At 38.2% G+C, this 118,321-nt stretch overlaps 1 protein-coding gene across 1 annotated transcript; it reads right to left on the minus strand.

Moving 5' to 3' along the window:
• Positions 1 to 1,281: 1,281 nt before the first annotated feature.
• LOC106094075 (homeotic protein caudal) lies at positions 1,282 to 80,828 on the minus strand. The gene is made up of 2 exons (XM_059365265.1): positions 79,132 to 80,828; positions 1,282 to 3,612 (listed from the first exon to the last, which is right to left on the minus strand). The coding sequence occupies exons 1-2, from the start codon at positions 79,853 to 79,855 to the stop codon at positions 3,152 to 3,154; spliced, it is 1,185 nt and encodes a 394-aa protein (XP_059221248.1). The 5' UTR covers positions 79,856 to 80,828; the 3' UTR covers positions 1,282 to 3,151.
• Positions 80,829 to 118,321: the final 37,493 nt, after the last annotated feature.

The following is a 118,321-nucleotide window of genomic DNA, read 5'->3' on the forward strand; positions in this document are numbered from 1 at the left end:
ATGCTAACTTTCGAAGAAGTAAAACTATCCGCTTGAAATTTTCCACAAATACTTCCTATTAATGTACATCGGTTGGGATAGTAAATGGGCCATATCGGTCCATGTTTTGATATAGCTGCCATATAAACCGATCTGAGATCTTGACTTCTTGGGTCTCTAGAGAGCGCAATTCCTATCCGATTTGGCTGAAATTTAATACAACGGCTTCTTCCTTGACCTTCAATATGCGTGTCAAATATGGTCTGAATTGGTCTTCAGCCTGATATAGCTCCCCTATAAACCGATCTCCCTATTTTACCACTAGAGGACACAATTCTTATATGATTCGGCTGAAATTTTGCATGAGATGTTTTGTTATGGTTTCCAACAACTGTGCCAAGTATGGTTCAAATCGGCCCATAACCTGACATAGCTGTCATATTAACCGATCTGGGGTCTTGACTTCTTGAGACACTAGAGGGCGCAATTTCTATCCTATTCAACTGAAATTTTGCACGAAGTATTTTGTTATGATATCCAACAACTGTGTTAAGAATAGTTCATATCGGTCCATAACCTGATATAGCTGGCATATAAATCGATCTGGGATCTTGACTTCTTAAGCCTATAGAGGGCGCAATTTCTATCCTATTCAACTGAAATTTTGCATAAGGTTTTTTGTTATGACTTCCAACAACTGTGCTAAATATGGTTGAAATCTGTTCATAATCTGATAATTCCGATCTGGGATCTTGACTTCTTGAGCCTCTAGAGAGCGCAATTCCTATCCGATTTGGCTGAAATTTAATACAACGGCTTCTTCCATGACCTTATATATGCGTGTCAAATATGGTCTGAATCGGTCTTCAGCCAGATATAGCTCCCCTATAAACCGATCTCCCTATTTTACTTCTTGGGCTCATAAATGGCGCAATTCTTTTTCGATTTGGTTGAAATTTTACACATAGACTTATACTGTGGTCTCCAACACTTAAGTCAATTAGCATAGCAATTCTTTTCTTTTATCGTTTGTTTGTCTAAAATGAGATACAGGGAAAGAGCTCGACAAATGCGAACAATGGTGGAGGATATATAAGGTTCGGCCCGGATGAACTTGGCACGCTTTTACTTGTTGTTCGACACCACTGAGCAAGGTTTGGTGTTGTCTGCAGATTTGTTTCTTGCTGATATCATAATTTTTTCTTACTTGTACGAAATAAACAACACATATATATTTTTTCATTTGTCAATAAAATTTATTAATTGTGAATTTTTAATAAAAATGTACACAGTGGTGTTTTCTATTGAGGATTTGTTTTTTGTTTGCCAGCTTTAATTTTTAATTTGCAATGAAATTTAAATGCTGCCTTCTTTTACGAAATAGCAACTTAGGTTTTATAAATTAGAATTGCATTTGTATCAAGGAAAAAAAAAACATTTACATTATAGAATTATTGCATATTTTTAATTCATTCATTAACTACTACACTAAGAAGATTGAAAAAAAAAAACCAAAGAGTAAAAACTCTGGATTTTATTAAATTGAATTTAAATAGAGTGTGTTGTGTGTGGGTGTACGTTTAGTTTTTTTTAACGTTTATCTATTCATATAATTTATTACTAAATAATTTAAGTATTTATGTTTAATGACCATTTACATACGGTGTATGGTTATTTGAATTGATCAACCAAGGAACAATTAATGCAAGTGGCTTTAAAGTATAGTAAGTAGTATTTATTTTTATTTGTAAAATTACGAGTAGTAAGTAGTTTGTGTTCAGTTGTCTTTAGGCCTTTTTGTACGTGAAAAGTTTTTGATTGATTCTCTTGCTGGTTTGTGTTTTTGTTTTTTTTTTTGCTACTAAACTATAATATTTTAGTTTCTTATTATGTAAGAAGTAATAAACGTTATACATAGACCATATATTTATATATAGAGGAATGTGGGCAAGGTTATTATTTCTCTAAAGTGGAAAACTATTTACACAAGATTGGAAACCAAAAAAAAAAAGGAATGGTTGTTTGGACTTCTTAGCGATAATTACAAATGTCTAAATTTTAATTGCACCGAACTGAACAAAATTCGTCATTAGTTTTCTAATTTTCCATTTTAATATACACACAGTTGGGGCTTGAACTTAAATTTACGAGTGATATTGATGTGATTTCCAAGGACGGCTATAAATATAGAAATTAAAAAAAAAAAACTGTTTTGTCTAGAATTTTCCAATTTTACTTTTTTCCTCTTCTTCAGCTTGATATTGATATTTGTTAAGGCATTTTAGCTTGAACCTAAGGCTATACTAATTTCTTTTTTCTTTACTTAAACTACAGTTGCTTTAAATAAAAATAAACTAAATAAAAAAAAAAAATCAAAACAAAAAACAATAAAAAACACATAAAAGTTATTTTAGTGTACGTTAGTTAAGATGTATGGCGGGACTCAACCATACTGGGGCTATGCAGGAATATGGCCAAAGCAAGAGCATCGGAATATAAAGAATAGGACAGGACAAGATAGAAAGAGGGACGATATGTTAGTACGCTTCTCAACAACAGCTGGAATATACAATCACAAAAGACAACACGTGCAATATTCAGCTGAGGTTGGCATACTAAAATAACAACTATTTACATAAAGGAAAGTTGGGAAATATGGCCATCTACACATGCCTCCATGAATGCCTCCAGTTTTGCAAGTGATCTCCCGTTTAGTTTTGGACTTAAAGCTAAATTTTATAAAATAATTGAACCCTGTTAAAAGATCACCCCTTCCTAGTTCAAGTTCATCGTCAGTTGTTGCGTGTGCGAGTGTATCTATTTTGTAATATGCGGCCTAATTACAGTGTGTAGGAGGGGTGTGTAATAATTCACTAGGACAAGTGCTGTGGTTGCTGCATGCTAGGCACGAAGTTCGAGTTGCTGATGAGTTGCTGCCGCCGGTCAATATCAAGTCATTATTGCCGACGGCAGCTATGGCAGCCAAGGCTGTTTCCACATCAGCATCATTGTTGTCACCTGCTGCTGCTGCTGCCGCCGCCGCTGCGGCTATATCATGCAAAATATGATGATCCCCATTAACATCGTCATCATCCTCATCATCATCATTGTGGTGGTGGTGGTGGTGGTTGTTGTTGTTGTTGCCAACTGTTGCTGCTGCCGCAAAAGGTTGTCACATCGAGAGGGCTCCCACGGCTGATATCTGGGCATGCGGCGACTGATGCAACTGATGCGAGTGTGCACTCACTGCCAACGGATGATGGCTATGCAAATGATGCGGATGCAAACGCATGGCAGGCATACCCATGGCAGCCATGGAACTCATCGAGTGCAGGGAATGTTGCAAATGAATACCTGGTTCTAGTTTTGGTTTAGTATCCATCAAATTGGCATAGTCCGGATGTTGTACGCCACCAATGGAGGGTTCGCTGACTTTCTTATTTTGTTTACGCTCTTTTGCTCGTCGATTTTGAAACCATATCTTCACCTGACGTTCCGAGAGCGACAGACTTTGTGCCAGCTCAGTTTTACGGCGTATGGTAATGTAACGCGATGTGCAGTATTCCTTTTCCAATTCTAAACGTTGAAAATCTGTGTAGACCACGCGATATTTATCCTTGGTACGAGTTTTGCCTGAAATGACAGAAGGGAAAGAGAGGATTTTTTAGCACGGTTGTGGTTTAGTTTTAAAGTAAAAGCTTTGAAATTATATAACACTAGCTGACCCGGGCCCGCTCCGCTGCGCCTTCTTTTACTTTATATTAAACAAAAGTTTCTTGGAATATTTATTTTCGACAGTTAAAGATCTTTTAGTGAAATACCATGCTACGAAAGTAGTATATCGCTTGACTAACAGTTTAACAATATAAGTGTCTTTATCTGAATCCCATATGATCTTTATTGATCTACGAATTTAAGTTTGGATATAAGGTGTAATCCATTCTTAAAATACATCATTTCAGTCCAATATTCTCATGATGTCTGATTTAGTGGTGTTTTCGGGGGAGAGGTGGTCCCCCAGATACTTGGCCCTGAAAAAATATCAGCATCGTGCTCTTCTCTCAAATACCATATTGCCATTGGCTTAAGAGGAGTTTACAGGATGAGGCGTCCCCCAAACACATGGCCCCAAAATAGGTTATCAAATTCGTTTTTTTATCTCAAAAGCCTTTCATTTGAGCCACATATTGGCATGGCCGAAAAATTTTTTCCCTTTGGGGGTTTTTTGGGAAAGTGGTGATGCCTACATGGTCCTACATTTGGATATCAAATTCGTATTCTACTCCCAAATACCTTTATTTGAGCCCCATATTGCGATGGTCAATAAAAAATTGCTGGTTGACCCCCAGAAAATTGGTCCCGAAAGTGGGTATGAATTTTGTGCTCTACCTCCATATGCTTTTCATTTAAGCTCCACACATATCTATATATCATTTATTTGAACCCCATATTGCCATTGCCCTCAAAATTGGATATCAAATTCGTTTTCTAATCTCATTTAAACTCCTTATTGCAAAAGCCAGCAAATATGTCCGGTTTGGGGTATTGGCCCTAAAAACTATAAATATTTAGTTCCACTCTCTTTAAGGCCCAAATTGTCTTGGTGAGCAAATACGTCCTATTTGGGGGTTGTTATGGTGGTGGGACGTCCGCTAGACAGTTGGCCCCCAATGTTGATATCAGATACGTGGTCTACTCCACATACCTTTAATTTGAGTCCCATATTTCCACAGTCGGCAAATATGACCGGCTTGGGGGGTGTTTTGGGGGATGGGCGACCACTCAGTGAGTTGGCCTTGAAAATATGTATCGGATTCGTGTTTCACTTTAAAAACCCTCTTATTTGAGCCTCATATTCCAATAGTCAGAAAATACTTACTATTTGGGTGGTGTTGTGGGGGTTGGGTGGCCCCATAAACACTTTTCCTGAATATTGATATCAAATTAGTGCTTTACTCCCAAATACCTTTCATTCGACCATAGCAATATGGTATGGTCGTAACTTTGTCCCCTTTGGGGGATGTTTTTGGTGAGAGGCGGCCCTCCAAACACTTGGTCCCATATTTTGATATCATATTCGTATTCTACATTCAAATACCTTTTATTTAAGCCCCATATTCCCATGGTCAGTAAATAAGTCCTGTTTGGGGGGTGTTTTGGGAAAGGGTGGACCCCCACATTTGGATATCAGATACGTATTCTACTCGCAAATACCTTTCATTTGAGTCCCATATTGCCATGGTCGGTAAATTTGTCCGATTTAGGGGTTTTTGGGGCTTAGGGTGGTCCCCCTAGCACTTGGTCCGACAATTGGATATCAGATACGTTTTCTTATCCTAAATACCTATCATTTGAGTCCCATATTGTCGTGATTGTTCTAAATATATGTTTGGTAGGTTTTAGGGTGGGGCAGCCCCCATAGGTACCCCATCCGAAATGTGGATACCAACTTTTTATTTTTAGGGTACTATATGAGAGCACACAAAATTTCGCTTAAATCGCACCACCCATCTCCGAGATCTGGCGTTTCTGAAAATTATGGAAAGGGGGAGGGTTCGCCCCCCCCCCCCCCCCCCCCCCTTTAGATATCAAAAAATTTAGTACCCTATTTTCACCACGGGATCATTATGCACCATCATTATGCACCATTTCAAGAAAATCGGTTCAGCCGTTTCTGAGTCTATAAGGAACACACAAACATACAAACAAACAAACCTACACAACTTTTACTTGGTAAAAAGGAATTTTTACCTTAGTTAATAGTATAAGAGATTTTTAAATTTTCTCTTATTGTTAAAGACAAACATTTTTTAATGAATAACGTTGAAGTTTAGGAATTGACTTTGGGAACGGTTCACATTTTTCTTAAGTCAGAAAAACAGAAAAGCCATACAAACAGGTAGGGCCTTAAATATTTATTTTTTAAAAGTAAACACTTTTTATACCCTCCACCATAGGATGGGTTATAATATTTTCGCCGTTTCGTTTGTAACACTTCGAAATATTCGTCTAAGAATCTATCAAGTATATATATTGTTGATCGTCACGACATCTTAAGTCGATCGAGCAATGTTCGTTCGTCCGTCTGTCTGTCGAAAGCACGCAAATTTTCGAATTTCCGAATTTTGCACAAATACTTTTTATTAGTGTAGGTCAGTTGGGAATGTAACCGTAAACGTAGCATTATTGAATGTAACTAACTTCGTTTATTGTAAACCCTTAAGCAACTTCAGCTGGGGTAAAAGGACTTTTCTTTTGTTGTAAAACCAAAAACTCTTAACGGCAGATAAACGGTTATTCGTTTATCGGACTAACAATTATTCTCTTGTATCTATCTAATTAGAGAGAATGGGTGAGTTTTTGAGCGTATAGCACATCACTGTGTACGTACGCCAGAAAAGATTCCCAAGCAAGGCCATAGGGTTGCACATAATTGCAATTGTGTGCTCATCACTGGTATATACATGTTTACCGATTACTGCAATATGGGTATCAAATGAAAGGTAATTAAAAGTAGAATACGAAACTTAAAAATTTGGGGTCAACTCCCATGGGGCTTGCCATCCAAAAAACATCTCAAAACGAACATGTAGGCCGATCGGGACAATATAGGATTGTAACGAAAGAGACTGGAGAGTAAAATACGAAACTTATATACAAATTTGGAGTCTGTTCCCAGGCGGGTCGTTCCACCCCAAAATTATGCCCCATATGGACATTTACACTGAACGAGATAATATGAGACTCAAACGAATGATATTTGACAGTAAATTACAAATCTTATAAAAAATTTTTAGGTCAATTACCGGGGGATGCCCATACCAAAATTATGCTCCAAATTGAGATGTTTACCAAAGGGTCAATATGGAATTCTAATAAAAGTTTTTGGAGAGTTAAATATGAATATAAATAACTTTCAAATTTGAACTATGTGAAAAGGAGACCGCAAACAGCTAGTTGAAATCGCAAAATAACATGTTCTATATATCATGAATGATAGGTATTGTCAGACAAAAAAGATTTGTTTTTGTCTAAAATTCTTGCAAGAATTTATTGCAAAAAAAACAAACTTTTATCGTTCACAAAGTTTACTTGGTGAAAATTTCCTTTATGTGAAATGAATTATTTTTTTGCGTGTATAAAGAGATATCGAGCAAAGAACTTGACAAAGTCGATCCATGTTGGAGGGTATATAAGATTCAGCTCGGCCGAACTTAGTACGCTTTTACTTGTTTATGTTTAAAATTTGAATTTCTCGAAGAGAATAATTTGGGAAAAATTTTGAAATCAAACTATATTCAGTCAGCGATCAAATTTGGATGCGATAGGCTGTGTTCCTTAATATATAAAGAACTAAAATTAATCATAACTTCCTTATTTTATAGACTTTCTTCTTTGTTTTACAATGATTACCAAAATATTAATACATATTAATGTCTAATAGTGTTATTCCATGACATTGTGTCAAAAATGTTTTCAACTTAGCTGCATCACACTGTGTCTTTTCCACAAAAAAAATGTTGCCCATTAATATGTAGTATTTCATAAGAACTTCAGAATGCGAATAAAAAAACAATTAAATTAAAATTAAACTTGACTGAGTGACATAGTAATAAAAGTCGTTCACACCTTAGATTCCTCTTTCGTACTTTGTTTAGCGTAAACATAAATATTAAAACTTCAGTTTGAACAAAAGGCAGAGACGAAGAGTCCGCAGTACAAAAAAAAAACACACACAATTCAACATTGGATTTTATTATTTTCATATACACAAAAGAAATTAACACCAAAAAACAAACGCAAAAAATTGTATTAAAGAAAAGCCAGCACCACCCACTTCAAACCCGCACCCATCTACTCCAGTTTCTTTTTATGTTATTTTGGTGCAAATAAAAATATCTTCGTTAACAAACCAAAAGCCAAGTCATAAGTCTACTGATAAGAATACAACTCTTTCATTTGTTGTTGTTTCAAGCGAATTTAAGGTAGAATCTTTGTAGAAAATAGGGGTGACCATGTGGGCATAATTTTTTAATCCAACATAATTACTTTACATAGTAATTATCAACAACGTGTATTATTGTTAAAGGCTGCTAAAGTAAATGGATGTGGTACGTCCTTGTTCTCTTCTATTTCTAAGTATTCATCTGAGGATAACTTCAATTATTTGCGATACAAGCAGGCCCTACACCATAGAATGGTTTTTTAAAAATAGATTGTTCTTTAAATATTTTGAAGCTGATGCTCTGAGGATCAAGGGTATGGGTCTATGGGTCACAGTTCCGCATTCTTTTATTTGTTGAGCGTAATTTATTATTACATAAAAAACTCCCAAATCCTACCTTAATCAATTTTACCACACATTTGGGTGCTAGATTTGTGCTCTACTTAAAAATAACTTTCATTGGAGTTCTATTTTCTCTAAATCGGCGCACATGTCCCTTAAGAGGCTTTTTGAAGTGGGCGATACCCAGATACTTGTCGCAACTTTGGATATAGGATTTGAACTCATAGAACTTCCTTTAGAGTACCATTTTGTTCCGGTCTGCTAACATGTCTATTTAGGGACGCTTTTAGGTTGGGGCGGACCGCAACGTCTTGGCCCCAAATAATCAGATTTGTACTGTACTCTCATATGTATTATTGGGGGTTATGGAGTGGAGCGTCCCACCCAGATAATTGGTCTCTAACATTAATATTAGATCCGTGTTCTACTGTCGGGGGCTTCAATTTGAGCTCTATATTGGATATATCTTTTGGGAGTTTTTAAAGGGGTTGAGCAGTTCCTATATATCGGGTATCTAATATTAATATCGCATGTGTACTCTTCTGCATAAGTTGGGTTCATTCTAGTCTCTTATTGTCTCGAACGGGTTATATGTCCTTTGAGGGGTTTTTTTTTTGGGACAGGCCAACACCCTGTATACTTGGTCTCTAATTTCAATATCGGATTAGTATTATACTCTCAAATTCCTTCCCTTCCAACCCCACATTGTTTCGAACGGCGGCAATAGGTGGGGATTTGGGGAAGTTGTCAACTCCGCAGACATTTATACCCTCCACCATACGATAGGGGGTGTACTAATTTCGTCATTCCGTTTGTAACACATCGATATATTGATCTGAGACCCTATATATTCTTGATCGTCTTGACATTCTAAGTCGTGTCCGTCTGTTCTTCCGTTTGTCGAAAGCACACTAACTTTCCAGGGTAGAAAGGAAAGCGCTTGAAATTTTGCACGAATAATTCCCTTTAGTGCGAGTCAGTTGTGATTGCAAATGCAATGCATTGGGCAGAATCACAAATCACATAGCGATGCATTGGGCAGACTGAGGAGGATTTCAGACTACCTGGTACCGAGAACAATTCAAGAAAGGATCTTTGGAAAAAGCTTTCCATGTAGGGAGCAGAGGAGCATTCTCCTGCTGATTTGAAGCGAATGAGACTTCGGTCTTCACAAATGGCTCCAAGGTGGAGTTAAGGACTGAAATTAGGTGAAACTGTCAGACGTGTGTACGGTATTCAGGCAGAGGTCTGTGCCATAACGATGGCGGCAAAAGAAATTCTGGACAGGGATTTGCCGTCTTCGAAACTTAGGATTTATGTGGACTTGGGTTCAAGGACAGTCAGGTCGAAGTGCGAGTCTTTGAAAAGATTCTGTGCTTATGACATATCACTAACTTGGGCTTGTGAACACAATAGAATTCCGGGAAACGAAAAAGCGATCGAATATGCCAGGAGGGGTTCCACCACTGTGATCAAACTAGTTTGTAGCCAGACTTGTATATTTGCCACTCGTTGAACTACTGAATAAAGTAAAGGGAGTGGCTAATATGGAGGTGATGGCAAGGCCTATAGAGCTGGCAAACTATCGATAACAACAACAACGCAACATTCGATAGTTTTAATAATAAATATCGATAGTATGGAAACTATCGTTAATTTCCCATCCCCTATATTTCAAGCGAAATTGAGAACTAACAAGTAAGAGCGTGCTAAGTTCGGCTGGGCCGAATCTTACATACCCTGCACCATGGATCGTATCTGTCGAGTTCTTTGCGCAGTATCTCTTTTTAGGCAGACAAAGAATAATGAATAAGGACGGAGAAGGAGTTATATCAAGATATAGTCCGAGTCGGGGCTCAAGAAGCAAAATCGCGAGATCGGTTTAAGTAGGAGCTGTATCAAGCTATAGCCGATTGTACAAAATGTGTGCCAAATCGGATGAGAATTGCGCTCTCTAGCGGCTCAAGAAGTCAAGATCCCAGATCATTTTATATGGCAGCTATAACAGGTTATGGACCGATTTGGACCATACTTCGCACAAATGTTGGAAGTGATACCAAAACAGAAAGAATTGCGCCTTCTCAAATTTCAAGAAGTTAAGACCCTAGATCGGTTTATATGACAGCTATATCAGGTCATGAACCGTTTTGAACCATACTTAGTAGAGTTGTTGGAATTGATATCAAAACATTACGTGCAATATTTCAGTAAAATCGGATGGGAAGGGCGCAATTTTCATCCGATTTTTCAAGACTCAAGATCAGTTTATATGGCATGGACATGGCAAAACATGGACCGATTTGATCCATTTACAATCCGAACCGACCTACACTAACTATAAGTATTTGTGCAAAATTTCAAGCGGCTAACTTTACTCTTTCAAAAGTTAGCGTTCTTTCGACAAAATTAAGAATATATATACTTTATGGGGTCTTAGGCGCATATTTCAAGATGTTACAAACAGAATGACCAAATTAGTATACCCCCATTCTATGGTGGATGGTATAAAAATCAGGAGATCAATTTATATAGAAGCTATATCAATGCACAGACCAAATAAAATCAAGATTAATAAAGCCAGTTGGAAGTCATGAGAGAAATCATTGCACAAAATGTTGACCTAATCGGATGAAAATTGCACCCTCCATAGGCGCAATGTTTCTTAAAGGATGCATTTAGGGTCACATCGCTTGTTTTTGTTTAATTTTGGAAAAAATTTAACTTTTCCAATAGTATCCATCGGAAAAATATCAATCAATATTCAGTCAAAAAAATAAATATCGATATTGCCATCGACATTTTGCCAGCACCGTCGACCGGAAAAGGACAATGTAACTGCTGGCCTTTGGTTAAGACATATGGGCACGCACATGGGAATTTTGCATAATGATTACTGCGGAACTTGAAAGAGGAGGAGGCGATCGGGCACTTGCTCTGCTTATGTCCAGTTGCTCAAATCGGATAATCGGCATTAGACAGGTTATATCAGATTTTTGATTGATTCGGACAATCCTTGGCACTAATGGTGAATGAAATAAGAGGATGTCATATTACTCAACTTTAATAGGCTACGACAGCACATTTGTCCCATTAACCTAACTTAGAATGGAGTTCCAAACGCCTTGATCTTCTGCGCTTCTTCCAAAATCTCTGACACCAAGTTTTGAGATATCTCTCTTTCAGAGGATATCATATATAGTGGTAATATACTTGAGCCCTTCAGAGGCACAAGATTTCAAATCAAAAGATAGGTATATATGACCTAAATTATGAGCAAATTATGTTACTTACTTAAAATTAGTGTGCTGTCGACAAACGGTCGAAAATTGTTAAATCGGCTTACAAAGTCATGACAAACAAATATTTTAATATGTAACTTAGAAACTCTTAGGTCAATACCTTGAGATATATTATAATACGTGTAGAATTATGAAGTTGGTATACACTCAATCATACTACTAGAGTCAATCGATAAGTCTAGATTTTGCAAAAACTCAAAATGTGAAATGCTTTTACTTTATCTGATATTCAGGATATAACAACAATATAGCCTTATATTGATGAAATTATTGCAATAAAACATTTTTCAAAGAGTTGTTTTTCTGAAACCAATATAACATTCGGCCTTGGCATAGGAGGCCACCGTAGCGCAGAGATTAGCATGTCCGCCTATGACGCTGAACTCCTGGGTTCGAATCATGGCGAGACCATCAGAAAAAAGTTTCAGTGGTGGTTTTCTTCTCCTAATGCTGGCAACATTTATGAGGTACTATGCCATGTAAAACTTCTCCCCAAAGAGGTGTCGCTTTGCGCACGCCGTTCGAACTCGGCTATAAAAAGGAGGTCCCTTATCATTGAGCTTAAACTTGAATCGGACTGCACTCATTGATATGTGAGAAGTTTGCCCCTGTTCCTTAATTGAATGTTCATGGGCAAAATTTCCAATTTGCAATATAGCATTCGAGTTTCGTCATGTGTCGATCAAGGCTGTATTAAGGTAGGTTCAGATTAGTAAAACATTTGACCCAACTTGGTTTATAATTTTTTTTTTTAATTTTAATTAAAAAATTAATTTAAAAAAAAATTAAAAAGCCTTTTTCAAGTCTAATGGTAAATCCTATTGGATTTGTGTTTGGACAAACAAAATGTGTCGAATGTGAATACAAAATCAAGAATGTACGAATTTGACATATTGTATTTTGGGCAAAAATGATAAAAGAAGTTGGGTCAAATATTTGACTTTTCTGAACGTAGCTTTAGTTTGATATGATTTTTGTGGTTGAGTGCACCATTTCGAGCACCAATAGAGTAAAATCTAGAAATGTACATCATTACGATTGCGAACAAATTTCAAATTTCAGTTTTACCTTTGAAAATAATTGTATTTTTGTATTGTCATTCCTAAAGCTGTAGGATGCAATAAAAAATTCATAGAAGATTTTAGAGTTTGAAAAATTTATGATAACCTCACAGTTTGGTTGTGAGAAGTATATACTCGTTTGGCATTGCGAAATCTGATTCGTTCACTCGTTGTTGTTTCCTCTATAGCGCTATCATGGATTTCAAAAATGGGAATCACTTCACAAATTACACAGACGCTATCAAAAATTCTACAGAGTACGCTAGTTTTCCAGATCATACCATCTATTTGACAGAGATTTCATTCATATCTTATCTTATTTGAATTTCATCAAAACTAGTATAGTATAATTGCCTTTTATTTAGATCTTGAAATGATCCCTTCTCTGCAGCTACAGCAAGCACGCTGTTGACTTTTTCTTATTTTCACAGTAATCTCTAACGATGCTAATGTGGATGTTGTATGGGCGATGACAATTGTGAAGTTATTAACTATGTCCGTTGTATTTGAGGAATTATTTGTTCTGTGTGTGTCTAAATAAATAAATCATAAACTAATTAAGATTTGAGTTCAACTCTTTTTTCTTGTCTTCCATTTGGTGTAAAATAATATTTACATTTATTTTATTCTGTGTTATACAATGCCATAACTATAAGACAAAAATAAAATTTACAAAACAAATAGCAAATAAATGCAGGGATTAATGTAATCCAGCTAACAAAGGCGGTGACATGAAGATTTGTAAAAAAATAAACGTGGAAACACACTGAAAACCTTGACATAAATTTTCGTTAAATATAGGTTGGGTTGGGATTTGAAGGCTATAGGTTTCACCCTCAAATAATAACGCGTTCTATTTGACAACTTAAGACAAAGAAAATTATATGGCAAGATTGAAGTCTATTCCCAACATTTTCCGTATTAATATCCAAGTGTTTTATAACTTTAAAATTATTTGAAATTTGGCTTAAATTTAAAAGACAAACTTATTTATTTAGAACATGAGTAATAAGAGTTCACCATGACTAATTTGAAGACAAAATAAACAAATTTTTAATAAGGAGACGTCATTTACTAGAAATGAACAAAGTTTCTATTCAAAATGATTCATAACTGAGCTAATGAGAAATTATTTTTGACTGGCTGCTCGTTAAAGTTTAATGTTGACAAATGATATGATGGCACTCAAACACTAGTATAAGTATTAGGCCAATTATTGAAAAATGTATTGATCATTAAACCAAATGGTAATCTAACTAATAAATGCAGACCATACATGTGCAGTTGCGGTCAAAATAATAGCAGCGCAGCAAAATATAAATATTTATTGATTTACTTCCATAACGCGAACTTCCTTGCATCTATATCATGTTATGTCCGATTTGGGACTCAAGAAGCAAAATCGGAGATCGGCTTATAAGGGAGCTGTATCAAGCTATAGATCGATTCAGACCATATTGCACATGGCCATGGGAGAAGCCGTTGTACAAAATTTGTGCCAAATCGGATGACAATTGCGCTCTCTAGAGACTCAAGAAGTCAAGATCCCAGATCGGTTTATATGGCAGCTGTATCAGGTTATGGATCGATTTGGACCATACTTCGCACAAATTTTGAAAGTGATACTAAAACACCACGTGCAAAATTACAGCCAAATAAGTTAAGATATGAATTGAGCCTTCTAAAAGCTCAAAAAATCGAGACCCAAGATCGGGTTATATGGCAGCTATATCAAAACATGGACCGATTTGGACCGTTTACAATCCCAACCGACCTACACAAGTAAGAAGTATTTGAGCAAAATTTCAAGCGGCTATCTTTACTCCTTAAAAGTTACCGTGCTTTCGACAGACAGATGGACGGACATGGGCAGTTCGACTTAAAATATCACGACGATCAAGAATATGTATACTTTCGAGGTGTTACAAACAGAATGACGAAATTAGTATACCACCATCCTATGGTGGAGGGTATAAAAACGGATTCCCCCATGTTGACGGTCCCCAAAAACGTCTAAAGCACCATAATTTGCGTATCTGCACCTGAAATGTCCGAACTATTTATAAAGGAGGTGCAGTGTACGCACTGGCGGATGTATTTGGAGAGGTACAAGCAGACATAACTGCCATTTCCGATGGTGCGGATATTTTGTCACAACAACATCAAATGGTGACGAACTATATCATATCTGCCATAGCACGACGCATAAATTTGGCTGTGGATTTGGGGTTACTCGGAGAATGAAACACCCTTTTTCCAGGTTGATATGAGAGGCTAGCCACAATCCGCATAAAGGCCGATTTTTTCAACATCAGCCTTATTTTCGACCATGCATCGACGGAAGACATGGATGAACAGACCAAGAATATTTTTTACGAGCGCTTATAAAAAGAATATGACCGCTGTCCCGCCCATCTGGGAGAATCGTTCTGGAAGATTTTAATGCGAAAATAGGGAAGAAAAATATCTTTGCCCCAACAGTCTGAAAATTTTACCTACACGAAGAAACTTCCGATAATGGTTTGAGCCCAATAGATTTCGCCGCGGCGGAACATGGTAGTTTGTAGCACCAGATTCACACGGCCACCTGGCTGTCACCCGGTCAAAACACGAGAAACCAAATAGATTATGTTGTGATAGATGGAAGGCATTCAACAAGCGTGTTAGATGTAAGATCGATCCGAGGGGCGAACATCGATTCGGATCATTTCCTTGTTGCAGCAAAGGTCGCATCCGTCTTAGTGTGGCGAAAAACGTACGATCTGACACTGCATGGAAGTACGATCTGACATTGAAAAGCTGCAAACACAACAGATGGCCAACTGTTTGCTGAAAGCACTCCTTCTCACGATGATATAACGGCGCTGTGGCAATCCATTGCCCACTCAATGGAAAATACCGTGAAATCCGTAATTGGGTGCAGGAAGCCTCCACCCAAAGAACCCATGGTACGACTAAGAGTGGAGAAATGCTACTGAATCTAAGAATGCGGCATACAGAGCCACCCTGCAATCAGTAGCAACGCGCCAGATAAAGGAGAGATATCGAGAGAAAAGGAGAGAGGAGCAACGCCTATTCCGCAGAAAGAAGGAGGAAATGAAAAGACGTGAGTGTGAGCGAATTGAGATGTACAGGATTCGAAATGAGGTCCGGAAATTCTACCAAGAAATTAGACATCAAACCGATAGCTTTGGTACAGGCACATACTCCTACAGAGACAAAGAAGGAAATCTGGTAGCTGATACAGATAGTGTGCTGACGATATGGAAAGAACATTTTACCAAGCTGCTAGTGTCCCGATGGTGGCAGCGAAAAGGATACCGCAGAATCAATTCCTGATGATGACAGCGAAGAGAATACCGCAGAATCAATCCCTGATGAGGGCATAGAATGTTTACCTCCTAGTCAGAAAGAGGTCCACGAAACTGTGACCCGACTGAAGAACAACAAGGCAGTAGGAGCCGACGGGTTGCCCGTTGAACTATTTAAGACCGGAGGTGACACGCTGCTAATGCGTATGCATCAACTCTCAAACGTACTGTGTGAAAGATTAAAATCTAAAGTCAATGAGATAATTGAGCCCTATCAATGCGGCTTTAGACCCGGTAAATCCATCATAGACCACATATTAAAGCTGCGCCAAATCCTGGAAATGACCCGAAAAGGACAAATAAACCTTTGTTGACTGCAAAGCCGCTTTCGACAACCCTACCCCGTTCAAAGGTATTTCAAGCCGTGCCTGGGACACCACTGCTAAATTAAGAAGAATACGTTCCTTAGTAAGAATAGGAAAGAATCTCTCCGGACCATTCAATACCAAAGGCAAGGAGGCTGCCTTGTGAACACCTGTCATAGTGTCCGTCATGACAGGTCACTGTCCGATAGGAAAACATGCTGACAGACTGAAGGTAACCGGTAACGACTTCTTCAGTGTTCGTCGTAAAAATCTAAGTCGATCTAGCCATGTCCGTCCGTCTATCTTTTGAAATCACGCTACAGTCTTTAAAAATAGAGATATTGAGCTGAAACTTTGCACAGATTCTTTTTTTGTTGTCCATAAGTAGGTTAAGTTCGAATATGGGCTATATCGGACTATATCTTGATATAGCCCCTATATAGACCGATTCGATGATTTAAGACCTTAGGCCCATAAAAGCCACATTTATTATCCGATTTTGCTGCAGTTGTGTTAGGCCCTCTGACATCCTTATTTAATTTGGTTCAGATCGGTCCAGATTTGGATATAGCTGCCATATAGACCGATCCGCTAATTTAAGGCCTTGGGTCCATAAAAGGCGCATTTTTTGTCCAATTTTGCCAAAATTTGGGAAAGTGAGTTGTGTTAGGCCCTTCGACATCCCTCTTCAATTTGGCTTAGACAATCCAGATTTGGATATAGCTGCCAAATAGACTGATCTCTCGATTTAAGGTCTTAGGCCCATAAAAGGCGCATTTGTTGTCCGGTTTGTCCGTTCCGGTTGAAATTTGGGACGGTGAGTTGTGTTATGCCCCTCAACATCCTTCTGTTATTTGGCCAAGATCGGTCTAGATTTGGATATAAGTGCCATATAGACCGAACTCTCGATTTAAGGTTTTGGGGTCAAAAAAGGCGCTTTTATAGTCCGATGTCGAAATTTGGGACAGTGAGTTGTGTTAGGCTCTTCGATATTTTTCTGCAACTTATCCCAGATCGGTCCAGATGTGGATATAACTGCCATATAGACCGATCTTATTGGTCTTAAAGTATTGGCCCCCAAAAAAGGCGCATTTATAATTCAATTTCGCTGAAATTTGACACAGTGACTTATGTAAGGCTTTTCGACATCCGCGTCTTATATGGTTCAGACCGGTCTATATTTGGATATAGCTAACAAATGAAACAATATTTTGTTCTACAAAATTGAACAATGATTTGTACTTATTAGACCACTCAATGTCCGTGCCGAATTAGGTCCAAATCGAACAATATTTCGATAAAGCTGCTATGGGGGTTTAAATTATGCATTTTTCACCGGATTATGACGAAAGGTGGTATGCATATATACCCGAGATGGGTATATATGTAAGATTAGGCCCGGCCGAACTTAAGGCCTTTTTAATTGTTTAATAACAAAAATATCACTGACTGTAGATTGGACATATGTATATTTTTCGATGTGTTGCAAATGGAATGACAAAATGAATATACCTCCATCCTTTGGTGATGGGTATAAATATAGCTAACATTTGTGCTCACTGGCTACGACATCTTGTACTGATTATTTTCTTTTTGAATTTCATACTTCTCTTTTCGGCTCAGACACTTGGGCTCCACATATATGTATATGAAATGAATTTCCCGCCATTGCTTTCAAGCATTTAGATTTCATTCACATAACCAAATAGGACTTAAAAAACAAAACATTATTTGTTTACAATAAATGCATTGTGTTTACACATATCTATCATAGTTTTCAACCCTTATTAGAGCAAAGTAGACACACTTTGAGTTCCAGCAAACCGACCGAGAGACACATGGTACGCCATGATGGATTACACGAAAGAGATATTAATGCCGCAACTAGATTGTTAAGGACACCATCGATACCTAGAGTAATATTGGCAATTACTACTCTACTCATTATAGAGGCATATTGATACTCCTGTAGCTGTGGGCTTGTTACAATGGGCTTTGCATGCAGCATTTGTATAACACCATAGATTCGACTTCAAATGCACCGCAATTGCATACGAGTCCAATACTTTAATACCTTTGGTTTTGTTCGACTTTGCCATAGCAATACAGAGAACTGAGTCAAGTCGATTTCATGTTATTAAACTTGTGGATGGTTGTACCCGGGTGGTGTAAATATTTGGCCTGATCATGATATCAACAATAAGAATTTTTTAATACCCGCTAGATGTTATCTATTTATTTCAGGCGAGGCATGACACGGCACATGCATATATGAGGAACTTAGATAAGCGATATTTGAGTGTAAATGCGACCGGCCGACATACTCGTACATACATAATACACTGTCAAAGTGTAATCTGTATTACAGAAAAACGACAAATGAAAAACCGTTGCAAGAATGAATGACTTGTGTACAATTCTTGTTTGATTTCTTTTTTTTAATTTTTGCAAGTGATAATGCGACTTTTGTACTTTAAGTCGAGAAGTTAATCACGTGCCCCATTCATACAGAAGAAACTAGTATATGGTCTTAAAGACCTTTAAACGATAAAAGAAATCGCAAATGTCATTGTTACACTATATATCCACTGCCTTGGGACACGAGGTACATTAATTGTATAATAGCATTTTGTTTATCCTAGATTTTTGAGATAAGGGACCTCCTTTTTATGCCGAGTCCGAACGGCGCGCCGCATAGCGACACCACTTGGTATAGGTGTTTTAACATGGCAAAAGAGAAAGTGCCCTCATCCAATATTTCAAGTCTACTCTGTGCATTAAGATAAAATGATTTCGATTCATTCTCTTTCATCTTATCCATCTCCCGTATTGACTTGAACCTGCGAATGTCGAGTTCTGTTATGACTTTGGATCGCCATATTCTGATGATAATCTGAATAGGTCCATAGCATCTGAGTTGCGCAATTCCTTTTCGATGTGGTGGAAACTTTGCATTATGAGTTCCCTTAAGATTTTCAATATTCATGATATACTGTGTATGGTTTAGCGATTCGATGACTTTTTTTTATTCTCGCACATTAAGATAAACAAGTTAAAGCGTGCCGTGCCGAATATTTTATACCCTTCACCATGGATCACATTTATCGAGTTCCTATTCCGGTATCTCTTTTAAGTCAAACAAAGGTTAATGGATAAGAATTGCTGTGCTGTTGGAGATATAATAATTTATGGATTCGGACTATAATTGTATTAAATGTTGGATACCATAGTAGAAGTCATTGTGTAAAGTTTGAAACAATTCAGTTAATAATTGCGTACTTTAAGCGCTCAAGAAGTAAAATCAAGAGATGGGTTAATATGGGAGCTATATCAGGTTATGAACGATTTAGAGCAACACACAACGGTTGAAAGTCATAACGAAACACCTCCTGCAAAATTTCTGCCAAATTGGATAGGAATTGCACCCTCTAGACGCTAAACGCTCAAGACCCCAGATAGGTTTATGTGACAGCTACATCAGGTTATGGACCGATTTCAACCATACTCAGTTGGAGGCCACTGTGGAGCACAGATTGGCATGCCCGCCTAAGACACCGGAAGCCTGGGTTCGAATATCGGAACATCAGAACATCAGAAATTTTTTCAGCGGTGGTAATCCCCTTACATGATTTCCAATAACTGTGCTAAGTATGCTTTAAATCGGACCATAACCTGATATAGCTGCCATATAAACCGATCTTGAATCTTGACTTCTTGAGGCACTACAGGGCGCAATTTTTTTCCGATTGGCTGAAATTTTGCATGAGGTGTTTTAATATGACTTCTAACAACTGTGTCAAATATGGTTTATATCGATCAATAACCTGATATACCTGCCATATAAACCGATCTGGGATCTTGATTTCTTGAGCCTCCATAGGGCGTAATTTTCATCCGATTGAAATGAAATTTTGCACATTGTGTTTTGTTATGATATCCAATAACTGTGCTAAGTATGGTTCAAATCGGATCATAACCTGATATAGCTGTCATATAAACCGATCTTGGGTCTTGACTTCTTGAGCCTCTAGAGTGCGCAATTCCTATCCGATTGGAATGAAATTTTGGATATCATAACAAAACACGTCGTGCAAAATTTCACTCCAATCGGATAAGAATTGCGCACTCTAGAGGCTCAAGAAGTCAAGACCCAAGATCGGTTTATATGGCAGCTATATCACAACATGGACAGATATGGCGCATGTTTTGTGGCATCACAAGCTGATGAGGCCTCTGGCAAAGTCCGAAATCGCGATCCTTGTAGCCCGCTCCCAATACATAACACAAACCACAATTGCTGAGGCTCTTTAAAGAATTTTTGTTTTTTAGTTGTTCTTTTTGAAATAGAAGCCAGAAATAAACACACATTGGTCTGGTTGATCCAACAACAAACTGAAATAATTTTTATGACCAAACTAAAGAAGCGTAAAAACGAATGATAATTTTCTTTTTTTGGTTCGTTGGCTTTTTTCATAGCTAAAATCCTGCGAATAAGGAAATAGCTTAAATTTTCAGAAAACTTCTTTTTTTGTGAAAAAATTGGTCTATAACCAAATATAGTTCCCATATCTAACTATTACCCCTTTAGTCTTCTTCGGCACCCAGAGGCTTCAATTTTTGTCCGATTCGGTTGAAATTTGGTACGCGAAGTACCCTTATGGTCTCTAACAACCAAAAGAGTTCTTTAAACCCTACATTTTTTTGCTCTATAAACTCTGATTTTAAAATACAATTGAGCCAGTTTTAATTATTGTCTCCATAAAAAAAAATTATTACTACATAGCGCAAACGTAATCAAATAAATACTAATTAACGAATTAGGAAATTAATTTAGTAGAATAATTTAAGCCAGCCCCCTTTTACAACATATCGTTGCTAGTAGCTTTATAGACCATCCACTATCGTAGAACACATATAAATTTAATTGCAAAACTCATTTAGAGATCAACCCCCAAAGTTACTACCGCCAGACAATAACAATAACGATAATAATCATGTGCGGTGCAATTGTAAAAATAATGAAAAATCCTTATGATAATATGACCATAAATTCATAAATAATCTCAATTGATTGTTACAGTGAAATAGAAAAAAAATTTAATATTATTTACTACTTTTCTACCGCAACAGACAAAAATCAAGGGGTTTGACAAGGGAGGAGATATAGCACTTTGATGTGTTATAGATAGTTAAATAGACGTGCCTAATCTCGTGCCTTGACCAACCACTTGTACTTCAGCCTCACAGACAACAATGAATGTATCATCGTTGTAATATAGTACATAGTTTCTACATACTGTAGAAACCTTGCTGTTTGCACGTTTATTTTATTTTTGCTCTATTTTCAGTTTGTCGGCATTTTTCAAAAATATTAAACATTAATACAAACAAAACAAATAGCAGAAATGACCCTGACGCGTATACTGGAATATGATTTTGATAACGAATTTAAATGTATGCAGCTGTATTATGAGGGAGTGACATCCTTCACGATATGGCTTTCAAGATAATGCCACCGCTGCCTCCGTTCCGCTAAGCCACTGTCAGGACTCCGAGAATGCTCTGTGCCTCGTCACGATTTAGTTGGTAATGTAGGTTCTGTTTATATGATATTTAAGCCCGACCTGGCTCTGAATACAAATAGTCATAAGGTCTTGCGTCAACCCTCGCGAGTACCTCACTGCTTGCAAACATACCCTCGGGGTCAACTTTAAGAGCAACTACTTATTCGGACACAGATAACGGCTCTAATTTGGGACCCAATCAAATTGGAGACACCAACCAACTCAGTAGCAGGGGAGATGGAATTGACCTTAAGAAGGAAATCGAAAGAACACCGATCACAGGTGAATTCTTCACGAGCTTCCGGCCCAGGGACGAGAAAGAAAAAGAAGTGAGAAGTATGGCATTAGACTGTACCCAGCAGAGAACAGGACAGAAGCATGTTTGAACAGCATCAGTTCTCCCAGATAAGAGTTCGTATTGAATTTTTAAGAAGAAGTAGCGCTTGGAAAATGTAAGAAAGTCATTCACCAATTGCGATTGGCCAACGGTAGGCAGAAAAATATCAGCAGGGATTTCCAAAATGGTGTGTCAGAGATAGAAGAACTTTTGGAAATCATAGAAAGCTTACGCAGAAACTGAAAAAACGGAAGGTCAAAAGTAGCAGATATAACATGCCGACGCCATCGAGAAGAGTCAATTATAACCCCGACAAGAAGAAGGAGGAAGGAACTGTAGAAATGAGAACACCAGCGAAATCGGTGATGAGAATGAGAAGTTGTAAGCATAACAGGGTACATATCTATAACTCTCGGGATGAAACGAGTAAAAAAGAGGTCACATCAGGAGCGGCGCATAGCTAGATGGAATGACAGTTATGATGAAATACTATAGACAGAACCTTTAGAATATGCTGATGACATCGCTGCATTCATCACGGTAAAAGATACAGAAGGTGCAGAGAGCACACGACAAGGGATGCTAAGGGTAAAGGACTGGCTGGACTACCACGGCTTGCAAATTCCAATGCAGAAGACGGAGCTGCAACTTTTAACGAGAAATTATATCCTAGTGGAAGTGGATATGCCCATAGACGACATACTGGTGAAGACCAAGAGATTGATCAAATATTTATTCAGCCAACTGGATATAAAGCTGACCTATGTCAAGACAATTTGGAAGGGAGTGATAGCCGTAATGGTTCCGATAGACCACAGAGAGCGCCAGGCTCTGTTTGTGAGTTGCAACACCCAGAAAGGACAGGGTGAGATTCAAATAGATCGTACACGGGCCAAACGAGAGAAGACCATAGCAAAAATACGCTGAAAAAAAGTTGTTAAGATTATTTAGATTTTTCCTTTTTCGTAAGATTTTGGCAATAAAAACTAACCAAAGAAACAAAACTTTAAATTAAGAAAGCTATCTTTAACTTAAATTTCCTATTTACTAAAGGACATAAACATCCGTTTCAAATTTTGGTTGCTGATTGATTTTTATTTCACTTCATAGATTAGTGACCGTCCAATTATTATTTTCAGCATTTTTAACTTAGCATCTTAACCTCAAAAATTAAACATTTTAAGACGCTCCTATTTGTAAGGCTACTTTGCGTCTTTAACTATGATTCATTGTTGTCTTGCTCCAAAGTAAATTTCCTAACTTTCATCGATATTTTGAACATAGTTTTAGCCTTTTGTCTTTAATAACAAGACGCAAAGTTAAGGATTTATTAACCTACCATTTAAAATAAAAAATTCTTAATATGAAGGAAAATATTTTTCACTCAAGGGAATGTTTCTTAAACAAAGTTGGCAAATTAATCATCTTTAAATTAAGTTTGCTAATCTTTGGCCCGAATATTTAAAAGATTAGGATAGGACAAAAGTTTTTTCAGTGTAGACGAATGAGAATCGGGCCAGGTGGACGTTCCCTACTTATACCTGTTTCACGGATGTGAAGAGATAGGAAGCACGACGATGTCAACTTTTACGCAGATGTTGACAGGCCATGGTTACTTCTGAAACAACCTGCATAGAATGGGCAAAAGCTTTTATGAGAATCTTGATGTTGCTGACAATGTGAAACACACTTGCTTCCTCCCCTGCGAACGCTGGGTCGATAGACGCAGGGAACTGGAAACAGCGATTGACGACATTTCGCCTGGACAATAGTCCAGAGGTTGCTGAAACAAGAAGAGCTGGAAGGCGGTGATGAGACACGCTGAACAAGTGATAAGCAGGAAGAAAATGGACCTGGACGAAGTGGTGTAGAGTATGAAGTGCGGAGATCTGGATGCAGACACAACGAAGATGATATGGAAAATCACCAGATATGGGGTCCACCTCGAAGTAAAGCGAAAGCGGTTCCGAGGTAGAATTATTTACGAGGCGTGACGCAGGGTTGATTTTTAGCCGGTACAGGCAAAAGGCAAGAGGCGTAAAGCAATTTCCCATTTTTTCATATTCGATTTCGAACTCTCATTTTAGCAATATTATTCACTGGTCGTGTATAGGGATAATATCCCCATGGGATGGTTATAAACAAAATTAACTCGCAATTTCGAAAGATGAATTTGAAAAAATTCCAACTCACCAGTTAATTTTTTGGTTTATAAAAATCTTGGCAAAAAAGTGTCGAAAATTTCGTACTGTCAATTTTGCTCGAAAAGTCTCAAACAATTCAATGTCATTTTTGAACAAAGACAAGGCTATATCAATAATGTTAATATTAAATCAAACATGTATATTTACAAAACTTAAGCCTGGGCTATAAAAAAATTTAATTTAATTTTCAAAATGGCAAAAATATTTGCTAAACTCAACTAAGCTTTATAAAGATTCATTTGCATTTCCCCTCCTCGCCTTAATGCCTGTCCAAAAAAACAGAACGCGTCTCTTCATATTTTATAATACGTGATCTGAAACCTTATGAAAAATGACTTTTCACATTTAAGTATTTACACAGAAGACAAAAAAAAAAAAACCAAAAGTTCATTGAAGATGGGGACAGAATTTTGTTATCTTGCGCACCCACCACCACAGACACCAAACCCTAAAACAAATAAATCTATACAAATAATACAAAAAAAAAAAAAACGAAAAAAAAGAATTATAATTGTACTGCAAACTGTTGTATTAACGATCAATGCGAAGACGATACGAGGGTTGATATTTAAATTTCGGGACTAGCACAGAAGAAACAATCATTATTGATTTTCCAAATGTTCTCGTTGAAGATCTTAACACTTTCGCATTTGAGCAAAAATCAAATTTTTAATATAACAAACAATTTGAAGTATTTAAAAAAAACTGCGATTATAAAACTTTCTAAACAACTTTTTGAACGCTTTTTAATCGACGTCTACTACCATACACTGACAGGAAAAATATGTTGGAAAATCATGCATCAATAATGACATTACCGTACACGGACGTTGTTGGAAATATCGTCAACAAGCGTGCATGATTTTGTGAACACGCGTTCTTGTTTCATGCACCCACCGTTGTGAATATCATCCAACCTTAAGTTTAAATGACTTTTAAAACATTGTGTGTGAATAGGCGGCCATGGTGCAATGTGGTAAAGCGTTTGTAAACACATAGTGGGATTGATGGAACACAGGTTCTATACTCAGAGGCACAGAGGTTGTCAGAATGTGAACAGCTGTGGACTTTTTGTTCAACATAATTGTTGTTGGTTTATAAACATTTGTAGTTGATTTTATAACATCTGTGTGTTGATTCGCTTTTATGAACGAATGTGGTCCCTTTGTCACCGCCGTGCTTGATTTTTTCTATGGGTGTAGTGCCACGGAGTACAGTTGATGCTTCATTCATAAATTCTATATAAATATTTACTTCGGTTAAGTATTTCATGCTAGGACTTAAAATCCTCTACTGTTTTCCTTAGAAAGTACACGGATAGAGAAAATACTTTGCACCGACGTTGTTGGAAATACTGTTAACAAGCGTGACTGATTTGTGAACACGCGTTGTTGATTCATGCATCGACCGTTATGAACATCATCCCTACAAAATGTGTATGTATACCAACCTAAGGCCGGCTGTGGTGAATGTAAACATTCAATGGGATGGGTGGAATTCAGGTTCCACACAAAAACTTTTGCCATTGTTTTTAAAACTGTGCACTAGACGTTGTCAGAATGTGAACGGGTGTGGACGTTTCATTAACAAAAACTTTTGTTGGTTTTTAAACATTTGTGGTTGATCTGATAACATTTGTGTGTTGATACACTTTTATTGAATGAATGTGGTCACTTTGTCACTGCCATGCATGATTTTTTCTATGGGTGTATTAAATCCAAATTTAAATGTCTTGTCGACACGGGTTATTGATCTCCCAATTTGACTTCGTGCGCCTCTGAAGACCGCAATTAATACTCGTTTTACCGGAAATTTTGAAAGTGGTATTTCTCTATGACTTCTACCAACCATGACAAGTACGGTCCTTATCGGTCTCTTATTTCAAAAAGCTCTTACATATTTGAAAATGTCATTCAAAGAACTTGTCACATGCGAACCATGGTGGAGGGTATATAAGAAAACAATTTTATCTGCAATTTTCGTTTGAAATCGTCCTGATCACCTAGGTCCTTGGATGTACTTATATTGAATTCATTGGGAAAATCCCTTTATTATATAAACACACTAACCAAGCTCGACACCCTATCTAGTATGCGTGTGTTTGTGTGTTACATTTTGGTCCACGCAACTACAAGGACTTCCATGACATACAGATACATTTTGAAGGACACTCTATACAACCGTATACAAAAACGTAGTATTTTGATCGAAATTATTGGGACAACAAACTAGTTTGAAAGTTTGGTTTTTGTATCCACCTTCATAGGATGAGGAATATACTATTCTAGTCATGGTGTTTGTAACACTTTCAATCAGCGATTTATAAGTATATATATTAGGGTGGGTTAATTTGTTTGGACCCAAAAAAAAAAAAAACACATAGTTATCCTTCAGCCTTTTCGTCTGGCCCCAGAAGATTAGTTATGGACTGACTTTGCCATTAAAAACCGGAAGTCCGATTTGGATTCCAGACTCAGATTTCTTACGCAAATTTTCTTAGAATTTGTAGTAGATTCCGATTTTGATAACCGCTTTGTCGACTACAAAATTTTTCTACCCTAATATACATATTGGGTAGCTGACGCGAAGTTGAGGATTTTGATGAAAACGCATTTTCCACAGGATACGACGGTACTCACGGAGTCACCGGAATCTTGGAATAATGAGGTTGATCGAAGGCTTATCATAACGGAATTTATGGTCAAGAAGCCTTTAGGAGCTTCAAAGCATTTAAGTAACCCGGCGTTACTACAAAAGGAGGCCGACTATCTGGCGGCCCTTCTGGCAACTATTTTCACAGCGTTCCTGGGACTTGCATATTCCGATAGCCTAGCAAGAGGCAAGGGTGGTGTTTATACCTAAAGCAAGTTATGCGACACCAAAGACCTACACGTCCTTTCTACTCAAAACCATGGAACGCCTTGTGGATATTATGATATATGGATATTATTAGTAGGACATCCAGCGAACTGCTTAAATACATACAGCATGCCTATGTCAAAGGAAAGTCGGTGGAGACTGCCCGGCACGAGGTTGGGCATAAAATAGAAGAATCCTTCGATGGATTGACATCGAGGGGGAGTTTAATAATGTGCGGACCGACACACTGATCCACTCCTTAAACCAGTATCGGGTGGACCGGATTCTTAGAGACTGGATAAACCATATGCTAAGAACAGATGGGTAAATTGCGGGTCCCATGACATAAATATAGGGGAGAAATTGGCACAGGGCACGATACAGGGGGGCATTTTATCGCCACTCCCATGGGTGACCACCATAAATGATCTCTTACGGGTGCTGTCTGTTGAGTGATATGAACCCGTCTGCTATACAGATGATGTTATAATACTTCTTAGGGGTGAATATCCGAACCAGCTATGCAGAAGGGCTGAAAGGGTCTTGCATATGGCATATGACTGGCCTAGACCCAGGGGCCTCAATGTTAACCCAGAGAAGACTGAAAAATGCCTGTTCACGAGGAAGACTAAGGTGGTCCAATTTGAAGCACCTCGTTTTCTCAATAATACGATTTCGATATCAGACAAGGTCAAATACTTTGGAGTGATCTTGGATAGGAAATATAATTAGAAGTCCCACATTCATGAAAGGCTCTCAGATGTTGGATCATACAACAAGTTCAGAGAACATGTTGTCTTGGCATAGGCGGAGCGATGGGGACCACACCCACTGAAGCACTGGAGAGGCAGCCACAGCGGCTATGAGACTCAAGGCGATAGGAGAATGAATTGAGAATGTGAGCAGCTCATACCATCGCAGTATAATTGAGACGACGATAGGAAACCTGGAAGGAAGGCACGAGGTTTCCGATCGGATACCTGTGACGACATTTGAGGTCGAGTGTGAGGGATGGCTGCCAGCGGCACAGTCTTGGACGGACGGAACTCTAGTATTGTCGTCGTCTGTTTTAGACTGACTGACCATAATACTGTCCTGCAGGCGGAGATGCGGGCGATCACGGAATGCGTGAGGTGGTGTGGTGCTTACGCGAGGACGTCGAGTGTGAACATCTTTACGGACAGTTAAATGGCCATAAGGGCAATAACAACCAGGAGGGTAAGGTCACTGACAGACGAACATAGCTAAATCGAATCAGGAAGTGATTCTAAGCCCATCAGTGTCAATGGATCTGACTCTTCTCCTTCTTGGCGTTGCAAACAAATGCACAAAGTTATAATACCCTGTGCCGCAGTGGTGGCCTATATAAAATTTTTTAAAGGGTTAAAGCCAGTGTTGCCGGTGTACAGCATTGCTTCCAACCTTTCTCGCCGGTCGGTAATATTTCTCTGATTTCTAATTATGTTGACTTTTCTTATCCATATTTTTAAATGTGTAGATGTTACATTGTATTTTTCATTTCATATGACGATACAAATTATAATTCGTCCTTCAACAATTATAACATCAATCTGTATATAACTGTCCGTCCATCCATCTGTCCATACAATCACACATCGTTCTTTTAAAAGGTGCTCTAATAAATTTTATGAACACCCATTCACTCCACGAGTGTTGTATAGTGCGTTCTTTTTGCTGTATCACTTTGTGAGTTGTATCTAAACAAAAGTGTAAAAAATAAATAGTGTGAAAAGACCTTAGATAAGCTCTTTAACCAAAACAACACGGCAACAGTAACAGCCTAAATAGAATAGAAATCCATTGTACCTACATGGGTAACTCTCATTCGCTCTTCGCTTAGCGCTTTCTGTCTATTTCGATTCGAAAGATCTTCAGGTTACTTGGAAATTAGAATCGTTTTCTAGAGTAGCATGAAGATTTAAAATTTCCACAGCAACAACACTGCACTAGCAACAGAACCTCGAAATACACTTTTATCTGTCATACTTTCATTCCATAATGCCTGTGAAAATATTTGTTTGTTGATTTTGTTTAATTGTGTGTTGTGTTCAAATACTACAAAATTTACACATACCGCGCGAGTTCAGATATAAGCACTTTAAATAGAGCAAAAAAGTTGGAGAAAACAAAATCATAATCATCTTTTGGAAAAGAGCAACAACACATTGAAATGAAAAAAATAAACTAAAGCGGGGAAAAAGTGTTTGCATATTTATAACCGCCAAACACAATTAACAAACCAACAGATTGTCAGGAATCGCGACGGCACCAAAGCATATTTTACCTCATGTTCGCAGCAAGTGGAGACACTGATGACCGTAGACTGGCACGTCCGCATTGATTATACGCATGAAGAAAGAATTGCTTCCTGGGTGCCCTACCTCACTAGCAGACTTGCTCAGAAAGCAAGGTAGAGCGCATGAAGAAAGAATTGCTTCCTAGGTGCCCTACCTCACTAGCAGACTTACTCAGAAAGCAAGGTAGAGCTTTTAATTATTGGATAATATCTGAATGGATTTATTAGGAGCGAAGCTACCCCCTACTACTATATCGTAGGGTACTTGCTATGTGGGTAATTTAAAACACAAATTCATTAAAATTTGTTTCACCTCGCATATTTATTGTACTTGATTGACTTCTGACGCAGTTTATCTCTGCCTTTAGTCAACACATCAGTTATGATACTCGCCCATCATGTGGCTATGTCTGACAAGAAGTCATAATTTAAATATTGGTAGAATATGAACATCAGAAGAATTTAATGATAACAAGGCTGTTAACTAGTTAAGCATCACTAAAGAAAGATAATACAGGGAATTTTACAAACTAGAAACTAATTGCCTATATCCAAGAGAACATCAAAAGTTTTTGCCTTCTCTAATAATGCCAAAATTTATCAGCATCTCAATCAACACTTTGCCTTAAGAAGTTTGGTTGTAGCATATTCCACTATGACTTGGAAATAAAACTGAAATATACAGCCTCGTTATGAAGTAACTACTCTTATATAATCAAAAACAAAAAAAAAAGAAAAACAAATAAAAAGGCCGAACTTTGGATACCCACCACCTCGGGTATATATGTAAACCACCTTTCACCAAAATCCGATTTGTTCCAAATACTAAAATGTACAAGTCATAGTAGCTTATCTAAAAATAAATCGATCTGAACCATATACGACGCAGATGTCGAAAAGCCAAACATAAGTCAATGTGTCAAATTTCAGTGAAATCGGATTATAAATGCGACTTTTATGGGGCCAAGACTTTAAGTCGAGATATCGGTCCATATGGCAGCTATATCCAAATCTGGTCCGATTTGGGCCAAGTTGCAGAAAAATATCGAAGAGCCTAGCATTACTTACTGACCCAAATTTAGGCGAAATCGGACAATAAATTCATCTTTTATGGCCGCAAGACTTTAAATCTGGAGATCGGTCTATATGACAGCTATACCTAAATCTGAACCGGTCAGGGCCAAATTGCAGAAATATGTCGAATGACCTTACATAACTCACTGTCCCAAATTTCAGCAAAATCGGATAATAGATGTGGTTTTCATGGGCCTGAGACCCTAAATCGGCGGACCGGTCTATATGGCAGCTATATTCAAATCTGGACCGATCTGGGCTAAGTTCAATAAGGATATTGAAAGGCCTAACACAACCCACTGTCCCAAATTTTGGCAAAATCGGACAATAAATGCACCTTTTATGGGCGCAAGACTTTAAATCGAGATATCGGTCTATATTGCAGTAATATCCAAACTGGACCGATTTTGGCCAAGTTGCCAAACATAACTCACTGTCCCAAAATTTCGGCGAAATCGGACAATAAATGCGCCTTTTATGGCCCCAAAACCTTAAATCGAGATATCGTTCCATATGGCAGCTATATCCAAAACTGGGCCGATTTGGGACATGTTACAGAAAATATCGAAGAGCCTAGCACAACTCACTGTCCCAAATTTCGGCGAAATCTGACAATAAATTCGCCTTTTATGGCCCAAAACCTTAAATCGAGAGATCGGTCTATATGGCAGCAATATCCAAATCTGTACCGAAATGAATGAGGATGTCGAAGGGCCTAACGCAACTCACTGTCCGAAATTTCAGCAAAATCGGATAATAAATGTGGCTTTTATGGGCCTAAGACCCTAAATCGGCGGATCGGTCTATATGGCAGCTATATCCAAATCTGAACCGATCTTAGCCAAATAACAGAAGGATATTGAAAGGCCTAACACAACTCACTGTCCCAAATTTTGGCAAAATCGGACAATAAATTCACCTTTTATGGCCGCAAGGCCTTAAAGCTAGAGATCGGTCTATATGAAAGCTATATCCAAATCTGGACCGATCTGATCCATATTGAAAAAGGATGTAAATCGGTGGATCGGTCTATATGGGGGCTATATCATGACATATAGTCCGATGTAGTCCATCTTCGAACTCAAACTCACACAGCTCAATATCTCTATTTCTAAAGACTGTAGCGTGATTTCAATTGTCAGACGGAGAGACGGACGGACTTGGCTAGATCGTCTTAGATTTTTACGCTGATCAAGAATGTATACTTTATAGGGTCGTAAATTGATATCTCGATGTGTTGCAAACGGAATGACAAAATTAATATAGCTCTATCTGTAATGGGTATAAAAATGGGGCTTGGAAGGGCTCAAGAAGGCAAATCGGGAGATTGGAGTATATGGGAGCTTTATCAGGTTTTAGACCGATTCGGACCGTAGTAAGCATAGTTGTTGGAAATCATAACAGAATGCCGCATGCAAAATTTAATCTAAATCGGACGAAAATTGCGGCATCCAGAGGTTCCACAAGTTAAATCGGAAGATCGGTTTATATGGAAGTCATACCCAAATCTGAACGGATATAGCCCATTTGCAATCCCCAACGCAAAATGAAAATTTGCTCATGAACATTCCATTAAGGAACAGAGCAAACTTTTCGCATAGCAATGAGTGCAGTCTCTGTGCTATGGTGGCCTCCAATCCCCAATTCCCAACGACCTACATCAATAGTAAGTATCTGTGCAAGATTTCAAACGACTAGCTTTACGCGTTCGACCGCTATAGTGATATCGACAGACGGATGGACGGTCCAACATGACTAGATCGACTCAGAATGCTGAGACGATCCACAATATATATATTTGATGGGGTCCCAGATCAATATTTCGATGTGTTACAAACGGAGTGCCTAGATTATTATACCCCCATCCTATGGTGGTGGGTATAAAAAGGCATAGGACCGAACAAACATTTTAACCAAATTTTGTCAAAAGTTAGTTTATGTATATACTGCAGCATATTCGCGCAAAATATATATAGATCTAATACAAGTCACAGTAGTAAATTTGAGCAAAATCCGGTAATAAATATATCATTTATAGGTCAAAGATCTTCTGTCGGAAGATCGGTCTACATTTCATTTATTTGATTCGAAGACCTAGAACTATATATTGTATATAACCTGACTGGACCATGATCGCAGAGATGTCACAGCTCACTGTGTACCTTTTATGGACCCAATAACTTAAATCGGGATATAGGTATTAGACCGTCTCATGCCAAAAAGGAGCAACATTTTTTTTGCAAATAGAGAAAGGCATACTCTCCATTTTTGGAATTTTGATCCCGATAAGCAAAATACGAAATATTTGGACGATCGGTTAACGATAACCCGTGTCGCCACGACGCACAGTATGATGGAACCGAAAAAAAAAACTAGTAAAAAATATGCCGTGTAAGAACGGATAAAGAAATCTCTTTTATGGTTAGAGCTGAGGTGTTAGCGAGATCGAGTGCAAAATTTAAAGCGCTAATCCCATATCTTCGATTGTTGTCCGATTTCCAATTTTTTTTTGCAGGATAGTACATAAAAATGCCTGCAAAAAGTCTGCTTGAGGTCTTCAATATCTCGTCTTGTTTCGGGGATATTCGATTTTTATTTTTTTTTTCAATTTTGACCGAGACCTACTTCGTATGTTGCAATTTACGAAGGCATTTGAGGTCGATTTTCATTTTTATGCATGATTTCGATTGGTGATAAAATTTACAACGAATTTGCCACAAAAGGTCCCCATCTGATTATTAAGTTGTAAGTTATACAGTCTGAAAGAGGCGTTAAGTTCGGCCGGACCGAACTTTGGATACCCACCACCTCGGGTGTATATGTAAACCACCTTTCGTCATAGTTTGGTGAAAGATGCATAATTTATGCCCCCATAGCAGCTATATCGAAATATGATCCGATTTGGACCAAATTCGGCACGGACATTGTGTGGCCTAATAAGTACAAGTCATTGTTCAATTTTGTAGAACAAAATATTGGTCTTTTTGGTAGCTATATCCAAATATAGACTGAACTGAACAATAAACGACACAGATGTCGAAAAGCCTAACATAAGTCACTGTGTCAAATTTTAGCGAAATCGAATTATATATGCGCCTATATCCAAATCTTGACCGATCGTAACCAAATTGCAGAAAGTTGTCGAGGTGTCTAACACAACTCACTGTCCCAAATTTCGGCGATATCGGACAATAAATGCGCCTTTTATGGACGCAAGACCTTAAAACGGCAGATCGCTTTATATGGCAGCTACAATATATCCAAAGCTGAACCGATCTGGGGGATGTCGAAGGACCTAATACAACTCACTGTCTCAAATTTCAGCAAAATCGGGTAAATAAATGTGGCTTTTATGGGCCGAAGACCTTAAATCGGCGGATCGCTCTATATCAAGATATAGTCCGATTTAGCTCATCTTCGATTTAGCTCATCTTCGATTTAGCTCATCTTCCGATTATAGGCAAAGTCTCAGCTCAATATCTCTATTTTTTAAAAACTGTAGCGTGATTTCAACAGACAGACGGACGGACCTGGCTAGATTGTCTTAGATTTTTACTTTATAGGGTCGGAAATGAATATTTCGATGTTTTGCATACGGAATGAGTAAATAAATATACCTCCGCCCTTCGGTGGTGGTTATAAAAGTTTTGCTGTAGAACTGAGACTTTGCTCAGATCGGTTTTTGTGTCCATAGGCTGTTTAAACTAGAGATGTGCGCCTGAATGATTTTCCACTTACGCACGCCCGCAAAATACTCACCCACGCCTACCCATTTTTTTTTAGTGTACTCATTCACCGATCCTCACGAGACAACAATTTTACATGCTCACGCTCTCGCACTACTCACGAGATACTCACCACTCACTATACACTCACCACTCACGATACACTCACGACTCAGACTCACCGAGAAAATCGCAATTCACGACGCAATCATGAGGCACTCACGAGACACTCACGACTCAAGAGACAATCATGACTCACGAAATACTCACGAGTACGGCTGAAAAAATCTTTTTCTATGAAGCGAAAAATATTTTTTTTTATGAATCCCATAAAATATATGAATGCATAATGTATAAAATGTATCAGTCCTGCATAACCTCATTCTTGGTGCTTTATTATGCCTATATAAAAAGATTCGTACGTTAAAATACCGTGAAATTTGAGAAAATGCAACCGTTAGTCATGATTTTCTCGTGAGTCGTGAATGTCTTGTGAGTTGTGAGGAGTGTCGTGGGCATGATTTCACTCAATCACTCTCACGCAAGAAAATTTTTTATTCAATTACGGTCACGCACGACCTCGCGATTGGATTTGAATCTCACTCACGAATCACGTGACTCACGCGTGATACGACAACTCAGGCGCTCAAGTCTAATCGAAACTGTATTGGTCTATGTTTTTTGTTTTAACCATTAGTCGTGATTTTCTTGTGAGTCGTGAGCCTTACGTGATTAGTGTCGTGGACACGATTTGAATCAACCACTCTCATGCACGAATAATTTTAATTCAATCACGGTCACGCACGACTTCGTGATTGGATTTCAACCTCATGTAAGAATCACGTGACTCACGCGTGACATGACAACTCACGACTCTGTATTGGACTATGTTTTTAAAAGTCCCATATACTGATCTTTAGATCAGGTTTAGTTTGCATCTGATTTCGTTGACATTTTGGCGTATGAGTTGCGTTATAACCATTACTGAACACCTTAAATCTGGACTTTATATTGAACTTCCTTCGTTTGATATACGTTTCGTATAGACGGGCATGACGTGCCTAATTCTTGTTTTAATTCTTATTTTAAATGCAATGCAATATCCTTCTATCTATGCGCAGCTCACACAGACTTTAACGAAAACTGTCCAGATGTGTTTTCAACACACTACAAATTGTCTCATAATGAATTATAACAGTTTCTGTCACATCTTCATCTCTCCATTCGAAACCACAACAAGAGGAATAATGTTAAAATATACCCCAAGGACATTTAAATGTAAATTTGCAACCTATAAGGTAGCAACCATAACCATAACACCACCATGGCTAAAGTCCTGCTGAATTCAAGCAGCTTAGCCATGGGCCTTCCTTTGTGCGACTGTCAACAGTTGCCCTAGAATAATTGCCAATTGCACGCCCTTACTTTTAAGTGTTGACACTTGCGTTGACAATGATGACAAAAGAATGCGGCAAGCCAAAAACTCCGAACAACACTTAAAGCCACAAACAACAACAACAAATAGATTAGTTGTAAGCCTAGGAGATTGGTGTGTTTGACTCTTGTTAACCTGAAGCATCAGACAATTATCACCCCATAAAGACCACACACTCATTGAGGTGGTGTTTGTTGAATAACTGCTAGCTAGCTTTAAGGATGTTGCATTTAAATGTGTTGGCTGGACGCACTCAAAGGAATGTGGCTTGTTTGTCACAATCTTAGCAGGTGGTGGAGTAGTCTATGCTGTAGGACAACGTGTAAGAATTCACCAAATGTCCTGGGAAACATTTGTCTGGTTTGCTAGTCGGGAAAAACAGACAACAATCGGAGTAGTGTTAAAGTTCAACTTGATTTAATTTTTTCCCTTGCCATTGTACTCTGAGCAGGAGTGAGTGGCAACTGGCAACAGGACTAAGTTAAGTTGTCTTGGCTGAGAAGTAATTTCTTTTATGACTCTCTAGAGACATTGTACTTTTGATTTTTTTTTTTGTTGCTTCTGTCGCTGTGTGTGGATGTAGCATATAAATGAAACTGTTGAAATTTTTGTATATTTGTGGTCCACTTGTTTGTTCAAATAACTTATGCTCGGTTTTTCTCAGCTAGATTTAATGAAGAGGGGGGAGAGGGGGAAAGAAAACTGTTGGACATCGATTCTCATTGGAATAGATGTGAGGTTTTTAACAGTTTTTCCACCCAAGACTGAATCATATATAAACACAATGTGAAAGAGGGATTTATGCTTTGTTGAAGAGAAAAAATTCAGCCATTCTATACCCACCATCATGGGATGGGGTATACCTATAATACCTCGAAATATTCATCTGCGGCCCTATAAAGAATATACAGGGTTTTTCCTAAGGACGCTACAAAAGTAGACCGATAGGGCCAGCAAACGACGTCATATTTTATGCCGCTCTTTTGAGATTTCTCTTCAGTAAGGTTTTGCCATTTCATGATGGAAAGATACACGAACCAACAACGAGTCGAAATTATTAAAATTTAGTACCGTAATTCGGAGTCAGTGGTCTCAACGTTAAGAGCGAAAAATTATCTTTAACAATGAGGCACATTCCGGGCTAAATGGCTTCGTCAATAAGCGAAATATGCTTTAATGGTCAGATAGGAATCCACACGTACTCCATGAGTCATCATTACATTTCGAAAAAATTACGATTTGGTGCGGTTTATGGGCCGGCGGCGTCATTGGGCTGTATTTCTTCGGTGATGATCAACACCGGCACGTTGCTGTGAATTGGAATCGTTACCGTGCAATGATAACAGAATATTTTTGGCCCCAATTGGGACATGTGGTTTCAACAGGATGGCAGCAAAAGCCAAACATCAAATGTCACAATCAATTTTTTTGGAAACGAAGTTTGGAAAACGTGTTATACGAAATGGTCCACTCGATTGGCCGCTTCGGTCGTGCGATTTGACTCCGTTAGACTATTTCCTGTGGAGCTATGTCAAGTCTATGGTCTATGCCAACAAGCCAACGACGATTGATGAACTTCGTAGAAAAATAAAACGCGAGTTATGCTTGAAAATCGTTGAAAATTGGGTTCAGCGTCTGAACTTCTGCAAGTGTGCCCGTGATGGCCATGCAAAAGAAATCGAGTTCCTACACAATGGCATCGAACGTACTTTCACAGAAATAAAGAATTTCATGGATATCCACAATAGTTTCTGTTTTATTAAAAAAAAAACTGTATTGAAAACCACGATTTATTCTTGATCGTCTTGACATTCTGAGTCGATCTAGCCATGTCCGTTCGTCTATAGAAATCACAATAGTGTTCGAACGCGTAAGGCTAGCAACTTGAAATTTTGCACACATACTTCTTGTTATTATAGGACGTTGGGGATTGAAAACGGTTCATATCGGTTCAGATATCGATAAAGCTACCATATAAACCGATCTCCCGATATGATTTCATGAGACCCTAGAAACCGCAATTGTTGTCCGATTGAACTGCATGTAGTGTCCTGTTACGATTTTCAACAATCGTGCCAAGTGTGGTCCGAATCGGTCTATAACATGATGTAGGTCGCATATAAATCGATCTCCCGATGTGACAACCTGAGCCCTACAAGCCGGTTGGGCTGAAATGTTGCCTGAGTTTTTCGCTACGACTTGCACCAATCGTGCCAAGTATGGTCTTAATTGGTTTATAATTTAAATTTTTATCTGATTTGGTAGAAATTTGGCGTGTGAAATTTTTAGCGGAATACATGGTGGTGGGTTTCCAAGATTCGGCCCGATCGAACTTTGCCCGTTTTTTACTTGTTACGTTTCATTTAAATGTTTGGATACCAAAGAATGCTTCAATCTCCTATCCATATTAGGGACACATAGGATCTACAAATCCAATTTTTCAACCATCGATTGCAAGATTGGAGTATTGGAAAAGGCTGATGGGAACCGGAGACAGGCCATTTTCGCACTAAACCCCGGATGTATCAATGACTTCAAAAAGTCTAAAAGAGTTGTGTTCTACGAATTCAAGAAGGTGAGACTGAAGGTGTATACAAATGGTGAGGTTAGGAATTCAGAAGTCTGTATAGCGGTTGTTGCTGAAGATTTTTCTGAGGTAGCTAATTTTTATACCAAAAGCAGGAAAACCGAACCACAGTAAAAAGAGGTTTTATCCTTTTATTTTGTCTTTCTTCTTTATAAAGACTCTGGAAAGGTTAAAAACAATATCTCAGAGCGAAGATTAGTAAGGATCGAATGTTTCAACAACAGAACACCTATAGAAAGGGCAAGTCCACTTAAACAGTTCTTCGTGACCTCTTCAGATACATAGAAGGCTCACTGGCTTCCTACGAACATACAAAGGTAGCATTTCTTGAGGAGGCCATCGTGGCGCGGAGGTTTGCATGTCCGCCAATGACGCCGAACACCTGGGTTCGAATCCCCTCCTAATGCTGGCAACATTTGTTGGGTAGTATGCCATGTAAAAACTTCTTTCCAAAGAGGTGTCGCACTGCGGCACGCCGTTCGGACTCTGCTATAAAAAGGATGCCCCTTATCATTGAGCTTTAACTTGAATCGAACTGCACTCATTGATATATGAGAAGTTTGCACCTGTTCCTTTGTGGAATGTTTCTCTTTTCCTTAGTGTACAGATATATGTGATAGATCATATCACATATACAATATCCTTGATAAAAGAAGGTATATAGAAATCTATACGGATGGTTTCACACAAAATGAACATTTGACCCAAAGTACTTATACACTAAAAGAAAAATTGATACCATGCGGTATGCTAATCTCAACTACCTTCTGTCTGTGGGGGAGTGGCTGAGATCCATTTTCTTCGTATATTTAAGAATTATATACCCTTTATTGATCATAGATACACAATTTATATATATTTCAAGTAAACCGGTTCATCCTTTTTTGTATTATAAGCTTTTCATATGTTTCTTCTTGTTTGGTCTTCGCATTGAGTATGGATAAGTTAATCGTTCTTATAGAAAAAGACTGTTGATACACAAAAAAATTTAAAGTTCCTTAACTTGAGTTTGCCCATGTTCTAGTTTGTGGGTATAAAAAAGTCATTCCACCAAACTGAACATACTTGTTCATTCGAGTATAGACCTTTTTGAAAAATCTGTCTTAAAGTCTGTCTATTTTCGCATTTCGTATTGAGCGAAAGAGGATGATAAAGTAATGTTTTAAGTGTTGAATTTTCCTGTTACACACAAAACAGTCAGGCAAACAGACCTTAAAGAGAAGAAAATCTAGGAATGTAGTATAAGCATTGCCCATAGATATATGTATATGCATGTGTATGAACAACCACACACATACCAGTATAGCACACATACTGCAATATACATATGTATGTTGGGGTTATAAAAGCTTTGCTGCTTCTTTTTTGTTTGGCAGTGGCATCATTGATGGTGGTTGGATTTTTGCTAGCCCTCAATTGGTCCTTCATGAGCGTCACCAAAGCGACAATATAACGATAACATTATTTGGCATTTTGTTGTATCCTTAAGATGCTATGATATCGTAAATATTAGCAGCAAATTACATCATAAAATCATTTGATTCGATTTGACGTTTATTTTTATGTTGTTGAGATTTTTCGGATTGCTATTTGATATGTGTCTGTTTGCTTCATAATGGATGGATTATGGGGTTGACCGTTCCAAAAAAAGATAGCTTAAAATCTGTCAATAGAAAAATATTGATAACGTTAGATCGTCTTTAATAAAATTTTAAAATAAACAAATAAAGGTGTGCTTAGTCCTGCTATGCTTGGACTTGGTTTATATGTTGGAGCTCGTAATGCAAGTCATTGTGGAAATTTTCTGCAAATCGGATAAGAATTGCGCCCTCTAGGGGCTCAAGAAGTTAAATCGGGAGATCTTTTTATCTGGAAGCTATATCAGGTTATGGACCGACTTACGTCATACTTAGCAAGTATGTTGAAGGCTATGGGAGAAGTCATTGTGCTAAGACCAAATCAGATAAGAAATGCAGGCAGATGGTCATGGCTAGATCGACTTAATATAGCGTGATGATCAAGTATATACATTAAGGCGGTTTGATTTGTATGGATAAAAAAAGTTAAAATAGTATATCAAAAACGTAATCTACACAAAATTCAAAGAAAACTCTCCTAAGAAACCATGGATCTAAAATCAAATTCTAATCCGCGCCTCTCCACTTGGAAAAAGCTATTATTTCCAACATATATTTTTTGGCAAAGGAGGGCATATACATTTTCAAGTCAAGAGGCGGGGACTTAGACTTTAATTTAGATGAATGGTTTTTTCGGAAAAGTTTCTTAGAATTTTATGTAGTTTACATTTTTGCTATAAAAATGTGTGGAAGTTATCTTAATTTCATAATTTTTTTTACTCTTGCTCGATGTGACCACTTCTCGCATTGACTATAGCTCTTAGTCGAGTGTAATCTGATGGTATTTTGGCTCATTCCTGTACAATTTTTGTACCCACCATAATAGGATGGGGGATATACTAATATGGTCATTCCATTTTTAACACCTCGAAATATTGATCTGCAACCCCGAAATCATATATATTCTGGATCGTCTGACATTTTAAGTCGTTCTAGCCATGTCCGTCCGTCCGTCCCTTCGTTTGTCGAAATCACGACAGGGGTCGAACGAATAAATATATCCGCTTGAAATTTTTCACAAAGACTCTTTATAGCTTAGGGATTGCAAATGGGCCATATCGGTTCAGATTTGGATGTAGTTTCCATATAAACCGATCCTCCGATTTAACTTCTTGAACCCCTGGTAGCCATATTTTTGTTCGATTTTGCTGAAATGTTGACTTCCAACAGCTATGGCAAGTACGGTCCAAATCGGTAAATAACCTGATATAGCCTCCATATATACCGATCTCCTGGAAGCCACAAATTTTGTTCGATTTGGCTGAAATGTTGACTTCAACCAACTGTGCCAAGTAAGGTCTAAATCGGTCAATAACCTGATATAGCCCGCATATATACCGATCTCCTGATAAGTATTCTGCGGCCCCTAGAAATTTCAATTTGTGCCTGCATTGCAGAAACCCATACCATCACTTGAGATGACCGTTAGGGCAGCCTGTCATAGTCTCAAATTCTCATAAGTAAACACTGTCATCTTGGAAGTTTACGAATGGCTAAACTTCAACTTTTAAAAAATGAAAAATTGAGCCGAAAAAAGAGCCGCTAAATCAAGCTTTTCGCCCAAAGTGCTACGGCGTGGGTTGAATTGGTAAAGTTTTTTTTCGACCGCCACAATGACGTTTGGCGATCCTTATATGGATTTATAGCGCGATACACAAATATTTTGTTCACTTTGAGGAGATTGAGTTCGGCAATAATAGCCGAGTGTGATCAAGTATAATGCAATAACACTATTACGCTTGAACTCCATCACGTATAACAATATATTTTTTTTTTTAACTTAAAAGCAAATGCTGTCAGAGGCTTGTAAACAATATATTGAGCTGTCAATGAAACAAATACCAGTTGCTGTCATTTCTAATTTGTCAGTTACAACAGTTTGACCTAGGTAATATTTCGTGTCAGCGACCCTGTAGATATTTGTCAGTAGAAAGGCATTTGAAGGAGGAGTATTGTAACTACTATCATAAAATATAGAGATGAACAATATATACCAGTCACTGGGAAAAAGTGGCTTAAAAGTGGTCGCGAATGCTGATGATGTGGCTAATTCTTCAAAGCGCCTTGGTCTTTTGCTAAATTTTAACTTTAAATCTAAATGGAAAATCATGCCCTATTCAATTGGAAGTTGGCTTGGCTATTCTTAAACCACCTTTTAATTGCTAGAAGTACACTACAGTTGCCAGACCTTTAATGTTATATTGATTTACAGTCTTTAAAAATAGAGATATTGAGCCGAAACTTAGCATAGATTCCTTTTTGGTCCAGAAGCAGGTTAAGTTCGAGGATGGTCTATATCGGACTATATCTTGATATAGCCCCCATATAGACCGATCCGCCGATTTTGGATCTGAGGCCCATAAAAGCCACATTTATTATCCGATTTTGCTGAAATTTGGGAAAGTGAGATGTGCTAAGCCAGTCGACATCCTTCCTGAATTTGGCCAAGATCGGTGCAGATTTGGATATAGCTGCCATATAGACCGTTCTCTCGATTTAAGGTCTTGGGCCCATAAAACGCGCATTTATTGTCCGATTTCGCCGAAATTTTGAAAAGAGAAATGTACTAGGCCCTTCAACATTCTTCTTCAATTTGGCTTAGATCGGTTCAGATTGGGATATAGCTGCCATATAGTGCGATCTCTCGATTTAAGGTCTTGGGCCCATAAAAGGCGCATTTATTGTCCAAATTCGCCAAAATTTGGGACAGTGAGTTGTGTTAGGCTCTCCGACAACTTTCTTCAATTTGGCCCAGATCGGTCCAGATTTGAATATAGCTGCCATATAGACCCACCTCTCGATTTAAAGTTTTGAGCCCATAAAAGGCGCATTTATTGTCCGATTTCGCCGAAATTTTGAACAGAGAAACGTATTAGGCCCTTCAACATTCAATTTGGCTTAGATCGGTTCAGATTGGGATACAGCTGCCATATAGTGCGATCTCTCGATTTAAGGTCTTGGGCACATAAAAGGCGCATTTATTTTCCGATTTCGCCGAAATTTTGAACAGAGAGTTGTATTAGGCCCTTTAACATTCTTCTTCAATTTGGCCGGTCCAGATTTCAATATAGCTGCCATATAGACCGATCTCTCGATTTAAAGTTTTGGGCCCATAAAAGGCGCAAAAATTGTTCGATTTTACCGACATTTGGGACAGTGAGTTGTGTTAAGCCCTTCAATATTCTTCTTCAATTCGGTTCAGATTTGGATATAGCTGCCATATAGACCGATCTCTCGATTTAAGTTTTTGGGCCCATAAAAGGCGCATTTATTATCTGATTTCGCCGAAATTTGGGACAGTGAGTTGTGTTAAGCCCTTCGTCAGCCCTCTTCAATTTTCCCCAGATCGTTTCAGATTTGGATATAGCTGCTATAGAGACTGACCTCTCGATTTAAAGTCTTGGCCCCATAAAAGACACATTTGTAATCTGATTTCGCTGAAATTTGACACAGTGCCTTATGTTAGACTTTTCGACATCCGTGTCGTATATGGTTCAGATCGGTCTATATTTGGATATTGCTACCAAAAAAGACCAAAATGTTTTGTTTTACAAAATTGAACAATGGCTTGTACTTATAAGACCATTCAATATCCATGTCAAATGTTTGGAGCACATCGGACCATATTTCGATAAAGCTGCTATGGGGGCTTAAATTATGCATTTTTCATCGGATTATGACGAAAGGTGATTTACATATATACCCGCAGTGGTGGCTATCCAAAGCTAGGCCCGGTTGAACTTAAAACCTTTTTACTTGTTTTCATTGACATTTTTTCTGGAAACTTTTTTAAATTTTGAAAAAAAGAAACATATATCACTGAAATAGCCAATCGTTTTCTTTATTGAACTCCCACAATCCTAGTACTGACTTAGACTTTTCGCACGAACAAATCTCAAAACGTCTAATCTAAAAACGGTGACGGGAAAATGCGAAAATACACGATCCGTAGAAATGGTACTGAGTGCTATGAGTCAAATAGCGGCGATATTCAATTAATTGAATTGACGCTTCAATTAATGCAAATGCAAATAGATGCTCACGAAATGGGCACCAATTAACTTTGCTTCAATGCTGTTGTTTGAATTTCGTTTAAGTTCTGGAGAAGAAAAGAGACCGTCGGATCTCGCAAAGGCATTTTCGCAGCGAATGAAGAGAGTACTAGGCTAAGGAGTTAAACTTTCAGCGATTTTGGTTAAAATTGGTACACATATTTTGACATGAACTTATAATGACTTGATATAAAAAAAGTAACTAGAGAAAAAAAAAAGCTGAATGGTAATAATAATAATAATTATTATGATGATATCGAAAAGCTTTCAAATTTCGTGGAATCATAAAAGTCACAATGGCATGTGGTATGGGGCCTGCATCATTCTACATAACGAAAAAAAAACTACCAATACACCAAAATTTTTATCTGATTGCGTGACAATAAATTTGTGTTGGATAAAACATACAAGAATGAAGGAAAAAATAACACATCAACAGAAATTCAATCCATGGACACCATTTTAAAAGGCATGAAGGCAGGCATGTTGATGGCGGTTAACTTGGCCTCTTTGTGTTGGGCTGGCATGCTATGAAAGAGGATTCAAGCCTACTCGGGGGCAAGTCAAGTCTTTGGTACCGGTTTCTCGTGTTGCTTGGTTGGTTGCCTGGCACCGTTTTATGGCTTTTGGAGCCATATAATTGAGGCAATGTTGCATGTTGTTTTCTTTTTTTTTGCTGAGGATGACGAATGGTGATGATGGTGCCACTGCCTTCTTCCATTGCCTTAATATAGTCTCCTCCTTCTTCTCGTTGAAAATGAAAAAAAAATAACAAATGGAATGGAAAAAGTATGCACGTACGATAACCTCGAAATCAAAATGGCTATGAGACATGCTATCAACGGAGTGGAAAATTTTCAAAAAAAAAAAAATAGAAGAATTAACCAAAATTCTCCGGCTAACAAAAATGGCTAAAACAAAATATTGTGGCAACACGAATATGTGATTGGCATGCCAATAACTTTTTTCGTTCAACGCAAACTTCAAAATAATGGAAGGCATTCCTTCCACTTCTAAAACAAAATGGAATAATATATACACACTTAGAGAAAATTTACTACAGAAGTATTCAAAGATTGTTCTCAGTATTAAAAAGAATTTATGGAAATGTTTTTGATTGAAAATCAAATTATGCTTAACTTTTCCATCAGTGTATCCTCCAAGAGCCAATAGGAGCTAAGGTACGATCCATCAGATCAGCAGTTAAATAATGAATACTTGCTCCTTACTGAGCAATTAGAACACAAATATGTATGTCAACGAACTTTTCAAAGTGATTTTGTTTTGTTTTTCCTCTTCCTTTGTCTTCATTTCTTTAAGTGTATCACATACAATTTTGTATTACAGTCACGTAGACTCATGGCTCGTAGTAATACTAAAAATATGTTTTAAATCCACAAAAATATGTATGTAAGTAGACATGCTTTAAAAATCAAAACTTTTAATTCCACAACAAAATTTAACAAACTTGTTTTTTGCCTAAAACGCTCATGCAGAAACAACGGAACAGAGAAATTGAAACTGAAAATTTTCAAATTTTATTCATGCATCGCAAACTATATGGCGAAGAAGTGAATTTTGGTAAAGCCTACCGCTTGGATCCAAAATATCCGTGAATTCATCTAAATTTGGTGTTGCATAAAGTTCAGCATCTGTGCAGATCCCTTTAATGATAAGTGAAGAGGAGAGACATTAATAGGTAAGGTGAGAGAAAAAAACGAAATCTAACGAATCAACTCAAAAACTCTTAACCAAAATTGTTAAACAAAAAGATTTTAAAATTTATGAAATAGATTAAAAACTTTCGCAGTTTAAGTAAATATGTGTACAGTGATTTGTTTTATGTTGGCAAATGATTCAATAAACTTATTATATCTACTTATTATCAATATATTCTCATATTCATATTATGATGTTTACAATAGAATTTGCATTAGAATGTTCGAACCGAATCTCATCACAATGGATGGCATTTGTCAAGTTCTTTACTTAGCATTTCATTCCAGATACAACAAGTTCTTTGCCCGACATCTCTTTATAGGCAAACAGAGGATAATGATAAGAATTGCGTTCTATATAGGCTCAAGAAGTAAAATCAGGTGATGGGTTCATATGGGAGCTATATCAGGTATTGGATCGATTCGAACAAATTTGGCACGCATGTTTAAAGTCATAGGAGAAGACGCTGTACAAAATTTCAAATAAATCAGGTAAGAATTGCGCCCTCCAAAGGCTCCAAAGAAGTATAATCCGGAAATAAGTTTACATGGGAGCTATATCAGGTTATTAACCGATTTGGACCATACTAAGCACAGTTGTTGCTAGTCATAACAAAACACCTCATACACAATTTTAGCCAAATCGGATAAAAATTGCGCTTTCTAGAGGCTCAAGAAGTCAAGATTCGCGATCGGTATGTATGGCAGCTATATCAAGTTATGAACTGATTTGGACCATACTTAGCAAAGTTGTTGGAAGTCATAACAAAAAACCTCATACAAAATTACAGCAAAATCGGATAGATTTGCGGCTTCTAGAAGCATGAACATGCCATTAAAGAGCAGAAGATACTTCTCTCATATCAAAGAGTGTAGTACTATTCAAGTTTAAGCTTAACGACACTACTTGTAAGAGAAGTTTTAAAATGGCTGAATACGCTGAACATGTTTTTCTGATGTTCCCGCCAGGATTTGAACACATGTGTTTGGCATCATAAGCAGACAGGTTAGCTTGTCTGGCCGCCAAAACTTAGCACTCTGGAGTACCTGTATATACCTGTTTTTTTCTTCTCTTCTAACTAATGTCCAATACAATGGAAGCCTTATGTCCAATACAATGGACATTAGGCTTCCGAGTGAAGCGCAGAAACCAAAATGATAGATGGATGACTAATTGATTCGTACCATCACTTTGTCGCAAAAAATGTTCGTTCCATTCAAACCATAGTAAGAAATCTACGATATGGTACTGCATGATATGTAGATATCAGAATGCAGCAACATATTCCACTCGACTATCCCAAATCCCTGAAGAAATCACTCTTTCTCCCGACGGAAAATGCTGCAAAATCAGTACCACAACCATCATATATATTTCGGATCATCGTAAAAATCTAAGACAATTTACCGATGTCTGTGTGCCTGTCCGTACGTCCGTCCGTCTGTCCGTTCGTCCGTCCGCCCGTCCGTCTGTTGTAATCACTCTACAGACTTAAAAAAATTGATATATTGAGCTTAAATTTGGCACATATACGTGCTTTTGATGCACGCTGGTTGAGATCTTGAACGGGCCAAATCCGACGATTTTTGGATATAGCTGCTATATAGACCGATGTGGGGATAAAGGGTCTAAAGCCCATAAATGTTTTATTTATTACCCGATTTCGCTGAAGTTTACAACAGTGAGTAGCTTTAGGCCTCCCGACATTCGATCCAAACATGGTTCATATCAGACTATATTTGGATATATATAGCTGCCATATAGACTGATCTCCCGATAAAGGGTATAAAACCCATAAAAGCTTTATTTATTATTTATAAACAATGAGTCCTTCTAGACCTCCCAACATCCGAGCTTAATATGGTTCAGATCGGACTATATTTGGATATAGCTGCCATATAGACTGATCTGCCGATAAAGAGTCTGAAGCCCATGAAAGCTTTTTTTTTAATCCGATTTCGCTGAAATTGGAAACAGTGAGTTTTTTAGGCCTCATGACATCTGACCCAAATATGGTTCAGATCGGACTATATTCAGATATAGCTGCCATATAGACCGATCTGCCTATTTAGGCCCATAAAAGCTTTATTTATTACCCGATTTCACTAAAATTTGAAACAGTGAGTTGTCTTGGCCCTGTAAAAAGCGCATTTATTATCCGATTTCGTTGAAATTTGATGCAGTGATTTACGTTAGGCTTTTCGACATCCATATCCTTTATGGTTCAGATAGGTTTATATTTGGATATAGCTGCCAAAAAGACCAATATTTTGTTCTACGAAATTGAACAGTGATATATATTTATTAGACCACTCAATGTCCGCGCCGAATTTTGGTGCATAAGTTGTCCAATTTTCACCGGATTGTGTCGAAATGGTGTTTAAGTATATACCTTAGGTGGTGGGTATCCAAAGTTCGGCCCGGCCGAACTTAATGCCTTTTTATTTGTTTTAGTATCTAATAGCGCAAATCATGATTAATCGGTTTATGTTATTTGCTATCGCATACAAGATTGCACTGAATTTCTATCCAGAACGTCTGACTTCCACTGGATAGGAACAAAATGAAGCACGGCAGTTATATGGTACAGAAGCATGAGTACTTGTGGAAGCAGTCAGGCAGTAAGTAAGTTCCATTAACAAGATGTAAATCTTCTCCTTCTTAGCGTTGTAAACACATTCACAGTAGTAAGAAAATACAGGACAAAGTCCCATCTACATTTTTCCAAGAGCCCACACAGTTCTAGCAAAAAAAAAAAAAAACAAGTAAGAGCGTGCTAAGTTCTGCCGGGCCGAATTTTATATACCCTTTGCGCGGTATCTCTTTTCAGGCAAACAAAGAATAATGAATAAGAACTGTTTTGCTATTCGAGCTATATCAAGTTATAGTCCGATTCGGACCATAAATGAATTGAATGCTGAATATTGTAAAAGTCATTGTGTAATATTTCAGTTTATTCGGATATGGATGGCGCCTTGTAGGGGCTCAAGAAGCAAAATCGGGAGACCGGTTTATATGGGAGCTGTATCAAGCTATGGATCGATTCAGATCATATTGGAGACGTATGTTGAAGGTCATGAGAGAAACCGTTGTACAAAATTTCAGCCAAATCGGATGAGAATTGCGCCCCTAGAGGCTCAAAAAGTCAAGAGCCCACACAGTTCTAGGAAAATTAAAGAATAAAATACAAATAAGAGCGTGCTAAGTTCGGCCGGGCCGAATCTTATATACCCTCCACCATGGATCGCATTTGTCGAGTTCTTTGCGCGGTATCTCTTCTTAGGCTAACAAAGAATAATGAATAAGAACTGTTTTGCTATTGGAGTTATATCAAGTTATAGTCCGATTCGGACCATAAATGAATTGAATGCTGAACATTGTAGAAGTCATTGTGTAATATTTCAGTTCATTCGGATATGCATGGCGCCTTGTAGGGGCTCAAGAAGCAAAATCGGGAGATCGGTTTATATGAGAGCTGTATCAAGCTATAGATCGATTCAGATCATATTGAACACGTATGTTGAAGGTCAAGAGAGAAGCCGTTGTACAAAATTTCAGCCAAATCGGATGAGAATTGCGCCCTCTAGAGGCTCAAGAAGTCAAGATCCCAGATCGGTTTATATGTCAGCTATATCAGGTTCTATACCGATATACGCCATACTTAGCACATATATTAGAAATCATAACAAAACATCTCCTGCAAAATTTCAGCCAAATCGGATGAGAATTGCACACTTTATTGGCCCAAGAAGTCAAGATCCAAGATTCGTTTATATGACAGCTATACCAGATTATCAACCCATTTGAATCATATCTAACACAGTTGTTGGAAGTGATACCAAAACACTACGTGCAAAATCGGATGAGAATTGCGCCTTTAGAGGCTCAAGAAGTCAAGACCCAAGATTGGTTTATATGGCAGCTATATCAAAACATGGACCGATATGAACCATACTTTGCGCAATTGTTATAAGTGATACCAAAACACCATGTGCCGAATTTCAGTCATATCGGACGAGAATTGCGCCCTCTAGAGGCTCAAGAAGTCAAGACCCAAGATCGGTTTCTATGGCAGCTATATCAAAACATGGACCGATTTGGCCCATTTACAATCCCAACCGACCTACACTAATAAAAAGGATTTGTGCAAAATTTCAACCAGCTAGCTTTACTCCATCGAAAGTTAGCGTGTTTTCGACAGACGGACGGACGGACGAACATGGGTCCTCAGACGCATGTTTCTAGGTGTTACAAACAGAATGACGAAATTGGTATACCCCTATTCTATGGTGGAGGGTATAAAAATAATACTTTGCTTAAAATTTGTATTTTTCATTGGTTGGCCTAAAAGTAATAATAATGCCTTTTAATTTGAATCATTCAATTATTTTCACACATCAATTGATATCTATTAATTGCATTTCTCATTTCTTGTTAAATTATAGCTAAAGCCTCAATTGATATAATTTTTCCCAACAAATGCTTAAATAATTTCACATTATCTTACATTTAATTCCATAATGTGTTGCTGTTTTTATGGCTCGTGTAACATTTTAATCCTCGGCGATAAGAAAGCCAGCCCATTACACATTTCGAAGTAAACTAACCTATACCATATCATACCAGAACGTCTGACTATATACATAGCTGTTCTTCTACAAAATGAGAATGCTTTGAAAGAAATCCCAAACAGCTTTTTGAGAAGTGAGCTTTACTTGTCACACCAATCAATTGATAAATTTAACTAAAAACCTTTTTAATAATCAACTCGACCAAATCTCAGAGTGACGAAAGTGTTGCAAGACTAATACAAAAAAATTACATTTTGACAAGTTTGCCCCCTCTCTACCGACACTGAGCATACGGCATAAAATAACCTAATGCCACATGTCACTTTTAATGACACATAAAGATTTAAGGTGTCAATTTAACTTAAATTTATAGGAGGCCATATAGGTGTATGCGTTGGTAGCTTTTTGGTTGGGTTAAGCATAAACAAAAGCAAATGAGTTTTAGGAGCTTTCCTTTCGTTGTTCCATCAAAATATAACATTAAATATCCAAAATACTTTAGATATAAAACCCTAAAATTATATGTATTTATTTTTAAGTAGATTTATTTTATTTTAAGAAACAAATCCAAATGCCAATCAACAATTAATCACCGGTTATCAACGTTAGAGTTGCCAAGTTTTGATACGCCCAAACTGAAATTGGAGTGATGTGATTTTTCGAAATTTCGCTATATAGTAGGTGTTGTTTGCCACTGGTTGATATGCTACAGAAGTATAAGATCGCTATTACAACCATATACTCGAAGAAAACGCGATGGAAAGAATGAAGCTATCATAAAATTAAAACACTTGTTTTAGGGAGGCGAACCCTTCTCCTTCCCTCATTTTCAGAAACGCCAGATCTCGGAGATGGGTGGTGCGTTTTAAGCTAAATTCTGTGTCTTTGGTATTCTTTGGTATCCAAATTTCGGCTGGGATACCTAGGGGGACCCCCCACCCCCAAACCTACAAAAAACATATATATCGGGTTGCCCAAAAAGTAATTGCGGATTTTTCATATAGTCGACGTTGACAAATTTTTTCACAGCTTGTGACTCTGTAATTGCATTCTTTCTTCTGTCAGTTATCAGCTGTTACTTTTAGCTTGCTTTAGAAAAAAAGTGTAAAAAAAGTATATTTGATTAAAGTTCATTCTAAGTTTGATTAAAAATGCATTTACTTTCTTTTACAAAATCCGCGCTTACTTTTTGGGCAACCCAATATATAGACCAATCAAGACAATATTTGACTCAAACGAAAGGTATTTAAGATCAGAAAACGTATCTGATATCCAATTATGTGACCAAGTCTTTGAGGCCCACCCCAACCCCTAAAACACCCCTAAATCGGTCATATTTACCGACTATGAGAATATGAGGCTCAAATGAAAGGTATTTGGGAGTAGAATACTAAATTGATAACCACTTTCGGGACCAAGTTTCAGGGGGTCAAACCTTTCCGCAAACAGGACTTATATACTGACTATGGCAATATGGGTTTAAACTAAAAAGTATTTGAGTGTAGAATACGAATCTGATATCCAAATGAAGGACCGAGTGTTTTGACGAAACGCCCCTCCCCCAAAAAACCTCCCAAAGAGGACAAATTTGCGACCATAGCCATATGGGGTTCAAATGAAAGGTCTATGGGAGTAGAGCACGAATCTGATATCAATATTCGGGAAGAAGTGTTTATAGGGCCATCCAACTCCCATTAACCCCGTAAAAAGGGCGTATTTGCAGATCATTGCAATATGGAGCTCGAATAAAAGGTATGTCAGAGTAGAACACGAATCTGATATATAGTTTCATGGTCCCAAGTCACTGAGTTGCCGCCCCATTCCCCAAAATACCCCCCAAACTGAATATGTTTGACGACTATGGAAATATGGAGCTCAAATAAAACAAATTTGGGAGTAGAGAACTAATCTGATTGCAAGATTCGGAACCAACTATCTATGAAACGTCCCACCCCACAACCAACCCCCAAATAGGACGTATTTGCTCACCATGATAATTTGGGTCTCAAAGAGAGTGCTGCTTGAGGTTGATAGCTTTTAGAATTCACCCCCTAAACCGGACGTATTTGCTGACTTTTGCAATAGGGGTCTCAAATGAAAGATATTTGCAATTTTCAATTATGGGGCCAATGGCAATATGGGATCCAAATATATGGTATTTGAGAGTATAGCACGATGCTGATATTTTTGCAGGGCTAAGTGTTTCGTGGACCACCCGTCCCTCCCTCCCCAAAACACCCCTCAATCGGATATATTTACCAATCATAGCATTGTGGGACTCAAATGAAAGTATTGGGGAGTAGAGCACGAAAATAAGTCCCACTTTCTGGACCAAGTACACCCCACAAACAGGAACTATTTACTGGCCATGGCAATATGGGAATCAAATAAAGGTATTTGCCAGTAGAACACGAATCTGATCTCCAAATGTCGGGCCAAATATTTGGGGCACCGCTATAACCCCAAAACACAACCCAAAGAGGACAAATTTACCGACTATGGCAATATGCGGCTCAAATGAAAGGTATTTGAGATTACAAAACTAATTTGATATCCAATTTTGGGGCAAAGTGTTTGGGGACGCCTCATCCCATAAACTCCCCTTAAACCAACGGCAGTATGGGGTTTTAATAATTGGTATTCGAGAGTAGAGCGTTTCTTGAAAGTAGCACGGAATTCCTAATATAGAATTTTCCTTTCGAGAATAAGTTTTAATATTAAGAGTGCACGGCAAGCCGATTACTGGCTTACGTGTATGTCCATAGTCTTGGGGCTGATGATTATCAGCACCCTCTTTTCAACCTAACCTTACGTAACAAGGGCCAGCAATTCCCTCGTTTTCTTTTGGTCAACAGACAATTTGACATCCATCCACAGCCTCCCACCTTGCCACCGCCCTTCCATTCCACAGAACACAGATGTGTCTGGGAATCCAGGCCAACACACATCATGGGACAGGAGCCCGTTTAGAGCCCCAAAACACTCCACCACCGCACTTCGGCCTTATTGTTCTCGTATTCACTGCCATGGGGGCTCCCATACTGTCCGTATATATTCTAAAAGCATAGACCTTTGTTCGGCAGTTATCTGACAAACCGATATCGAGTGTGTCCGAGCGACACCCAATTTCATCCCTCACTGATTCCTGGAGCCGTCAGTGGAGACCGAGGACTCATCCAGCTCAACGACAGTATCCGCCTCCCACTCCTCCCTTCCGGGAAAGCGAATCCGAAACAACCTCTCTCGAATGGTTTTGGCGAAAGGTAGCCTAAGAACTCCTAAGCCTATCCCCTGCATCTATGGCATCGTGAATGGCCGTGCCCGCCATCTCTCAGCTTTACAAGTTCCCTCAGTCTAAGCGCCATCTTAGCGGCACAGCCCCGAATAAAGCCTCGACAGGTTGTATATTCACCATCGCCTCCAGACCCGCCCACGATACGGATCTTAAGGTCCCCGTGACCCCGACGCAGGCCAGCCTACCAGTATTTTCAGTGTTTAAGCCATTGCCCGGCTTTCGCAGCTAAACGACACCGGTACTTAGTTGGGGACACAATACCAGACATGAACCAACTTAGGGGAGTGATACGGAATTCAAGGATTTTGTAAGTAGCACGGAATTCCTAACATAAAATTTTTCTTTTTCGAGGTTACTTTTTAGAGCGGACAACATGCTGATTACTGGCTTAGGTGTATGTCCATAGTGGCATGGGGGGATTAACATCCGCACCCTCTTTGCAACCTCACCTAAATCTAACTAAAATTGTATGTGTGCAGTGAAGCACATGTGGGCTGGTTAAACGGTTTTTTGCCTTGCTTATGGATATATTGTTGTTGTTGTAATATATTGGCTTACAAGGGCTGTCATTCAACGACAAATTTGTACTTTCGATCGCTGAGATTCAAAACAAATTGTTGCAGGAAAATTAACAAATTTCGTCCTCCTTTTTAAACAAAAGTATTTTTTTTTTTTCAAAAATTATTTTTAATCTGTGTAGGTGTGGCAACACTGACCGCATTCACCATATTGTTGAAACCAAATGGGTTATCACTTTACCACACAACGTTCAAATACTGATGGACATATTTGCGTATGTTTTGTATCCCTAAGAGGGACATACATACGTCAAGCCTTAGGTAAAAATACATTGTGTTTGCTGATAAGATTTTGGTTTTCAAACATCCCCAGACATAGAAAACCATATTGTGGCCTCAAAAACTCATCAAAATCGTATTTGAATTCTATATATACTCCATTTGAGCAACTGAAGTGATCATTATCACAATGTTGTTGGCCAATGTTGTAGGTTGCTACCTTTACAACTGGTCACATAGTCCGGACGACAACTAAAACAACAAACATGGAGGCACAGACATATTGACACCGCTCTTTGTGTACACAAAAACAAGACAACTAGCCAAGCTGTTATGTGCATTTAGTTTTCTTTTGTGTCATTTTATGGATTATTGGGGTTTCTCTTGATAAGTTAGCTTAGGGATTACATTGTATTGGGTATCCATTTAGACGACAGAGAGATAAGAAACCACAAATAGTTGTGCACATACATATATAAAGGTGAGGGTAAGTGTATAATAGGTTAAATGGCTTGATTCGATGTCTTAAAACAGATGGCACCCGCCATCTTAGAGACCCCAAATTAAAAGAATATTTTATTAAAAATAGTTTTAGTGATAGTGTTTAAGAAATAATTACAAAATAATGAATTAATTACAAACAATTTAATCATACATTTAAAAAGTCAAATGAGTGCAGAACTATTGGGTTGCCCAAAAAGCAATTGTGGATTTTTTAAAAGAAAGTAAATGCATTTTTAATAAAACTTAGAATGATTTTTAATCAAATATTCTTTTTTTACACTTTTTTTCTAAAGAAAACTAAACAGAAGAAAGAATGCAATTACAGAGTCACAAGCTGTGAAAAAATTTGTCAACGCCGACTATATGAAAAATCCGCAATTACTTTTTGGGCAACCCAATATTAGATTTCGATCACTGATTTCACTGATTTCAAATTTTACAACAAAGAAAAGCCTTCCCTTTCACAGTGAAGTCGATTTGTATAGGAGCTATATCTTTTTATGGCCCTATCTGAGCAGCATTTTGTGTGGCTTTGGAAAGCAAAAGCGTACCTCACATACCAAGTTGTAGCCAAATCTGACAAAACTGTAGATTTCTAGAGACTCAAGAGTCAACTCGAAGGATCAATTTTTATGGGAGCTAAATATTTTTTATGGATCTATCTCGTTGAAATTTGGTGGGGATATTGGAGGGTACTTCTCATAATGTCAAATCCGAGCTATATTCTTTTGTTTCATCCATACCATAGAGTATTGTTGTTGTACCATACGATGTTGCTTTACTATCAATACCGTATGGTACTGAAATGAGCACGTTTGGTATCAGCTCTCTCTCTGGGAGTACTGGATCTTGATTTCTTGAGCAACTAAGGGGCTCAATTCTTATCCAATTTGGCTGCAATTTTGAATGAGTTGCTTTGTTATGACTTCCAACAACTATGCTAAGTATGGTCAATATCGGTTCATAACCTGATATAGCTCCCATATAAACCTATCTCGGACCTTGGTCCGCCAGAGTGCACAATTATTATCCGATTTGGATGACATTTTTTATGAAGCGTTTTGTTTTGATTACCATCAATTATGCTAAGTATGGTCTCAATGGTTTCATAACCTGATATAGCCCTTATATAAATTGATCTCCCGATCATACTTCTTCAAGCTCTAGATTCGATTTAGCTGAAATTTTGTACAATGACTTCTTCTATGACCTTAAACATACATATGTGACAGATATGGCCTGAATCGGTCTAAAAAATGAGACAGCTTCCATATATTCTTATCCGATTTGGCTGAAACTTTGCAAAATTACTTCTACTATGGTCTGTAAAATCAATACCAATCAATAGCATAGCAATTCGTATTCAATTTATATGTTAGACTATAAAAAGACACCGAGCAAAGGCAAATGCAAATGCAATTCATGGTAGAGGGTATATAAGATTCGGCCCGGCCGAACGAATCATGCTTTTACTTGTTTTTTACTAATCTTGATACCCTCCACCATAGGATGGGGGTATGCTAATTTTGTCATTCCGCTTGTAACACATCGAACGATTGGTCTTAGACCAAACAATCTATTTACATATATTCTTCATGGTCTTGACATTCTAAGTCTGTCGAAAGCAAGCTAACTTTCGAAGGAATAAAGCTAGGCTCTCGAAACTTAGCACAAATACTTCCTATAAGGTCGGCTGAGATTATTAAAGGGCCACATCTATCCATATTTTGATATAGCTGTCATATAAACCGATCTTGTATCTTGACTTCTTGAGCCTCCAGATGGCGCAATTCTCATCCGATTTAGTTGACATTTTGTATGAAATATTTTGTTTCGATTTCCAACTACTGCGCTTAGTATGGTATCGGTTCATTACCTGATATAGCTGCCGTATAAACCGATCTTGTATCTTGACTTCTTCAGCCTCTAGATGGCGCAATTCTTATCCGATTTGACTGAGATTTAGTATGAAGTGCTTTGTTATGACAACGACTATGCCAAGTATGGTCTCAATCGGTCCAAAATCAGATGTAGCTCCGAAATAAACCGAACGGCCGGATATATTTTTGAGCTGATCTAAGGCGTAATTCTTATCCGATTTGGCTGCAATTTTACACAACGACTTCTTTTAAAGTAAGACTTCGGTCCATAACCTAATATAGCTCCCATATAAACCGATGTCCAGATTTTATTTCCTAAGCCACTATGGGGTGCAATTCTCATAGTGAATAATGATTTCTACTACTGTCTGCAAAATCCAAACAAAGAATGGGCCGAATCGGTTCATAACCTGATATAGCTCCGTGCAAAGAACTTGACAATTGTGATCCATGGTGGAGGGTATATAAGATACGTCCCGGCCGAACTTTACACTCTCTTACTTGTTTAAATATCCGAAAGGCCTATGTTGTCCTCTAAAAATGTGTAGAAAAGTAGCAAGACGTTACCATGATCACGGAACCTCACAAAGTGCAGAACTAACATCGTAGTGAGGATGGCCGCAAAAGTTTGTACACCCACTAGATGAACATGCTTTATACACACATATGTTAAAACAATTAAAAACATTTTTGTGTCCACATTAAACTACAACTGTGTCACCGATAAAATACTTTCTTCTTTCTATCAATCAAAAAGTTAAAACCGTGGTTATATACTCTAAAATTGTTTAAATATTAAACTATTCAACGTCCATATTAAACAGTGCCAATCAATGGTATTAGCAAAATAATTTGTTGGTACGTAACCATTTTAGGGGGAATGTTGGTTTTTCCAAAACACCAATGACTACAGTGCTGTCAAACCTTTGAAAAGAAAAGATAAAAAACAACCTATGTCATATTAAAGCAAAAATTAAGCATTTTTATACCCACCACCGACGGATGGGGGTATATTCATTTTGTCATTCCGTTTGCAACACATCGAAATATCCATTTCCGACCCTATAAAGTATATATATTCTTGATCAGCGTAAAAATCTAAGACGATCTAGACATGTCCGTCCGTCTGTCCGTCTGTCTGTTGAAATCACGCTACAGTCTTCAAAAATTGAGATATTGAGCTGAAATTTTGCACATGTTCTTTTTTTGTCCATAAGCAGGTTAAATTCGAAGATGGGCCAAATCGGACTATATCTAGATATAGCCCCCATATAGACCGATCCGCCGATTTAGGGTCTTAGGCCCATAAAAGCCACATTTATTATCCGATTTTGCTAAAATTTCGGACAGTGAGTTGCCTTAGGCCCTTCGACATCCGTCGCCAATTTGGCCCAGATCGGTCCAGTTTTGGATATAGCTGCCATATAGACCGATCCTCCGATTTAGGGTCTTGGACCCAAAGAAGCCACATTTATTATCCGATTTTGCTGAAATTTGGGACAGTGAGTTATATTAGGCCCTTCGACATCCGTCGCCAATTTGGCCCAGATCGGTCCAGTTTTGGATATAGCTGCCATATAGACCGATCCTCCGACTTCGGGTCTTAGACCCATAAAAGCCACATTTATTATCCTATTTTGCTGAAATTTCGGACAGTGAGTTGTCTTAGGCCCTTCGACATCCTTCGCAAATTTGGCCCAGATCGGTCCAGTTTTGGATATAGCTGCCATATAGACCGATCCTCCGATTTATGGTCTTAGGCCTATAAACGCCACATTTATTATCCGATTTTTTGAAATTTGGGACAGTGAGTTGCGTTGAGCTCTTCGACATCCTTCGTCAATTTGGTTCAGATCGGTTGAGATTTGGATATAGCTGCCATATAGACCGATCCTCCGATTTAGGGTCTTAGGCCCATAAAAGCCACATTTATTATCCGATTTTGCTAAAATTTGGGACAGTGAGTTGCGTTGAGCCCTTCGACATCCTTCGTCAATTTAGCCCTGATCGGTTCAGATTTGGATATAGCTGCCATATAGACCGATCTCTCGATTTAAGGTTTTGGGCCCATAAAAAGCGCATTTATTGTCCGATGTCGCCGAAATTTGGGACAATGACTTGTGTTGGGCCCTTCGATATTTATCTTCTATTTGGCTAAGATCGGTTCACATTTGAATATAGACCGATCTCTCGGTTGAACAATGACTTGTACTTATAAACATTTGGTCCAAATCGGATGATATCTATAGAGCTGCTATGGGGCATAAGGAATGCATTTTTCACTGGATTTTGACGTAATGTGGTTCACATATATACCCGAGGTGGTGGGTATCCAAAGTTCGGCCCGGCCGAACTTAACGCCTTCTTACTTGTTTTGTTTATTTGCGATTTAAACCAAATATTTTTTATAAAGTATTGATTTCTTAACAATTTCTATAAATTCTACATAATTTTATGGCTCCATCATCATTGGAAAACACACAAAAATGTTTATCGTGCGTTTCATAAATCGTTTTATAGCAGCTGTTAAGAATTTTACTTTTTGGAGTTAATCGATTTTTAAATATAACTAACCAATAAAACACTTTATCAATGCGTCTAACTTATACACTCAATATTTGATTAGCGAACTTCAATTTTTTTTGTTTTGTTTTTGGGTTTCGCCAGTGCCAATCATTTTTATTTTTGTTAAAAAATTTATGGTATAAAAATAAACACAATTCTGGAAATAAAGTTTCAGATGGTTGACATAGACAAACGTGACACTTAAGATCCTCACAAATTTTCGTTGACAATAACTCGTGTGTAATTAGTTGAATAGGGGACATTGCACGCAAATGGGAAATATACAATGTAAAGAACTTTCGTATAGGGACTTGACAATTACACTAAACATCGAAGTGTCACTGTCAATTTATTCAGTAAACTCAACATATTAATCTTGCACTGAAAAACTGTTTATCCTAATTTTAAAGATTCGAGCCAAAGATTAGCTAACTTTATTTAAAGATGCTAAATTTTTTAACATTTTAAGGAAACATTTGTTAACATTTTAAGGAAACAATTCGACAATGAGATCAAAGCAAAGTCATCTTCAGTGACCAATCTCATTTTTGGGTTCGTCAATAAGCTAAATATGCTTTATTGGTGAGAAGAAAATCCACAATTGCTTCACGACTCAACACTTCATCCCCTAAAAAATCCTACGAAAAATGAAAAATCTTAAGTTTCGGGACAACTCGACAATGAAATCAAAGCAAAATCATCTTCAGTGACCAAGCTCATTTTTGGCTTTTTTTGGGTTCGTCAATAATCTAAATATGCATTATTGGTCAGGTGAAAATCCACAGTTGATTCACGCCTAAACGCTTCCTCCCCTAAAAATAACTGTTTGGTGTGGTTTGCATGACGGCGGCGTCATTGGTTCATACTTCTTCGTCGATGACGACAATCGTCACATTACCGTGAATAGACAACGCTATCACACCATCCTCACTGATTATTTTCAGCCTGAATTGGAAGTTATAGACCTGAACGTGGTTTCAGCCGGACAGTGCCACAAGCCACACAGCACATGTTACAATCGATTTATTGAAGAATAAGTTTGATGGGAGTGATATCTTATGAAAAATTTGCAGTGGCTCTAGAAGCGAAATCGGGCGGTATATATAATATCCTATATAAAATCTTTACTGCCAAATTTCTCTCGAAATCGGTTAACAAATTAATACTTTATTGCAATATCGGACGAACATATATAAGGGGGCTATATGGAAATCTGAGCCGATTTCGAGCAAACTTCTTAGATATTGTATTGGGTTGCCCAAAAAGTAATTGCGGATTTTTTAAAAGAAAGTAAATGCATTTTTAATAAAACTTAGAATGAACTTTAATTAAATATACTTTTTTACACTTTTTTTCTAAAGCAAGCTAAAAGTAACAGCTGATAACTGATAGAAGAACGAATTCAATTACAGAGTCAGTAGCTGTGAAAAAATTTGTCAACGCCGACTATATGAAAAATCCGCAATTACTTTTTGGGCAACCCAATAGTAGTCGTCGAGGAAAGCGTTGTACTAAGATTGAAGATTGGTCAATAAATGCGCTTGCAGTGGCTCTAGGAGTGAAAATCGGGCGATATATATACATAAGAGCTATATCTAAATCGGAACCGATTTCTATGAAATTCACCAGTAATGTCGTAAAGAAAATCCTTCCGCCAAATTTCGATTGAAATGACCATATTATTGCAATGTTCTTCCAAATAGGACGAACATACATATGGGAGCTACATGTATCCAAATCTGAACAGATTTTTTCCAATTTCAATAGGCTTCGTCTGAAAGCCAAAAACCTTGCCTGTACCAAAATTTAAATCGGACGAAAATTAAGACCTATAGCTAGTACACGAATTAACATGGACTGACAGACGGACGGACAAACAGACGAACATAGCTAAATCGTATCAGAAAGTGATTTTGATTATCTCTCTCTTCCTTTTGGGTGTTACAAACAAATGCACTAAGTTATAATACCCTGTACCATGGTGGTGGTGTAGGTTATAAAAAGTTGTCAAGTCCTTATTGGAAAATCCTTCAGAAATGGCCTTTGATTAGGTTAGGTTAAAGGACATGCAACTGGCAACCTCCGTTGCCGAACGCTTTACTCTGAGACCTCTGGTCCATTGTATTCGTCCTAGAAGGAAATGAAATAAGAGAGAGATAGAGACGAAGGCAAGTAGGTATAAAAAGGGAAAAACGAATAGCACGAACAGCCATCTCAGGCCTTTACAGAAATACATAATAAGTTGGGGGTATAAAGACTGCGACCCCAAACTGTCCAGCCGCACATTCATGGTGCGGAGCATAGCACAATCTGACAGCAGCCCACAAACGTCCGAAGTGCTCCTTACATATCGCGACAAGCCTTGACTTCACATGACCCGCAGCCAGGGCCGTCAGCGCAGCCAGATTGTCCACTTAAATAAGGATAGTCTGAAAGCCCCGCTGCTCATGACTCAAGATTACATCCAAGGCCCAAAGTAAACGAATCTATTCGTGCTATCACAGCATTGTATGTTGTAAACGATATATGTCAGCGATGCCCAGCCGTTTATGGTAGCGTTGATGACAAGTCACACATATTCTTATGCTCATACTTTCAGTCGTTGTTGAGACACTAACGAATGAACATGCGCAGGGGTCAACGCATCAGTCTATTAATAGTTAATAGACTTTATGTAAAGAAGATAGTTTGAAATGCTAATGACATGTGCTGGCGGAAAAAAAACAAGTAAGAGCGTGCAAAGTTCGGCCAGGCCAAATTCGCATTTGTCGACTTCTTTGTGTGATATCTCTTTTTAGGCTACTATTGCTGCTATTGGAGATATATCAAGTTATAGTCCGATTCGAACCATAAATGAATTGAATGTTGAAAACCATAGTAGAAGTCATTGGGTAATATTTCAGTTCATTCGGATAAGTACTGCATCTTGTAGGTGCTCAAGAAGCATAATCGGGATATCGGTTTATATGGGAGCCTGTATCAGGCTATAAATCGATTCAGACCATATTGGACACGTATGTGGAAGGTCGTGGGAGAAGCTGTTCGACAAAATTTCAACAAAATCGGATAAGAATTGCGTCCTCTAGTGTCTCAAGAAGTCAAGATCCAAGATCGGGTTATATGGTAGCTATATCAGGTTATGGTCCGATTTAAATCATATTTTGCACAGTTATTGAAAGTCATAACAAACAATTTCAGCCAAATCGGGTAAGAATTGCGCTCTCTAGAGACATAAGTAGTCACGATCCCAGATTGGTTTATATGGCAGCTAGATCAGGTTATCGATTTGAACCATACTAAGGACAGTTATTGGAAGTCATAACAGAATACCTCATGCAAAATTTCAGCTAAATCTGATGAGAACTGCGCCCTCTATTGGCTCAGGAAGTCAAGATACAATATCGGTATATATAGCAACTATATCAGGTTATGGACCGAGTTGAACCATACTTAGCACAGTTGTTGGAAGTCATGACAAAACATTTCATGCAATATTATTTATTATTTGAACCATTCTTAACTCAGTTGTTGGAAGTGATACCAAAACACAACGTGCGAAATTTCAGCCAAATCGGATAAGAATTGCGCCCTAAGATGCACAAGAAGTCAAGACCCTCGATCGGTTTATATGGCAGCTATATCAAAACATGGACCGATTTCGCCCATTTACAATCCCAACTGACCTTCACTTATAAGTTATATTTGTGCAAAATTTCAAGCATCTAGCCTTACTCCTTCAAAAGTTAGAGTGCTTTCGACAGACGTACAGACGGACGGACATGGCTAGATCGACTTAAAATGTCATGACAATCAAGAATATATACACTTTATGTGGTCTTAGGCGAATATTTCGAGATGTTACGAACGAAATAACGAAATTAGTATACCCCCCATCTTATGGTGGAGGGGAAAAAAAATAAGTAAATAAAATTATCTAATTCCCGGTCTCATGAATGGAAAAGCAAATAATTTTGAGAATATTTGCAATCTATTGTGTTTTATCACTTCTTGCCACCAGAACAATATACTCAAAATTCAATAATTATAAAATAATAATAATTACAATTAAATTCTAACGGCCGTATTTACAAAACCCCTAATGAAACCTTAAAATAAGTTTATTTGACACTTCCTTAAAGGAAATCTGTCAAATAAACCTATTTCAAATCTACATTAAGTTTTGTGAATACCGATGTAAACATACATTCATATTTAGTATTGTTTGAAAATAATTTTCACCTATGACAATGTGTACAAGCGTAACCTTTGCTCAAGAATATTTTACAATTAACAAATAATAAATATTATAAAATAATTAACCTGTAAGGCAAACGCCATACTCACCAGCAGATTGTACATACATACAAACAAAAGCAATCGGAATTTTTCTATGGTCCCGATAAGGCACATACACCAACGATACCAGCCATATATAGGCTATGATTTAGAATATCCACATGCGAGCAATGTATCTCTGTGGGTTATGAACACAAAACGCATATAGTGCGAGATACTTTACACCTTTATGAGAACCGCATAAATTGTTCTGGTCTTCAAATACGAAGGTGTCTAGTAGAGATGCCATGGCTAGCGATCTGGTGTACCTAGCGCACCAACTAGGCATTTGTCGTATTCTCTTTGCCTTCGTTCATAGTCATGGGAATCTTTTCTTTTTGAACGCCCATGCATGATTGGTGAGTTTATCTGGGTGGGTTAAACGCATATTTTCCAACAAATAAAAACTGTTTAAATAACAATCATATAAGCATTTCGTTTTATGACTTTTTAATGTCATTGAGCAGCAAAAGGAGTCCAGATATTATATAACCGTATTCACTTCGGGGGAAAATTGTGTGATTGTTTATGACTACTTTTAAAGTGAAATAATCAAATTGCTAGAGGCTTTAAAAAAAACTATTTAGTCTTGTTGCTGTTAGCAAATTTTGCATTATTAAAATGATTTTTCATTAGCCCAAAAATTTTCTTGCGTTTTCCAGTTTTCTAACTGTAAAAATAAAACTGTTTAAAATTATGATGGAATGGAGCCCACTGTGGCGCAGAGCTAAGCATGTCCGCCAATGATGCCGAACGCCTGGGTTCAAACGCCGGCGTGAACATCAATAAAAATGTTCAACGGTCTCTATCAAATGGTGTGGCTACGCGGCATAAAAAAGGAGAGCCCTTATCATTGAGCTTAAACTTTAATCGGACTGCACTCATTGATATGAGAGAGGTTTCCCCCGTTCCTTAATGGAATATTCATGGGAAATTTAGTAACATTATGATGTAGTCTTAAGTTCATTTAGGAATCAGTTAATGCTCAAAAAATTAGTTCTAAAATATAAATTTTCCAAAAAGTTTCAGGGCAATTCGGGTTAATAAATACATTACAAATTGCCTATGTGCTTAAAACATAAGCTTTGTACCCTACACCAGATGATGGCGAGAATCAAAGTAGCAATAGTTTTGGCTTAAACAACTGTTTTTGTTCGCTGAAAATGGAAAAACAGACATGACTGCTGTTTCAGCAAGCAAAGGTCTGCTATTTTAGCAAACATTTCCATCTGGTATTTCAACTAACAAAATCCGCTGTTTCAACTACAAAATCTGCTAAAATATTGAACACGCATTACTGCTAAACAGGCCAAAAATTGCATCTATGATAGGAAGTAAATTGCACTGCTTAGAGATCGAGTAAAGTTAGGTTAGGTTAGGTTGAAAGAGAGTGCAGATATTAATCCGCCCCATGTCACTATGGACATATCACTAGCCGCACTGATTTTACATAAGTGAGCTCGTAGTCCTATGTGTGCCTTTGTAATACCAATAGCTGTATTGACCACTTTCTTACTTTCCTTCAGTAATAGCCTCGTCTTCTCACGATCTGGATCCCTCCATAGGATTTTCGCCGTCCTACCGACCGTTTCGCTGTTCCCTAGGGTTGCAAGCGCATTCGTCGTCCATGCCCTTAACTCGGACTGCGTCGACCCGAAAGGCTTCGGGTTAATCAAGTTTATTGACGGCAGTTCTCTGGCCTTCACCGCCAAATCGTCTGCCCTTTGATTTCCCCTTACTCCGTTATGGCCCAGCACCCAAACGATGCGTCATCTGGAAGATCATGTTACACGGATGGATCAAAGCTAGGGGATAGAGTGGGCTTGGGTGTTTACATTGAGCACCCAGGTCCTGCAGGCGAAGATCCGGGCGATCACGGAATGCGTGAGGTGGTGCGGTACTAACACGAGGACGTCAGTTATGAACATCTTACGGACAATAAACAGGTCAGAAGGGCAATAACAACTAGATCTCGAATAGACTTGGAATGTGAAAAGGAGATTAACGCCTTTTGGGTGCCGGGCCATAACGGAGTAAGGGGGAATGAAAAGGCAAACTATTTGGCGATGAAAGTCAGAGGACTGCCGTCTATAAACTTGGCTAACCCGAAGACTTTCGGGTCGACGCAGTGGGCGCATGTAACACTGTGGAACAATGAAACAGTTGATAGGACGGCGAAAATACTATGGGGTAATCCCGATCGTGAGAGGACGTGAGCATTACTGCAAGGAAGTAAGAAGGAGGTCAGTATAGCTTTTGGTACCATAACAGGACACATGAGACTACGAGCTCACTTTTGTAACATAGGTGCGGCAAGTGATAGCATGTGTAGGGCATGTAAGGAAGATGATGAGACGTTGGAGCATTTCTTTTGTCATTGTCCGGCTTTCACGGCTAAAAGACACCGGTACTTAGGTGGGGACACAATACCAGACATGAACCAATTTAGGCATGGAAAACAATTAAGGATTTTGTAATTAGCACGGAATTCCTGACTTAGATTTTCTTTTCGAGTTTGCAAAAGCAAATTTCCCCATGAACATTCTATTAAGGAACTGGGGTAAACTTCTCACAAATCAATGAGTGCTGCCCGATTCAATTTTAAGCTCAATGATAAGGGGCCTCCTTTTTATAGCAGAGTCCGAACGGCGTGCCGTAGAGCAACACCTCTTTGTGGAGAAGTTTTTACATGGCAAAGTATATAACAAATGTCGCTAGCATTAAGGGGGGATAACCACCGCTGAAAATGTTTCTGATGTTACTGCCTTGATTCGAACCCAGGCGCTTAGCGTCATAGGCGGACAAGCTAACCTCTGCGCCACGCTGGCCACCTGTAAAGTTTTAAGCCCATTAAAGGTGAATTTATTAACCGATTTCGCTGATATTTAGCATAATGAGTAGTTTGGAGCCCTTCAAAATTCGCACCGCGTATGGTCAAGATCGGGCTGTATTTGGATATAGCTGCCATCTAAGGTATTGGGCCTATAAAAGCAGCGATTATTATCTAATTTCGCTGAAATTTGACACAGTGAGCTGTGGTAGGCTCTTCGACACCCGCGTTCAACATGGCTGAAGTCGGCTCATTTTTGGATAAAGCTGCCATATAGACCGATCTCCCGATTTAAGGCCTTGGAACCATAAAAGGGGCATTAATTGTCCTATATGGCTCAGATCGGTCTGTATTTGGACCTAAATCTCCCGATTTAAGTGCTTGGGCCCCAAAAAGCGCACTTTTTTGAAATTTTTACATTAAGCTATACTATACTCTCACATATACTTCCCAAATATGGTGGAAATCGGACTGTATTTAAATATAGCTGTCATATATACCAATATTCTGTTCTACAGTTTTGATCTGCGACGCCGGTGCTGAAATAAGTCCAAACAGAACCATATTTCGATATAGCTGCTATGGGTTTATAAATGTTGCAATTTTAACCTTATTATGACGATTGGAGGCCACCGTGGCGCAGAGGTTAGCATGTCCGCCTATGACGCTGAACGCCTGGGTTCAAATTCTGGCGGGACCATCAGAAAAAATTTCAGTGGTGGTTTTCCCCTCCGAATGCTGGCAACATTTGTGAGGTACTATATCATGTAAAACTTTTCTCTAAAGAGGTGTCGCACTCTGGCACGCCGACTTGAATCGGACTGCACTCATTGATATGTGAGAAGTTTGCCCCTGTTCCTCAGTGGTTTGTCCATGGGCAAAATTTGCATTTTTTATGACGATAGGTGGTTAGTATATATACCCGAGGTGGTAGGTATCTAAAGTTCGTCCCGTCTGAACTTAATTCCCTTTTACTTGTTTTGCTCTATATAAATAGATTATGGATCATTGATCTAGAAGAGGTTATCGCGCACCATCGTTTTTAATTCTAAACAAATTAAATTTGTGTTACCAAACGCCACTTATAGCAACGCCTTTTTCAACGCCTTGTCGATTCCCCTCCTTCGCATCACCTTGGACAAAGGTATTCCCTGCCCACCCCCTCTTTTCAGGTCTAGAGTATCGGAACAGTTTGAACACCAAATAGGAGGGGTCATAAAACATTTTATTTCATTTCTTCTTTTTCGCGATTAGATTAACAATGATGGAGGAAACCCATATCACATGCGCTGTCACAAAGAAGAAAACAACAACAGCAAATTGTTATTCTAACAAATAATGAATTTGATATCTTGCAACATTTTCCACTTACGGGCCGACAGGGTCTGGCCTGGCCCGTTTTAGTCTTATTATCGCACATTGTCAAATAACATCGATTGCTTGACGTCCACATCATGGTATTATTCGGGGTGTTATCTCCCCGGCTAGAGGCGACAAAATCGCTTCACGTGCATGTGTATGAGTGATGATAGGTATGCATTCGATATCGAAAGGTATAAACTACGTGTTTTGTACATGGATGGTTTTTTTCTTCCATTTTTTGTTTTTTAACTCATAGTCGATTCGATTTTCAAGTGCTTGGTTTATGGGCCAATAAAATTCCATATAATTCCGTTCATCCAATAAAAACGAAAATAGCGACAATTCGCCTTTTGCGTTAAGTTCAATTAATTTTGCCCATCATCATCATCATCATCGTCATTGCCAACGGCCTTATTAAATTGGGGTAAAATGTGGGGGGATATAAAAGAAATCTTTTCATCAATTAGAGTTATTAAACCATTTTTGGAGGCGCACACACATCAAGAGCTAATTTATAGAAATAATTTTTGGTTTTTCATTATTTGTGACCATTATTGCATTTGAGAAGGGTTGGTACTCCAATTTTATGACCGAATATCAATAATAATAATACAAGTAATTGGATTAAAGGAGGGGATGAGAGATGCGATGAAGACGAAGCCAAAATGGCGATTGGATACGCGCAAATCAATAATTCGTTACATATAAAGGAAATTTTCGACAAGTAAACTTTTTTTTTTGAAAAACGTTGGACTTTGATTACGGTGAAAGTACATGTTCTTTGCGATAAATTATTGCAAGAATTCGTGAAAAGAATTTAGTTTTTTACCCTGATAATACGTTTCATTCTTGATATATAATAAAACATGTTATTCGGGGTGTCAACTAATTTTCTTTGTTTATAAATTCATTTGACGTCATGCTTATGTATATGTATATTCTTTTTAATATTAAAATAGGTTCATAAAATATTGTAACATAATTCAATCTCAAATGTTTACCATTTATAAGCAGATTTCAGTTGGTAATTCCAACTCTTTCAGAGTCTATTTGGATTTATTTTCATGTTGTGATACACAATTGTATTAAAAGAGTTCCATTTTCGCACAACTCCATTATGCCTTCTTCTATTGTGATCTGCTGTATTTGCTATGCTAAAAATAGAACAAAAATATGCTTATGGGAGTTGTTATTTTCTCACACTTAAATGCCTACTTTTGGGTGAATATTTCTTTATCGCGTACATATTACGATACCAAATAATGTATGTGCCTTGTTGTGTTTTCTTGTACCTGGAACCCATTTGTCTGTTGCTCTAATGATTTTTGTCATTTGACATTCCAGCGGAACTTTAAAAATTGTCTCTTTCCGAAGAGACAACATTCTAACTTTACTCCGTAAAAAAAAAGAAAAAATGTTGTGTATGACAATGTGTCTAGACTAGTGACGTGCTCACACGTTCTTAGGTACATATACAGTAATGTACAAAGGAGTGAGTATCTACATACTGGGCTATATGCTCTAATACTCACCCTTTCCCTAAAGTAGGAGAGACACAAGCGAAAAATTATTGGTCCGGTAAATGAATAAAAGTTTGTTGCTATTAAAACACTTTTGCCATTAAAGAGTTTTTGGTTTTACAACAAAAAAGAATTTTTTTTTGCCGTAGGCGAAGCTGCTGAAGGGTTTACAATAAACAAAGTTAGCTATCTTCAATAATTATACGCAAATGGCTAACGTCTAATATACTGAAGCGAAACGTTAAACAGTTAAAATAAAGGAAAACTTCGTAATAAAAGTATTTTACTTATCGTAAAAATGATGCAAATGTTTTTTTTTTGCGTGTAGATGAAGTATATTTAAGAAAAGTGTATTAGTTCTCGATGAAGAGTACAATATTTGCTACTTTTGTTACATATTGAATACTCCCAATATCAGCCACTAGATGTTGATTGTTGCAAAATAAAACTTTGAAAATAAATTAACTATTTTGCAAAGTATAGAGTTTCTAAGTTTAATCACTTTATAGGCAGAAACCTAAATAAGGATAAGGTTAGGTCAAACAACAAATCCCATTGATGTTAAAGTAAAATCGAGGGAGCTATATCTAAACATGGAGTGCACTGATGGAACAGCATGTTCCATTAAACTGTGGAAACGTCAAGTAATAGAAAACTAGCTGTAGTATCACAATAGACTAAAATGTCTAAATGTGGTATTAGACAATATGTATTCTCATATGAATTTTCATATGCGAATGTAGCTACTCTGAAAGATTTACACGACGTGTGATACGTGAGAAATATTTAATATGAAATTCAGGTTATGGAATAAATACACAATTTTTACAACCACCACCATAGGATAAGGGAATGCTACTCTAGTCATTCAATTTGTAACACCTCAAAACATTCATCTGCGACCCCATCGATCTAGCCATGTCCGTCTGTCGAAATCATGATAGCGGTCGTAAGCTAGCCGTTTGAAACTTTGCCCAGATAGGTCATTGGGGAATGCAAAGGGGCCATATCGGTTCAGATTTGGATATAGCCCCCATATAAACATATCCACTAATTTGAATTCATGATCCCCTCGAAGCCTCAATTTTCACCCGATTTGGCTAAAATTTGAAACAAAGACTTGACCTAAGACATTGAACATCCATGCTAAGCATGAATCGGTATTTAAACAGATATAGCCCCCATGTAAACCTATCCTCGGATTTGACTTCTTCAGCCCGTAGAAGCCCTAATTTTCATGCGATTTCGTTGAAATTTGGAACAAGGGCTTGAGTTATGACTTCCAACATCCAGATATAAACCGATCTCCGGATTTGACTTCTTCAGCTTTTCACCCCTTGGAGAAGCCTAAATTTTCTCCTGATTTGGTTGAAATATGGCCCAAAACTCGATCTTATGACTTACAACACCAGTGTCAAGTTTTATCCGAATCGGTTAATATGGTGATATAGGCCCCCCTATGTACCGATATCCTGATATGACCTCTTGAAACCAAAAAATAACTCAAATTATACTCAGTGGTACATTTTTAGCGGAATCCATGGTGGTGGGTACTCAAGATTCGGCCCGGCCGAACTTAGCGCGCTTTTACTTGTTTCGATTAAAGCAAGCTCTAACTTCATCGAATATACATGTATACACATGTGAATAAAAATAATTAGGTACATCAGAAAACACATGTTGGTACAGAAAATTAAAGGTCATAAAACAAATGCATATCGGGTAATAGCACTTTAATCTTCGCAAGCTCCAAACCCACCCGGGTGTAGGATCTTCGATTTTGAAACATCAATAACTCATTATCAAATCGAAATTCGCTTTAAAGTAAGTGGCTAAATTTGTTTTCTCTTCAAGCAAATAATATTCAAACCTTCTTAAGGATGAAAATTATGTTGCCATATGGCTAGGCACTTGCCTTTTCCCAACTCACGCGGAAACTGTCTTAGTGAAGAAGTTGCTTGAATTGGTGCAAGTTTTCTTCATAAAAAAAATCTGCTAGAGGGCGGAAAAAGTTGGAGGGGATGTTGGATTTTGTTGTCTTCTTCCATTCTTCTTTCCACAAGTATGAAATTTTGGGATTTATATGACAGTTTCCTCCAAATTATATAGTTTACCCACCCGGGTTTTGGACTACGACGTACATACAAATCTTTGGACCTGCGAATGTAAAAAGTTTCCGATCACACACTGCCTCCAAAACCTAACTTAACCTAGTACCCAATTGCGTTAAAATTTGGAGTAGTGAGTTGCAAAAGGCCCCATGACAGCCGTACAAATTATGGTCTAGACCGGACCCTATTCAGATGAAATAGACCAGATCGGACCGTATTTTTTGTAGCTGACATATAAACCAATGCTCGATTTAAGGTCATAAGCCCATAAAGGCGCATTTATAACCCGATTCCGCTAAAACTTGGAACCGTGACTTATATTAAATCCCTCGAAGTACGATCCAAATAGGGTCCGTATCGGTTCATTTTGAACATAGCTGACATATAGACAAATATCCCGATTTAAAGTCATGGGCTTATAATAAGCTCATTTATTTCCAATTTTCACTGAAATTTGAAACTGTAACTTGTATGGGACCATATTCAAATATAGCTGTCAAATAAACTGCTCCACAGATTTAAGGCCTTAAGTCCATAAAAATTGCACTTATTACCTGAATTTGTAGATATTTGGAATAGTGATTTGTATTAGACACCATGACATCCGTACTGAGTAGTGTCTAGATCCGTAGCGCAGAGGTTAGCATGTCAGTCTATGATGCTGTACGCCTTGGTTCGAATCCTGGCGAGACCATCAGAAAAAAATTTTCAGCGGTGGTTTCCTCTTCTATTGCTGGCAACTTTCTCTTCAAAGAGTTGTCGCACTGCGGCACGCCGTTCGCACTCGGCTATAAAAAGGAGACCCCTTATCATTGAGCTTAAACTTGAATCGGACTGCACTCATTGATATGTGCCCCTGTTCCTTAGTGGAATGTTCATGGGCAATATTTGCAATTTTTTTTGCTATATTGACCGATTTAACATTTTGGACCATCTGACTAGTATCTCGCGTTACGTCCTCCCCATAAAAAGTATATTTTTTGTAGATTTAGCTGCATTTGAAATAAATGGTCTTGTTAAACTTCTCGATACCCATAGCAGTTATGATCCAACTATTTTCAAGCTAATTCTTTATGCACATTCATTGGGATTGTCATAGGATTATGGATAACTTATGTTTTACAACATTTCACAGAATGTCAAAACGTCACAAGCCCAAATATCAATTTTGGAATATACGATGCTCTCGTGCTAAACGCACTTTGAGTTTATGAAAAAAAAAACTTAGAAATGTACGTGTTTACCTATGTGTGTGTGTTTCATATCAGTGGTGATAACTTGAATGATTTATGTTCAGAAATGACTTCAGTCAAAACAAAAAAAAAGAAGGTGGAAGATTTTCTTTTGATTCTTGAATTTTGTTCAATGAAATCCAAAACCATAAACATAATCAAAGTCAAAGTCAATACTCAATGAACAATCACAACGAAGACAACCCACCAATATTCAAACAAAATTTCGGGTTATAAAAATTAAAGTCGACTAATTTTTTTTTGAATAATAAATCATGGGCTGGGGATACGCAAGCAAGCAATGCACCAACTCACATGCTATGACAGTGACTAAAGTGGGGTCTATGATTTCAAATGAGAGGAAAACGAAAAAGGGGTAAAGCTACGAAATTTTCAATTTTGAACAAACTCATAAAGAAAAAAATAAGAAATCAAACAAATTGTTGATTGATTTTTTTTATTTTAGATCTTCATCCCCTTCAGATGTGTGTGAGTGTGCATGTTTTTTTATACAATATATAAAATTCCACAAATATTGTCGTTTGTCTTTTTAGCTGTGGGGATTTTATCTTTTAAATGTGTATTTTGTGTTTATTTCCTTTTCAAATTTATGACCCCTCGATTTGAATGTGAAGACAAACTGGCTGCCCATGCTAAAGGTAGGTAGTTAATGTTTGTATGTGCGACTGCGACTGCTAGCAGCTACGCCATTAAGTCCATAAAATCTGTAGGATTGCAATTAACTTTTATTGTTGGGTATTATGTTTAATCCAAGTGGTCAATATTGTGGCAGGCCGTAGACGGAGAACTTACCAAAATCAAACACAATTCAAATTTAGGATGCCATAATTCATTATCTGTATGTGGTTTTTCAGCCATATGCAGTAATGTTTTGGACAAGAAGATGATTGAAAGGAAAGGATTTCATAGGCTAGAAAAATATCGGTGTCATAAACATCCACGAAGATTACTTTGAACTATTGGTTACTACAATAATTCCCCTTAAACAAGGCTGTAAACGATCTGAATGAATAGAATCGGGAGATCTGTTTATATGAGAGCTATATCAGTTTATGGACCAAATCGGACTATATTTAACAAGTATATTTAAGGTCATAGAAGAGTCATTGTGCAAAATTTCAGCCAAACCGAATAAGAATTGCGCCTTTTAGAGCTTAAACTTGAATCGGAAATATAATCAAGAAATATAATCGGGATATCGGTTTATATGGGAGCTGTACCAGATTATGAACCGATTTAGACCATATTCGGCACAGTTGTTGTGCCCTCTAGCGGCTTAAGAATTCAACATGCGAAAGCGGATAATAATTGCGCTATATGAAGCCAACATTCAAGATCGGTTCATATGGCGGCTATATCAGACCACCGTAGCGCAGAGGTTAACATGTCCGCCTATGACGCTGAACGCCTGGGTTCGAATCCTGACGAAACCACCAAAAAAAATTTTCGGAGGTGGTTTTCCCCTCCTAATGCTGGCAACATTTGTGATGTACTATGCCAAGTAAAACTTCTCTCCAAAGAGTTGTCGCACTGCGGCACGCCGTTCGGAGTGGGCTATAAAAAGGAGGTCCCTTATCATTGAGATTAAACTTGAATCCGACCGCACTCATTGATATGTGCGAAGTTTGCCCCTGTTCCTTAGTGGAATGTTCATGGACAAAATTTGCAATATCAGGTTATAAACCGATGTTTACCATACTTAGCAGAGTTGTTGGAAGTTGGAACAAAACACTTCAGTTAAATCGAATAATAATTGCGCCCTCTAGAGGCTCAAGAAATCAAGATCCAGGATCGGTTTGTATGGCAGCTGTATCAAAACATGGACCGATATAGTTAATTTACAATCGCAACCGACCTACGCTAATAGGAAATATTCGCGCAAAATTTCAGGCGCCTAGCTTCATTCCTTGGAAAGTTAGCGTGCTTTCGACAAACGGACGGACAGGGCTAAATCGACTTAGAATGTCAAGATGATCAAGAATATATATGAGAAGCATTTGGAGTTAAATACGAATATAATAAATTTTAAATTTGGGCTAGCTAGTCACATATAAATCTAATATAAATAAAAGGCATACATCGACAACATATATACCGATTGCCTTATTTATACCCCCACCATAGGATGGGGGTATACTAACCTAGTCATTCCGTTTGTAACACCTCGAAATATTCGTCTAAGACCCCATGAAGTATATATATTCTTGATCGCCTCGACATTCTGAGTCGATTTAACCATGCCCGTTTGTGGAAATCACGATAGCGGTTGAACTCGTAAAGTTAGCCGCTTGAAATACTTAATATTGGTGTAGTTCGTTGGGGATTGCAAATGGTCCATATCGTTTAATCGGTCTCTAACCTAATATAGCTACCATATAAACCAATCTCCCGATTTAACTTTTTGAGCCCTTACAAGCCGCAATTTTTTGTCCGATTTTGCTGAAATGGGGCGTGTACTCTTTTGTTATGACTTTCAATTAGAGCTGGCAAAATATGATGACACTATCGATATTTTATTTTTTGTCTGAATATCGATTCAATTTTTCCTATCGATACTATCGGCAAAGTTATTTTTTTGCAAAATTCAACAAAAATAAGCGAACCGACACCGAATGTATCTGTTAAGATACATTGCGCCTATAGATGGCGCAATTTTTATTCGATTGGACTAAAATGTTGTACAATGATTTCTCTCATGACTTTCAACTGACGCATTAAATTTGGTTTTATTCGGTCTATGCATTTATATTGCTTCTATATAAATCGATCTCCCGATTTTAAGCCGATGAGAAATAAACGATAGTATCGATATTTATTATGAGAAATATCGGAAATATTGAATGTTGCGCAGTTTGCCAGCTCTACTTTCAATAACTATGCCAAGTAAGGCCCGAATCGGTCTGAAAATATCTGCCGTTTAAGAACGGGTAGAAATAACTTTTTGAATTTTTCAAGAATAAGAGTTTTAACAGTTACAAAATTAAGGATTTTGTAAGCAGCAAGGAATTCCCAAATTAGATTTTCTTTTTCGAGGTTACTTTTATTTGTATTTAGAGCGCACAACAAGCCTTTTACTGGCTTAGGTGTATGTCCATAGTGCCATGTAAATGTAAATTGTAAATTTTGCCCATGAACAATCCATTAAGGAACAGGGGCAAACTTCTCACATATCAATGAGTGCAGTCCGATTCAAGTTTGAGCTCAATGATAAGGGGCCTCCTTTTTATAACCGAGTCCGAATAGCGTGCCGCAGTGCAACACCTCTTTGGAGAGAAGGTTAACATGACATAGTACCTCACAAATGTTGCCAGCATTAGGAGGGGATAACCACCGCAGAAAAATTTTCTGAAGGTCCTGCCAGGATTCGAACCCACGTATGCGGTAATTCGGCCCCTGGTTGTAAGAAGTATAAAAAAAAAAACAATTACAAACGTTCTCAGTTCGTACGGCCCGAATTACCATTCTGCTAAAAATATACACAAATTTACTAAATTGGAGTGCATGAATGTACTTTTAGGGGCTGTCAACTAATCGGGAGTTCGGTTTTTATGGGAGCTATGTCAGGTGTAGATCGATTTTGCGAATTCTGACCGTGGATGTTGGAAATAAAACACTATAATCAAAATATATCAGGTAACAATTGCGGACAGCTCAAAGAATAGTTTTACTAGAGACCAAACCAAAATCATGTTAAGTCATTGCTGCTTACCTGTAAAAACATTGACTTAAGATTCGAAATTTAAAAAAAAGTCGTATTTTCACCAAAATAATAAAACTTTGGACCGTTCCCGAACACACTACAATTTAACAAAATTATCGATATAAATTATAGAAAGAATACATATGGTAAATAATAACAAGTAAAAATGCATTAAGTTCGGCCGTGCCGAACGTCGGATACCCACCACCTTGGGTATATAAAAACAACTTTTCCTAAAATCAGGTGCAAAATCCACGACTCTGAACCTAAAGCAACTATATCAAAATTGAGTCCAATCGAAACCAAACTCCCCACAATTCACTATTCAAAATTACAGCAAAATCTGGTAATAAAGGAGTTTTATGTGGGTCCAAGACCCACATAAAACTCTATATCCACATATGATCCTATCTGCACCATATTCAGGGAGGATGTATAGGCCTTTAGCATAGCTCACTCTACTTAATTTCAATAAAATCGAGGAATATGTACGCTATTTATGGGTGAAAGACCTTCATTCGGAAGATCGGTCTATATGGGGGTTATACCAAAAAAATTATCCAATCTAAGCCAAACTCAACACGGACGTCGAAGGGCTTAACACAACTCACTGTGTTATACTTTAGCGAAACCGAGCAATACATGCGGCAAATATAAGCCAAAATGGGTTATAAATGCAGTTTTTATGAGCCTAAGACTATATGGGGACTATACTAAAATATAGACCGATTTAGACCACAATCAGCATGGATGTCGGGGATCTTAATACAAATCATTGTGCCAAATTTAAGCGAAACCGTGAAATTAATCTCTCTTTTATGGGCGTTGGATCTTACATCGGCAGATCGCTCTATATGGGGCTATATTAAGATACAGACCGATCTGGACCATATTTGGCACAGATGTCGGATCATGACACAAATCATTGTGGCAAATTTCAGGCAAATCATATAATATATACAGTTTTTATGAGGCTAAGACTCTAAATCGGGTGTATCGGTCTAAATGGGGCTATATAAAGATATAGTCCGATTTAGCCCATCCAAAAAGTTAATCTGGACAAAAAAGAATTTGTGCAAAGTTTAAGCTCAATATCTTCGTTTTTATACCCTACACCACCACTTTGGCTCAAAGACGAACGCTATTGATTTTGAAAAAACGGGTTCAGATTAAGATATAGCTCCCATATATATCTTTCATCCGATATGAACTTTTAGGGCTGTACAAGCCATAATTTTGGTCCGATCTTTACAAAATTTGGCACGAGGTGTTTTATTTGAAGTATACATATGTGTGGAGAATTTCATAAACATCGGTTCAGATTTAGATATAGCACCCATATATATTTTTCATCCGATATGTAATTTTAGGACTGTAGCTGCCACAATTTTGGTCCGATCTTTACAAAATTTAGCACAAGGTGTTTTATTTGACGTATACATGTGTGTGTAAAATTTCATAAAAATCGGTGCAGATTTAGATATAGCTCCCATATATATCTTTCATCCGATATGTAATTTTAAGGCTGTAACCGCCACAATTTTGGTCTGATCTTAACAAAATTTTTTGGCGTTTTATTTGGCGTTTCAATACGTGTGCAAAATTTCTTAAAAATCGGTCCAGATTTAGATATAGCTCCCATATATATCTTTTATTCAATATGGCCTATTAAGGTTATAGAAGCCCCAATTTTAGTTCAATCTTATGTAGATTTTGCGCGAGATATTTTATTTGACGTCCTAATACGTGTGCAAAATTTCATAAAAATCGGTCTAGATTTATATATAGCTCCCATATATATCTTTTATCCGATATGGACTTTTAAAGCAGTAGAAACCACAATTTTGGTTAGATCTCTACAATATTGGGCGCGATATATTATATTTTACGTCCCTGATTAGGATATTGCTCTCAAATGTTTGCTGTAGAAATCCACAATTTTTGTTCTATCGTAAGAGAATCTTACAAAGTTCTATTCGATATTTCGATAGGTATGCAACATTTAAGTCTGACTAGATTTGGAGATAAGTTCTATATATTAAATGTAGTACGTAGACTAGGGGGTGTCGGGCTCCGCCCGACTTTTGCCTTTCCTTACTGGTTAAAGATTGTAACGTGATTTCAACAAACAGACGGACTGCCAAGATTGTCTTAGATTTTTACTAGGACCAAGAATGTTAGGCCTGTTCCGGTTTTCAAATTCGCAAAATGCCAAAAAATTGCTTTGCGTATATTTTCCAAACCTTATACTTTTAAGGCTTGAAATCACTTGTGGTTCTTCTTGATAGACGTTTTACTATGGCAAAGGTTTGCAAGAATTAAGGCAAATAAAATCCTTTATTTTGCGTTTTCGAAAACAGGAACAGGTCTGCATATATACTATATATATGGTCCGAAATGATTATTTCGCAAACGGAGTGGCAAAATGAATATACCCTTATCCTACGGTGGTGGGTATAAAATTACCAATATACCCCCCATACCCCCGACCATTAAACTATTTTTTTCCATCAAATTTTAAATAAATATGTATGTATATAAGAAAACAAAAAACATATAGGTATTTAAATTAAAACAACAGTTAGAAAACACTTACCAGGCGCTGGTTGTGCTGGATATGTCGGCTTCTTCATCCACTCGTAATACTGATGCGACTTTACAGGCGATGAACGATTATGATTACTAATGCTGCTGTTGTTGTTATTATTATTAGCCGTCGATGGACTATTGTTATTATTCAAATGATGGGCAATGTGATGAGGCGATGATGAGGAGGCTGGAGCTCCTGGACTTGAAATTTCACTACCACTCACTGTTATGGGGGGTGAGGGCAAGCCTTCGGCAATGTGATGCTGTTGTTGCTGCTGCTGTTGTTGTTGTTGCTGCTGGGGATCACCAATGCTGCTGACAGTTTCATTTAACTGAGTGGTACTACCCGAAGCTGGACCAGCCGATGTAGTGCTACTCGCACTTCCCGCCGACGAGGAGGGTGTTGAGCCGGCTGCCCCAGTGCCATTCAGCAGCTGGTGTTGTTGTAATAATTGAGGGTTCTGGGCAAAATTTTCCGCCGACGAAGGTGAATGCCAATCTGAGCCAGCGCTGGCAGCATTGGAGGCCGAATGAAACATGGCATGAGGATTGTAGTACATTTGATGATGTGCCGCCGCATGTGGCGAGTCCATGTCACCCAAGTATTGATGATTAGGCGGAGTGTGGTAATTAGCGGTCCATTGCCAAGGCTGACCCGCCGAGTAGGCCAGATTAGCGGCGGCAGCACTGTGTTTTTGTGAATATGACAAGGGATTGTAGTAGGAAACCATGGTTCTTGTTGGAGTTTCACGCGGCGTAATCAAACCAGAAATATTGAGGTTAGGAAAGATTGTCACTGGGTTTTGGTGTGGAGAAATTCAGAGGTTGTAAAATCCTATTTCGCTTTTATATATTATTTTCTTATAACACTAGGTGTTTTCTTAACTTATTGCAATTTTGTAAATTTTTTTTATGTTAAACATTTTCTAAAATTTTTGTATTTATTTATTTTTTGATTTCATTATCTTAACTCAAATGTTTTTTTTTTTTTTATTTTATTTGTCTTGCACGCGTTGTTGTCTTGGTTTCTTTTTCACTTTTTTATTTCTTTTCTAAGTGAGCTTAGCCAACAAGCCGTTATTTGTCAATTTCTCTTTTGTTTTCTTTTTTTTTGTTTTTGTTAATTTGCCATTTATCAATTGACAATTCAACAACTATTAATTGCTCTTATTTTTTGGGGTCACTGTCACTAATCACACTCTTTGCTCTTTATTTTCACACTCTGTGCTTTCTGTTGCTCCTGCAAATGTGTGTTTGTTTGTGCGTGGGAGGTTTGGAGATTTGCATAGGCAAATTATTTACGATAATCCATTAATCGATAACGCGCTCTTTTGTTGGTTCTGCGATTGTTTAGTGATTGCGGCAATTCGATAATTAGACTTGTTGTGGGGCCCAACGTCGATTGCGGGGATTTGGCATTTATTGTTAATTTCTTTATATTTTTAATTTGACCGTTGTAAACAAGTGTTGATGAGATGTTTTAAAGAAATAAAATCTTTCCACCGACGTGTGCTTCACTTGTTTGCGTATCATAAAATACTGAATTGTATTACCACAATACACAGCAAAACCAACTGTCTGAGTGCTGGGATTCGTGTTGTTGTTTTTTTTTTTTTGGGCTCGTTGAGTGATATGGTAACCCGATAACCGTCTACCGAACTTGCCTTTGACGTTAAGACTAAACGCAAGTGGTGATAAAACCTCGTAAACTAACAAAACAAGCGACGAGCCAAACAGCAGACGACAGTTGAAAGCGCTTGCTTGAAGAAGCGGCCCAGAATAACCACCGCCAATGGCCAAACCATAAACAAAACAGGTAGTACACAATTATCGGTTGCTCTCTCTCTCTCGCACTCGTTCTTTTACGCAGAAAAACCCCAAACGACATGGCTATCGCGCTCGCACTATGATTTGTGGGCTTATAATTTAACCCTCATATCACACAGACCCGCCTCTCTGACTTCAATTCAATATGGCATTTGGTCGCTGGCGTTTTTCCATCTCTTTCTTCTGCATTCGATCAGCATAGAGCAGCAGCCATTGCATGTTTGTCAAAGGCTTAGCTCCTCCCATGCTCAATCATTCAGTGGTTGGATTGGAAAGGGGGAATTCATAAATATCCCCAATTAATATCCCAATGGTTTTGAAAAAAGTCACAAAATAAAGGTAACGTAATGCTGCTAACCATGGCGTTTGTTAACATTTGTCTGACCCAGTAGAGGCGTGTTTTCCCTCAGGTAAATTCCAGCATAGATATTTCACTCCTTGCCGTCAGTCAGCACCGGGGTATTCATGTTAAAATTTCGTTCAGCAGTGTTTTTTTTTTAGTTTCATTTATTAAGTTTTATTGTCTTAAATTGTTACAGTTGTTGTTGTTGTTATTGTTATATCTATTATACAGAAGGTTAGTTTAGTTGCCTTTTTGAAAGGTAGATTCCGTACCTACCTTCGGTCTGCCGGGACTGTTAATTATTTCGCAGCATTATGTAATTAAAGGCCATAAATGTGTGCATGCGCGCATTTTTTTGTGCCTTCCTGGAGCAAACACGCCATAATGGGATTTTGGAAATTCGTTTTTGCTGCAAATAGGGTTTGGCAGATTATCGAAGGAAAGCAAAAACAATTGGAAAGTCAATGCTTGATGGATGTGTTTGTGATAGAATTAATGAAAATTATTTTTTATAAATCCAACGGGGCTACTTTTAGTAACCTCCACTATAAAATGCACATCCCAGATATAGGGAAGTTCAGATGTTTATGAAAGAGGTTTAGCTACTTATCTTATATATCAGAGGTTACAATCTGATGATTTGCAATAAAGGAAATAGATCGACCTTACTACCAGGAACAGGCAGGGGTTATAAGATGTTCCCTTTGTATCGGAGGATATCAGTAGAACAATATTTGACTGGGAAGATGGATGAAAACAGCATCGTTACAGTGGCTTCAGCCTTTGTGAATATACTGCGGAAGTGGTCCCTCCGCTATAAAGAAGAAAGAATGAAATGTAAAAATTCTGCCACACTGTCCCTTGTAAACCTTAGATGAAAGTGGAAACTGTGGAGGACATTGATATGTTGGTCAAGCGGATAACGAACGACTTACTTAAGTCTGCATGTTCTACAACCAAACCAAGAGGCAAACAACGAATACCGTGGCCAGAAAGACAGAGATGGTAAATACTTTTCACCAGAAGGAAGATGGCAGAGTGTATTCAGGGGATCTGTCTTAAAAAGGGTAGAAATGCCGCTCTCTTCGATGGCCAAGTACTTTGGCGCAATTCTTGACCAGAAACCAAACTGGAGATAGAATGAATGCGTTCTTATCCTTTCGCAACTCTATGGGAAGCAGTTGAGAGCTTATTCCGGGACGGTACATTGGATGTCTGCGGTGGTTGTGCATCCGAATATATCCATTGGATGCCTGATGTGGCATCGGATAAGTGCCCCTAAATAATAGCATTCTCGATCTAAGGCCTTTCCACCTGTAATTTGGGTGTGTGAAGATTGTCCGGCATCTGGGTCTTCTCAATAGAGCTGGCACACTATCGATAATCGCAACACTTGATAGTTTTTATACCCACCACCGTAGGATAGGGGGTATATTCTATATATAATATATAGCTGTCATATATACAGATCTGCCGATAAAGGGTCTGAAGCCGATAAAAGCTTTATTTACTACCCGATTTCGCTGAAATTTTAAACATTGAGTAGTTTTACACCTTCCAATATAGGACCCAAATATGGTTCAAATCGGACTGCATTTAGATATAGCTGCCATATTGACCAATGTTCCCGATTTTGTTTAAATTTGAAATACAAAATTCAACAGTGACTTATATTTATTAGCCCACTTAATATCCGTGTCGAATTTGGGTGCATATGGGGGCAATGCCATGTCGATGCGGGAGCTGCGTCGCTGAAGGCTCTGGCATCGGGCCATATAAGGGAGAGACTAGTTAGAAGATGGAAAGAACTTCTTTAAACTATGGATAAAGCTTTCAGGCTCTGCTGGGTTCCGGACTATCAAAGGTTGGTGGGGAGGCCGACTTGGTGACCTGGAATGGATAGCTGATAGGTTCAGATTGTGCTGCGGAATACGGAATATTCGCAAAACAGGAAGTCGCTTATACTTCTTCGGACTACTGATAGGAGTTCTGAATGTTCATTGAAATTCTTTCTCAATTCTCGGTCCACCTGGTTCTTTTATTTTAGTCTCATGCGTTGATTTCATTTTTCTGTCGTGTCTGCTGTGCTATGGCATATCAATTTCTGGGTTCCCTAACTTCTTTCGAGGTCACCTAGTGTCACTAGCCTCGTGCCCTCCAACCTATCCTAAGGAAGGATTGCCGAAGCCTTTGTAATTAAAAGAAGCACCACACGACTGAGTTAAGAAGTTACAACGGCAGGTTAATCACGTAAAAAGGCGTTAAGTTGCACCACCTCGGGTTTATATGTAAACCAACTTTCGTCAAAATCCTGTGAAAAATGCATGCCTTATGCCCCATAGCAGCTATGTCGAAAAAAATCATTGTTCAATTGTGTATAACAAAATATTGATAATTTTTGTAGCTATATCTAAAAAAAAACCGATCTGAACCATATGCGACACGGATGTTGGAAAGCCTAACATAAGTCACTGTGTCAAATTTCAGTAAAATGGGATTATAAATGTACCTTTTATGGGGCGAAGACTTTAAATTGAGATATCGGTCTATATGGCAGTTATAACCAAATCTGGACCGATCTGGGCATAAGTGTAAGAAGATGTCGAAGGGCCTAACACAACTCACTGTCCCAAATTTAAGCAAAATCTGATAATAAATGTGACTTTTATGGGCCTAAGACCCTAAATCGGAGGACCGGTCTGTATGGCAGCTATATCCAAATCTGGACCGATCTCAGCCAAATTGAAGAAAGATGTCGAAGGGCCTTACACAACTCACTGTCCCAAATTTAAGTAAAATCTGATAATAAATGTGGCTATTATGGGCCTAAGACCCTAAATCGGAGGATCGGTCTGTATGGCAGCTATATCCAAATCCAGACCGATCAGAAGAAGGATGTCGTTGGGCCTTACACAACTCACTGTCCCAAATTTTGGCAAAATCGGACAATAAATGCGCCTTTCATGGCCCCAAATCCTTAAATCGAGAGATCGGTCTATATGGCAGCTACATTAAATCCGCATTTCATGGCCCCAAAAACCTTAAATGGAGAGATCGGTCTATATATTGGGTTGCCTAAAAAGTAATTGCGGATTTTTTAAAAGAAAGTAAATGCATTTTTAATAAAACTTAGAATGAACTTTAATCAAATATATAATTGCCATTTTGTTCGATAACCTTTTGCCATCTTCCTGGCAAATTTAGTATTCCACGCTCATAGAACTTCTGGCCTTTATCTGCAAAAAACTGAACCAAGTGCGATTTTATAGCCTCATCATTGCCGAAAGTTTTACCATTTAAGGAGTTCTGCAAAGATCGAAATAAATGGTGGTCTGGTGGTGCAAGGTCAGGGCTATATGGTGGATGCATCAAAAGTTCCCAGCCAAGCTCACTCAGTTTTTGGCGAGTGACCAAAGATGTGTGCGGCCTAGCGTTGTCCTGGTGGAATATGACACCTTTACGATTAACCAATTCTGGTCGCTTCTCCTTGATGACTGTATTCAATTTGTCCAATTGTTGACAGTAAACATCCGAATTAATCGTTTGGTTCCTTGGAAGCAGCTCAAAATATACCACACCCTTACAATCCCACCAAACAGACAGCATAACCTTCTTTTGGTGGATATCAGCCTTTGAAGTGGTTTGAGCTGGTTCACCATGCTTGGACCATGATCGTTTTCGACTAAGGTTGTTGTAAACAATCCATTTTTCATCTCCAGCTATGATTCGTTTTAAAAACGGATCGAATTCATTGCGTTTAAGGTGCATATCACAAGCGTTGATTCGGTTTGTTAAATGAATTTCTTTCAATACATGTGGTACCCAAATATCAAGCTTTTTCACCAGTCCAAGACTTTTTATGTGATAATGAATGGTTGATTTTGGTATATTTAACTTCTCTCCTATCTCACGCTCAGTTACATGACGATCCAATTCGATTAATGCTTAAAATTTGTCAACTCCGACTATATGAAAAATCCGCAATTACTTTTTGGGCAACCCAATAGCAGCTACATTCAAATCTTGACCGTTCTGGGCTAAATTGAAGAAGAATGTCGAAGGGCCTACACAACTCACTGTTGCAAATTTCAGTAAAATCGGATAATAAGTGTGGCTTTTATGGGCCTAAGACCCTAAATAGGGGGATAGGTCTATATGGCAGCTATATCCAAATCTGAAACGATCTGGGCCAAATTGGCCTAACACAAACCACTGTCCCGAATTTCAGCAAAATCGGATAATAAATTTGGCTTTTATAGGTCTATATGGGAGCTATATCAAGATATAGACCGATATTGCCCATGTTCGAGCTTTACCTACTTATGTACAAAAAATAATCTGTGCAAAGATTCAGCTCAATATCTCTAGTTTCATAGGCTGTAGCGTGATTTCAACAGACAGACGGACATGGCTAGATCGTCTTAGATTTTTACGCTGATCAAGAATATATATACTTTATAGGGTCGGAAATGGATATTTCGATATGTTGCAAACAGAATGACAAAATGAATATTCCCCCATCCTTCGGTTGTGGGTATAAAAAGGCTCAGAACATTAACTGGATGAAATGCTGCAGGTCCGTGAAAGAAAGAGATGAAGGCTCTAGAAAGTGTGATAGAAATTTATCTTAGTGCAATGATTAAGCAAGGGTAAATCCACAGAAACAGCCTTTCATGGCATAATTGGCTACGCAGAAGACATTTACTGGCATTGAGGGGTCCTTAATCATTATAAAAACGATGTCCATCAGAAGCTGGAAACTCTAGGCAGCAATGATACCGTAAACATTTTTCAGTAACTTACTAGCTACTGCAAGTTTTAAAGCGATCTGTATAGTTCAACGGTAGGAACTATAAGGCATCTTCCTTCTTCTGTTACTGTGGTATCACAATGGACGAAAACGAAAGTGAGTCTGATGGCAGACTGCCACTTAAACCTAACCTAACCTACTAGCTACAATAAATAAAACGGCAAGCTTGGAATCTGTCTAAGAACTACAGCCATTAACAATATTTTATTGTGTCTGGAAAATTTCGGTGAGAAGAAAGTTTCCCGCCACATTTTGATACATACATCCTGCACGTCGGCATCAATCACGCTCTAGATCATGTAGATCTACCTTAAGGCTTCTGGGTGTTAAATACCTATCCACAAGATGATGATTTGGTATATTGGCAATAACAGCCCAAAAGGTATTGCTTAGACAGCATATAGCTATGTCTTAGCACGGGTAGGGTCTTTTTCTCCTGAAGAAGGTGGTACACATGAGAACTGAGGAGACAGCCCGACGCAGTTTGAAGGGTGGCATTCTGACAGATCTGAATATTATTCCACTGCGTGTCACAGAGCTGACAAGACCACACCGGCGCTGCATAACTTACCACAGACCTGCCAATTGGTTTGTACGTGGTCAACAAGGTTTCTTTGTCAGCATACCAAGTGCTGCCGGCAAGTGACTTGAGGACTTTATTTGGATAGGTAGAGGAGGATAGCTAGAGGTTAAACAGTGCCGGAAATATCACTCCTGGGAACTCCATGTCTCACTGTACAGTGCTTCGACTTCTTATCCCTAATAGTTTGACATGGCTGACAGTGTCGAATGCCTTTGATAGCATGCAAAGCAGTTGTCGTGCTATACAGTCTTCGAAATCCACTTCAAGGTAATGTAGCTGGATTCCCTTTGTAAAAAATGCCCAAAGCAATCAACATAAATGACCAACTGTGACAACATAAATGACCAACATATTAACTAATAGTAAAAATTAAAAGTAAAAAATTTTTTCAATTTAGCATATTTTCATTGGGGATTGCAAATGGGTCATATGGATTCAGATTTGGATATAGGTCTCATATAAACCGATCTCCCGATTGACTTCTGATCTCCGTTTTAGCTGAAATTTTGCATGTGTTATGTTTTGATTTCAAACAACTGTGCCAAGTACGGTCCAAATCGGGCTATAAACTGATATAGCTCCCATATAATCCCTATTTGACTTTTGAGCCTCTGGAATCCCCAATTTTTGGTCTATTTATCATCCTTGTTCGGTTCCTAGAAGCATTAATTTTTGCTGGTTTGACAGAAGTTTGGTATGTAGAATAAAATTATACCCTTCAACTAAATTTATTTTGTATTATCAGAATCTATGGTTCGTCTTATTTTAACACAACACCCACATTTTGAATTTTTATACCCACCACCGAATGATGGGTGTATATTCATTTTGTCGTTCCGTTTGCAACACATCGAAATATCCATTTCCGACCCAATAAAGTATATATATTCCTGATCAGCGTAAAAATCTAAGACGTTCTAGACATGTCCGTCTGTCTGTTGAAATTATGCTACAGTCTTTAAAAATAGAGATATTGAGCTGAAACTTTGCACAGATTCTTTTTTAGTCCATAAACAGGTTAAGTTCGAAGATGGGCTATATCAGACAATATCTTGATATAGCCCCCATATAGACCGATCTCTCGATTTAAGGTCTTGGGCCCATAAAAGACGCATTTATAGTTCGATTTCGTTGAAATTGGGGACAGTGAGTTGTGTAAGGCCCTTCGACATCTTTCTTCAATTTGGCACAGATCGGTCCAGATTTGAATATAGCTGCGATATAGACCGATTTCTCGATTTAAGGTTTTGGGCCCATAAAAGGCGCATTTATTGTCCCATTTCGCCGAAATTTGGGACAGTGCTTTGGGTTAGGTTCTTCGACATTTTTCTGAAACTTGGCCCAAATCGGTCCAGATTTGGATATAGCTACAATGTAGATCGATATCTACATTGCGATATAGACCGATTTCTCGATTTAAGGTTTTGGGCCCATAAAAGGCGCATTTATTGTCCCATTTCGCTGAAATTTGGGACAGTGCTTTGGGTTAGGTTCTTCGACATTTTTCTGAAACTTGGCCCAAATCGGTCCAGATTTGGATATAGCTACAATGTAGATCGATATCTCGATTTCAAGTCTTGGCCCCATTAAAGGCGCATTTGTAATCCGATTTCACCGAAATTTGACACAGTGACTTATGTTAGGCGTTTTGACATCCGTGTCGTATTGGTGGTATCGTATCGTGGTTCAGATTGGTTTATTTTTATTTTTAGATGTAGCTACTGTACTTATTAGTATTTGGTCCAAATCGGAACATATTTCGATATAACTGCTATGGGATATAAGGTATGCAATTTTCACCGGATTTTGATGGTTTACATATATACCCGAGGTGGTGGGTATCCAAAGTTCGACCCGGCCGAACTTAACGCCTTTTTACTTCTTAAATATCTATTGAAGCATTTGCTCGCTTTAGTGGTTAAGTTTTTGTTTAAAAGCATAAATATGATTGTTGCATTTATTATAACTGCTGTTTTTTTTTAAATCGTAAAAAAATGAAAATTAAAACTCTGCACAATTTACCCTAAAGTTAAAGGAAGAGATTTATGAAATTTTTAGGTAATTTTCAAATTTCTACCAACTGGAATCAGTAGAAAATGTTAGCTGTTTTAGCAAAAAATGACTCCTAATAAAAAGGCTCTTTTGCTCTTTTTATTAACAAACTTCTCTAAGTGGAATGAATTAGGAAAACTTTAGGACTTATATAGGTATGATGCAAATTATATGCATAAACGGCAATAGTTGGATGCAACTTTTAATGGTCATCTTTTCCATCAAAACGGAATTTTGATCGATTTTAATAAAGGCGATGGTTTTCCCCATCATAATGTTGGCGACATTTGTGAGGTACTATGCCATGTAACACATCTCTCCAAAGAGATGTCGCACTGCGTCCCCTTATCATTGAGCTTAAACTTGAATCGGACTGCACTTATTGATATGTGTTTGATATAATTTGCAATATCCAAATCTGAACCGATTTTTATTAAGCTTGAAGATATATTAAGATCAATAACAAAACAATCCGTGCCATATTTTGTGCAGATGGGTTGAAAATATTAGTTACTACGGTCATTTAAGTGAAAATCGGGCGATACATATATATGGGAGCTATATCTAAATCTGAACCGATTTTTTTGAAATCTTGCAGATATTGTGAAATCAGTAACAAAACAAACCGTGCCAAAGTTTGTGCAGATCGGTTGACAATTTTAGTTACTATAGACATTTAAATGAAAATCAGGCGATACATATATATGGGAGTTGTATCCAAATCTAATCCAATTTAATGAAATCTTGCAGGTATATTAAGATCAGTAATTAAACAATCCGTGCCAAATTTTGTGCAGATCGGTCGATAATTGTTGTTACTACGGCCATTTAAGCACAAATCGGGCGATACTTATATATGGGAGCTTTATCTAAATTTCAACCGATTTTTACCAAAACAATAGCGTTCGTCCTTGGGCAAAAAAGGGACGATTGGACAACAAATACGACCAGTACCTTGATTACAAGAATACATGGACTCACAGACAGACATGGCTAAATCGAACCAGAAAGTGAAGAGAAGTCGATCGGTATACTTATCAATGGGTCTAGCTCGTTTCCTTCTTAGCTTTGCAAACAAATGCACAAACTTATAATACCCTGTACCACAGTGGTGGTGTAAGGTATACCAATTTTATCAATATACTGAAGCTGATTCGACGAAACTATTACAATAAACCTAAGTTATTCGCAACAACAAGCACACTTTGGAGGATTTGAAAGTTTGGGATCGGCATATAAAAGTGTATTGCCAAGCAAAACAAAATTTAATGGGGCCAATGGGTCAGTTCTTGCACCCAGTAGCGACCACAATATGCAATAAAACAATTTTAGGTATCTTTAGCAATTTCACAGCAACAGAAGAATTTTGGAAATTTTTCGATTTTGAAAAAATTCAGGGTTTTTGCAAGGATGGTTTCTACCAGAAGTTCAGTACCTTTGCCACAACTCGAAATTACCCACTCTGTATTTATACTTAGTAGGATGTACATTCGATTAATTGATATTCGATTAAAAGATATTCGTGACCTTTCAAATAATCAAACAATAATCGAATAATATACGATAGTTAGGTTAGGGCAATAACCACCGGACGGTAAGGTCACAAACAGTCTTACATTGTAAGAAGGAGATTAACGCCTTCTTTTAGGCAAAATCCGCATCGTTTGGGTGACGGGCCATAACGGAGTAAGGGGAAATGAAAGGGCAGACGATATGGCGGTGAAGGTCAGAGGACTGCCGTCAATAAACTTGGTTAACCCAAAACCTTTCGGGTTGACACAGTCCGAGTTAAGGGAGTGGGCGGCGAATGCTCATGCCACATTGTGGAACATGGGGCGATCCAGATCGTGAGAAGACGAGGGTATTACTGAAAGGAATTAAGAAGGAGGTCAGTATAGCTATTGGTATCATAACAGGACACATAGGACTATGAGCTCACTTATGTTAAATCGATGCGGCAAGTGATAGCATGTGTAGGGCATGCGGGAAGATGATGAGACGTTTGAGCATTTCCTTTGTCATTGCCTGGCTTTCGCATCTAACAGATACCGGTACTTAGGTGGAGACACAATACCAGACATGAACCATCTTAGGGGAGTGGTATTGAAAACAATGAGGGATTTTGTAAGTAGCACGAAATTCCTAGCTTAAAATTTTCTTTTTAGTTTTTAGAGCGCACAACAAGCCGATTACTGGCTTAGGTGTATGCCCATAGTGGCATGGGGCAGATTAATATCTGCAGAAAAATATATGAATTATGTCATTTGTCTGCATTTAGGCGTATTTGTACAAAATTTCTTTATAATGTGATAATAAATTTTAGATCAAAAAGAAAAATCAAATAAACAGGATCTATTTGGCTTACTTACAATTCAAATCGACATACCTATATGAGAAATATTTGTGGTTAACAGTAGGTTTACAATAGCCACTAAATCCGGATTTATGCCCTATTCGAGATTTAAGTGCTGAAAAGTCCCAAAAGTACCAAAATATGCTGGTTAGGTTTAAGTGTCAGTCTGCCATCAGACCCACTTAGACGTTTTCGTCCATTGTGATACCACAGGAACAGATAGATACCTTCTAGTTCTCACCGTTGAGCCATCCAGACGCTTCATAAAGCCCAATAATTTGAGAATGTTCACATCCGCTAGATCAGACAGGTTCTCAAAGAAATGAGAATCTAAAGTGGAACTCTTTCGGACTGCTAGTACGGGAAACACATACACAAGGTGTTCTATTGTCCCTTCTTCTTCGATGTCCTCATAGCTTCTACAAAAGTCGTTGCTGACAACCTTCAGTCTCTCAGCATGTTTTCCCTGTCATGACAGACACAATGACTGAGTCATCTGTTCTAGCCAGTGACAGCAAAGCAATAGACCTCTTCAAGTTTAGATTTGACCACATAGCTTTGGAATGCTCACGACCCCCATCTTTGTGACCATCTATCATACGTTGTCCTTCGGGCCTGGTCCTGAAAACTTACCTTAAAAGGCTCTAGAGGCATACCCACAGATTCCAGTATCCCTGGAATGTGTTGGGTAGTTCCTAGTCACGCAATCTCTTCCGCTATACAATTCCCTGGCATATCTATGTGGCCTGGCACCCAGAACAGGTGAATTCTGAACTGTTCAGCTATCTCGTTGAGAGATCTGCGACAGTCGATGGCAGTTTTTGTTTTCAGAAACAACGTTCTCCGGGTATTTAATGGCTGCCCGGCTGTCTGAAATATACAACTGTTGTCAAAAATTGCGTATGGATGTGGGTGATATGCATATTCATGAACACGTATGTACGCTTATGTGTCACTTATATACCCAAAAACGCTGTGTAAACGGACAGGATTTGTTTTTGGATTTGGTTAAATCAAGGTAATAACAATTTTAATGTAAACGTGCTATAAGATCTTAATACATATTCCACTTTTTTTTGTTAGATATATTTTTCGATTAATCGACAACCTCGTTGGTCTTTTTCGGTTAATCGTTGAACCTGAATTTTCAAATAAACGATTAATCGAATAATCCAAAACTACAAATACCTAGCCCCAATACCTACCAAAATGTCTGACTTTATTCCATTTGTAAAGCGTGATTTTGGCTACACTGGTTAAAACAGCTCACGCGCGTTTCGTGTTTTGTTTCACTTTCAAACATCTTTAGTTTGGTCCATACTTTAACCATGAATCGTCTTACAAACGTATAACGCTAGCAAGTTATTGAATTTTATTATCAAAATGCATGCTCTGTTAGGAAAGTTCATCGCTCGCTTATTCCATTTTATGTCTTCCATTTTTATACCCTACACCACTACAGTGGTTTGTAACACCCAAAAGGAAGAGAGATTGATAAGTATACCGATCGACTCAGAATCACTTTCTGATTCGATTTAGCTATGTCCGTCTATCGAAATTGGAAAAATCGGTTCAGATTTGGATATAGCTCCCATATATATGTTCGTCCGATTTTCAGTAAAAATGCAATAAAATGGACATTTGTTAACCGATTCTCTCGAAATTTGTCAGGAAAAATTTTTTAATGAGATAACTGGTATATTTCATCGAAATCGGTTCAGATTTAGATATAGCTCTCATATATATATATATATATATATATATATATATATATATATATATATATATATATACTCTTCACTCTCGACATTTAAGGTTAATTTCATGGAAATCTGTTCAGATATAGATATAGGAAAAATCGCCCGATTTAAACTCCTAGAGTCACAGTAAGCGCATTCATTAACCCATCTTGACAAAATTTTGCACAACGCCTTTCTCGACGACTGCCACAGTATCTAAGAAGTAAGATTTAGGTATGGCTCCCATATATATATTAGTCCGCTTTTGAGAAATATATCAAGAAAGCACTAATTTTTTAACCGATTCTCTCGAAATTTTGCAGGAAGGATTTTCTTATGACTCTCGATATTACTGGCGAATTTCATAGAAATCGGCCCAGATTTAGATATAGCTGTCATAAATGTATGTCGCCAGATTTTCAACCCAAGAGCCACTGCAAGCTACTGCAAACGCTTTCATCGAGGACTACCACACTATCTCAGAAGTTTGCTCGAAATCGGTTCAGAATTAGATATAGCTCCCATATATATGTTCGTCAGATTTGTAATTTTCAATACTGTTGGCATTTGTCTACCGTAATTATTACAGTTTGAACGTATTTGTTCGCCGAGGTCCATCAAAATTGGTTCAGAACAGGATATAGCTCCCATATTGTACTTATAAGGTAGGTGAAGGGTATTAGGGTATTATACCGTCGGCACTGCCCGACTTATGCCCTTCCTTACTGGATTTTTTGCTCAATGGGTACATAAATAAGCACAATTATCGATTTTTGAGTGAAGATCAGCCAGAAGCATTGCAAGAACTACCAATACATCCAGAGAAAGTCACAGTTTGGTGCGGTTTATGGGCTGGTGGCATCATTGGACAGTACTTCTTCAAAGATGATGCAAATCGTAACGTATCTGTGAATGGAGAGCACTACCGCGAAATGATATCCAAATTCTTTTTGGCCAAAATGCAAGCGCTTGACTTGCATGACATGTGGTTTCAACAAGACGGTACCATATGTCACACGGCACGCGTAGCAATTTACTTAATGAGAGGCGAGTTCGGTGAATATTTTATTTCACGTTCGGGACCGGTTAATTGGTAACCTAGATCGTGCGATCTATTGCCTTTACACTATTTTTTGTTAATGCTCGGCTATTAAAAAGAGGCTCCTTATCATTGAGCTTAAACTTGAATCCGACTGCACTTGTTGATATGTGAGAAGTTTGCCCATGTTCCTTAGTGGAATGTTCATGGGCAAATTTTGCAAATGTTAATGCTCACGTCTATACAGACAAGCCCGTTCAATTGACGCATTGGAAGACAACATTGAAGCATTTATTCGTGAGATACCGGTCGAAATCTTGAAAAGTATATGCCAAAATTGGACTAAGCGGATGGACCATTTGAGGCGCAGTCACGATCAACAATTGCATGAAATAATCTGCAAACATTAAATTATATGGACCGTACTATCGATTCATATAAAGATTTCATGCATTTTTCTGAATATGTGTGTTTTTTTTTTGAAAAACTTTCCTATAGCTCTTAAAGAATCACCCTTATTTCTTCTTTTGCTATTTAATTAACAAATTCAGTCAATTGGAAACTATACTAAAATGCCTCAAATATACTATTCTCCATCTCAGGGGGAATTGCGTGTGCGCCATTATTTAAATGTCTAATTCTGTGAGTTTTGAGGGAGGAAAAAATTGCTTAAGAGATTATTGATCCTTGGTGAACGACAACCCATTGTTATGACCATTGTTAACTGAAGACCTTATTGTGGTTCATGTTCATATCGTTTGCACGACAAAATAGTGGAATGGGAACACGCTCATTATTTATTTAAATGATTTGAGTAGTTTTATTGGACCTAATTTGGCCCCCATGGGAAAAAGCATTGAGGGTAACTTTGGCGCTTAAATGAAACCCCTCCCATTTGATTATTTACTGAAAAAGTATACATGAATACATAATATTCGAATTTTGGGAATTCTAGCAGTTGTAAATGTTTATGCTGCTCCACTGCGTGTGGGTAAAATTTTCCTTTGCATTCCGTATGCCAACAGAAATGTGAATGTCTTAATTTAATTTTCAAAGAACAGGTAACAGAAGGAAATCTAAATATTTTATTATTATTTCTTAATCTCTAACCATCAAAGGTAGCTTATCAAAAATATGCAATACTACAACTGTCTCATAAATGCTAAGAAACCACATCTTGATTTTGATCTTAGAGAATGATAGAATTTATTGCTAATTGTTTTCAATTTTCTTCTCTTATTTAAATTCTGATCAACAAATTAATATGTTTAATCTATTCGCTTTTATTGCTTCCCTTAAGAGCAGCACACAAAATCACTTGTCCCCTTTATTTTGTGATACGTATCGTATGTTTAAAACCCAATAAATATCATAAATCAATCAGACATTATAAAGAATGCAATTAATAAACAATTTGTTGTTTATTTATACAATAAAATTATAAATATTTCCACGTGATATACCCACAGCATATACCAATCATGTTAATAAGTTCATTTATCTATACGAAAACCCCTTAAAGACTTGATTCGAGAAGGAGTTTGTCAACTCTATTTCGAAAATTTCCAAAACAAAAAATATTCAAAAACGTGATATTTAAAATTCCTAAAAAGTATTTATGTAAAATTCTTAACAAATCAATGTTGCTCATATCAAACGTGGGCAGCAAAGGTGGTTGTGGCGTCCAGTTTAAAGCTCCACTATAAGAAATAGGAAAGGGTCAGGAGGAAAGTCGAAAATTCGGTTTAAACCATGACCACATAAAAAAATACCGAACATTTTCTAAAAATTTAACCCGATAATAATAACACATGCGTCGGCTGCTATATATATTGCTGGCTAGATAATACAATGCAAATTTGTATCATCAAAAATGGTTTCATTGTCTTTCAAAGTATTTTCCAGCATGATTTATACACTTTTGTATGCGCTCAAACCGATTATCGAAGCATTTTTTCTACTCCGGTTGAGACACGTCCAAAACATGCTTATTGAACGCTTCAGCAGCATTCAAAATTCATAGCGTTTGTCCCAAGGCCAAAAACGCGATACGCATGTGTAAAATTTTCGGATGATTGGATAATGAATGCGAAAAAATTAAATTTTTTTCTTTTTTTTAAATCATACAAATTCATGACGGAAAAATGTGGCAAGTCCTTTGACTTTTATAAAATCGCGATCTATGAAACCAGTCAAATCCTATTACAAAGCAAAAAACACATTTTCTGCCTAAAGGCTGGTACAACGTTCTTTTTTTCCGAAAAATTTGCGAAAATTGTACTTTCGTTGGTTTGACAAGGTTACCACATTTGACTTTCTTGGGTTTCTTTAATCAAAACGTTGTCATTTACAATAAAAATTAATATGGCATCAAAAAATGTATCAGCTGCTTACGTGCATGCGTACACCCAAATGTGAGTGTGTGGGTCGTACTGAAATTCGTGTATGTTGTTGTAATTTCAACCAAAACCCACCCAAACAACTAAAAAGGAGTTAGTTTCGGCTGGGCCGAACTTTGAATATCCACCACCTATCATCAAAATACGGTGAAAAATGCATACCTTATGCCCCATAGCAGCTATATTGAAATAAGTTCCGATTTGGACCAAATACTAATAAGTACAGGTCATTGTTCAATTGTGTATAACAAAGCATTGATCTTTTTAGTAGCTATATCTAAAAATAAACTGATTTGAACCATATACGACACGGATGTCGAAAGGCCTAACATAAGTCACTGTGTCATATGTCAGTGAAATCGGATTATAAATGCTCCTTTTATGGAGAGATCGGTCCATATGGCAGCTATATCCAAATCTGGACCGATCTGAGCCAAATTGAAGAAGGGTATCGAAGGTCCTAACACAACAAACTGTCACAAATTTCTGCTACATCGGACAATAAATGCGCCTTTTATGGGCGCAAGACCTTAAATCGAGAGATGGGTCTATATGGCAACTATATCCTATTCTGGACCGATTTAGGCCAATTGGCAGAAATATGACGAAGAGCCTAACATAACTCACTGTCCCAAATTTCATCAAAATCGGATAATAAATATGGTTTTTATGGGCCTAAGACAATAAATCGGCGGATCGGTCTATATGACAGCCATATCCAAATCTGTACCGATCTGGGCCAAATTGAAGAAGAATGTTGATTGGCCCAACACAACTCACTGTCCCAAATTTTGATCCGATTTACTTGCATTTTTCCAAAAAGTCTTCTGTTCTGAACTGTAAGAACAACCCCAATAGGTCTATAAACTTATATGGCCTACATATAAACCGATTCCCAGTGTTGATCTGTTGAGCTCAACTCCATTTGATTTGGCTAAAACTTGGCCCATGGACTTCTTCTCTGACTTCCATTATCCGTGTCAAGTGTGATCCGAATCGATCTATAAATTGATATAGCCACCATAGAAGCCGATCTTAGCAGCTTCAAGTTTGATCCAATTTTGTTGAAATGTGTCCCAAAGGTTTCTGCTTCGACTTCCAGCATCCATATCAAGTATGATCTGAAATGGTTCTAAAACGGATATAGCCCCCATATAAACGGATCTCTGGATTTGACTTCTTGGGCCCCTAGCAGCCTCAATTTTAATCCAATTCGGATAAAGTTTGGCAATAGGACTTACGTTTTGATATCCAAAACCGTGCATTGTACGAACCCCATAGGTCTACAAACTGAAATAAAAATACTCATATAAACCGATCCCCAGTTTTGATATATTGAGCCTCCAGAGGGCTCAGTTTTCATCCGATCTGGCTGAAATTTGGCCCAAGGACATATGTTCTACTTCCAATATCCATGCCTAGATTATACAATCGGTTTGTAAATTGATATAACGCCCATATAAGCCGATCCCCGGATTTAACATCATGACCCCAAGCAACCGCAATTTTCATACGATTTTGCTGAAATTTGGGCCAAGGACTTTTGTTACGAATTCCAGCATGCGTGTCAAGTATGATCAAAATCGGCCTATAACCGATATAGGCACACATATATTCATACCCCGATATAAATTCTTGAGATCATAGAAGCCTTAAAAAATTCTCGATTTGATTGTTGCAAAATAATTCAAATACAAACTGAGTTAATAAGGTTAAATTTTTTTACCAAGGTTCGGCCCGACCGAACTTAGCACGGCTTTACTTGTTAGTATTTAGAACGCACGACGTTTAGATGTATGTCCATAGTGGCATTGGCGGGAAAAATGTGGAGTGGGGGTGCCAATTGCACATTTTTATACCCACCACCGAAGGATGGGGGTATCGAAATATCCATTTCCGACACTATAAAGTACATATTTTCTTAATCAGCGTAAAAATCTAAGACGATCTAGCCATGTCCACCCGTCTGTCTGTTGAAATCACGCTACAGTCTTCAAAAGTAGAAATATTGAGCTGAAAGTTTGCACAGATTATTTTTTTGTCCATAAGCAGGTTAAGTTCGAAGATGGGCTATATCGTACTATATCTTGATATAGCCCCCATTTAGACCGACCCGCCGATTTAGGGTCTAAAACCCAAAAAAGCCACATTTATTATCCGATTTTGCTGAAATTTGGGACAGTGAGTTGTGTTAGGCCCTTCGATATCTATTTCAGTGTGACTCAGATCGGTCCAGATTTTGATATAGCTGCCATATAGACCGACCCGCCGATTTAGGATCTTAGGCCCATAAAAGGCGCATTTATTGTCCGATTTCGCCAAAATGTGGGAAAGTAAGTTGTGTAAGGCCCTTCGACATCCTTCTTCAATTTAGCCCAGATCGGTCCAGATTTGGATATAGCTGCCATATAGACCGATCTCTCGATTTAAGGTTTTGGGCCATAAAAGGTGCATTTATTGTCCAATTTCGCCGAAATTTGGGAATTGAGTTGTGTTAGGGTCTTCAAAATTTTTCTGCAACTTGGTCCAAATCGGTCCAGATTTGGATATAGCTGTCATATAGACCGATCTCTCGATTTAAGGTTTTGGGCCCACAAAAAACCGCATTAATTGTCCAATGTCGCCGAAATTTGGGACATTCAGTTAAATAAGGCCCCTCGACATATTACTGCAATTTGGCCTAGATCGATGAAGACCTGCATATAGCTGCCATATACACCGATCTCTCGATTTAAGGTTTTGGGCCCATAAAAGGCGCATTTATTGTCCGATTTCGCCGAAATTTGGGAAAGTGAGTTGTGTTAGGCTTTTCGAAATTTTTCTGCAACTTGGCCCAAATCGGTCCAGATTTGGATATAGTTGCCATATAGACCGATATCTCGATTTAAAGTCTTGGCCCCATAAAAAAAGCATTTATAATCCGATTTCCCTGAAATTTTACACAGTGACTTATGTTAGGCTTTAGTATAGCTACTAAAAAGACCTATATTTTGTTATACACAATTGAACAATGACTTGTACTTATTAGTATTTGGACCAAATCGTTACATATTTCGATATAGCGCTATGGGGCATAAGGTATGCATTTTTCACCGGATTTTGACGAAAGGTGGTTTACATATATACCCGAGGTGGTGGGTATCCAATGTTCGGCCCGGCCGAACTTAACGCCTTTTTATACGGAACCCAGAAAATTGCATTTCTATGGAAACAATTGCTTAAAACTTATTACGGCATACAATTTTATACAAGATACAATCCTATTGAAAGTTGTTGTCCAAATGTTATTTTTATAAAACACCAATTGAATCCTTGAATATTCAACATGAGCGCAAGTGCATGAATATGCATTCACAACTACCTGGCTTTTTTATGTAACTCAGCAATGTATGTGTATGCAGTTTGCAAGGACAGCTTATTCAGAAGTCATTAAGAGTACCTTAATATTGCTAAACAGAGTACTCGTAACTTTAAGACCAAAAAAGTCGCCTTGTAGCCAATCAGACATGTTGTTTACCTGGTGCACTTTAGTCGCATCAAAAGAAATGCCGCTAGTCCGTTTCGCGGAAATGAATTTCATTGAAATTGGCGAGCATTTTAACACTTTTCTGTATCAAATTGAAATAACCCTGAAACTGTCAAGGTTTAGTGCTAATCCTCTAAATACAATGCAATTGTTTTCAATGGCTTGAGAAACAACAAGTTTTGATGGTGGTTTTCATTGTTAATTTTAACTTAAATTCTTTGTGATAGATGTGAAGAACTAAATAAAATTAGAATGAGCTACTGGAATATTACTTCATCCATTATGTTTTTAAAAAAACCGAAAAAGGTACCCACAGGGTCGAATCTTGTGTTGCCGTCATTAAAGATTCTGCAAAACAAAAAATACATATACCTATTAGTTCATATCGGGATTACATACTAATTCACTTAGGTGGCCATAACAGAATATGTGTTCTACTAGCCAATCGTCTAGATCTTCTGCGCTCCTTCTCCAATCTCTGACAACTATTCTCGAGATGTATTTCACCACCTGGCATTTCCATTGAAGTTTGAGTTTTCCCCTTTTGCGTATTCCATTATGGTCGCCTTCGAAAGTCTTCTTATTTGGAGCTTCTTCATGCAATCTGAAAACATGATCTTGCCATGGCAACCGTTGTAAAGGGCGATTTTTTTAGCTATTATCTTTTTGCCAACACTGGTTTAAACAGCTCACGCACGTTTCGTGTTTTGTTTCACTGTCAAACGTCTTACAAACGAACAATGCTTGCAAATTATGGAAGTTTATTATCAAAATTCATGCTCTGTGTTCATCGACGAAGCTCATTTCATGCTCTTGTGTTCATCGACGAAGCTCATTTTTGGCTCAATAGGTAACGTACCTAACCTAAATTCGACGATTTTGGAGTGAAGATAAGCCAGAAGCATTGCAAGAGCTACCAATGCATCTAGAAAAAGTCACAGTTTGGCACGGTTTATGGGCTGGTGGCATCATTGGACCGTACTTCTTCAAAGATAATGCGAATCGTAACGTAACTGTGAATGGTGAGCGCTACCGTGAAATGATATCCAACGTGCAAGAGCTTGACTTGCATGATCCGTGGTTTCAACAAGCTCATATCAATACAGACAAGCCCTCTTCAATTGACGTATTGGAAGACAACATTAAAGCATTTATTCGTGAGATACCGTCCGAGATGTTTGAAATAGAATGCTAAAATTGGACTAAGCTGATGGACCATTTGAGACGCAGTCACGGTCAACATTTGCATGAAATAATCTTCAAACATTAAATTAGATGGACAATCGAATCAAATAAAGATTTCATGCATTTTCTTGAATTTAATGTATTTTTATACCCACCACCATAGGATGGGGCTATACTAACCTAGTCATTCCGTTTGTAACACCTCGAAATATTGATCTGCGAGCCCATAAAGTATATATATTCTCGATCCTCTCGACAATCTGATTCAAACTAGCCATGTTTGTCCGTCCGTCTGTCGAAATCACGATAGAGGTCTTACGTGTAAAGCTAGCCGCTTGAAATTTGGCACAGAGGCTAAATATCAATGTATGTCGTTGGAGATAGCAAATGGGCCATATCGGTTCAGATTTAGACATAGCTCCCATATAAACCGATCTCCCGATTTGATTTTTGAGCCCCTGGAAGCCGCAATTTTTTCCGATGTGGCTAAAACTTTGCACATAGTGTTTTGTTGTGACTTCCAATAACTGTGCTAACTACGGTCCAAATCGGTCAAGAACCTGATATAGCTCCCATATAAACCGATCTACTGATTTGACTTCTTGAACCTCTGGAAGCCGAATTTTTTGTCGGATTTGACTGAAATTTTGCATGTAGTGTTTTGTTACGACTTCAAACAACTGTGGCGAGTACGGTCTAAATCGATCTATAACCTGATACAGCTCCCATGTAAACCTGTCTTTCGATCATCCCTGTTCGGTTCCTAGAAGCTTTAATTGTTGCTGGTTTGACAGAAGTTTGGTATGTAGAATAAAATTATGCCCTCCAATTAATTTATTTTGTATAAACTTTGAGCAGAATCCATGGTGGTGGGTTCCCAAGATTCGGCCCGGTCTAATCGAACTTAGCACGCTTTTACGTGTTTTTAACTTTCCTGTAGCATGGAGGAGTTCACCGTAGCGCAGAGGTTAGCATGACCGCCTATGACACCGAACGCCTGGATTCGAATCCTGCTGGTTTTCCCCTCCTTACGTTGGCAACATTTGTGAGGTACTATGCCATGTAAAACTTCTCTCCAACGAGGTGTCGCACTGCGGCACGCCGTTCGGACTCCGCTATAAAAAGACTGCACTCATTGATATGTGAGAAGTGTTCAAGCGTTCATGGGCAAAATTTGCATTTGCAACTTTCCTATAGCTCTTAAAAAATCACCCTTTATTTTGTTACATTTAACTATGCTCATGCAGCACGTGGTTCATACAACGCCTATATTCTTCATCAACGCAGACTGGCACATATATGTATTTTACGAAAGAAAGATTTTAATATCATGGGCGCGGCAACGGTGGTATTCTCTCTCTAGGCGCTCGTAAAAAAAAATCTTTGGTCTGCTCGTCCTTGTTCTCCGTCGGTGCATGGGAACAAATAAGGCTGATGTTAAAGAATTTAGCATTTATGCGGATTGTGGCTAGCTTCTCATCCACCGGAGTAAACCTAGAGACAAAGTTTTTCAATCTCTGACTTACAGCAAATCTACCACAAGCACCTTTCGGCTTCGTTGTGACGCCTTTCTCAAGCCATTGAACTTCCTAAATGGCGGTAATATCGGCCCTCTATCTTTCAAATACATCCGCCAGAGCATATACTGTACCTTCTCTGTAAAGAGTCCGGACATTCCAGGTGTAGATACGCAAATCATGGTCCTTAAAACATTTGCAAGGGTTGTCAATGTTAGGAGAGTCCGTTTTTACTATTTTTTTGCTTTTTCCAAGTAATTGAATAGTTTTCCGTACGGGTTATGTGGAATCGCATATGTATCCCTTGATGTCGCGAGCCGCTTTTTTCAAGATCCGACGCTAACTTCCAGCCGCCCCTGTCATGGGAACGGACGCTGATGTTGGTAATTACAAGGCGCCAATAACTCGACTGACATATCAAGTATCATAGGCACTTAGTATTTAAGATATAGCCGATGCCAACGGATCCCTCACTGAGACTCTTCTCTCGAAACCGCTGATTGCCCGCGGCTGCAATTATATCTGGATTAGTTTGGAGAAATCAAATTGGATAATGATTGACTCTTCCACGGCCTCAAAAAGTAATAAATCGGATGAAAATTGAGGCTTTTAGGGGCTTAAGAAGTCAAATTCGGGGATTAGTTTATATTGAGGCTTGGTTTGGTGTGGCTATTGGAGGGCATAAACGTACATCACATGGTAGCTTCAAATATCCAAATCTAGTAATGGAGAGTTCACTTTCTGTGGCATGATGGGAAGTACGGTAATAGACTATTGCATTTGCTCCGCAGATTTCCTGGATCAGATCATATGCCAATTGTTATAAAGTTATCTATTGCAGCTGGAAATTCGGACAAACCATGCTCGTTACCAGAGCATGCTCGTTACTTAAATGGAAGGCAAGTAAGTCGATAAGATATTGCTAATCGCTGATTGAACTGGCAGATGATGGATATGTTTCTTCTAGTATTGATATTGATGAGAAGGTCAGCATACGGTTTGCCAAGATATATGAATCTGCTGGTGGATCAGGTAATAGGAAATTTTTTGAAAGTAAGAACAGGTGGTTCGACGCTCAGTGTGAGTCAGCATAGCGACGAATGATTGCTAAGCTAGGTCTATATCGTAGATATGATATTTGGATTTATCGAAAGCAGTATGTGGAAAGTAAGAAATCTTACAGGAACTTATGTGAACGAAAAAAACTATCTTTAGTGAGTTCGGGCATTGATAGATTGAATGAGGTGAGAAATTCGGCCGACTGGTGGACACTGGCCAATGTTTTGAGGAACAAACCCTTTAGAATTTAGGGACAATTTTTGTACCCTCTTGGCTGAGGATGTAGCTACTATTTTTTGGGCAACACTCAACTTAATTGATCCTTTTTTAGACACTCCTTTTGAAATGAGAGAACTGCTATTGGTATTGAGACACGCAAAACTTAACAAAGCTCCAGGTTTGGACAGGATCCCTTTCGAGTTCTACAAATATGCGCCGGATATATTTCTTCAGGAGGTTCTTAAACTTTTCAATTTTATTTTTCTACGATAATCTATTCCCGTGATGTTCCCTAGGTCCATTATTATAGCTCTGCACAAGAAAGGCTACGTCAATGATGCATCCAACTATAGCTCTATCGCTTTTGGATACTCTGTATAAACTATTTAAGGCTATTTTACGAAGTAAGATTGATAGTTGTCTAAGCCATAAGGGTGTGATAAACGAGTTCCAGGCTGGATTTCGAAAAAGTTACTCGACCGTGGTTAATATTTTTACTCTAACTAACCTGGTACACATTAATTTCAACAGAAGAAGAAAAACTTATGCATTTTTTGTCGATTTTTCGGCCGCATTTGATAGGACTCCGCGTAACTCTTTATTCTAGAAGCTAACTGCCATGGGCCTCTCAACGAAAATGGTAAGGATACTTCAAATGATTTATCAAGATAATATAAGTAAGGTGTGGGATGGTAGTCTTTTATCGGATAGTTTTGTGGTGACTCAGACAGTCAGACAGAGTTGCCTGTTGAACCCCCTTCTGTTCTCACTATTTTTGAACGACATACACGATGAACTACTGTCCAATAGTCCGGTTTGGTTATTGAGGATATGGAATTCAAGCTGCTTATTAACGCAGACGACATAGTCCTGTTGGCCGACTCTACTTTACAGCTGCAGATATGATAGATGATCTCCGAAATGATTGCTTGAAATGGAGTCTGGAGGTGAATCTAACTAAATCTAAGATTATGATTTTCAGTAGGGGCACTCGAATCGACAAAAATCAGCAATGGCCATATGGATCTCATCCCATAGAGTTAGTTAATGAATATAAGTACCTTGGGATAACCCTAACTATAATATGTCATTCAAGAAACATCTTGATAATAAATTAGAGGCAGAATTCAACTTTCGAAGAAGAAGAAAATTTTCGATACGGCAGCAAATTCGATTTTATTCTACGGTGTTTATGTCTAGGGGTTCGAATGTTATGAACAAGCGAAGAATCTTTTAAGATTTTTTATTAAGAAGATCCTATTTCTACCTAATAACACCCCAAATTATATGGTTCATCTTGAAACTGGATTCCCCAGGAAGAGCGAATTCAATTATATGGCGAAAGTACTGTCGATGCCTCAGGATAGGCTCCCCCGAATAGTGGCCAAGAAGATTATTGATACTGGCACCTTATGTTTAAGATCTAGGGATTGTTATGGACTCCAGCCTCAGAGTCCGAGAGCTAGCTGCATTGCATTTTTAGAGGGTTTAATTTTACGTGAACGTTCATTATGCACGGAGAGGGCTACGCAGTCTCAATTCCATGACGTATATCCCAATCTCCAATACAACATTCCATCATATTTTGTGAATATGAACTCATACAAGATGATGCGTTTGATATTTCGAGCCAGAGGTGGTCTACTCAATACTAATGCAAGAGCGTTTAGAAATAATACAGACGGCATTTGTACAATATGCAACTTAGATGAGTTGGAAAACACTTACCACTTCCTAGCCATCCGTCCAATGTTTGCCCATGAAAGAATAATTTGTTTTGGTAAAAAGTAAACAGGCGTTAAGTTCGGCCGGGCCGAACTTTGGATACCCACCACCTCGGGTATATATATAAACCACCTTTCATCAAAATCCGGTGAAAATTGCATACCTTATGTCCCATAGCAGTTATATCGAAATATGATCCGATTTTGACCAAATACTAGTAAGAACAAGTCATTATTCAATTATGTATAACAAAATATTGGTCTTTTTAGTAGCTATATCTAAAAATAAACCGATCTGAACCATATACGACACGGATGTGAAAAATTTTAGTGAAATCGGATTATAACCGTGCATTTTATTGGGCCAAGACTTTAAATCGAGATATCGTTCCATATGGCAGCTATATCCAAATCTGGACCGATTTGGGCCAATTTGCAGAAAAAATTCAAAGAGCCTAACACAACTCACTGTCCCAAAATTCGGCGAAATCGGACAATAAATGCACCTTTTATGGTCCCGAAACCTTAAATTGAGAGATCGGACTATATGGCAGCTATATCCAAATCTGGACCGATCTGAGCCAAATTAAAGAAAAATGTCGAAGGGCCTAACTCAACTCACTGTCCCAACATTCGCCTTTTATGGGCCCAAATAACTTAAATCGGGAGATCGGTCTATATGACATCTGTAACCAAATCTGGACCGATCTGAGCCAAATTAAAGAAAAATGTCGAAGGGCCTAACACAACTCAGTGTTCCAAAATTCGGCGAAGTCAGACAATAAATGCGCCTTTTATGGGCCCAAATAACTTAAATCGGGAGATCGGTCTATATGACAGCTGTAACCAAATCTGGACCGATCTGAGCCAAAATAAAGAAAAATGTCGAAGGGCCTAACTCAACTCGCTGTCCCAAAATTCGGCGAAGTCAGACAATAAATGCGCCTTTTATGGGCCCAAATAACTTAAATCGGGAGATCGGTCTATATGACAGCTGTAACCAAATCTGGACCGATCTGAGCCAAATTAAAGAAAAATGTCAAAGGGCCTAACACAACTCACTGTCCCAAAATTCGGCGAAGTCAGACAATAAATGCGCCTTTTATGGGCCCAAATAACTTAAATCGGGAGATCGGTCTATATGACAGCAGTAACCAAATCTGGACCGATCTGAGCCAAATTAAAGAAAAATGTCGAAGGGCCTAACACAACTCACTGTCCCAAATTTCGGGCAAATCGAAAACTAAATGCGCCTTTTATAGGTCTAAGACCCTAAATCGGCGGATCGGTCTATATGGCAGCTATATCCAAATCTGGACCAATCTGAGCCAAATTGAAGAAGGAAGTCGAAGGGCCTAACACAACTCACTGTCCCAATTTGCAGCAAAATCCAATAATAAATGTGGCTTTTATGGGCCTAAGACTCTAAATCAGAGGATCGGTCTATATGGCAGCTACGTCCAATTCTGGACCGATCTGGGCCAAATTGACAAAGGATGTCGAGGGGCCTAACACAACTCACTGTCCTAAATTGCAGCAAAATCCGATAATAAATGTGGCTTGTATGGGCCTAAGACCCTAAATCGGAGGATCGGTCTATATGGCAGCTATATCCAAATCTGAACCGATTTGTGCCATATTGCAGAAGTATGTCAAGGGGTTTAACTTAACTCAGTGTCCCAAATTTCGGCGACATCGGATAATAAATGCGCCTTTTATGGGCTTTAGGCCCTAAATCGGAGGATCGTCTATATGGCAGCTATATCCAAATCTGGAACGATCTGGGCCAAATTGACGAAGGATGTCAAAGGGCCTAACGCAACTTACTGTCCCAAATTTCAGCAAAATCCGATAATAAATGTGGCTTTTATGGGCCTAAGACCCTAAATCGACGGATCGGTCTATATGGGGGCTATATCAAGATATAGTCCGATATAGCCCATCTTCGAACTTAATCTGCTTATGGACAAAAAAAGAATCTGTGCAAAGTTTCAGCTCAATATCTCTATTTTTGAAGACTGTAGCGTGATTTCAACAGACAGGCGGACAAACGGACGGACATGTCTAGATCGTCTTAGATTTTTACGCTGATCAAGAATATATATACTTTATAGGGTCGGAAATGGATGTTTCGATGTGTTGCAAACGGAATGAAAAAATGAATATACCCCTATCCTTCGGTGGTGGGTATAAAAATATACTCACAACCAATGAGTGTTATGAAATTTTAAACGACAAAGACTACATAAATATTTAACAAATTGTTTGAAACCAGATGTTTGATGCAAAATGAATTTTCTCATTGAATAATTAATCGAATAATTAAACTTGATACAAAGGCAACATTGTTATATGTATATCAAATACAAAGCCAATCTGGCACACAACATATACATATATATACAACATATACATATATATATACATATACAACATATACATTTTCGGTCGCATTCGATAGGACTCCGCGTAACTCTTTATTTTAGAAGCTAACTGCCATGGGCTTCAAATACTTCAAATGATTTATCAGGATAATATAAGTAAGGTGTGGGATGGTAGTCTTTTATCGGATAGTTTTGTGGTGACTCAGGCAGTCAGACAGAGTTGCCTGTTGAGCCCCCTTCTGTTCTTACTGTTTTTGAACGGCATGCACCATGAACTACTGTCCGGTTTGGTTATTGAGGATATGGAAATCAAGCTGCTTATAAACGCAGACGACATAGTCCTGTTGGCCGACTCTACTTTACAGCTGCAGATATGATAGATGATCTCCGAAATTATTGCTTGAAATGGTGAATCTAACTAAATCTAAGATTATGACTTTCAGTAGGGGCACTCGAATCGACAAAAATCAGCAATGGTCATATGGATCTCATCCCATAGAGTTAGTTAATGAATATAAGTATCTTGGGATTACCCTCACCTATGATATGTCATTCAAGAAACACCTTGATCATAAATTAGAGGCATCTAAGTTAGCAATAAATGCCACGTGGGCACGATATTTACGTGACAACAGAATTCAACTTTCGAATAAGAAGAAAGTTTTCGATACGGCAGCAAAGTCGATTTTATTCTACGGTGCTCATGTCTGGGGGTTCGAATGGAATGAACAAACGAAGAAACTTTTAAGATTTTTTATTAAGAAGATCCTATTTCTACCTAATAATACCCTAAATTATATGGTTCATCTTGAGACTGGCCTCCCCAGGAAGTATTCTGAAACACTTAAAATGCATTTCAATTATATGGCGAAAGTACTGTCGATGCCTCAGGATAGGCTCCCCCGAATAGTGACGATTATTGATACTGACACCTTATGTTTAAGAAAACTGAGGCACTTTTCTTCAAATCTAGGGATTGTTATGGACTCCAGCCTTAGAGGACGAGAGCTAGCTGCATTGCATTTTTAGAGGGTGTAATTTTAGGTGAACGTTCATTATGCACGGATAGGGCTACGCAGTCTCAATTCCATTACGTATATCCAAATCTCCAATACAACATTCCATCATATTTTGTGAATATGAACTCATACAAGATGATGCGTTTGATAATTCGAGCCAGAAGGGGTCTACTCAATACTAATTCAAGAGAGTTTATAAAAAATACAGACGGCATTTGTACAATATGCAACTTAGATGTGTCGGAAAACACTTACCACTTCCTAGCCATCTGTCCTATGTTTGCCCATGAAAGAATAATTTGTTTTGGTAAAAAGTTAACAGGCGTTAAGTTCGGCCGGGCCGAACTTTGGATACCCACCACCTCGGGTATATATGTAAACCACCTTTTATCAAAATCCGGTGATAATTGCATACCTTATGTCCCATAGCAGTTATATCGAAATATGATTCGATTTGGACCAAATACTAATAAGTACAAGTCATTGTTCAATTATGTATAACAAAATATTGGTCTTTTTAGTAGCTATATCTAAAAATAAAACGATCTGAACCATATACAAGATGGATGTTGAACAGCCTTAAATAAGTCAATGTGTTAAATTTCAGTTAAATCGGACTATAAATACGTCTTTTTTGGGGCCAAGACTTTAAATCGAGATATCTATATGACAGCTATTTCCAAATCTGGACCGATCTAAGTGAAATTGAAGAAGGATATCGAAGGGCCAAATTGCGGCGACATCGGACAATAAATGCGCCTTTTATGGCCCCAAAACTTAAAACCGAGAGATCGGTCTATGTGGCAGCTATATCCAAATCTTTACGGATCTTTGCCATATTGCAGAAGTATGTCAAGGGGTTTAACTTAACTCACTATCCCAAATTGCAGCAAAATCCGATAATAAATGTGGCTTTTATGAGCCAAAGACCCTAAATCGGAGGATCGGTCTATATGGCAGCTATGTCCAATTCTGGACCGATCTGGGCCAAATTGACAAAGGATATCGAGGGGCCTAACACAACTCACTGTCCCAAATTGCAGCAAAATCCTATAATAAATGTGGCTTTTATGGGCCTAAGACCTTAAATCGGAGGATCGGTCTATATGGCAGCTATATCTAAATCTGGACCGATCTGTGCCATATTGCAGAAGTATGTCAAGGGATTTAACTTAACTCACTTTCCCAAATTTCGGCGACATCGGATAATAAATGTGGCTTTTATGGGCCTAAGACCCTAAATCGGCGGATCGGTCTATATGGCAGCTATATCCAAATCTGGACCGATCTGAGCCAAATTGACGAAGGATATCAAAAGGCCTAACGCAACTCACTGTCCCAAATTTCAGCGAAATCAGATAATAAATGTGGCTTTTATGGGCCTAAGACCCTAAATCGACGGATCGGTCTATATGGGGGCTATATCAAGATATAGTCCGATATAGCCCATCTTCGAACTTAACCTGCTTATGGACAAAAAAAGAGTCTGTGCAAAGTTTCAGCTCAATATCTCTATTTTTGAAGACTGTAGCGGGATTTCAACAGACAGACGGACGGACATGTCTAGATCGTCTTAGATTTTTACGCTGATCAAGAATACATATACTTTATAAGGTGGGAAATGGATATTTCGATGTGTTTCAAATGGAATAACAAAATGAATATACCCCCATCCTTCGGTGGTGGGTATAAAAATATACTCACAACCAATGAGTGTTATGAAATTTTAAACGACAAAGACTTCATACAACTATTGGGTTGCCCAAAAAGTAATTGCGGATTTTTTAAAAGAAAATAAATGCATTTTTAATAAAACTTTGAATGAACTTTAATCAAATATACTTTTTTTACACTTTTTTTCTAAAGCATGCTAAAAGTAACAGCTGATAACTGACAGAAGAAAGAATGCAATTACAGAGTCACAAGCTGTGAAAACAATTTGTCAACGCCGACTATATGAAAAATCCGCAATTACTTTTTGGGCAACCCAATACATAAATATTTAACAAATTGTTTGTTCAAATACAAAGCCAATCTGACACACAACATATACATATATTATGTCAAAACTAGATTTTCTTAATTCTACTAGCATTATTTGTTAAATTGTAAAAGAATTATTATAATAATAAAATCGAGTCTTATTTAATCAATATCCAAATCTAAACCGATATGGTTTATTTGCAATCCCCAATGACCTGTGCAAAAGTACAATTACATATATTCATTCGTTCGACCGCTTTAATGATTTTGACATCCATTGACGTCTGCGCCGAGTATGGCGTATATCTCCCGACTTACGTTCTAGAAGCACTTCATTGCTTTTTTCAAAGCATTGACGCTCATAACCTTGTCTACTGCCCTTTGTTTTTTTTTTTTCTATAAAGAATTACAAAGCAAAATAACAAAATTAAACTTCGAAGAAGATAACAAAATAGTATATACATAACATTTCTGGGAAGATGACGGACAAGAAACATGGCCAAACCTACCTATACCATCCAATACAAAGTTCTCAATTGGGATATAAGAACATTTGTATGAACGCTATACGCCTACCTGGACGTCTTAATTAAGGTGAGATGTTTATGGCCACGCGAGGGCCTTTTGTTTGGTGTCCCTTTTATGTTGCACCATAAATAATGAATGCTAATCCGACAAACCTTTTTGTTGGGAAACTCAAACATGATCTCAATGCCGGTCAGCCATCCTGAAGACCTTGTGTTGTAAGTGTATGGCCTCGTTTTTTCCATATTTTTTTGTAAATGGATTATTATTTGTTTTTCTCTCCCTCCCACTCGCTCTAGGGAGAGACCAAAGACCAAACCTAGTCATAATCACTCTACAGCTACTGGCCACAACCTTTTTACTTGTTAGGCACTTAGTGCAAATCTAGCAGTAGTTACATGTAGTTACTTACTAATCCATTTATGGATCTCTTAAACAATCGAAGTATTGTACAAGCTATGAATTTTGTCCTCGCGGTTATCTTCCATGTTGGTTCTCTTTCTTTTACTTAATCGCCGTGTGTTTGTAAACAGCGTGTGCTTAATACCTTGTCCCACCTAAATATCTTTTGTTTTAAATTATGACTGTAAAGGATTCCCGTGGATTAGCTTGCTGGTGCATTTGAGTGACATTAGGGATTACATGACCACCTCCTAGTAGTGCTACGTGTGTATTTATTTGCCTTTCGCTTTATCAATGAGTTAGTCTGGCGATGAGTGACACAATTGTTTTACCAATTGTCCATTGTTTAGGTGCACGTGATTCCCTCTGTAGTTACTTTGTGCCCAGTTAATATGTGCTTTTTTATTATGATTTACAACTCGTTGTCTTAGCAATAAGTAGTGGTGTACTCAACTTTCTCAGATAATCTTTTGTATGAACTTTTTCGCTTATCAAATAGAAGTGTTGCTATCGCATTCAGATTTTTTGCGATACACCTTGGTAGGAAGATCTTAAGCCAGAATTTCAACTGTTTAAATTGTTGGCAAATTCAAAAATGTTGAAAGGTTGCCCAAATTTAATGTCCAAGGCAAATTTAAACGACATTTGCTCTTCACTACAAATTGAGTAGTAACAAGTAAAAAAGTGTTAAATTCGGCCGTGCTGAACTTTGGATACCCACCACCATGGATAAATTTCCCATCCCCTCTTATAACAACGCCACTACCATATCCACAATAACATGTAAATGTGGGCTGTATGGATCATATATCATTCAGGTCCCGACAACTTTTATACAAGATACAGTTTCAGCGAAGTCGGGCAACAAAACCGCTTTTAATGGGATTAAGACCCTAAATTGGAAGATCGGTATATATGACAGCTTTATCTTAACATAATCTGATCTGGACCATGTGCTGGTGGGATGACGGGAGGCTTAATACAAGTCAAAAAAGCAAATGCAAATTTTGCCCATGAACATTCCACTAAGGAACAGGGCACACATCTCACATATCAATGAGTGCAGTCCGATTCAATGATAAGGGGCCTCTTTTTTACAGCCGACTCCGATCGGCGTGCCGCAGTGCAACACCTCTTTGGAGTGAAGTTTTACATGATGTCGTGCCTCACAAATGTTGGAGGGGAAAACCACCGCTGAAAATTTTTCCTAATGGTCTCGCCAGGATTCGAACCAAGGCGTTCAACGTCATAGGCGGACATGCTAACCTCTGCGCTACGGTGGCTTCTAAATTCAAGCCACTGTGTGAAATTCCAGCGAAATCGGGTAATAAATGCAGCTTTTATGCGCTTAAAACCCTTAATCGGCAGACCGGTCCATATGACAGCTATATCTGAATATAGACCGATCTGAACCATATTTGAGTCGGATATCAGGAGGCTTTAATCAACTCACCATTTAGAATCTCAGCGAAATCCGCAAATAATTGCGGCTTTTATGGGATTAAGACACCCTAAATCAGCAGATCGGTCTATATGACAGCTATATCTAAATATAATCTGATCTGGACCATAAGCTGGTCGGATGACGGGAGGCTTAATTCACTGATGGGAGGCTTAATACACATTGTGAAATTCCAGCGAAATCGGGTAATAAATGCAGCTTTTATGGGCTTAAGACAGATCGGCCTATATGGCAATTATATCTAAATATAGTCCGATCTGTGCCATATTTCGGTGTGATAACAGAAGGCTTAAAAAAACTCACTGTTTCAAGTTTCAGCGCAATTGGGTTATAAATCCAGCTTTTATGGGCTTAAGACCCTCAATTGGCTTTAATTAACTCACTGTTTAAAATTTCTGCCAAATCGGATATTAATAATTGTGGCTTTTGTGGGCAAAAGACGCTAAACCAGCAGATCGGTCTATATGACAGCTATATCTAAATATTGTCCGATCATATTTGAATCAGATGTCGGGAGGCTTAAACAAACGCCCTGTTTTCAATTTCATCGAAATCGGATAATAAATGCGCCTGTTACGGGCTTAAGACCCAAAACCGGCATATCGGTCTATAGGCAGCTCTATGTAAATATGGTCCGATTTGGGTCTATCGACTCAGAATCACTTTCTGATTCGACTTAGCTATGCCCGTCTGTCTGTCTGTCTGTCTGTCCATTTTCATTTGTGTGCAAAGTACAGGTGGCAATTTCTACCCATCGTCCTTTAATATGGCACAATCACTTTCTTGGGCCTAGAGACGAAGTCTATTGAAATTGAAAAAATCGGTTCAGATGGTTGCTGAGGCCACGACAAGATCTAACGAATCTTGTGAGAATGAACGCCTGGCGGCATCAGAAGACGAGGCTTACACAACGGTGGTGGAAGTTGTGAATCCTTACTATGACCCGGTTTCTACAGATAAATCTCCACCATTGTAAGGCTGCTTCGGTGGCACTAAAGGTCCTCTTGATGGAAAGGGGATTTGACGGGGTTCTTATCCAGGAACCATGGGTGTGTGGAGGAATGGTTCATGGGCTAAGAATTCTGGTATTTAAACTACTCAAGGATACGGGGAATATAGAGCCTGTATTCTTGCAAAGAGTACTCTAAATGTTTTTCTCCTTCCGACGCTAAGCACTGAAGATTCAATAGTAGCCAGCCTTAAAATAAATAAGTCTCTGGCTGGCTTCCCTATATATGGCACACGATACAGAGATGCCGCCTTCAAACCTTAAGTTCCTGGTTTGAGCCGCTTCTGTAGGGAAGAAGAGCCTGATTGTAGGAAGTGATGCTAATGCACATTATCAGATATGGGGAAGTTCTGATGTAAACGAAAGGGATGAGCAGCTTATCGAATATATTATAAGTTGCAATATGACAATTTGTAATAAAGGGCATAAACTGACCTTTATTATCAGTAACAGGCAGGAGGTACTAGATATTACCTTTGTATCGGAAGATATAAGCGCAAGAATATGCAACTGACTTATCCCCTCTAGGGGTATATTCAGAAGTCAGAGAATGTATGGACAATGTCTAGTAAGGAAACACTAGAACTACTCGTTGATACACATTTCCAGGGAAATCTTTCAACGGACAACGTGAAATGGTTGTCAATGGTATGCATTCGTCGGGAGGTTGTTAGGCAAATTGTGTCTGAGCCGAAAATCCTTTGAGCGATAAGAAGTTTCGACTCCTTTAAGTTGCCAGGCCCTGATGATGTATCACCGGTTGAATTACATGCTGTGTCTGGTACACTGGTTCCTTGGCTTAGGGAGATGTACTCTGCTTGCATCAGCATGTCATATATACCTGTGGGGTGGAGGGACACGAAGGACATTTTCATTCCGAAAGCAGGAAAACCTTACCACACGAAGGCGAAAGATTTTCGTCCCATTAGTCCGTCATCCTTTATGCTGAAGACTCTTGAGAGGTTGATAGAAACATATCTTAGGGCAAAGATCCCTGGAGATCGCTTGTCGCGGCAGCAGCATACATATAGCAAAGACAAATCCACTGAAACAGCCCTTCACAACCCAGTAGGCTTGATAGAGGGTTCTCTCGCTGTCAAGGCATATACAATGGTAACATTTCTTGACATTTAAGGTGCTTTCAATAATGTAAAACCGACATCAATCATGAAGGAGTTGGAGTTTCTAGGCATCAGGTCCACCGTAAGAAAGTTTATTAATAACTTACTTACTAAAAGATGTATAACCGCAGGCTTGGGATCTGTGGATCTAAATAGATGCGTCAGCAGAGGTACACCTCGAGGTGGTGTACTGTCTCCTTTCCTTTGAAATATAGCCATTAGCAATAAATAATTGTCTCTGGAATAAAAAGGTGTAAAGCGGTCGCGTATGCTGAAACCGTGGCTATGACGATTAGGGGAAAGTTTCCCAAGATATACTTCAGAAAGCTCTACTTGCAACAGCGAAGTGGGCTACCGAAAGTAGCCCACTTAGCATTCCAAAAGTATGTGGCCTAATCTAGACTTGAAGAGCTATACCACCATGGATTCTACTAGAAATTTATACAAAATTAATTTAGTTAAAGGGCAACATTTTACTCTACATACCAAGCTCCTGCCAAACCTGCAAAAATTAGAGCTTACAGGAGCCGATCAAGGATGATCGAGAGACCGGTTTACATGAAAGCTACATCAGGTGATAGACTGATTTGGCACAGTTATTGAAAGTCGTAACAGAACACAGCATGCAAAATTTCAATTGAATCGGGAAATCGGTTTATATGGGAACTATATGAGGTTAGAGACCGATTGGGGCCGTACATAGCACAGTTATTGGAAGTCATAACCGAAGCTATATCAGGTTTTGACCGATTTGAAATCGGACAAAAATTGTGGCTTCCGTGTGCTCAAGAAGTCAAATCGGGAGATCGGTTTATATGGGAGCTATATCAGGTTCTTGACCGATTTGAAAATCGGAAAAAAAATTGTGGCTTCCAATCCCCAACGACCTACATCAATATAAAGTATCTGTGCAAAATTTCAAGCAGCTGGCTCTATGCGTTCGGCCACTATCGTGATTTCGACAAACGGACGGACGGGGGTTCTAGACGAAATTTCGAGGTGTTACAAACGGAATGACTTGATGAGTATACCCCTATCATATGGTGGTGGGTATAATAACACCTACTGGAAGAAAAACAAGTAAAACGGCGTTAAGTTCGGCCGGGCCGAACTTTCGATACCAACCACCTCGGGTATATATGTAAATCACCTTTTGTCAAAATCCGGTGCAAAACTGACACCTTTTGCCCCATAGCAGCTATATCAACATATGTTCCGATTTGGACCAAATACTAATAAGTAAAAGTCATTGTTCAATTGTATATAACAAAATATTGGTCCTTTTAGTAGTTATATCTAAAAATAAACCGATCTGAACTATATACGACACGGATGTCGAAAAGCATAACATAAGTCAGTGTGTCAAATTTCAGTGCAATCGGATTAAAAATGCGACTTTTATTGGGCCAAGACTTTAAATCGAGATATTGGTCTATATGGCAGCTATATGCAAATCTTGATCGATCTAGACCAAATTGCAGAAATATGTAGATGGGCTTAACTTAATTCTTTGTCCCAAATTTCGGCAACATCGGATAATAAATGCGCTTTTTATGGCCCCAAAACCTAAAACCGAGAGATCGGTCTATATGGCAGCTATATCCAAATCTGGACCGATCTGTGCGATAATGCAGAAGTATGTCAAGGGGCTTAACTTAACTCACAGTCCCAAATTTCGGCGACATCGGACAATAAATGCGCCTTTTATGGGCCTAAGATCCTTAATGGGAGGATCGGTGTATATGGCAGCTATATCCAAATCTGGACCGATCTGGGCCAACTTGACGAAGGATGCTGGAGGGCCTAACACAACTCACTGCCTCAAATTTCAGCAAAATCGGATAACAAATGTGGCTTTTATGGGCCTAAGACCCTAAATCGGCGGATCGGTCTATATGGGGGCTATATCAAGATATAGTCCGATATATCCCATCTTCGAACTTAACCTGCTTATGGACAAAAAAGATTCTGTGCAAAGTTTCAGCTCAATATCTCTATTTTTGAAGACTGTAGCGTGATTTCAACAGACAGACGGACGGACACATCTAGATCGTCTTAGATTTTTACGCTGATCAAGAATATATATACTTTATAGGGTCGGAAATGGATATTTCGATGTGTTGTAAACGGAATGACAAAATTAATATACCCCCACCCGTCGGTGATAAAAAAAGCTATAAAGGAAATAATCATATAACATTTTTTGGAGAAAAATTTTTTCGAAAATTTAAGGTTATGAAGAATTCTTGTAAGACCAATGACTCGGTAACCATTAGGGATAATCCAGGCTTTATCAAGTTAATTGTAGGGCTTTTAGAAGCTCTATCTTAAAAGAAATCAGGCCGACCGACTCACAAATGACTGTTGGACAAGCACTTCAAAATTTGGCATTCGAAGTGACCACAATTTAAGCCCCATAGATCAGCCTCTGGACCCACTGGGATCCCCAAATAATAACATCGTTCTGGGAGATTTTAAAGATCGAACAATTTAACCTACACGAAGAAACTTCCCATAATGGATTAGGGCTAATAGATTTGCCGCGGCACAGAAAATGGCAGTTAGCAGCACCATGGTTGTCATCCGATCAAAACACAAGAAACCAAATTGATCATGTTGTAATAGATGGAAGGCATTCATCCAGCGTACATCTAGTACGATCGATCCGAGGAGAAACATAGATTCGGATCATTACCTTGTTGCAGCAAAGGTTCGCAACCTTTTGAGTAATGCAATGATCTGACACTGCATGGAAGCTGGACATTGAAAAGCTGCAAACACAACAAATGGCAGTGGCATACTCCACTCGACTGACCCAACCGCTTGATGAAAGCACTCCTCCAAACTATTGCCCACTCAATGGAAAATGCCGCGAAATCCGTACTTGGGTACCGGAAGCCTCCTCCTAGAAACCGTA

Source organism: Stomoxys calcitrans, chromosome 3 (genome assembly GCF_963082655.1).
Source record: "Stomoxys calcitrans chromosome 3, idStoCalc2.1, whole genome shotgun sequence".
NCBI lineage: Eukaryota > Metazoa > Arthropoda > Insecta > Diptera > Muscidae > Stomoxys > Stomoxys calcitrans.

Excerpts from the sequence above, each read along its gene's own strand:
- LOC106094075 (XM_059365265.1), bottom strand. The coding sequence starts at position 79,855 with ATGGTTTCCTACTACAATCCCTTGTCATATTCACAAAAACACAGTGCT. Across the intron at positions 3,613-79,131 it reads TCCAGCACAACCAGCGCCTG|GCAAAACTCGTACCAAGGAT; the intron begins GTAAGTGTTTTC and ends CTGTCATTTCAG.